This window comes from Lutra lutra, chromosome 14 (assembly GCF_902655055.1).
Source record: "Lutra lutra chromosome 14, mLutLut1.2, whole genome shotgun sequence".
Classification (NCBI taxonomy): Eukaryota; Metazoa; Chordata; class Mammalia; order Carnivora; family Mustelidae; genus Lutra; species Lutra lutra.
In genome coordinates this window covers 19,771,664-19,915,842 of record NC_062291.1, presented here as the reverse complement: position 1 = coordinate 19,915,842, position 144,179 = coordinate 19,771,664, and the positions used below count along the sequence as shown (strand labels likewise).

Sequence of the window (144,179 nt, the reverse complement as noted above, 5' to 3'; positions counted from 1 at the left end):
CGCATTGCCTAAGTGCATCTCAGTGACAGGTCAAAAGACACTATTCATATGAGCCATTTCTTATTCTTTTTCAGGCTGATATATTTCTTTCTGATAGTTTTTCTTTTCAGCATTTACTCTTCAATGCTACAGAATTTGAAATTGAATTTAAATCCTGAAATTTAATATCACTTGTTCCTATTAATGTATCTTATGATCACACTTGGAAAATCACTGTTTCCTCTGCTTCTGAATTTAACACATATATTTTGAACAATTTTGTTACAGTTTTAGACAAGAAACTTCCAAAGCAACAAATGTGGGAAAGTGATTTTTGTGCTTTTGGGGAGATATATCACCTTCTTTGAACAGGTGAAACACAAAAGACCTATTTATGTGTAAATAGGGTACCATATTCAATAGTATAATGTATAAATGGGGACCATGGACAACTACTTTTTAATTTCTATCTGTTACCCAGCATGATTATAAAAAACACTTCCTTTCAGACCAAAATATTTTTGGTTTGGAGGACAAATTACATAGTCATCCTAGATACATCAGTCTGAGAAGAAAGTGACAATCACCCTCTATTTAGGTACTCTAAAGGAGAAAGTTGTACTGAAACCAAATACTTCAACATCTATTTGTATATGAAATAATTCATATATCAGTTGAATTGTGAATTTAATAAATATTTCATTAAGTCTCCATAAGCCAAGCAGTATGCCAGGCATTTGCTAATTATTAATAATACTAGGGAGAAGATGGTGACAGGATGGTTTTACATCTCGCTGAATACCAGAATAAGACAGAGACATCTGGGCACCGGAAATAAAGCAAATGGAAAACAGTCAAAATGGAACAGGCCACAGGCTCCAAACACCAACACAGATGGCTACAGAGGTAGCATGCTATCTGCATCTGCTGGAAAGAAGATGTTTCCATGGAAACAACAGGTTGTCTGGAGATCCTGAGATGCTGAGAACCCCCAGACTTCCTTCCAGCCAGCTCTAGAAGGTTCTGCTGACCAGAACACAGAGGTGGGAGTGCTGCTTCTCCAACCGTGAGTGAGCCAAGGAGGTATACAGCCCCACCTGGCTCCTTCCCAATCTGGGGTCTGGGGATCTGAGAGACTGAGAAGATGCTGGGGGATAGAATCAGATCCCACATGTGGGAAAGCGACGATGGAAACAGAAGCTTAGAGAGAAGCAGGGACGGAGCAGTCACGGAGTCTTGAAGCCGAGAACCTGTCTTTTTACTTTATAAAAAAGTAGAGAGGGAGCTCTGTACTCTGTAGGAGAGCTACTCCATATCACAACTTTCCTTAAACATTCAGAAAAATGAATTGCAAATGAAAATGGCAACATGAAAATTACATACAATATCAGATTATGACAAGAAAAAAGAAAAGACAGAAGCATACCAAAGAGACACATCCAGGGAACACATCCAAACTTCAATTCTTATTTCCAAGTGAATCAAAGACACATTGCAAATAATGGAAAACATAAGCAGAGCTCATAATACTTTCAGAAAAATAGACAAGAGGGAGCAAAACTAAAATGAAATCAAAGAAAAAAGATTTAAAAAAATGATTTGAGAGAAATTGATAAAAATAAAGATTGGAAAAATACATCCAAATATGGATAATGAGAGTCCCTGAAGAAGAAAAGCAACATAAAACAGAACAAACTAGAACTAAACAAAAGATTTTAAGGTTTAGTTACAAAAATTGACAGTATGTATAGAATGAGCACATCACGTGCTTGACTATAGTAACACAGAAAATCACTACTAACTACATACAAACTGCTGGAATGTCCAATAATTATTATTTTTTTTAAAGATTTTATTTATTTATTTGACAGAGATCACAAGTAGGCAGAGAGGCAGGCAGAGAGAGAGAGGAGGAAGCAGGCTCCCCACCAAGCAGAGAGCCCGATGCAGGGCTCGATCCCAGGACCCTGGGATCATGACCTGAGCCAAAGGCAGAGGCTTTAACCCACTGAGCCACCCAGGCGCCCCTCCAATAATTATTTTTAGATCACTAGCTGACATAGCTAGTTAGTTATAAGGGAAAAAATTAAATTATCACTCTTAGTCGTGATGGTTTAGGTCAGAAGAAAATGGAATGAATTTTTAAAGGACCCAAGGGAAGGAAACGTAATAAAGCCATTCTGAGGTCATGTGGTGAATAATTCTGGAAAGAGTATCCGGAGTTTCTCTATCACACAAACATGGGCACACGTATGTATGTGCAGACACGGACACACAAAATACATGCATGCACACACACGCACACATCACACGCAGTAGAAACGGTTAGCAGAGTGTTCTGACAATTAACATGAAGTCCGTTTCTTTCTCAAAAAGAAATTGCAATGCCAATTTTACTCTGTCTGTGACACGAGGGTCAATTTGAAATAAAGAAACTCTACTTTGAAGAACCTACTAGCAAAGTTGGAACAATTTAATCTTCAAAAAGGATAATAATTAAAATTTATTGAAGCCCATCCAATAGGTTTAAATGCATAAACTCATAATATTTTTAAAAACTAATTTGAGATATTATTAAGAACCAATTATTTCTCCTGAAAACTGGTGGATAAAGGGGAAGAGTCAGGAATTTATTTTCTCTTTCCTATCTATGTGAGCTCACTACTGCAGCGTGATCAAAATAGAGGAGTAGAATTTTGTCTTTACATTTGCTAGTAAGTGAGAGTTAGAATATCACCACTTAGCAAACTCAGATGGAATGACCAATCTAAGCATTGCATTTCTACATCAGCTAAGCACAAAAAGGACAACCAGACGTAACAGGCCTCCTGATAAAAGAACACAACAGTTTGGCCAAAGGGACCAAACCTGTGGGTCCAGCTTCCAATTTGGAAAAGATACAGAGGTTGTTTCTCTGTCAAATTCTACAGGTCAAGTGCTCTGGATTCTTCAACAGATAAAATTGAAGGAGGAAAAATGGTTGAACAGGGAGTGTGTCAAATAAAAGAGACCTAAAAGCCATAAAAATAAACTTTGAAAAAAAAAGCACAAGGCAGGGGCGCCTGAGGGGCTCAGTGGGTTGGGCCTCTGCCTTTGGCTCAGGTCATGATCTCAGAGTCTTGGGATGGAGCCCCACATGGGTCATTCTGCTCAGCAGGGAGCCTGCTTACCCCCCTCTCTCTGCCTGCTGCTTTGCCTACTTGTGCTCTCTCTGTCAAATAAGTAAATAAAATCTTAAAAAAAAAAAGCTCAAGGCGGTAGTGGCTGTAACAGTAAGGTTGGTAAGGGTTATTCTGGGAGGAGGGAAGGGAAGCAGCCTGGTGAGGGGGCTCGGTGGTGCCTGTTGGAGCGAGTCTTCACAGCGCAGAGACCTAAGAGCATTCATCCACACTGTGCAGTACTCATTAAGCTGTCCATTTGTGTTTTGTGATTTTTCTGGGTCTTTGTTTTGTGTGGTATAAGTTTTAAAAAATAAAAATGGACGTTCTGTTCAACCCTGTGGTGTTATAAATACTTAATGTGCACATTGTTTCTCTCGGTATCTATAAGCGCCTGGTTGATACTTTGTAATGGACAAATAGAACCATAACATCAAATTAATAACAATAATCCCTTCTGTTGACTGATTATTATATGTAGCTGGTACAGCTGCTCCCCATCTCCCTGAACCTCGGACCCAAACACCCCACCTTGCCTGGGATGTCTCTTCAGGCAAAAAGTCATAGAACCACTAATCTTCCCTCTTTCATTAGTTTCCCAAGACCCAAGAAGCCCACCTGCGTCCTCTGAAGCCTAGAGCTGAATGACTGTAGCTGTGTGTTTGGAGGGCTGCTAAGAACAGTGCTAAGAAGAAGCAATGCCCTGACTTGGCCAAGAATATTTCTGTGAGGAAGGCAGATGTTAATAATTTTGACAAAGGGGTGATTACATACATGCAGAATCACCCAGAGTGTTTGCTTGCTCAGTCATTTCAAACAGACCAATCAATAATTACTTGGATTCACTGGGGAAATAGCACTACTAAGAATAATTAAATGCAGTTGGAACCAGAAGATGAATTTGCATTATCACTCCCCATACTGCAAATAAGACGACGTTAAAACATGAGTCATACTGTCTTAGAGCACAGAATTTATATATTATAGGTGACAATAAGCTGCTTTTGTACTAATTGTCTCACTTAGCATTTGCCAAATCTATCATATTTTTGATACAATGAATTACTCTCCATTTGTTTCCTTTATATATTTCCTTGGTTAAAAAAAATACAAAATGGAGTGATTTTTTTTTTTTTTTATTTGAACCAAAGCATGTCCCTTTAGTATTTGGAAATGTACTTTCTATGATTTCTAACAAATTCTGCTTTTTTCTCTACATTAGGTTGACCCTAATCCTCAGCATAACAGCATATTCCTATCATGAAAGGTCTAAAAACAAATATTGTGGTTAAAGTTAGATATATCAGATACTCAAAGGAGGATAGAAGTAATACAAAAAAATAATAAAGTAGCTAAAGTTGTTAGAATTTAGCCTTCAACAAAGTTTCACAAGACATTGTAAATTCCATTACATTTTTCTTTTTCTGAGAACACAGACTATTACTTCCAGCTTCTTTTGTAGTTAAGTTTGAGATTGTATCTGGGTTTAGCAAAAGATACATCCAGAAATATCCTATCTTCTTTCAAACTCAGCCCTTCAAGCATCCCATATGATTCTTAAGTTCTTTCTTCACATTTCTCACTGAAATATGGAGATTTGTGTCCCTAAGGAAGGGGCTCATGTCAGATGGGAGAGTCCTTTCAGCCTGGTTATGGAGTGACGGGATGGTGTGATTTCCCACTCCTCAAACCACCAGTCATGAACTCCAGATCTCGCATGCACAAGACATAAACCTTTTTATGGGCAGCCACAAAGACTTAATGGCTACTTCATTTTCACACCTGAGCCTCATGAATCCTGAGCAGTACAGAAGAAATATGGTGGCAATATGCCAAATCTTGGGGCTCTGCCCTCTGAAGATTAATTTAACCAACTTTGTAGCTTTTAATTATTACATTACATCTTTTTTCTTTTGAACCCTTATCTTTAAAAGATTACAGTCAAGGGCTGTTACATAGCAAAGGCCAACTTAGTGGATTGGATTGTTAATTCTGGTCCATTCATGAATCTGCATTTCCAGGAATAGAAAGAATGTCAAATGCCCATATTTTCAGTCCCTTATGACTGAGTTCAGTCAAAAACAGTACATCTGGATTTCTGTTCTCTACAGACTTAAGCTTTTTAACTTGGGTTGCCATCACGAATAGCATTTTTCATAACAAATACACCCAAATTTAGGTGTATAAAGGAGAAAAAAAGGCATTTGTTCATAGGTTCTGTGGATGCAAAATTTAGAAAGGGCAGAGAGGAAGCACCTTGTTTCTTCCCAAGATTCACTCATCTGCTCCAAAGATTTAGAGCTTGGAGGTGACTTAGTATTCAAGACTAAAGTCCTATAAAGTCATATTTTGTTCTCATATCTGGCATTAGGACTGTAAGAGCTCAAAGATTGGGACTCCAACCACAGATCCTATGACACACGGCCCCTCCATCTGAGTTGGCCTTCTTACTGTAGGGTGGCCTTGGGTTAGACAGACTTCTAACAGAACAGCTCAGAGTCTCAAGGAAACAAGGGGGAAGATGTATCGAGACTTTATTTTTTGATTGAAGTATAGCTAACATGCAATATATTTGTTTCAGGTGTACAAGATAGGAACTCAACAGTTATATAATTAGGAAGTGCTTACCATGATAACTGTAGTTACCGTCTGTCAGCATACAATATTCTCACACTATTATTGACTGCATTTCCCATGCTTTAGTTCTCATCTCCGTAACTTACTCATTTTATAACTGGAAGTATTGTACCTTTTAATCCCATCACCTACTTCAGTCAGTCCTCCTGTCCCCTCCCCACTGGCAACCACCAGTCTATCCTCCATATCTATGGTTCTGTTTCTGTTTGTGTATGTGCCTGGTATTTGTCTTCTTCAAGGTATATCAGTTTTTGTGACCCAGCCATCATTGTCATTCCTGCATGTTCTGTTGGTTACAAGTGAATCACAGCCCACTCAGCGTCAAGGAGAGTAGTTTTGGACCCCTATCTCTGAAAACGAGGATATCAAGAAACTTGTGCCTATTTATTTCAAAACTGTCATAGTTGGGAGCCCCATGAGCTTCTTGAATCATGAATCACCTAAAATATATGCAAATGTTTTACATACATACATTTTCATTTTTGAGTGGGTCTAAAATACTCATCTTTGAAGCTGACAGCAGAATAACAACATCTTGAGTATTATTCTTATGGCTGACTCTGTACTTATAACATCAAAAGATTGAGAACTATTGCTCCCACCCACTTAGTACATAAAACATCTAAAGTAGTTCCCTGAAAATGCATGCAATAGTATAGTGGTATGAATGGCTACAAATTAAAATACACATAAATGTAATGCTAAAGCAAAGTTCCTGGGAGAATGTGTTGATCAGAAACCTAGCCAAAGGTGTTAATATGTAAGCTGTATGTAAAATGCCTGGATTAATTTAGCCTTTCTACTTTGTATCTGATGCTTCAATGATGTTAACACAGCTCAAAGAATTTTTCTTCAGAAGTCAGCAGCCCATTCTCGACAAAAAATGTTTTCACTAGACGAAAATACTGATGCCTATTACATTTCAACAGATGTCTAACATTTTTGAAGATGTAGTAGTAGCTCTCTTTTCATGTGATTCTTTTTAGAGCTACAAACATAGTGATAGATACCATATATATTTTTAACCATGGTTGATTTGCTTTTTTAAAAATACTTTCTGACTAAGACACAGAGCGTCCTTGATAATAGGTCCCTGAAGCATTCCCTGCAGTTATCCTGTTCATAATCTGGCAGTAATTCCCATTCCCTCTTGCTAAGGATACAAAGTGTGGCTGTTCAGACAGAAACAGGACATTGCAAGTTTAACAAAATGGACTGAGTCTGTGAAGCCATCTACCTGCTGCTCACCTCTCCAAGAAAACCAACTGAGCTAATTTTGAAATGCAGGGAGATGCCTAAATCTGGGCTTAATAATCAAAAGAAGAAAATAAACAGCCAGTAAAGCAGTGGCAGTAGTCATTTTGTATACCAACATCACATCTGTAGCCTGAAATACAGAGATGGACTCACCTCTCATTTCTAGGGTTCTTGTTCTTGCAGACTGACTGGTTCTGAGCTTCCAGAGGCCGTAGGATTGCACAGGTCAACATGGGGTGGGGAAAGGATGCGCCAGGAAGAGAGGAGCATGGCTGAAAGCAAAGAAGGGCAGGAAGGATGTCCTGGTCCTGGGAACAGACACGTAACTGCAAGGAAGAGGTTATAGACACAGCCAATATGTTGGGGACATATTGTTAAAGTCCTTGAATGTGGGACCACTGACTGCCTTGGCTTTTCAACTACACAACAGCCATTGTGCACAGAGAAGACCAGCCTGGAAGAGAGTTTGTGTCCGAATGAAGAGCGGGAGCCACATGAAGCCCAGCTAGGACACTCGCTGGCTGGAGAGCTGTGCCCTTCAGGGCATCATGGTCAGAGGCTCGCTCTCCAACTCACCCAAATGTTAATGTAGATTCGAATTATTTGAGGAAATAGGTGCAAATAGTGATTTTCCTTTCCACTCAACAAAGGGAAACCACACACACATCTGGCTCTTTGGTAATATCTTCAGAAACATGGTACCTTTATTATGTATGTACGTATGCATTGCATTTCTGTGTAGCTACTCATTTTGCCAAAGGGAAGGTTTAGAACTCATCTTTCCAAGTAATCAGCTCTTCAGCAGCCCGCAGAGATAGACTGCCAGAGTGCAGTGGATTTTGACAAAATCTGAAGGGAAAAGGCAATAAAATGTTAATAGAAAATACAGTAATAAAATAGGAAACAGTACGGATTAAGAATGAGCAAGCCTTAAGACCTCATGTGTTAGAAAGTGAGGCCTGGATTTCTGTGGAAATACAGCGTACAGTAGGAAAAATGTTTGAGAAAACTGTGAGGAGGCAAGTAAGATTGGAGGTCAGGTTTGCCCTGAGAAATGTGGCTGTGGGGCTAGAATTGAAGCTAATTTCAACCCCATTGGGCCAACAGCTGCTGGCAAGCAGTCTGAAGACCTTGGCTGCTAATTCATTGTCACGTATATAAATACGATGCTCATTTCCATGAGGTGGGGTTTTCCCAGGAGATCAAATCAAACTGTGCATAACTTAAGGGTGGCCTACCTACCATGGCATTTTAAGGCTAAAAGGATGGAAAGAAGAAAATGTTGATGGAAATCTAATGAGCTAGATATAGTCACAAAAAGAGTCATTATGCAGAAATTAAATTGATCTGCTGAGTGCCAATTCTAGTGAGCAAGCCTGCAATCAAATTAGAAATGAAAGTGAAAATAGACCTTGCATCTTCTCAAAAGACCCATCAGGCTATAAAGGACCTGAACTGATAAAATGACTCTAGACTGGTAAGCTACCAGTAAATAACAATAATGTGGATTTCTAACAGTATGTGAAATATAGGACTGAATATTTCAACTTGCTTGAATTCGTTTAGTCCACAACAACCCGACCTATCATTAATTACCCTCAATTTATAGAAAATCGGATGCACATATTAGTTGAGATATGTGCCTGAGGTCTCACAGCTCATAAGTATTTGTGGAAAAATTGGAATCCAGGCAGCATAACTCCTAACTACTCTGTTGCCACAATTTATTAAAAAGGCACAAATTTGGGATAATGACCCCTCAGTAGTTCATCTTGGGAGTGCATTTAAGTGTTTGAATCTAACAATTTTTTTAAAAATTATCCAAAAATGCATTTCTTGCAAAGTCCCAAAGCAATATAGAAAAAGAGATGCTAACTTTCAGGAGAGCCAAGAGCTATTGTATGGCTGTGCTCATTGAGTTATGCCTGGAATGGAGCCTGACACCATATTTGAACACTTACCCGCTCCATCTACTGCATCAGACCCTCATCCTCAGAGCTAATCATCTCAATCTGATGCTCAGAGAGATCAGCCTACCTGCTCAAAGTCACACCACCAATTAATGATAGACCCTGTCAGCCTGCTTCCAAAGATCATGTTCTGTCCTCCTACATGTTATGGCACTCTTGTTAACCCATTCTAGGGCGACTCATGAAATACACAATTTTCAGTACACTCATAGAAAATCTGTAATGCTAGGAAGGTAGACATTTGTATCATTCTGGTTAATTGTATTAAACTTTGCCTCAGATTTTGCTTGTGTTAACCCAGCATTGTGCAGTAGATAAGATAATATTCCGGTGCTACATGATGTTATGTATTGTGTTAACTGTTAGCTATTATGTTGTACTTTTTAATTCTTAGAGAGCAATATGCTAGATTCCATAATTATCAAATACTTCATCAAATCAAGGTCCTATTACAAATATATAGGACTCCTTTTTGCACATCTTTTCACTTAGAGTTATTGAAGAAAATTTAGAGGATTTTTTTTCTCAATTTATAAAAACAACTACTGATGTTTCACTTAGTTAAGTAAATAAGTACAGGGATTTATATTAAGGTATCAAAGATAGAAATAATAGAATAATCTAGAAAATTCTGAATAACAAGTTTACAAAACTGCTTCTAGGTTTTTATGCAGATTTTTTTTTTATTCTTCTTAGAAGGAGGCTCATGTACCAGGGGCGGCTGGGTGGCTCAGCCAGTTCAGTTAGTTGGTTTTGGCTCAGGTCATGATCTTAGGGTCCTGAGATCGAGCCCCATGTCTAGCCCCCACATAGGGCTCTGTGCTCAGCATGGTGTCTGCTTGAGATCTCTCCTCTCCCTCTCTCTCCCCCACTGCTTCTCTCTCTCTCTCTCTCTCAAATAAATGAATAAAATCTCTAAAAAAAAAAAAAAAAGAGAGAGAGAGAGAGAACCTCATGTAATTATATAAACAATTCAATACTTAAATGTGGCTTGCCTTTTCAGCCTTTCCTCAACACAAATGTCTGGGGAAAAATCAATTTTTAATTTTTTTTAAAGATTTGTTTTATTATTTATTTATTTGACAACAGAGATCACAAGTAGGCAGAGAGAGAGAGAGAGGAGAAGCAGGCTCCCCACTGAGCAGAGAGCCCGATGCGGGGCTCGATTCCAGGACCCTGGGATCATGACCTGAGCCAAAGGCAGAGGCTTTAACCACTCAGCCACCCAGGCGCCCCAAAGATCAATTTTTATATTTCAGATTCAATAAGGGTTCATTTCTACACGTGCCCCAGAGCTCTCTGGATCCAATCCAGATTCTGTCTCCTGGTTTGGGAGGATTAGAGAACAGTCTTTGCCTAAACCACAAACTTTTTTGCTCCTTAAAACTTCACATGTAACAAGGTCAGTTATTTCTGTGAGGCTTTCAAAGACTTCACCATGGGAAGCCAGAGTGTCTGCTGGTGTTTCTTGTCCCTTCTAAGTGGTCACCTACCTGGCCACCCAGGATATTGTCCCTTTGAATTAACTCAAAGTCAAACAGATCAGAAATCTTAATTACACCTGCAAATTTTTGCCATATAAGGTAAAACTATCCTAAGAATGATATTCTATCATATTTGCAGAGTCTGCCCACACTCGAGAGAAAGGGAATATATGAGCACCTGAGCCATTGGGGGTCATTTTAGAATTCTGTTTATCACAGATGCATTTTAATTAAAAATAATCAAATTGATTTTGTATATTCTATGCATATATGTACACAAGACATTTGCACCATTATCCAATAACTTTGAAGGCATTTTTTTAATCACACACTCTTCTACACCAGAATGTATAGCCTATTAAAATTTTATAAATGCAGTTATATAAACTGTTTATTAGGCAGATTCGAAATAGTGATTTCACTTATTGTTTCAGTGCTCCCAGAGTGGGATAACCTATAATTCAAAATATATTTTGAACAAATTATGTACTTCAATTTTTGAACTTGTTTAATACTGTTGATAATCATGAAAAAGGTTGTCTCAAGTTAATTCAGATTTCTTGCCCACTCACCTTCCTATCCCAAGGCCCAACTTATTGGAATGACAAACCGCAGTAGACACAGCTTTAATACAAACCACACGATCCACATGTAAATTAAAGCTGTTCGTGAGGTGGGAGTTAGAACCATATTAAATTGCTTTTATATATTAAAGTTGGAGTATGCCCCTAGAATAATGGTTGCATACAATTATTAATAAGTAACCATTAGCTCTGCTGCCCGTGTGTACGTTTTCCTGAAGTGATTGTTTGGTGATTTGATTCATCTTATACATTGGTCTTTTCCTTCCCCCAATTATCTTCACAGGTACAGATACATTATACACTCTTCAATTCTTTCTACTTAATAGTTCTTGACTGAATCATAACTAAAGAAGTTGTTTCTTTATTACAAATAATGTTACAAGGTCCCTTGGCAATACACTTCGATAAAGCTAAAAGATTTCATCAGAGAGCATATTAACTAAATGGCAATTTTTCTCTTTATCCACATTGTTCAATATCTAATTATTTGTTGAATTGTTTATTGCTTTTTTTCATAATGATTAGTGTCAAAGAATTTAATGCTGACAGGGGACTTCTACATCATTTGAAATAAGCTTCTCCCCAGGGGAAGGTCACCTGCAAAACATTCCTGACCAAACACCATTCTATTTCATTTAATTCTGACGGATAAAACAGAACACTCAATGCAGCCCTTTCTATCATTGAACTCCTGCAGTTATTCAAAAATGACTTCCCATTTTAGTAGAAATCTTACGCATTGTGTCTGTTTCAACGTTCTGGAGGAAGAGAAATGTATTTATGTGGTACGTCCAAACCTATATATTCCAAAGGAATTCACCCCAAAGAACCATTCTCTCAGGGTTTCTTCTTCTTGGTCCTTTCAACCACCCAGGTAACCCATTTCACACCCTGTCAGGAGGCCCCAGTTTGCTCGTCCCAGCAAGGATAGAGAAATTGTACGAGAGACATCCCTGAGGTACTTAAGAAATTACCCACATGAAGGGTCCTGCACAGTACCTTTTATAGACATGTCAGTACTCTCCCCTTCGATCCCTCCCTTTCTCCCATGTGCATGGCCTCATGGTCACCTGGGAGCCCTTTTCCTGAGATGCTGTGAGTTCAGAGTATTGGATCATGCATCAGACGGTACCAGACAGCCTTGTTCTCTGTATCTGGACAGCTTTCTCAATACCTTTTGGATGGAGACTCAATGCATGTCAAAGTATCTTAAAATAATTAAGCATGCTGCTTTAATATATATATTTTCTACAGTATTTTCACCAAATATAATTTACACATTTAAAAGGTAACCAAATGATTTGCCTCTTTTATTCCAATAAATTATATCTAAACCAGTATCATCCACTTAGATCCCTCACTACTAATTTTGGATTCAAATACTGATTATACCACTATCAGCAAAATGGCCATGGAGAAATTAATACTATAAAATGTTGATTAAGAATATGGATCAGTGGTGCCTGCGTGGCTCAGGGAATTGAGCGTCACACTCTTGATCTCAGCTTAGGTCGTGATCTTGGTCGTGGAATCAAGCCCCACATCAGGCTCCATGCTCAGCTGAGTCTGCTTCTCTCCTTCATTCTCTCCCTCTGCTCCTCCCCAACTTAAATAAATAAATCTTAAAAAGAATATGCATCACTTGGGTTAATATGAAGACTGAAGATAGCATGTGTAAAATCACCTAAAATATTACTTTGATTGAGATGCTTTGCATGTTCTTGTTTGTCAACCAAAGATCCTCCTCCTCTTCTTCTTGTTAAAGCAAATTTTCAATATCGAATTTTAAATTTATTTTCCATTTTCTTAAATATGAATGTGGTTCTTTGATTTTTGTCTGTTCCAATTCATTTTGTGGTTGTCCATCTATTTTAGGCCAATGATGTCATTTTGAGTTCTAATTATATTAACAAAATGTATCTGTTTCAGTTTTAAGTTACTCACAGATTTGCTCTGCATGCCTTTTCATTTCTACCCCACTCAGTTGTAAAGGTGTTGACTATCCCAGTGCTACTCCTGTCACTTCCAGCTCCAGTTTGTCCTGGTGCAGTGATGAGGACACAAACTGTCCATCCATATCGTCCCCAAACACCATGTTATTGGCAGTTTTTACTACTAGTCCTTATTCTGCATTGTACTTGCTGATTTTTTTTTTAAGATTTTACTTATTTATTTGTCAGAGAGAGAGAGGGAGAGAGAGCAAGCACAGGCAGACAGAATGGCAGGCAGAGGCAGAGGGAGAAGCAGGCTCCCTGATGAGCAAGGAGCCCGATGTGGGACTCGATCCCAGGACGCTGGGATCATGACCTGAGCCAAAGGCAGCTGCTTAACCAACTGAGCCACCCAGGCATCCCTGTACTTGCTGATTTAATTGACTGTTTTCTTCAAGTGAGCGGGCATGTCCCTTAAAGTCAAGAGCACAGCTTGTTTACGATCCTGCCCCCTTTGTCTCAGTAGCCCAAATTATCAGCCTAATTCCTATTCCTATTTTCCTCTTTCCAAACTGATGGTGATCCACTTACCAACTCTTTTTTTTTTTCCAATCAGAAAGTAGTTTCATATCAAAGGTATTGAAAACTTACACACCCTGCTGTCTGCTTTGCTCTATTATGATCAATGTACAAAAGGCAGGAAGATATTATCTCTCCCCCCTCCACCCCGCCCCATTTTTGTTGTTGTTGTTTGTTTGTTTTTGGTCATTACTGAACTTCCAGGAGTAATCCTGCAGCTAATAACACTGACAACCATGGCTCCTTGCTTGTCTAGGGTTTCTAAGTTCCCTTGGTTACAATCTGTGTTTGTTGGACCATCTAGGGCTGCAGTCAAAATAAAGACAGAATTCACAGTTTAGAAATGATCCAATGTAAGAAGCACAAGTAAAATTTAGAAAGTATTTTATTGCAGTTTCAGAATAGGTTGAAGAGAAGAGATGAGAAGGAACTGAGTAAGAGGGGGAAGGAATATAAACCCATTCACATGGCCAGTTTGGGCAACTTCGTTAGGGAGAAAAATTGGTAAAGTACAGAAACAAATTCGAAAGAGTTGAGGAAAATCTTAAGAAGCTCTGTAGTGTTTAGCAGGAGATAATGAAGATATAAAAACGAAGAGACTGAAAGTCATGGACACAGACTGGAGAAAAGAGAACCAATCTCCAGATAGTCTGCTTTGATGAAAGTGAAACAAGAGCTATAATTAAAGATGTAAGGGAATAAATTGTGCCAAATGGAAGATAATATATTTCAAATCAAGAATTTTACTCCAAAATTAATTCCACATGCATTTATAAATAGATATTAGAACACCTTAAAATCAAAAAAATAAGAATAATGGTTTTTAGCTTTTTATAAAAGCAAGATAAGAATTTTTTTAATGTAGATAAAATCAGATACATAGATCCCTAGACTTAATGTCAGGATCATAAAGAATTTTCAGGCATATTTTGTAATCACCAGATACACAATACTGAATTCCCAGATTATTCAGAGTGAAGTGCTTTTTCAGATGTTCATTGTCATATGGATTCTTCCTTTTGTGAAATTTCAAGTTTTACCTATTTTTGTGAATTGTCTGCCATTTTGCTACTGATTTGTTTGGTTTTATGTGAAAATGTAATCTAACTCCTTACTATCCATTTAACTCTTAATGTATGTATTTTAATCTCTTTATACTGACTAGTTATTTTCATGACAAGTTTGGTCCATGTAAATTTAGTCAAGCATTAATCAAAGTAAAAGTTCCTATTGTATTCCTTGAAAGCATTTAGAATCTTTTTATACCTAATATTCTGTAATTTCATGACTCTGTGGGTATAATTTTGTTACAGACATTTGATGAACACATTCATTCTGAAGAACTTAAGTTTTTATAATTCTCTTGTATTTCTGTTTTAATTGTTTATTCTATGTTCTCCATTTTAATGAAACATTTATTAGCTTTCTATTGAAATCCCTGGGCTGATCTTTCACTCATATTTCTTCCTTCTCTCTCTCTTTCTCATGATTTTCAATGGAATGTCAAAATTACTTATGATAACATCTAATTAAATATTTTTTCAGCCATTTTAAAAAATTTTCTAGATAATTTCTTTTATGTTTTCTGTTGGTATTTTTTTTTCAAAATACCAAATTCTTGCTTTGTGGATTGAACGCTGTATTCAGATGTTTCCATTCATACAATATAGTTTTTTTCTATCATAATTTTTCTGCATTTCAAGAGGGTAAAAAAAAGTGTGTGTGGGGGGGTGTTTGACAACACTGGGTTCAGCATGGGGGCTTCTCACTGAATGAGTTTCACTGATGATGAGGGATCCCAAACACCAGAAATTAGAAGCTTTTGTATTTCCTACCCACCCAAGCATTCAGAGATCCCAGAGGTCAAATTTATGTATAAACCCTTCCATATCTTTCATGTATTGTTGAGAAGAAAATCGCAATATTTGTAGTCACAAATTTCATTCCTATCTACTTAGTGCCTCACTGTTCTGAGCACCAAGAGCCTCCAAGTTTTTGCCAGACCGTCTTGCTCTTTCTAGATTATATTTTATTCTTCACATACTCCAGGCTAAACATTTTTCTGGTCTACTCTTATCGATTACCATATTCTTCTCTTTGCCCATTAGAAACATTGACATTTTTGCTGCATTGATGTCTTCCTTCCATTCTCTTCTTAACTGAAGACTTGTACTATTCTATGTCTTTACTCTTGTTTAGTGGAATGTTGGTAGAGAAGCATAGCTATGTAGTCTTCTCTCTATGCTGGGAACTGCACAGTACTTTTGACTGAGGACCTAAGACTCCTTGGGAAAAACTGAGAAAGGAAGAGCCTCTAGTTGCAGCTTCATACAGCCTGGACAATGGATATTAGATAAAGTCTCTTGAGTTAAATGATGGAATATAGGATCAGGATGGAGAAGGCTTTGAGAGCAGTACAGAGTGGTTTTATTATCATAGCTTCTTGACTCATCCTAGTCATCAAACTGCATCTTTTTTTTTTTTAAGATTTTATTTATTCACTTCACAGAGAGAGATCACAAGCAGGCAGAGAGGCAGGCAGAGAGGGAGATAGAGGAGGAAGCAGGTTCTCCGCTGAGCAGAGAGCCCGATGCGAGACTCGATCCAAGGACCCTGAGATCATGACCTGAGCCGAAGGCAGAGGCTTAACCCACTGAGCCACCCAGGCGCCCCAAACTGCATCTTTTTATAAAGGCAGCTACGTTATGAAATCACTGACTTAATCCTGATCAGCTTTTATAGTTAAGGCAGAATGTAACTTAATAGAAAAGAGCTGAGTTTGTGCCTGTTATAGCTCCTGAGCGCTTGCGGAGTCTCCACGCCCATGTTTGAGTGACGGCGAAAATGAGGATCTAAAGCCATCATATCCCTACTTCACCACCAGAAATAAAGGGCAGGAATAAAGCCTTGCATTTTGTCAACTTGTCGCCAAGGCAATAAAAGAAGGCCCTGAGCCTGAAGACCTGTGATAGGGAAGGGATGGATTGGTTTGAGCAGGTGAGGAGACGTGCTTATAAGAGAAATGTACTCCCTCGATTAGTATGCAGCAGACTGTGGGACGCAAAAAGGGCTGAGATAAAATTAATGGCTTAAAAAATTCTGAGAGCAGAAAAAGCCATTAACCATATGCTCACAAACAAAGCAAGCGCCTGCTGCAAGGTGTCTTGTCAGGGCGTGAGGCGGCCGGTGATGTGCCGGGAATACCATCACGCCAGGAACCATCTTCCCCACTGAAAGAAGTTCTCCTAGGACTTTCCATAAAGAACACACATGTGTTTTCTTCAGTGCCTGGGACCAGACTGATATCGTTTCATATCTTCGAGTAGTTAATCTTGGGGGTTATTCAAATTATGGTGCTAGATGAAGCAGTAAGCACTTGGGATCTACGTTCTCTAAGGACCACTGACATCAGGTTCCTGTAGTGACACATGAAATACCCACTAACATCACCATTTGCTCTTTGGAAATGTACCTGACGAGATTCCGCTGGGTGAGAAGGACCAGTATGGACCAGGTCATGGAATCAGTTTATATGTTATGAAATGGTCAGCAGAGAAACTCATGAAACACTAACAAAAAAGTTTTGACCTGAAAAACTCATTCTTGCCCACGTTCTGGTAATAATTGTTCATCTGTGATTGAATTGCCAAACAGGTAGGAGGAACCGCACTGAACTTTGAGAACCAGCCAACAGGATGAATAATAAAATAAAGCACAAAATAAACGTGAGTGGATTACAGTTATCAACCAGCTTTTACTAAATGAAACTGAATAGGGAATACCCTTAAATATCATGTACTCAAACTAATACACAATGCACCATTACAGGACGCATTTCAAAAGCCGGAGGTTACTGTGACAAGCAGCGTTTACCTCGCTAGACTGAAACCCAAGGTTGGCAAACCGTGGCCTGCAAGCCAAATCCAATCAACAGCCAACTTTATAAATAAAATTTTATTGACTGTCGACATTTCATTTTGTTTCTCTGTTGTGTACGGGGGTGTCTGTCCTTCACTGAAACAGCAGAGTTGGGTAATTTCAACAGAGACCCTCTGGCTCACAAAACCTAGAATACTTATTCTCTGGCCCTTTATAGTAAATGTCTATCATCCCAGCACAGTGATTTGGCTGCAAGGCAAATGATGACTGTTTCTTACAGTTTTGGTGTCTGGAGAAAGTTAGTGAGAGCCTGTGATTTTCTCTACTTAGACTGTACTAGAAGCATAGTTTCCATGCACATTTTAACAAGAGGAAACTACATGGTGTCCAAAAACAGGATACCATAGCCATACAGAGGTTCGAAATAATATTGCCAGGATGGCTGGGTTGTGCTCTGACCCTTGGTTTCTCTCAGGTCATGATCTCAGGGTCATGAGATCGAGCCCCATGTTAGGTTCCTGTGCTGGGCATGGAGTCGGCTTGAGAGTCTTTCTCTCCCTCCCTCCCTGCCCCTCCCTATGGCTCGTGGGTGCAGGCTTTCTCTTAAATAAGTAATAATAATAATAATATTGTCAATTGTGGATGGAAAAAAAAAACATGGAGGTGTTTTTATCTTACAAATGGGGGATGGTTAGGGAGGATAATTCTGGCAAGTAAATTCCATCACATTTTAGGAAGTCTATCATGTGGAGGGATTGTTTGGTCTCATCTTGGATCATTTAAAAGGTAAGCCCAGAGATTATAAATTTTACAGAAAGGTGTGTTTTGGCTAAAGTCAGAAAGAACATGCAAATGTTTAGAACCATCTGAAAATGAAAAGGGTTGGGTCTGCATGAGAGCCAGGCAGATAGATCAGCTGGCTAGCTACAGTCAGGAAACTCACAGATGTGACTGCTGCACAAACATCCTAGGAACAGAGAGGAAACTTGTCAGAATCCCTAATTAGATTGTATTTATATTCTCTGTATTTAAATAATATATATTTACATGCATTTCGAAGCTGTTTAATTGTAAAACATAACCAAAACAGTGATGTTTCCTTTTTTTTTTATTAAGTAACTTTAAAATAACCTTTCCCTCATTACTTAAAAGATTTAATCCAGATTTCTTTTTTGACTCCTCCTAACATTAGCTCATCATCTCAAATTTGGTTCATTTGATGAATAATCTCCTTTGGTGCATAAAACATGTAAACATGGGACTTTAAAAAAAATATGGTATCTACTTTCTTCATATATATATATTTTTTAAATTTTTATTAACATATAATGTGTTATTAGCCCCAGGGGTACAGGTCTGTGAATCCTCAGGCTTACACACTTCACAGCACTCACCATAGCACATACCCTCCCCAAGGTCTGTAACCCAACAACCCTCTCCATACCCCCCTCCCCTCAGCAACCCTCAGTTAAACATGGGAACTTTAATGAATACTATTTTTTAAGTAGTTCAGAGGAAAAGGCCATTGAATCCACATACATGTAGAAAATGAAACATAGACTCAATCAGCAACTTCCGGGGATAAACAGCTTGACTGTTTTAACAAAAGAGTATTTTGAATGTATGCAAGAGCCCAGTCCTTGGGCATCTCCAGGTACCTCCAGCTAGGAACAGTACAGTGTTAAATATAAGGCTTCTTTGACATGATTTGTTGACCAGAAGCCCACAGGGGGAAGGCCTCCAACGTGTATGGGGGGGAACGGTCGATTTGTTTTCCTCTTGTTGGTACAGAAGAAGAAATCCTTTTCCTGCCTGTGTCTCCACAGATGGCACTAACCCTTCAAAGCTAACACAGGGGAGCATCAGGTAAGCTGCATGGGTCTGTTCATAGCAAAAATATTGGTTTTAAACATTTCTAATGCATAAACTGGATGTTTCCTGATCAGCATATTTTTCATCTCAGGCATTTTTTTTTTAAATTCCATGTGTATTTTTATTTTCATTTTTACTTTGGTGTTTAATGCCCGCAGAATGCTCAGGTTTCTTGATTTCTTTCCCAGAAATGTGTCTCCGATGCTGACAATAGCACAAAGACCTTATGTTCTGTGTTGGGAAATACTTTGTGTCTTAAGAATAAAAATTTTCATTAGAGTTAGTCCATGCATCATGGATATTATCCTTCTTGGCAAGAAGAACAGAAAGCACAGTCATTGTGTTGGTCTATGGTTCTCAAAGGAAAAATAAAGCTTTTCAAAATGTTAGTCATTGCCACGGTAGATGTTTCCGTAAGTCATTTTTACAACCTGTTTTGATGGATTATAAGAATCCATGTGACATTACTTTTTCCTATAGCTTACTGTTAAAATCAAATTCATAATATTGACTGTTATTCACTGAGTACTATGTACCAACATTATGAACTAGAAAGTAATTTATACTTAATCCTCATAACACTCCTGCAAAGCAGAAATTATTATTCCACATTGTAGATGAAAAACAGGCTCAGAAAAGAGATTAAATTACCCACATCACAAAATTAGTAAGTGGTGGAACCAAAATGCAAATAGGATCTGCCTGGTCACGAAGTCAGTGATTTTTCCCTCTGTAACAGGTGGACGCTATAAACCCTCTCCATTTTAAGTGAAATGCACTCAGTTTCACACCTAGCTAGTAAGTGGACATGACTGTCAGTGTGACTGTAATTATAGAAAAGCCCCCCCCCCCAAAATGTTGAAAACAAGACAGTGCAGCAGCCCTCTAGGAATAGACCCATGTGTACAAATAACACAGGTACCTCCCCACCCCCTGCCTGGGCTGAGTACTCACGTCCCATGTACACGTATTGCATTTCTATAGGTTTTCCTTGATAACATTCAGATCTGCCTCTGATGAATAAGAGTTTTTTACGAAACCTAACCTTAGGGACAGGGTCAGCTTCAGGCAAAACTGTGAGTCACTAGCTAACAAAAGTAGGTTAATATTTTGACTAAATGCCCTCCTATTAAGCAAAATGCCACCATTCTTTACATGGATTAATAAGTTTAATTGTCAGCATTCTGTTATTACCTACCATTTAAATGATCATTTGACAGAAAAGCTGAATGTCTTACCCAAGGTCATCTTGCAGAAGATCAGAATTTCTATCTCAGTTGTGTAGACTACATGCTACGTGTTAATCATTAAACAGTCACGTGTGGATGCTCAGCGTCTCCCAGCCCTTCTTTTGCTTGGTGGCATCACCTGGCTCCTTCGTTTGCAAGATGACTCCCCTGGACTCTCCTCCATACCCCAGAACTCCTCATCCTGCTCACTCTCTCCTCCCCATCACACACATCTGCATGGTAGCCGACATGAAGGAACTCATACCAAGGTGATGACATGCTCAATTTGTAAAATTTTCCAGAGTTAAGTAGCTAGGGTGGGGGGTTCCGTTGTCCCTCTATAAACAATGCTGAATTTTACTTTATTGCATAATAAATACAATTTTGACATCTAATTCACCATCTTCATGAGTGATATCCTATCATGGTCCATATTCTCACACGTATATATTAATGGTTTCTACACCCACTCTTAGTCAGCTGTCTCCTCTGCCCCCCATGCATTTGATTGGGTCTGAAAACTAAATTTTGAAAAGGAATTCATACATTTTGAATGTTTCTTTATTTTTACCTAAAGGAAATGATGAATAATAACCTGATTGTCTGAAAATTGTCTAGGTATAAAGGAGAACGATCCTTCTGATAATAGTTGGTATAAATTGGCACAGGCAGGGTCCGACTCTGTTATACACAATTACACATGTTCCCTGCTTTCCATAGTTTATTTCCATTCTGTAGCTGTTGATCTTCGGGGATAATTTCAATAGTCCAATCTGTTTAATTCGTCTGATTCTGGAAACGTGAGTTAGAGCATAGATCCTTCAGTTTAATCCATCAGGTCCTGGGGAACAGATCTGAACATGCTGGATCCCTGACTCCAGATCTCCAGAACTTAGAAATTAAAAAAAACAATTACCTCTAGGGGAAAAGACATGTCTTGACAGCTTCCAGGTTAATGGGGTGGAGAGAGAATATAAGGTCCTGGAGCTGACAGGCCACAGTGCAGCACACTTAGAGACAAAGGGCAGGAACAGGCTACTCTGACCCCTGTGGAGAGGCTGGACATGTCTCATCCTGAGAACTAGTGAGGGAACAGGTGAGATCTACCTGTGGACCGCCCAAGAGGAGACTCACAGTTTGCAAGCTCCTTGAGGACAACCCCAGAGTCTCTGGGATGGATGCTCCCCCTTTCTACCCCTCTGTTGTTGTCAGGTCCTAGTACCTGTCAGAGGCTGAGTTCTTAACAAAACACTTAGGAGACAAGAGGAAGTCCCTCCCTGATCCATATGCTAGGTTTAAGGATTTAATTAGGGACTTGTTGATGTTATTTTACTACAAAAGCAACTTTTTCTTTTTTTTTCTTTTTTTTTTAATTTTTTATTTCTTTTCAACGTAACAGTATTCATTGTTTTTTTCACCGCACCCAGTGCTCCATGCAACTTTTTCTGTCCCAAAACACGAATGTTCTAACACAGAGTGAGGGTTTTTTTTTTTCCTTCACAAAGGCAGAGGTTCTCATGCGATAATAATCTCTAGAAACAGAGGTTTCTGTGAAAACAGTGCATGGCTCTTTCTGGCTGTTTATACAGGCATGAATAGCATTTTGCTTTTTAGCCTTGTAGATGTATCATATATGGTACTCTGACCCTGTTGGTATAGCTTCCTCAAAAATTACTTGAATATAAGCAATTGTGCACTTAATGTCTAAAATATACCATAGCATCGTATTACTGCTTAGAAATATGGGAATTCAATGATGAAATATTGTAGCAGTCATTCATGTTCACAGGAAAATTGGTCAAAGGTTTTGAGGTTTTGACAAGTTTGAGGCAGGAAAGGAAACAGAGGTCATGCTTTGTACTGCAAGTCACCTGTTCTAAATGATATTTCTTACAAATCGGCTGCCAATCAGCCACAGTCTTAGCAGACCTCTACTTGAGCCTTGGGTTTTCTATGTGTTTTGTTGTTCTTTTTAATGAGAGAGACAGAACGCACAGGCAGGGGGAGCAGAGGCAGAGGGAGAAGACTCCTGGCTGAGCAGGGAGCCTGATGCGGGGCTTGATCCCAGGACTCTGAGATCATGACCTGAGCTAAAGGCAGACGCTTAGTGACTGAGCTCCCAGACATCCTAGGTTTTCTGTTCTTTCAGTGACACACATCAGTGGCATGTGTGCCACTCCTTCCCCAACACCGTTGAACTTGCGCCTCTTTGTGTCTCCTGGAAGGGGACACAGCCTCCGTGGATGGCAGGATGCCTGTCCCTCAAGCTCTCAAGGCAGACAGAGCTCCCCTTGAGTTCATACAGCATCTGTTGTTATGAGGTTAAAACTACCACAAGAACTCTATTCTTTTAGCAGAAGGACAACAGAGGTGAATTTGAATATTTCCTTGAAGAGTGCTGCTTCAGAGAAAGCACATTTTTGTAGCCACTAATCTCTAGTAAAGGGACTTGGCTCCCAGGGTTGGTTTTGCCTTTAGGCAAGTGGCTTTGTTAATTACTTAAATAAGCCCTTAAACCCTTCCGTTGGTCTCCATTCTACCCAGGCCCCCTGCTACCTGTAATCATGCAGGGATAATAGGAACAAACTTGTTTTGTTTTAAGTATGTGAAGGTTAAAAATGCTTGGCATCCAAACTGGGTCTGTATGATATCCACCAAGTGGCAAGTAGTCATCCTCAGATTACAAATCAGGATAAGGAATAAGAGCCTTGCACCCTCCCCCCAAATTCTCTGTGATTATTTGAAAAGTAGTGAGGAGGAAGAGGGTACTGGCAAGTTCTTGCAATCTTCAATGCACATCCTAACTTAATGGCCATGACAGTGGTAATCGTGGCCTTTAGGCTGAAGGATTATCTTCCTCCCCGGGGACTGTGAATGCTGGAGGAAATTGGGATACAAATCCTGCAGCTACGGTAGGTTTCCAGTGCTCACTTTGACTTTTTCTTTGATGATGTTCTTCTTAAATGTGTTATTATTCCAGGGAGAGGTAAGAAGCATGCTACAGAACTCGGGGAAGCTGTGGAGAGGGGTATTGCTAATAAGGATGCTATTTAGGGAGAAGGGCTTATGACCATCCTCAGCATTTATGCATATGATAGATCACATCAAGTGCTGCTGTCTTCTTCATTACCAAAGAGAAAGCAAGTATAATGGTATTGAAACAAGAAAAAAAAGTCTTAATTGGATTAATTAGGTCTTCTGAGGATATACAACAGGTCCATTAAATTAAAGGGCAGCCCTGCCAACGTTTTTGTGAAATGGAAACTGTAGAAGAAACAAGGTTTTAAGGGACATTCGTGTATCCTTCTGGCATTTCCTGTGACTTTCCTTCCTCCAGCCCCTTCCCTAGCCCCGGGTCCTGATGTCACAAACACAAGGTTGGACGACACTGTGGCTGTGAGAATTCTGACAGGGTCGGATCAGAGAGGATGAGTCTGATACTGAGTATGAGAAATCACTTCTTGCTCGCGTCTTACCTTTTCATATTTCAGACTTCCCTGCTTTTCTAGAAGGATTGAGAAGACACAGAAAGCTGCTTCTTATGACTATAGGTGGATTTAACAATTCATTAAATACGTATTGGATGTGCAAAACCGCAGAGGATAAAGAAAATTGACATAAGAAGAGCCCTATCTTCAAGGACTCTAATCTACTCCCAAGAGGAACTCTAAGACACCACAATCAAACAATTATCTTCTCTCTCTAGCACAGATTATGATGGTCTCCGCTCCTAAATCCAACATAATAATCGTACATTTAGGATCTGATATAAAAATGCAAAATAAAATTTAGACATTTATTTGATGTAAGACTTCACTGGGTAAATGTATTGGTAGCAGACACTGCAGAGAATTTAAATGTACCTACTTCCTTTGGAAGGCAGGAAGAACTCATTATTGTCATATATATGCTCATGCCAACCAGTGGATTTATATGGAAATTCTAGAGGGGGTCACAAGTAAGTGGAGTGACTTAATAGCCAAGTAATCTAAAAACACAAAACCAGGGGGACAATACAACAAATATATACAAGTCAAGGATTATTAAAAATAGTGTGTGTGAGAATAGGTTAATATGGAAATTAACATGGACCATTGGGTCTTTTCACAGGAAAAGAGGGATTAAAATAGTCCAAAAATGGATTATTTACCTTTTGAATAATTTAAACTGTGTATTTGGAAGCTTCGGTATTAATCTATGAACTTATAAGCTCACCCATATATACAAATGGGTAGAAAGATTAGATGCATAATAATCGATTCCTTTAGTAGCCAAAAAATATTTTTTGGAAGTAGAAGATGAAAAAAAGTGGTAATGGAGAGAATCAGAAGATCTTCTTATAACCCAATCAGAAACAGAGAAAATAAGTGATGAGAGCATTCAGCTACCAAAGCAAAATTATTTCCGTTTCTAAATTTTCATACCCCAAAACCTATGTTCCCCTAAAGGCTAACCTCATCTTAGGGGTGACATGCCATCACTCTGGCTTACACTGTTGGCCACATAGGCCAACCTGCTATGCCATGGGAGGGAACTACACACAGGTGTGAACGCCCAGAATTAATGACCACGGGAAGCCCTGTCAGCAGCCAGCCAACACTGCCTGCTCCCTGGTCCCCAACTCTTCATGCCCCACTAACAGCATTGCAAGTCCCTGAAAATCTTATCCCTTCACAGAGTCTGCTGGAACCCAGAGTCTTTCATTGGCAAATGCAGGAGCATAAATGTCTCTTTGGGTACAGCTTCTTGAGTAGAGTTTCCTTCAATCTGAAGGCATAGAGACTGAAGATACGCCTCCTCCCACCTCCATCATAAGTGCCTTTGGGCACTCCAGCTCAACCAGGGAGCATGAGAGGCGTGCAGAAGGCCTGGGTCCATGAGAGTTCTTGGAGTCTCCTTGACTAGGATTTGGTGCTGCGCCTGCCCAGAGACACCCTCCACACCTCTCCGTTCCATGCTCCAGGCTCTTTCTCTGTCCTTTGAGCCGTCCCGCTTTGTCCCTGAAGGTTAGCACACGTTTGGGTCCGTGGGCTCTACTGAACCTACTGCCCACTGGAAGAAATTTGGGGAACTGTTTTTGAAATGTCTCCATATCTTTTCAGCCAAACTGTCAGTTTGTACAGATGTAATTTTCTTTAAGACTTTTTGAGTTGACTGTGATTCTTATGGGGCTTCACTCTATTAAACAAGTGCAGACCCTTTAATCTCTCCAGAACCATCTCTTCTTCACGTCGGGCTTCTGTGGAGAAGGCTGTGGGATGATATCCAGGCTCTATTGCTTGCCTGAGTGGCTCCAAGTATCACTCACTTTAGGTTGTAGAGAACGTTTTGTCTAACTCAATAGCCTCCCAAAGCACCACCTTTGCTCTGTTTGATATCAAAGAATTTTACAGTTACAAATCTTTGGCTTCACCTTTGGCCATCATTTCCCAGCAGTGACTTGGATCTGACCTGTATTCAAAAATCACGTCCTCGGGGCACCTGGGTGGCTCAATGGGTTAAGCCTCTGCCTTCGGCTCAGGTCATGATCTCAGAGTCCTGGGATCAAACCCCGAATCGGACTCTCGGCTCGGCAGGGAGCCTGCTTCCTCCTCTCTCTCTGCCTTCTGCTCTGCCTACTTGTGATCTCTCTCTCTCTCTGTCTGTCAAATAAATAAATAAATAAAAATCTTTAAAAAAAAAATCACTTCCTAACCTTAGCATCATTTGCCATCTGTAGAAACAGGATTTTCAAAGCTATCGATTCCATTATTTCTCCACTTTATTTTATTTTTTGTGTACAGGGTAGACAACTGCAAGCAGGCATAAAAGAACAACTTTTAGAGGCTACAGAATATCTTAGATGGAACTTTTCAACAAGTAGTTAATCTGGATCAGTGTTGTGTTATGCCAAAAAGAGACAAAGTCCGTACTCTCATAGTGGTTACACGAGATTGAGTGCAGACAGATAATAGTGAATACTTTAAAATTTTTTTAGGGAGTACAAAGACAGTGAATCAGAGCAATGCTCTAGTGATAGTGGTATTCTCATTTCAGTGTGGACTGTCAGGAATTGGCCACATGACTCAGAGGAAATAGGAAACACCTATCTCTGAGACGTCATTTAAGGGAAATGATGAAGACCAGGCAGCCACATCATGGTCCTGTAGGATTCCAGATAAACAGTGGTATGTGCAAAGACACTGGGGTGGGAAGAAAAAAATAATCTTCCTATGTAGTTTTCCTGTGAAATTGTAGTTTAGATATGGGATTAAAATAGAGAAAAAAAAAAAAACTATGTCTTTTTCCTAAGAGGAAAACTTCAACTGATAATTTCATAAAATTTATGATTTTAAATTAATAGCAATTTTTATTTCCTGAGGATTCTTTGCTGTGAAAGTATTGGCTTACAGTTTATCTTCATATATTTTCCCTTCATGTCACTGAATCTCTAAGATTATTGCTTATAGTATTGCTATGACTGGTATCATAACCAAATGAGTTGTGTTATCCTTTCCTAGCTCAGTCATTTTCCACAAATTATATCTTCTGAAAACATGTATTTTCTGTTTAGATTTGACAAGGCAAAGACTTGGAAAAATAGAAGGTAGGAAGATCACAATGATGAGTTCTGAATGTCTATTTTAACTTTTCTTTTGTGATAACTTGTACATGTATGTGCATGTGCATTGGAAGTCTTTTCCCCAAAGAAAGCATTGTCCCTGCTCAGACTTTAAATATACCTTTCCTGATCTTAAATTTTACATAAAAGATATATGTATATATGTTTTCTAGTTATATATTTTATTACCCTCCTGTCTCTATTAGACACACAACATGATGCTCATCAAACATAGACTCAAACCATAAAAAATATTGTTTGCTATTTGAAAGAGCACCCAGAGAACTGGAGAGCTGCTATGGGAAGATTTTCATGGGAGTCTAAGAGGAAATAATAGAATAAATGCACCACTTTCTCATTACTTCCTTCTAAATACTTGCTTCACTTTGGTCAGCACCGACTTTCTCTAATTTCTGCACAAACACATGCAAACATGTACCCATGAATATTTTTTAAAAAGTCACATTAAATGTGTGGGTAATTAAGGGTAAGCAGATGGGTTATTCATGGTTTTTATTTTAAATTGTATTTTGATTCATTCATGTAACTAATAAATTTCCATATTAGAGTGTGGACCAAAAAAAAAGAAAAAAAGCCATTAGCTGCATTTACTGAGTCCATAAAAATTAACATGTAAATATAGGAAACATAATTGCCAAATTATTTATGGACCTCTTGTTGGCATAAATATTTTTAAGGCTGTTATTTCCAGGTAAATCTGACAGCAGACGAACTGAATAAATCCAATTAGGAGATACAAAACCATGTACCCCACTCCACATCCCTCAGTAATATTCTGGGACGAGTGCAGGCAACAGCGCCTAGGGCAGATTTGAGCCTGCTGGCACTGAGGCTGCTGGGTACTGGAATTTAGAACAAGCAAAGACTTAGATATACTCATATATGATCACAGTTGAGGTTTGTGTAGTTATCACGTCCTGGAATAAAGACTCGAACATCCAGAAGATCAGGAAAAAAGCCAGCACAAGGTATTAGGTTTTAAAAACCACGTATTTTAACACCCTGGGGGTAGAATGCCATTCCTGCCCACTGCAGAAGTAGAATCAAAAAGTCAGGGAAGTTTAAAAAAAAATAAAAAGAAAGAAAGCAAGAAATCATTTGTAAAGTCTTTCCTTCTAATAAAGATGCCCCTGAAAAAAAGGAAAAAAAAAATCAGGGAAAGAGAGGACATTTTGACCAGTGAATTCCTTTTTGACACGTTCAACAAGGATTATAGGTGCAGTCTGAGCACAGGACCTGGAAGTGTGGTCTAAGGGTGAGAGCTGGCTGGGAGGCTGGAGCACGTGACCCGAGAGGATTCCAGGTGAGAAGAGGACTGCTGATAGGTGCATGAACCCTTGGTTGCAACAGACAGCATCTGTGTCCTGTTTGCTTTTGTTCAGTGCCGGAGGAGAAACCCACAACTTTTCTATTTTGAATCGACCAAGGACAAGATCTTTGAAATGCGTTTTGGTTATCTTTCATTCTACGTCTTGAAAACTGTAGATGAGGCAGCTCTCCAGTGCGTTACCGCCAACGTGTGTGGCTTGAAAGACTTTCGTAATGGGAAAGAAGGACTAACTGGGTCTCATCTTTAGAGGTATCCAAAGCCAGAGCATGAATCAGAGGTTGAAAGAGCCAAATACTTAAAAAAAAAAAAAAAAAAAAAAATTACCTTTCATCCTAGCTATCACATTTTAGGATGAAAAAAAATCAGTTACTGGTATCATACTAAAGGTATTGTTTTATATTTTTTTATACTTTTATCCATAATTAGGGTGACAACATATGTTCTTGTCAAAACTGGGACTCTTTAGAAGTGGGAGGAGGGGAGGAATAGGTGCTTAGCCAAGTCTGGTCATCAAGACAGCCCGGGTACAAGCAAGAACCTGCCCGTGGAGACACAGGGGGCCCGACTCAACGCCTCCTCTGTGTTTCAGATTTTGCGATCCTCGTTTCAGTGGCATCTCAACATCTTAATCTGAAATCTATTTGTAACTCAGTAGCTTCTCTCATTATTATCTGTGGTTTTCCCCTCAGGTAAGCATATGATAGAATCATAATAAGCATTCACGGGTGACATTGTCGGTACCATCAACTTCCTCTGTTTGATGAGAAAACAGGTGCATTTTCTATCACACGAAGCTTGTTTGTTTTCATTCGCTGGAAAAAAAAATACACTGGAATCAGAAGTATGAGAAATACTTGACTACATATTTTCTTTATTTACAAAGGGCTGGGAGTGGAATACTCCTGGAATTTCTGTAAGAAGATGAAAGCAAATATTTGTGTTTCGCCTAACTGAAATTCTGTCACCATCCTCCTAGAGGGAAATCTCAAGAATGTCCTTTCTTGCTTTTAAAAGTTAATAATGTGAAAATTTTGGTCTCAGCTTCTCCGGAGACAATGAGAAATGACTCATTCAAAAATTTACATTGATCTCTCATCCAACTATATTCCAACTGATAAAATTGATTTCCTTTCCTTCTGTAAATGTATTATTCAGTCAAAAGAGATTTCTTGACATAATAGTGATTTCCCACTGTCTGCTTGAATAGTACTGTTGAAATATCAGTTTGTTAATCATAACCGTGCTTATTTGTGTATTACTTTTTGACTAATACTCCGCTCTGTTTGCCGCAATTTTAAAGAGGAAAAAAGAATGAGCTTTCTCAGCATCTCTATGGTAAGAGGAGAGAAATTACACCCAGAAAAGGAGGCCGTAGGCCAGAGCTCACCCTGTTGGAGCTGTCAGAAGACAGTAAAATACGTAAGGGGTATGCATTACCAGGCATGGGGAGAAGCTCTGCACCCACTTCCTAACCCTCACAAAGTCCAGTTGTCAACAGCGCTACACAGAACAACTCCGTGAAACAGGAATTCAAGTTGGAGTCATTAATACTAGACATATCTATCTCATCAGAATTAGCAGTTCTTGGTGGTTAGAAGGATTTTATTAAGGGGTATGAATCGAGTGACACTCCCCATAGAAATCGCCTGAGGAAGTAAGTGGGTAAGATACAGAGAGAAATGGGAAAGGCTTGGGAGGAGAGACCCAGGGACATGGGTGGTGGGGAGTTACACATGGTTCCCTCTGGGAAACAGAAGAAAGAGAAATCTTTGATTTCACCGAGCTGGAAGTGGGAAGGAACAGCTCAGGGAGAGAGTGCCCTAACACAGCTGCTGTTCATTGTGCATGAACTAGAAAGGAAACGCCTAGAGCCTGGACAACTTGTTAGGGATGAGGAGACAATCTCCATATTCGAGAAAGTATACCAAATCCCCTCTGGTTCAGGAAAAGTTATTTAGAGGGACGACAAATCTGGACGTTCCTTTCCCAGAGACTAGCTCACTGACTCTCTCCGGGTGGGGGTGGTCCTTGTTTCCACCGAGCCCAGGACATCTGGCCACCATGTCTTCTGCTCACATCCCCTAAGTTTCTTCACACCCTCTTCCACACCTGTTCTCTACCAATGAGGTCCGTGTTTCCCATGGCAGGTCAGAATAGATCTGTTTAAAAAATCATCAGCTGGGTGAAGGTGGACCCAAGATTGGGTATCAGTCTCTTACTATAGATCCAGTTCTCTTTCCATAGCATGGGCCCATGTTAAGGAAAAAATTATTTAATTTAATAAAGTACCAAGAAGATGACCAGACATGGGGAGAAGCTCTGCACCCACTTCCTAACCCTCACAAACAAAGCCCAGAAGCAGGAGACCACCTCCTCCCTTACTGAATTCCAAGATATTTTGCCCTGTTGTTCTTCACTCTGCTTATTTTTTTATTGTGTTTTCATTAACAAAAGAACCTAATACAATTATGATACATTAGAATGTGACTCACTCTCAAAAAAATATAGGACAGACATGGTAGGAATATAATTTCACTAGTGGAAAGTGAATAATTACAATAGAACTTAAGTTTGAAAACTTTTCAGGGAGAGAAACACTCTCTTCTCATTCTATTTCTTCATTCATTTTGTGATAATTACATTCATTTTGCAGATCTAGATGTATTTTTTCACGAGAAAATAGTAAGCTTCACAAATATATAATGTGCTATTACATATATATTTACATTTTCAGTTAAATATATCCTGCATTTATTTTTTTTTTCTATTTAAATTCACTGCATGTAGGAACACACATCCAGTTTCCCTTCCTGCTCCCCTGTGGAGTAATTGAGTGTCTGTGTGTGTTAATAAAAGGAAATAGTGATTAAGTACAAAGAACTTCTTAATTCAAGCTAAAACCCTTGTTCTTGAAACACAACTATTATTTGTCTATACCATTAATAGTAATAGTAATACACTATTACTTTTAATGTCCTTTCGTGATCCATGCTTCTGGACAGAACAATGAGATAAAAAAGCATTGTAATTATCTATAATAGGAAATGCAATTTCATTTCCAAAGAACGAATACATCATAATACTTAAACATTGTAGGAAGAATACGACTGATCTAATCAATAATTAAATAGTCAAAGGAATGTGACCTTCAAGGCTATGGCTAGATAATTATGAATGGTTCAGAGTAATGGAATCACATTCTGTTTCAAATTGAAAAAGTGTACGTATTGGTCAGCTCAGGCTGGTGTAATAACATACCACACACTGGGTGGTTTAAACAACAGAAATTCATTTTCTTGCAGGTCAGGAGCCTGGAAATCCAAGATCGAGTCGAGCTACCGGGGGGGAAGAGGAACTTGTATCTCCCAGGCAAGCAAAAGAAGCCTGAGCCCAGGCCCAGTGTCCCAGGTCTGCGATGCTGCCAGCAGGAAGGGCTGGATTCTGTGTCATCTGCTGTAGACTGTGACACACAGGTATGCCTGGGACATCTGGGGGACACAGAGAGCTCAATGGTTGAGACAGAGTCTGAAAAACACAGTAAATGTTCTAACTGGGAAATTACATGCACAAGCCCAGAGAAAATGCATTCTCAGAAAAGGTTTGCAAGGCCTCCCAAAATCTCTAGCTGGGCTGGCTGGTGAAGGTGTTTCCCTGCATGAATCCATCACATAAGAATGAGAGAGGGGCTTTCAAATGTGTGATTCCAATACAAAATTAAAGGGCACATGGAGAAAAAGGAAAACACCTCCCAATCAAAGGAACCAAAGGCATCTTAATGATATTAGCATAATAGTATTTTAATGATGTGTTTATATATTTCTCCTCTGTTGACAATTTTATTCTCACTTCCACGATTTGTATAGCACTCTTTATATCAGGCCATTAGTGAACTGGGGCCAGGAGAGTAAACACAGGTAGCTCAACACGTTCCCAGTGACTTCTCACGTAAAAAGTTTAGGTGCTAATGGTGTATCAACAAGTTATCCATTAAATGAAATATCCACAAGCTGGGCACAGGAGCTCCAACAAAGGCACAGCCTGCATTAGCAGTTGTATGGGCATTAGCCGTGACATGTTAGTCCTTGACATTCAAAGGCATTAGCCAATGTGTGGTTTTTGTCTCCATATGTAGACCAGCTGCTCACAGGTGAAAGCTCTCCCGTACCTTTCATTTTTGGCAGTTCAGCCGCTTTGACTCATGCCCCACATATGCCATCGATCTGGAAAATGTGCAGAATCTCTGTGGTTTCACACCAGCTCCGTGGCCTTGTTGCTGTTCCCACCATGGTACAGCTGTGGCAGCAGGTCCGAGGGCCGCCCCCATGGTGACAACGATAAGCTTAGGAGCAGACCGTTTTAAGTAGAGCATCCGTTGTGACTTCCAGAAGCACTGTTTGAAAGCCACAACATGCAGGACTGGAAAGAATCACAAATTTTATGCAAAGCCTTTTATTTTATTAAAAAAAAAAGTTTAAAGAATGTAAATTGATAGTCAATGATTCTTCATTGGTTATTAACACAAGTGAAGTGGGTATTCTTTCCAAAGTGTCATGTTGTCATTAGAATAGTCCATTGACAGCAATGTTCTTTCCTTCCTTTCCTTCCCCTCTTCTTCCCTCCTTCTCTTCCTTCTATTTTGGCAACCATTCACTTGTTAATTCATCTATTCTCAGTTTTTTTGTTTTTTTGTTTTTTTGGGTTTTTTTGGCCAGGCACCTAAAATGTTCCCGGATCATTATGAAATGCTAAGTATGTAAAAATATAAGTTATAACCACAGCTTTAAAATTAACAGCTAAGGTGCGCCTGGCTGGCTCCATCAGTGAATGGCCTGCCTTCAGTTCAGGCTCAGGTCATGATCCTGGGGTCCTGGGATCCAGACCCACATTGGGCTCCCTCCTCAGCTGGAAGTCTGCTTCTCCATCTCCCTCTGCCCCTCCCCCAGCTTGTGCTTGCTCTCTCTTTGTCTCTCTCAAATAAATAAACAAAATCTTGAAGAAAAAAAAAAAAGAAAGAAAGAAATACCCTTCCTGAGACTTAACTTTTAGCTTATGAAGTTATTACTACTTTCCCAGAAACTATGGTTCTGAGAGTCAGTGAGTCTGATGTTAGCTACAGCTAAGCTTTGTTGGAATTTTCAGATCAATACACAACTTGTCATTTGAGGGCGAATCTCCATGTTTAGCATCTAAATTGCGGATCATAAAGCAATTCTTCCCTTGATTTGCTGGTTCCAGATGGATAGATTCTGACTTAGACTCCGTTCGGTTCCCTATTGCAGTCCGTTGTGCCTCTAACAATGCTCAGCATCCTTGCAATTTGGACATGGACCATCAGAACTAAATTGCAAGACCCCCTTGAGAAAGGATGTCTCACTAGGAGCAAATGCCCATGAAAGCCTTTTGAATCTTTTCTAATCACCATCTCACCCTCCAGCTTCTTCCTCTTTGTTTTCTGACAGTAATGAACCAGAACACAGTGATGAAAGTCTGAAAGCTAAAGGGATTATTTTTAATTCTGAAACTCATTTTTATGGATCGGTTGCACTTATAATCATGTTTAGATTGTTCCTGTTGCTTTCCCTCTAATTTTCAAGGGAGATAATTTCACTTTCTGTAAATCTTTCGCTTTCAGTTTGAGAAGAGTTATCTGTTTCCCTTCGTAGACGAAACCGAGGGCTAAGTTGATTTGGTTTTTATCACTGAACAACCATCGAGACTCATCCAGGAAAGGCTGTGCCCCTAAGGTGCACCAAGTGAGTGGCCTGGGGAAGAAAGGGGGACAGACACAATTCAGGGATTCCCCCCACTTCATTCATATCCATCCACTCTACAATACTGCAATGTTGCCACAGAGATTACTAATCCCTTTGAAATTATTTTTGTGTTTATACATGACAACGGGAGAAAAAGTCATAAATCTTCAGGTAACTTTACATTTCCATTAAGTAAAGTGCATTAAAAACTAAAATTATAGTCAACCCCTTTATATCTCACAGATACACTATGTCCAAAAACAACATGATTTGAACAGTTATTTTAGTTTCCAGTGAAGTAAAAATTGTTTAAAGTCCTGGTGATTGCAATGCAGGCTCTCCCTATTTCAGAGTCCCAATGTACTGTGCCGTTTTAAAAGTAGCTATTAAGACTATACTTGCAGGGATCATTTCTATAGTTTGTTAAAAGTAGCTACTTACTGGTATTTTTTTTTTTCAGTTATTTTGGCAGTTTTAAATATATGGATATCAATATTTTTAAATTAAGGTGTACAAAGATATTATTTCATGTATTAAAAATTTCAGTTGAATAAAAGTACATCAAAAACCCCTCCACTGATTAAAATTTTTCAAAATATTGTATTACTTTAATTATATTTCCCTGGATATCTAGTAAGATCCAATTTTTTTTTCTTAATTCTATTAATGATTTTTGTTTTCCAAAGAGCCAGTTAAAGTCTCTATCAAGTTATAGGCCTCCTTGAAGGAACAGTCTTAGCATAAGAATTTGGGGAATATAAAAGATATCTGAAGGACACAAGTAGAATCTCCTTCATGAAGTGTCTGATAAAATATTTTGCCCATTTTTAAATGTTGGGTTTGAGGGGCGCCTGGGTGGCTCAGTGGGTTAAAGCCTCTGCTTTCAGCTCAGGTCATGGTCTCAGGGTCCTGGAATCGAGCTCCGCATCAGGCTCTCTGCTCAGCAGGGAGCCTGCTTCCTCCTTTGTCTCTGCCTGCCTTTCTGCCTACTTGTGATCCCTGTCTGTCAAAAAAACAAATTAAAAAAAAATCTTTAAAAAAAAATGTTGGGTTTGACTTCCTCTTACTGAGTTGTAGGTGTTCTTTATATATTCTGAACACAAGAACTTTGTCAGATATATGTTTTATAAAAAATTTCTCTTCAACTGTTGCTAATTTTTGCAGTTTCTTAATGGCGTTCACAAAGAATATACTCTAAAAATTGCAACTTGGTCTTAGTTTAATTTATCAATGTTTTATTTTGTGATCTGTGCTATCATATGTCTCACTCCAGAAATATTTGCCTAAGCCAGGGATACAAGGATTTTCCTCAAACGTTCTGCCAGAAAATTTGTTTGACACCCTCATTTATATCTAAGATCCATTTCAAGTAAGTTTTTGTGTGTATGTGAGGTAAGGGCTGAGGTTCATTGGTTCATGTTAATATCCAAGCAAGTTGGCACATCTTGTTGAAAAGATTATCTTTCCTCTTTAAATTATTTTGGCACTTCTGTAAGAAAGAAATGGATCATATATCTATGTTGGTCCGATTCTGGATTTTATATTCCGCTTCATTCATCTATTGGTCTCTTCCGAGCCAATCCTAGAGTCTTGACTACTGCAGTTTTCTATTAATGCTGGTAATGAGTTAGCGTGTACCCACTAGACTTGTTCATGTTCAAAACGGTTTTGGCTATTTCAGGTACTGTAAATTTCCATTTCCATGGTATAATTGACATCATTGTCTTTAAAGGGTTTCCTTAGATTTGGATTGTGTTTGCATGGCAATGTCTAGATGAAGTTGGTGAGGATCCCACAATGTTAATACAGCATTGACTCGTCAAATCCAGGAACATAGGCAACTGCCTGGTTATCGATGTGCTCTGCAGTTACTCCAGCAACACTTGGCAGGAATGCTTCCTGCACTTCCAAAAGTTTTCCCCATTTCTTCCAGGTTATGTACATTATTGGCATAATAGGGTTAATGGGTTTTCACTATCTTTTAATGTCTTGGGCATCTGTAATGATGTTCTCTCTCCATGCCCCTCGATTCCTCTTGCAGGAATTTTAATGGTTTGTAGATTGTTTTTTTATAAATGGCTTTGGGTTTATTGACTTTTCTCTATAGATCTCATTGTCAGGGTCATCGAGGTAGGGTTGTACGTCCGTTACTCCCTGGAGGATCCCACACATGTGAAATAGAGCTTGTGGTTGGTGGCGGGGTTCAGATGGCCCAGTTCTGGATCCTTTCCTGCTGTGTGGCCCACGACTGGCTGCAGGTGGACCGCTGAAACCCGCCTGCCCCACAGGCTTGTCTCCTTTCAGCTCAGGCTTTTCTCCTCCTGGCGACGACACTCTGCTGGTTGGTGCACACGCATCTGGGACCATTGCTGCTGGTTGGGGGACTGATGTTCTCATCATTATGTGATGTCCATCTTTGTTCCTAGTAATTTTATTTGCTCTTAGAACTGTTTCTTCTAGTATTCATATAGGCACTGTTGTGATTTGTGATTTGTGAAATGTGATTTGTATCACATTTCCCATTCTTTTACTTTCAATCTATTTTGTTATGTGTGATTTTCTTGTGTACAGAGTATAGATGGGTCATGAGTTTTTTCTCTATTCTGCTAATCACTGCCTTTCAATTTGTAAATTTAGACATTTTAGTATATAAGTTTGTATATGCTGAGGCTTAATTTTGTCTTATTTGTTTGTATTTTTTTTTAAATTTTTTAAGATTTTATTTATTTATTTGACAGACAGAGATCACAAGTAGGCAGAGAGGCAGACAGAGAGAGAGGAGGAAACAGGCTCCCTGCTGAGCAGAGAGCCTAATGCGGGGCTCAATCCCAGGACCCTGGGATCATGATCTGAGCTGAAGGCAGAGGATTTAACCTACTGAGCCACCCAGGCACCCCTGTTTGTATTTTTTTTTAAAGGTTTTATTTATTTATTTGACAGAGATCACAAGTAGCCAGAGAGGCAGGCAGAGAGAGAGGGAGAGGGAAGCAGGCTCCCTGCTGAGCAGAGAGCCCAATGTGGGACCCGATCCCAGGACCCTGAGATCATGACCTGAGCCGAAGGCAGCAGCTTAACCCACTGAGCCACCCAGGCGCCCCTGTTTGTATTTTTCCTTGTGTTTCTTGTTCCTTCCATTTTTTTCCTTCATGTCCATCTTTAGGTTACTTAAAAATCTTTTACAGTTACATTTTTGATTTATTTATGATGATTTCGAGTCTATTGATTTGTACAGTTTCTCTGAGTGGTTGTTATAGTTCTTGCTATGATGTGTATAATTTATTGCAAGCTATTGGTCTCAGTGTTTCACAACTTAGAGTGGGGTGCAGAACGTTTGTTTCTCTTCAGGTCCTTTTCCCTTCCACCCTAAAAATATAATTGTCTTAATTATAATATTATTAAAATTAAATATTATTAAATAATACTTAATATCAGTAATATTAATAAAATAATGTTCAATATTATCATATTATATTAAAATGTAACTAGCACCACATCAGTTGTAACTTTCTTCCAGCCAAAATATTTGAAAGAAGCTCTCATGCAGTGAAGAACAGCCTATTATATTAATAATTAATTTTATATAAATTATAATAAACATATTATATATAAATATAATAAAATTTATATACATTATAATACATTATTATATTAATAAATTACATTATATTAATAACAGATAGTTGGAAGAAAGGCAGGCAGGGAAAGGGGGCCCCACCCTAAGAGGAACCACCCTTAAAAGGATTTTATACCACCCAGCAAGGAGCCCTCCACCCTCTCCCATGTGACAGAAACCTGACTGGGTGACAGGTGCATGAGGGTTAATCAGATTAAAGCCGCCCACCAACAAGCCCATAAAACCCCCTGGACTTAGAAACTCTGGTGGCAACCCTCTGGGGTCCTTTCCCTCTTCAGAGCTTTGTACTGTCACTTTGCTATCACTTTGTTGACCATCCTTCTGTCTGGTCTCCCTCTTCATTCTTCACAGAAGTGTGACCAAGAACCCCGGGCACTGGCAGAGGAAAATTCCTGTAACAAACTTCCATGTTTCCCCATCCATCATTCTTTCTCCTTTTCTGAAGATCCCTTCTGCCTCTGTCACCATTTCCTCTGAGTTTAGAGAGCTTCTTTTAGGTGTCATTTAAGGGTAGACTTGCTAGCAAATTTTCGTGCTCCTTTGACTGAGAATGTCTTCATTTCCTCCTTATTCCTGACAGACAGTTTCATTACTGGATATAGAATTTCCAGTCGTTGTTTTTGGTTTGAATCTCTATGTTTATGACTTTTTACCGAATTTGGGAAGTGTTCATTGTTCCTTCAAATACCTTTTGAGTACCACACTCTCTCTTCTTCTGTGTTCTGAACTTTTGCTCTTTTAAATTTTTCTACAGAAACTTGAGGCAGTTAGTATTTTCTATGCATTGGTCAAATTGAATCAGTTCTGTTGACCCACCTTCCTATTCAGTGAGTCCGGCCTTTGCATCAACATTCTGTTAAGAACAGCGAGTGAGCATTCTCCAAAACCTCAGTTATTGCAGTTTTCAGTTCTCTAGCTTCCTTCCTGTTCTTTTATAGAACTTCTATTTTTCTGTTGAGGTTTTCTATTTTCATGTGTTTCAAGACATTCTGGAATTGACTTATAAAACCTTTATAAGAGAGTTATTTTAAAATATTTCCAATATTGGATTAAACTCCACATCAGAATTTGTTGGTTGTCTTTTCTCATGAAATGGTGGTTGTTCTGTTTGCTGGTATAAGGAGTGATTTTCTGTTCTATATCAGGCACTCTGTTTATCTCGGTCGGGACTCTTGTTCTTATCTAACTGCCGTATCCCTCTGTATCCTTCAAAGGCAGCAACCGTGTTTATGTTTAGGCTGTGAGTTCTACTTAATTCTCTGAACTTTAATTCCCATCAGAGTTTCGTTTTTGAGCCTTTGCCATGTCCTGCTTGTCGGCTTGGTTTTCAGGTACTGCTGGGACCCTTGCTCAAGCCCCACCAGTGTCTGTGGGGGGTCCCCAGGCAGTCTTCTGGGGTGGAGAGAAGCCACGGATGGTCCTGGTCCCCTCATCCCACCTGGGGGAGGTCAGGGACCCTCAGGTTTTTGGCCCCGGGCCTGGCTCTGGACCAAGGGTGAGGTAGCCACGAGTCTCTGTCGCTTGGCTTGGGGCATGAAGCAGGGGCTGCAGACTAGGCCTTTGCTGTGATGACTGCTCTTGGTGGTTTGGGTCACCAGCAGAGGCCCTGCTGGAGAGAAGCTTGTGACCCCTCGGTCTCTGCTGGGTGTCTACTGTCCCAGTCCCTCGGTCAGAGAGAGCAGAGGTTTCCTTGCCTTTCTTTCCTTTTCTCCTTCTGTTGTCTACCCCTTCTATTCCTCGTTGCCTCTCCACTCATTACGCAGCCCGGAGTGTGCGGAGATGGAAGAACAGGGGGTGTTGTTCCTACTGACCCTGCACTTCCCAGAACTCCCCAGTCCAACAAAAGATAGTTGAGATACAAACTATTGAACAAGCTGGTCATTGGAGTGCTGTAACAAGGAGTAATTAAATATCTGTATGTACTGATGTATGCCACCTCTAGACTATCTCAGTGTCTAAAACTACCAATCAGTGACGTTTTTAAAGTTTCAGAAACCATGCATATAAGGCATACACATTTTGGAGGGTAACGCTCTACTATTGCATGTAGGTAGAACAGGACAGGAACAAAATAGCAAAACCACCGCAACTCAGCTTTAAATACCTTGGGAACCACAAAGCAAGGGAGATATTAATGCCTCAGGGGGACACAGGCCTTTCACGAAGTTTCACTGCCCAGACCTCTCAGGCCCAACTGTACTCAGTGCAGGTGAGAGAGAGCGGCTTCGGTGGTGTCCCACAGATTAGTTTCAGGTGTTGCTTTGCAGTTTACGACTCTGTGGCCTTGGCTAAGTTACTTTGACTAGTTACGCTTTCCTGAGCTTTTGTTCCCTTTCTTTTAGTTTGGAAATGACAAAAGTTAGTTCAGACAGCATCTGTGTGGCAACTAATGAGAATGTGTTTATTATTTTTTAAAACCTAGTAGAGTGCTTTGGGATTAATAAATGTGAGTTTTATCCATCAGGCGCAGAATTTCCATAGATGCCAGGTTTGGTCATTTTCTTTTCCAAATCTCAGAATGAGCACCTCCGTTGAGAATTTGCTGTTACTCTTTTCAGAACACTAAGATGATTGGCTCCTGAAATTTTCAGAGAGTGTATGTTTTCTTATATTTTTATGAGGGAAAAAAAGTACCTAATGGGTCAGAGCAAATTATCTCACTTTATCAATATATTACCATGTCCTGTTAATGAAATATTTAATCTCTGTGCCTACTTTCTATTAAATAAGGTGAGTTATTGTGTCAAGTTCTTTTATTTGAATATAAAATTCTTTCCAAAAGTCTAACTGGCCATCTCTCTGTTATTAGATCTAGATATTTATCTAGAGAAAGAAGAATTTACTGGCCTGGGATTTGGTCTCGCCAGCTCCAGAATATTCTGGAGACACCGGTAGTTGTTGGTCCAGTGTCTAAGTCTGGTACTTAGTCTTCTCTAAAAATTATTGGCAGCCAACCTTTGAAATGCCATATGGTGGTAAAAATAAAGGTAATTAAAATAAAAGAAAAACACAAAGGCAAATAGAAACCATACCACATACCTTGAGGTATAGAAAAAAAAAATCCATCAGCCAATGGTCTAAAATGATATAAACAGTGCACCTGGGTGGCTTAGTTGGTTAAAGCCTCTGCCTTCAGCTCAGGTCATGATCCCAGGGTCCTGGGATGGAGCCCCACATTGGGCTCTCTGCTCAACGGGGAGCCTGCTTCCCCCCCTCTCTCTGCCTGCTTCTCTGCCTACTTGAGATCTCTCTCTCTCTCTCTCTGTCAAATAAATAAATAAAATCTTTAAAAAATGATATAAACATAGAAAAATATTCCTATGTTGAGGACCTTAGGAAAGAGGAAATACTTTTGACAGTTTTATCTCAATAATGAATATAATTTAATACATTTTTTGAAAATGTCCTGGCACAAATCATTATTGCTTTAGCCTCTGAATTAATAAAAATCACAGTGGAATTATATGTTAGTAATCTGTGCATGATTGTGACATGGAAAGGAAAAAAAAACAGTGATTCTACAGAGAAAAAAGGCTAGCATTAAAGTTCTAGGAAAAAATATATAGGATTTTAAAATACGACTCTTCAGTTGATGTTTATGGTGTAAGATACACAAACACACGTGTAAAGATGTGTGTGAAGACAGAGATAGATAGACAATTAGTTACAATATACATACCTATTTATATGCGATGTTTTATTCATTGGATTTCCCTTGATCTATTTAGAGGAACTTGTCCCAGGGAGCAGAAGGTCTGGAAATGCAACTTCAAATCCTAAAACAATGCTGGGAGAGGTGGACATACCAAACAGAATTTTCTGTGCAGTTGGAAATCAGTGCCCAAAACATGATATATTGTCTTTAATGTTTTATAAAGTACTGGAGGAATTTTTCTGTGGTCAGCTGCAAAGACACGTCTTATCACATTACTTATATTTGCTTAACGCTCTATGAATTTTGGATGAATCTTCCCCACAATCACTTCATGCATCCTGAAACAACAGTTGATGTTCCAATTGAATGTTAGCCTAAGTGCTACTTTCGAAACCATTTCACATGTGCTATACAATAAAAGCTTCAAAATGAGTGAGGAAATTTTCTGTTTCCAGGAGCGTATGCTTTATTTTTTCTATTTGCCACTTGTTTGGTGATTGAATATAGACGTCACCATCTTAATAAGGAAAATATAATTCCCATGTCAGTTATATGCTTAAGGGAATTCACTTCCTCTCTGGTCATGCTCTTACTTCTGCAACAGATGAAGATTGGTTGAGGAACACAAAATTTCTATGTATAATTTATGGAGGGCTTTAGGATTGGATTAGATGCAAACAAGCACTCCTTAAAATTATAAACACGTACAGTCTGTGTATGGGGAACTTCTTTACTGCAAATGTTACATTTTTTAAACTATGGAATTTCTTTTAACCTCCTGGTTATGTTGAAACTAATGTACATATAAACTTTTGTACACGAAGTACAGGATATACATGTCTAATATACTTATAATTTATTTTTGAAACATTGCTTCCATCAGTGGAAATATTCTTTCTCTCTAAGATTTTATTTATTTATGTGTGTGTGTGAGAGAGAGAGAGAGAGAGAATACAGGAGCGGGAGAGGGGCAGACAGAGTGGGAGAAGCAGATTCCCTACTGAGCTCTGACCCAGATATGGGGCTTCCAGGGCGGGATCTCGGGACCCTTAGATCATATCTGGAGGAAACCAAGATTCTGCACTCACCAACTGAGCCACCTCAACTCCCCCATCTGTGGAAATATTCTGAAATTTTCATTGTCTGGCATGACAGACGTTAGTTATACATTGCTAACACTCATTGAAATGTTGCTAATGTGATTTAGAAACTAATTTTTTAAATTTTAGCTAGTTTACCCTAACTATTAAATTTAGATGTAAGATGAGGTCATTTAATATATTTGGGAAACAATGATTCAAAAGTCAGTATTTCCATGGAAGTTTATAATAAATAGATAAAAGGGACCCAAACCCTCAAACACAAACAGATTAACAAAATCAATACTCATCTAATCAAATGTGCCTTTTTAGAAAGCATCATTTACTTTTTTATTTTTAAAGATTTTATTTATCTATTTGTCAGAGAGAGAGAGCGTGTACAAGCAGGCAGAGTGGCAGGCAGAGGAAGAGAGAGAAGCAGGCTCCCCACCGAAACAAGGAGCCCGATGCGGGACTTGATCCCAGGACCCTAGGATCACGACCCGAGCCAAAGGCAGTGGCCCAACCCACTGAGTCACTCAGGCGTCCCTAGAAAGCATCATTTAAAGGAAAAAGAATCACTTATTTTATATATGTAGAATACTTAGAGTGTTAAAAAAATAGATTCATCAAGCAGGAAGGACTCTTAGGAATCAGGCAGGAAGATTCTTCACTGAAAGCAGAGGCATATCTCATTACAAGTATGTACATAATATAAATTACAGTGGAGTTTATTAAAACTTCATTGAAGAACTGATTTGAGAGTTGGCATGACCACATTCTAATGTATTCTGCCAAAATTCTCCTAAGAACTTTTTGTATAACATACTTGCATTTCTTGGCTTTAATGCTTCTATGCAATCGGCTTCATTTAAATTCTGTATAGCCTGGTTTCTGTATTCTTAGAACTCCATCAAACATCTCTCACAGTGGGTACTAATAATCACCCTGTCGCTAACTCCAGTCAATAATTTCCATCCTGACTTACTTCACTGCTCAGTATCTCTCTCTTTTTGGAAACCTTCTTTTCCCTCGCCTGCAGCATATCACACTTGATTGCATTTATTTTTTAATCACTGCAGACTTTTCTTTCTTCTTAAAAGCCATCCTTTCTCCATAAATCCATAAAACATCAGAGTTACTCAGCTGTATTGGTTCCAGCCACCTCTCCTTTTTCACTACATACCATCAAAGATGGCTTCAGTTCCCCCATACAATTATAACTAGGAAATGCATATTTCCTGTTCTATCCTTCTTCTGCATTCTAAACCTCCTTGTCTATGAATCTTAAAAACATCCACTTGCTCAGCCAAAACACTGAGAAGTTCAACAGAGACAAGTCAAGGATCTTTCCCTGTTATTCCCCAAACAGGATTCTCTTCCAGAAATGGTTATTTCAAGAAATGGCCACATAATTCACCCAGTTGCATAGTCAGAAATCTAAGCTCATGTTTGATACACAGTTTAGCAACTTCAGTATATTCAGATCCACTCAATCGTAACATCTATGGATGATTCCACCCGGATATATCAAGTTATTTCTGTTTCCACTGCCACTTCACCAAACAGAATCCTACATTCCAGAAATGTTCTCATCTCTTCCTAAGACTACTGGAACAGTATCACTTCCCAGTCTTTTTTTTTTTTTTCCACCCAGAATTCAGGTTTAATTTTACTATACTGAAATCTGACTTGCCATCTAATAACCAAGAAACCTTCAACAGCTTGTAATTACTCTTATGATAAAACCAGCATCCTTAAAATGGCCTATTAAGACCTTGCATAAAACTCTCTCTCTTACAATATGTATATAACAAATTATTATTAATTGCTTACCATTGGTTATGAGCAAAAATATATCCAACTCATGCCCTCAATGAGTTTACTGATTAGAAAAGGAGAAATATATCATTCAAGTAATTGTATAATCGAATGTAAAAATGCGACTACCATCAGTATTAAAAAGTCCACAGTTTTGTGAACCTATGATAAAGAGGCTTGATTTAGGCTTATAGGTAAAGGATTTTGAGCAGAAATCTAAGGACAGTTTAACAGTTAACTTGATTTTTTTAAAAAATAAAAAAAGACTGCTCCATGAGAGCACATCATCATTTTTAAAACATGTAGAGGAAATTATTTGGATCCTTTACAGACATAAAACACACTTTGTATGCTTCTGTTCATTTGTATTTATTAAGATGCATTTTATGACCCATAATAAGGGCTTGTTGGATCATTTGGTATGCACTGGGGAAGCATGAGTATTCTGCTGTTTCGTGTAGTATTCTATCAAATATTGTAAATTCCTTACTGCAATCCCAACTGTAACTATAGATTTATTTCTCCTTTCAAATCAGCCAGTTTTTGATTCACATATTTTGATGGTCTCTGATTTGATGTGAATAAACATTTATGAGTATTAAGTTCACATGATGAACTGACTACTTGATCATTATGAAATCACCTTCTTTATTTCTGGTAGTATTTTTTTTGCTCTGAATATATACCAAAATAGCCACCCTACATTCTTTTAATTAGCGTCAGCATGACAAAATTTTTCCCACCCTTTTACTGGATCAATTTGTCTTTATATTTAGTGCATTTTTTTCCTAAGATTATTTATTTTAGAGAGAAAGAGCACATAGAAGTGGAGGGGGGGGCGCCTGGGTGGCTCAGTGGGTTAAGCCGCTGCCTTCGGCTCAGGTCATGATCTCGGAGTCCTGGGATCGAGCCCCGCATGGGGCTCTCTGCTCAGCAGGGAGCCTGCTTCCTCCTCTCTCTGCCTGCCTCTCTGCCTGCCTGTGATCTCTCTGTCAAATAAATAAATAAAATCTTAAAAAAAAAAAAAAAAAAAGAAGTGGAGAGGGGGCCAGAGTTTGAGAGACAGAGAAAGAGAGTGAGAATCCTCAAGCAGACCCAGCCAGTTGCATCCCTCCCAGGACCCTGAGATCATAACCTGAGTGGAAATCAAGAGTCGGATGCCTAACCATCTGCAGCACCCAGGTACCCCTGGTGCTTCTCTTAATGTAATTGCTTTGCTTTTAGATCCAATCTGATAATCTCTGCCTTTTGTGTACTTAAGGCACCATTTAATGTACCTATTCATATAATTAGGCTTAAAGTCTATCATTTGTTTTCTATTTCCCTCATCTTGTCTTCCTTATTCCCTTTTTCTGCTTTGTTTGGATTTGTTACTATTACTCAGATTTTATTTTATCTATTTTATTGGCTTATTAGCTATAACTCTTACTTCCTTATTTTAGAAGTTGCTTGTACTAGTTTTCTATTGCTGCATACAAATCACCACAATTCAGTGTCTTTTTTTTTTTTTTAAGATTTTATTTATTCATTTGACAGATAGAGATAACAAGTAGGCAGAGAGGCAGGGGGAAGCAGGCTCCTCGCTGAGCAGAAAGCCTGACTTGGGGCATGATCCCAGGACCCTGAGATCATGACCTGAGCTGAAGGCAGTAGCCTTAACACACTGAGTCACCCAGGCATCCCACACAATTCAGTGTCTTAAAGCAACACTCATTTGTTATCTCCCACAATGGTCAGGATTTCAGGCAGTTTCCATAGGACAGGATTTTTGCATTCTTTTCAGAGTCTTATAAGGTGGCCATCAAGATGTGAACCTGGCTGGAGTCTTTTCGGGAGGCTCATTTAGGGAAGAATCTGCTTCCAGGAACCACTTTACCCTCTTGCGGTTGTGTAAGGGAGGGCCCCATCTCACCAGCCATGGACTAGAATCTATTTCTGCTCCTAGACATACACCCCCATTTTCACCACTAGCAGTTTGTTTCTTCAAGACCAGAAGGAGGGCTCCCTCTCTGGTTTGCTTAGGAGCATGATGTCATGACATCATCACGACGCCATCAGAGTGACCTGTTTTGCCTAATGTAGCCTGATCAACAGATGAATACCCTGCCACCAGTACTATATTCTATCATGTAGAAACAAGTCCTAGTTTCACTGGGAAAGATTACAGGAGACTGACTCATTGGTGGTCACCCTGGGGGATATTAGCACCACTTCTAAAAGAGTTATAGTCCATGGCTTTCTTTTACCAGGGTCCACTTTTACCCAATATGCAGCTTTACATAAATGACAAAAATGTGTAATTTACTTTTGTTTCTTTCCCCCCACCCTTTTTGTGTGCTACATTTTACTTTCATGTATGCTATAAATCCCACATTATTGCTATTTGTATTCACGTAGTTCATTACCTTTTTTTTTTTTTTTAAGAATTTATTTATTTGAGAGCAAGAGAGAACATGAGCAGGGGGAGGGGCAGAGGGAAAAGCAGACTCCCTGCAGAGCAGGGAGCCCAATGCCAGGCTGGATCCCAGGACTGTGAGATCAAGACCTGAGCCAAATGCAGAGGCTTAACCAACTGAGCCACCCAGGTGCCCCTGTAGTTCATTATCTTTTTAAAAAAGATTTAAGTATTGGGGCGCCTGGGTGGATCCATTGTTAAGCATCTGCCTTCAGCTCAGGTCATGATGCCAGGGTCCTGGAATTGAGCCCCTCATCCAGCTCCCTGCTCAGCGGGAAGCCTGCTTCTCCCTCTCCCGCTCCCACTGCCTATGTTCCCTCTCTCTCCGTGTCTCTCTCTGCCAAATAAATAAATAAATAAAATCTTAAAAAAAAAAAGATCTAAGTATTAAAATAATAAATTTTTATTCGTGTAGTTACTATTTCTGGTGTTTTTCATTTCCTTGTATATATTCAGATTTCAATCTAATGTTGTTTCCTTCTGCCTAATAGACTTCTTTCACATTTCTTGTATTGTGGATTTGCTAATGATAAATTCCTTCAGCTTTTGTATGTCTGAATATGTCTTTAGTTAACATTTGTTTTCTGGAAGGTTCTGCAACAGTTTATTTATTTATATGTTTACTAATTTATTTTCTAGCAGTACTTTAAAGATGTTGCTTCACTCTGGTGTTTCTTGCATTATTTGCAAAGGGAAAGTTACTATAATCATTATTTTGTTTCTTTGTATATAACATGCCCTTTCCCTGCCCCCCCATCCAAGCTGCTTTCAAGAATAAAAAAAATAAAAAGATTTTCTCATATCAATGGTTTCAAGCTACACAATTACGTAGGTCTTGGTTAGTTTTCTTCATGTTACTGTGAATTTACAGTTTTCATCAAATTTCAAATTCTTTGGTCATTATTAGTTTTTGTCCTCTTGCCTCCTTCAGGGACTTCCTTTTTAAGCATATTAAGCTTTACAAACTGTCCCACAGCTTACTGTTATTTTGTTCTTTTTATTTCATTTTAACTTTCTATAATTTATCTTAGTTTCTAAGTTGAAGTCTCCAATTTCATTTTTTTCTTTATGTAATCTTTAGTCTGCTACTCACCTATTTCATCTTTCACATTGTAGTTTTCACCATTGTAGTTTTCACAAGTTTGATTTAGGTCTTTATTATATGTTTCATAACTCTGATTAACTTTTTAAGATTTTTCTTATTTTTGACAGACAAAGATCACAAGTAGGCAGAGAGGCAGGCAGAGAGAGAGGGACAAGCAGGCTCCCTGATGAGCAGAGATGTGGGCTCTATTCCAGGAGCCTGAGTTCATGACCTGAACAAAAGGCAGAGGTTTAACCAACTGAGCCACTGACACCCCCTCTGATTAACTTTTTTTTTTTTTTAAAGATTTTACTTATTTATTTGACAGACAGAGATCACAAGTAGACAGACAGGCAGAGAGAGAGGGGAGGAAGCAGGCTCCCCGCTAAGCAGAGAGCCCAATGCTGGGCTGGATCCCAGGACCCTGGGATCATGACCTGAGCAGAAGGCAGAGACTTAACCCACTGAGCCACCCAGGCGCCCCTCTGATTAACTTTTTAAAGAGCTTTATGGAGACTCATTTAAAGTATAAACCGAATTGCTATTTTTTTATACAATTGTGTAACCTCTCCATAATCTAATTTTAGGACATTTTAATTTATCCCCTACAAAAAACGCCATGTCCCTTTGTAGACCCTCTGCATAACCTAGCCACCCCCAATTTGTGCCCCACCAGCGTTCTCATCCCCATCCTAGCCCTGGACAACCATTAGTCTACTTTCTCGTTTGGATTTGCCTATCTGGACATTTTGTTTAAGTGAGATCATAGAATATCGTTTTTTGTGACTGGTTTCTTTCACTTTGCACAATGTTTTCAAGGTTCATCTGTGCTTAAGCACGTATACCTCATTTTCTGTTTTTACTGAAAAATACCCCATTGAATGATGTAGGTTTTGTTTTCCAGGTCACGCTGATGGACATTTGGGTTGCTTCTACTTTTTGGCCCTTGTAAATAACACTGCTGTGGACACTCGTGTACAAGTTTTCTGCGAACACGCTTTCATTTCTCTTGGATATATACCTAGAAGTGGAACTGGGGTCCATATAGTCACCCGGTGTTTAACATTTTAAGGAACTGGTATTTCCCGAGCAGATGCATCATTTTTATATTCCCACCAGCCACATCAGCATTCCACTCTCTGCACATCCTAACCTTTTAATACTTTCTATACCTCTTATTTTTTTGAACGTAACTGTTTTCCTTGCCTGTTTGATTCTAACATTTATTTCTTTTCTGATCAGTGATTTTTTTTTCTTCTCATTATGGTTTTTCTTTTCCTCCTTTTTTGCAAACTTTGTGGTTTTTAACTGGATGCCAGACATTGTAAACCGTACGCTGAAGGCTGCTGTTCAGGCATGCCGGTCTGAGCGCTCTACCTAGGGGCCCTAGCTGGTGCAGCTTTCGGCCTTACCCGGAGGAGCCAATCATGGTTCCTGCCTCTCAGCGTCTTCCAGTTCCTTACGTCCTTTCCCCGCAGACCCCTGGGGCCTACGGTGCCAGGCACTCAGCTAACCCAGAGCAGCGCGGAACAGGTTCTCCGCCGCGGTCCCGGGCGGACCCCGGCCGGCGGGCGGAGCCCCGGAGTGGTGAGCAGGCACTGGTGGGTCGGGGAGACGCATCCTCGGACACGTCCGTCAGAAAGCGACGCGTTCCGGCGCTGCAATCAGCGGCCCCCTGCGCCTCTAGGATTCCTGTTCTTTCCTAAGAATGCCAAGCGTCTGGGAAAGCACACCCAGTGTTCTCCCTCTACCACAACATAATTTTTAAAGTGAACTCAGGGCTTAAGGACTCCCCTAAACCCCGAACTCAGAGACTTATTCTCCAAGTCCCCTCAAGTGGGAAGCGGCCGCGCTCCCTAGTCCTGGCCCACAGAACACTCGCAGCCTACAGCACCTGCTACCGGCTGCGCGCAGGCGCAGAACTCGGCGCGCCGGCCACCAGGGCGCCGGCGCAAACATCCGGCGTTCCAACGGCTCGCTCGTCGGCGCTTACCAATCAGAGTGCACGCTGGCCCTTGGTTCCCGCCCCCTGGCCCCGCAGCCAATCGCTTGCCCAGGCGCGCAGCCGCGGCGAATCCAAAGGGCACTGCGGGCTGGCGGCGGAAGAGCAGAAGCCCACCGGCCGCAGACATGGAGGGGCCGGAAGCCGGGGTGCGAGCCCCAGCGCTAGAGTAAGTTAGGTGACAGCCAGGGGCGGGAGGGGAGGACCCTGCCGTACCATGCGGATCCCCGGTGGTCCCGGCATCCAGCTGTGCGGGCCTAGGCGACTGCGGGAGGGACTTCCCTCTCCCCTCGCGCGCACACCACGGCATTTCCCCGCGCACCTCCACGTCCCCTCGCGGTTAGCTGCGCCCACGCAGGACGCATGTGGGAGGGTCACTTAGCTTCTGTGTCCCCTCCGTCCACGCACACTTCCCCACCCCTGCCTGCCTGGGGGCGCTTTAGCACCCAGGGAGAAGGACCCGGAGAGCCTGCACCGTCCTCCTCAGACCCTGCCCCAGGTTGCTACCTGCCTGGGACTCCTTCTGCACGTCGGAGCGGGGGCCCCTTGTCTTCCTGTCCCTGTGCTGCCCTGACTCCCCTTGCTCTGCTTAACTTATTCAGGGCGTGTATTGCCTTTATACACACGCCGTTCCTGCTCCCGGACAGCTCTGCAGGCCTACGGGTCAGGGCAAGACTCATCATTGGTACAGGTCTATGTATGTGTCTGCGTTTCATTTGGCCAGGATTAGCACCCAAGGAGTCTCCTTTTTCCCCCGTCTTCTTTCGCTCAGGGCGCTGGCCAAGCTGGCAGACATCGTGGAGCCCATCGGCCGGCAAGAAGAGGCAGAGCTGCCGGCCCAGATCCTGGCGGAGTTTGTGATGGTATGTGCAGGATTGGCTGCCGGCGGCTCTCCTGGGTCCTCTCGTGGGGGTAGTGGGTGGTGGGGATGGTGAGCACCCAGGAAGGCAGTCTCAGCCTGCCAGGGCACACAGGTAATGATGTTCCCTGACTTTGCCTGCTCTCCAAACAGGACTCCCGGAAGAAGGACAAGCTGCTCTGCAGTCAGCTTCAGGTAGTAGACTTCCTGCAGAACTTCTTGGCTCAGGAGGACGTTGTCCAGAGACTAGATCCCTTGGCTTCTGAAGACACCAGCCGTGAGTAGGCTGGGGGCTGGGATGGGGAAGGAAGGAGCTGTCAGTAGGGTCAGCTGATGGGAAAGCAGAGGTCCCAGTGTTGTAGGCAGGCAGGTTAGTCTCCTTTATGTTCTCATCTTTGGTGGATCCTTTCAGGGCAGAAGGCACTTGCAGCCAAGGAGCAGTGGAAAGAGCTGAAGGCCTCCTACCAGGAGCATGTGGAAGCCATCACAGGTGCCCTGACCCAGGCTTTGCCCACGATGGTGGAGGCCCAGAGGAAGCGGGCGCAGCTCCTCGGAGCCCTGGAAGAGCTCCAGGCCAAGGTGAGCCAGGCTGAGGGGAGAGAAGGTCAGGCAGAGAGGAGGGAAAGGGCACACATGCTGGGCTGAGCCTACTGGCCACCTCCCGGAATCCAACCAGAAAAACACTTCTCCTCTCCTTTGTTTCCCTGCAGAAGCGAGTGGCCACGGAGAGACTGAGAACAGCCCAGAAACAGTGGCAGCTGCAACAGGTGGGTCCACATCCCTAGGAAAATCTCCCTTCCCCACCACCATGTCATTGCATGAGCTAAATACTCTGCCTGGAGGACCTCCTTTCCCCTCCTCTCGTGTGAGGCATTATAGCACAGGGGCCAGCATCACCACGTCCCGTGTTAGGACTTTGGGCAGTTCCCTCACTTCCTGTGCATCTGAGTCTTGTCTGGAGCGGAAGTGAGGTTAGCACCTACCGTATGGATCTCAGTTGATGAAGTTGTTAGCAGAGCAAGTGCTTACAGGGCCGCATGTCACCTAGCAGGCTAGATAAGTTATCCTATCTGTGCCCTTTTCCTTCAGAATGCTTCCCACTGGAATAGCTCATTCCTTTTTCTCTAGGGCCCCGGTTTTGCCTAAAGTGGCTAGGGTCCCCCTTTCCATCTGTGGGTCTGAGCCCCAAGTTGGGTCTAGCCTGGAGGGGTTAAGAAAATGGCTGTAAGACCTGCGCATTCAAGGAGCCACGTTTGCCTTCTCATTCCCGGTAGGAGAAGCATCTGCAGCATCTGGCAGAAGCCTCTGCAGAGGTGAGGCAGCGGCAGAGAGGAGCTCAGCAGGAGCTTGTGCAACTGTCTCAGGAGCTTGGAAGTCTGCAACAGCAGGCGGGGCAGAAGAGGGACACACTTCACAGGTGAGGCTGGGAGTGTGAGCTGCAGACTCAGCCCAGTCCAGTTTCCCTTCTTTACAACTCTCTTTATCCCTCTCCTTCCAGGCACCAGACCTTCCTCCAGCTGTTATACACTCTGCAGGGGCAGCTGCCGTTTCCCGAGGCAGAGACAAAGCTGCCACAGATGCTGGATCTTTCTAAGGATAAGCCCCAAAAACAGAACCCTGGGGATACCATAGGGGAAGACAGGAGTATGCCATCCAAGGTGAATGAGAGATGGGCTGGGAGCCAGGGAGGGGGAGAATGAAGCTGGGAGATAGGCTTCACCCACCGCCCATACCCTGTCTCTGTCCCCAAGGCTGATGGCCCACAGCCTGCTGGAGATCCGAGCTCACCTGGGCTTCCTGAGGGACAACAACATGGGAAAGGAACCTAGAGCAGGTCAGACTCTAGACTCTGGTGTCCCTGGACTGCAGGTATGGAAGGAAGGAGGACCTTTGGTCTCTGTCTCTCAGCTCTGTTTTCACAGAGGGGCAGAAGATGGGAAGGAACAAGGATTAATCTATGGCTGAAGCTTATCGCTACATCCTGTACCCAGCTGCCTTGCGCTAACCCCTCTTTGTCTTCCTGAAGCCCCTAGTCCCACCTTATTGCAGGATGGACTAGGAATTCCTGACCAGTGTGGTTTCTGACCATGACCTAGATGGGAGTGGGCTCTGGATTCTGTTGATTAAGAGCCCTAGAGGTCTGTTAGTTATCTTTTTCCTGTTCCTGTGTTGGTGGGAAGAGCCACACTTGAAGCCAGCAATATGACAGGTGCTGGGACTGGTGTGAATAGAGAGGGTGCAGATGGGAAAGGGGCCCTGGCCTGGAGCCTCATGGGTTGCTCGTCCAAATTCATATGAATCAAACATGCTGAGCTGATTAATTCAGGGAAGAGGAGAATGCTTTGTGCAGGTGGTTAGATACAGGAAGATAATTTTAATTGCTGACCCAAATATTGATTGAATCCATGCTTTGTGCCAGGGCCCTTGCTATGAACTGGAGGTATAGCAGCAGGCTTGTCTGACTAGTCCTTGGCTGGCTGTGGGGAACATAATGTTCATGAACAAGTAAACAGGTCAATACCTGATTGCAGAGTGTGGTAAATATGGGAAAACAAACTGAAAACAATAGTATGGTAAATTTAGAGCAGTAGTAACAGAGAGACCCTCGTCTGCGGGGGTGTGTGTTCTCTGTTTGCCCCCTCTCCTCCACGTGTCTCTTGCTGGGTGCGGGAACAGTGGGATATGGCTGCTTGGCGGAGATTACTTCTCTGGGAGTGAAAGGCTGCTTGCGAAGAGAGGGAGGGACACCAGTGACAGCTGCGTTGGGAAACCCATTCTCCCATTGAGAACAGGACCCTCCTCTGTGAGCAGGACTCAAGCATCTCTGAGAGAGACAGTGGGGCTTTGTTTGTGGTGAGAGAGTTTCAAGAGATGCTGCTCTCTGCTGTGTCTCTGACCAGGGTGCCTCCTGGCAGGTAGAGATTGAGATCCTTGGCCACACTGGTCATTTCCTCTGCCTTTCGGAGGTCCCAAGTGTTCTAATTGTTCTTTTGAATGTGTTGGCCCATTGTGTATGTATGAAGTGGGACAGATACCAGAGGGTCTTTGAAGACTCCATCATGACGGAGTGAGGTGGGTGGTGAGGATTAAGGATTTTTCTCCAAGGAGCACACAGATAGCTGAAGGGGTGCTCTCTATCTGCCCATCCAGCCACTCACACGTGGTCCTGAATGTAGCCTTCTAGCAACCCACATAGCAGTCTAGTCCTTCCTCTGCTTCCCACTGGGTGGGCTCCCCTCCCCTGCATTCTGGATTATTTTTGTAGTCTTGTAGACCCCGAAATTTTTATGGTATGTAGGGGAGAGCAGAAATACCCACAGTGAGGAAGGAGGGCCTCCTAGGGGGCGCTTGGGGTATGGTTTGGGCTGGTGTGGACTCACCATGTCATTGCACACATGGTGGCTGCCAGAGAGTCAGCAGAGACAGGAGACTCTGTGGAGCCTGCATGTGTAGGTCAAGGAATATTCTGAGATGCTCCATGTCAAGGGACAGGGGAAGAGATTGGGTAGATGACCAATAACCTCACTTAGACCTCTGAGGAACTTCTGGGAACCAGCTTTCTCTCAGGGAGTACGAATGAGTCAGTGCAACACATGAGGCCAAAGGGGAGGGGAGGCTCGAGTCTTCTGTTGGCCAGTGTGGTCCATGGTGTTGGTGCTCTGCACTGACAAGCTCAGGAATTGGGATTTGTTTTCAGATAGGATAACTACTCTGTCCTCACTTAGGTTTCCCTAAACACTGTCCTGTTCACTATATTTGCACCAGGCACCCCTGTGCAGGGTGGGAGCCTCCCCCTAGGAAGTTGTGATCTCTGCTGCCTGCTGAATATTTCCTCTTTCTCTTTTCCATCTGGTGGAGGGACACGGAGGCCCTTAAGGCACAGGGAGGGATGGACACTAGTCAGGACCAGGAGTGTCCTTGATAAACAAAATGGACGGTAGGCTTAGTCTGATTACAGAAACACTCTCTCTGATACCTATAAAAACAATGTTTTCCTTTTAAACAAAATTTTCTTTTGTGGTGCAATACATTTTGCTTTTTTCCTGAGTTTTAATTTCATATTTCCTAGCTACTGTCACATTTTTCTAAGAATTTTTCATTTCTAATTTTTTAAGGTTATTGGTATAAAGTTATGATGATTTTTTTTTTTCCCTTTTAATGTCTGCAGCCTGTTGTAGGATGGCCTAATGTTGGACTCCTGATATTTTTGTGCCTTACCTGATTTTCTCTTTGACCTATTTCAGATGTTCATTCAGTTGCAAATATCGAAAGAGTCAGAGATTGGCTTTTGTGACCCACTGTCATATGTCTGTTTTGACTCATCAATTGGTAGTCCTTTCTTGGCCATTTCCTACCTTCTGTATTTCGGTGAAGAAGATGTGCTTTGTTTGTAAACTTCTAATGTGTATCAGTTGATAAGCTTGTGCATTTGGTTCTTCATTCATTTTCTCAAATAAACATGTAAGGGTATACATTTTTTCTGGTTTTCTCTAAGTATTTTCATGGTCATTCAATTTACAGAATTTTCTGTTTCCCATTATTTGATTCCTGAGTTTCTTAGAAGAATAATTTTGAAATTTTCTACTTTATGTGGGAAGATAATCCTTCTAAGTTTATTCTAATTTGGTCAGAAAATGTCATCTATATGATAAAAACTTTGAAATTTGGTGTAGAGCGCAGTTACAGCCATGAGTGTAGTCTCTTTTTTTGGTTTGTTTTGTTTTATGTTTCACGTGGATTTGAATACAATGTCTGTTTTGGAATTGTCGCATGTGGTGTTTTCTATATATCTTTTAGGTGATGCTTGTTATGTGTTTGGTTAATCTTCTGTATGCTTAATTTTTTGTTTTCTGATTATTACCTTCTGAGAGGTGTGTTCAGGTCTCCAAGTGTGATAGTGGGTCAGTTTATTTCTCCTTGCAGTTCTGGTAAAGTTGGCTTTACATGCTCTGTGGCTACTTGAAGCCACGATGCATTTACGCATTGTGTCTTTCTTCTCAATGGAACTGGACAGTCGGGTAGTGGCCTCCTTTATCTCTGGGTGAGTGTTCCTTAGCTTGCAATACGATGGATATTGGTACAACCTAGCCAGCTCTGTGGTTGATCCCTCGCCTGCTACGTCTCTCCTACAACCTTCTGAATTTCAACATTTCTTTATCCTTATGCTTATTACTTTGGTACCACATTTAAAGGACGTTTTTAAAGATCCAGTTTCATAATTTTTGTCCCTAAGACTGTGTATCTGTGTAACTTTTTTCATTCACTCTTCCTTGTTTCTTATATATTCCTTTTTTGTCTTTGGTTTCGTTTATTTATTTATTTTTTATCATTTTGTTCTCGTTATTTTTATCTTTTTCTCCTGAAGTTCTTCCTGATTATTATCCCAGTTTAGCTTTGATAGTTGATAAAGTCTGCAGTGAAATGTAACAAGTACTGAAGCTGAGAAGACTTGACCGTTGATCATACTATGAAATTTTATAAGATACTTTTGTCCAGGTTATTACTTCTAGCTTGTTCTCTTCTCGCAAATCAGACTTCCTGTTCTCTACAGTGTTGTGTTAATGTTCACTCATTTATTTTGATTTTTTTTTTTTCCTCCTACTTGATTTTTAGAAGTCAGCTTTCATATGGCATGATGGCCCCATGTGAGATACATGTATTGGACTTTTCTTATAGTTAGGGTCTGGAGGCTCTATAACACTTATTTCTTACTATGAAATATTTTTTATTTTATTCTCATTCTTTTTTTTTTTTATGATTTTATTTATTTATTTGAGAGAGAGAGCAAGAGAGCACACACAGGGGGAGCTGCAGAGGGAGAGGGAGAAGCAGGCTTCCCGCTGAGCAGAGAGCCAGATGTGGGGCTCCATCCCAGGACACTGAGATCATGACCTGAGCTGAAGGCAGATAATTCACTGACTGAGCCACCCAGAAGCCCCTTTTATTCTCATTCTTAAAAGATGTTTTTGGAGAAAAGCGCTCGGTTACTCCATCTCCCCAGCCTCCAGCCGCGCGCTTGGAGAAAAGCTCTCACTCACTCTGTCTCCCTGGTTTCTGGCCGCGCTCCGAGCTCACCCAGCCTGTGCCCGGTTCAAGGTAACAGGGAAATACAAATCAAAACCACAATGAGATATCACCTCACACCAGTCAGAATGGCTAAAATGAACAAGTCAGGAAATGACAGATGCTGGCGAGGATGCGGAGAAAGGGGAACCCTCCTACACTGTTGGTGGGAATGCAAGCTGGTGCAACCACTCTGGAAAACAGCATGGAGGTTCCTCAAAATGTTGAAAATAGAACTACCCTATGACCCAGCAATTGCACTGCTGGGTATTTACGCTAAAGATACAAACGTAGTGATCCGAAGGGGCACATGCACCCGAATGTTTATAGCAGCAATGTCTACAATAGCCAAACTATGGAAAGAACCTAGATGTCCATCAACAGACGAATGGATAAAGAAGAAGTGGTATATATACACAGTGGAATACTATGCAGCCATCAAAAGAAATGAAATCTTGCCATTTGCGACGACGTGGATGGAACTAGAGGGTATCATGCTTAGTGAAATAAGTCAATCGGAGAAAGACAACTATCATATGATCTCCCTGATATGAGGGAGAGGAGATGCAACACGGGGGGTTAAGGGGGTAGGAGAAGAATAAATGAAACAAGATGGGATTGGGAGGGAGACAAACCATAAAAGACCCAATCTCAAAAAACAGACTGAGGGTTGCTGTGGGGAGGGGGTTTGGGAGAGGGTGATGGGGATATGGACATTGGGGAGTGTATGTGCTATGGTGAGTGCTGTGAAATGTGTAAACCTGGCAATTCACAGACCTGTACCCCTAGGGATAAAAATACATTGTATGTTTATAAAAAAATTTAAAAATTAATAAAAAAAAAAAAAAGAAAAGAAATGAGAGGTGATCACAATCCACAAGATGAACAATTCTGGGTGGCAAGCCATGACTTGCCAATGGTTCCAGAGGAAATGAGTCCATGTTACCTACCACGGCAACACTGACAACTGTGCACTTGTATGCAGTTTTTCTCCTCTTTTTTCTCACTCTATTCATACTTCTCAGGATCACTTACCACACCTATATTCGAGTTGGGCACTGTCTTAGGAGAACTCAAACTAAATCAGAGGATTGTATATTCACTTGAATAACAGTGACACTTTTTTTTTTTCCCCAAGAAAAAAATGAAAATCTCTACCAAAAAAAAAAAGGATGTTTTTGTTATGTAGAGAATGCTGAGTAGACAGGTACTTTCATTTAAAACATTGAAGATCTTGTTCCGTGATTATCCGCTTTCACTTTGCTGACAGAAGTCAGCTACCTGTTAAAGGCTCTTCCTATACTTCTGATTCATTTATTCATTCATTTGTTCTGCTTGCAGTTAGTTGGCCTTGCTAAATCTGAAATTGCCAGTCCCAATCTTTCAACAGTTCTGGAGTTTTTTCAGGTTGCTTAAAAAATGGTCTTACCTCTTCTGTACAGGCTTCTTCCACACCAATTAGACATCAGTTAGATGTTTTAACTTCATTCTTCATGTTACATAAACTTTGTTTTATAATTTTTTCTCTCTATAATGCTTTTCTTTATTTTGTTACTAATTTGTGTTACTAATTGTTACATTTGTCACATACATTTGTTACTAATCTCTTGTTTTATCATTCATTTCTTAATTTTTGTTCTTAATTTTCAAGCAGATACAGTGACCCCAGTCTATGTTATTTGGATTTTTGTTGTTATTCTGGGCTACGCTTTGAGTTTGTCTTTTCTCACCATAATACAATATATACAGGCCTTTTGTCTGTGTTGGAAAGCTTCACTATTTCCATCTTTGCAGGGCTGGATCCTTTATCACATACACTTCTTGTTTCTTTGCATGGTCACATTTGATGGAACTCTATTGAGAATTCTTATGGCTGGCTACGGGGTTGAGAATATTTGTGTTTACTTCTGTCAGTCATTTGTAGATAGCAGCAGTACAACCTTTAGAAAAGTTTCAAGATATATGTTAATGTTTTTTATGGCTTTCCTCTTTTTTATTCTGCTCTTTGAAGATTTTCTTTCTTTTTCATTAGTATTTCTCAAAGATTTTTTTTTCCTGTTTTTCAAAAGCACAAGCTTTTGGCATTATTTTAATACTGCTTTAACATTCTTTTATTATTTTCCTTTCCAAGGTACCATCCTGCAATTCTCTATTGAATTCTGTTTTTATGTGACTTACTTCTTCCAGGAAGATAGTCTTGTTAACCCTTGGATAGTTTCAGCAAAGTTAATCCCTCATTCTTTCTTTATGATGCTAAGATTTGTGAAACTAAGGTTTCACTTTGAATATTCTACCCTACTGTGAAAAGAAAGCTATTCTAGAATAAAAGAATAGTATAAAATATATGTGTTCTAGAATGACAAATTATATGATTGGAAAAGAAAGCTATTATAACCATTCTAGGATCTATGGTAGTATGCCCCATTCCTATCTTATACAATTTATACACCTTTTTGTATTTCAATTTGTATGTGTCTTTGAGGCAATTTGTGTATATTTTGAAATACAAAGTGCGAAATTAAATTATTTCATTATTATTCCTAGCCCAGTACTTAAATGGATCTTTCGCTACTTTGAACACTGGGCTCTGAGGAATTTAGTATTTGGGTCTTGATATACTTTGTTCTTGAAATGTAGGGTAGCCTAGGCATTAGGTGTCAGTCTCAGGAATTAGTGTCTTTTATGTTTGTTTCAGGCCTTTTTAAATAGTTTTTGGGGGATTGTACATTCTTTTATTTATGTTGTTAAGTTGAATTTATTTAACTGTTGACGTAGTTTTAAAATAAACCTTGTTAATGTTCATGGAGCTCTGAAATATACAAAAATTAGTTGTCAGATACCATATTCCCATATGTTTCTAAATTTTAAATGGTCTGGTGGACTTTAGCAAACAGACCTATATACAAGGCATGCATGATTTCATGTCACCCTGCATTTCTTTGTTAAACCGTAGTGAAGGAGTTGATAATTATTTAAATGGATAATTACTAAATGCCTAAAATAGTGTTTTGAAATAGAAAACAGGAGTAAACCCAAAACTATGCTTTCAGAGGATGACCAGACTATTGGAAATAAGAGATTATCAAACGTAAGCATTATAAAAGAAATAAGCCAAGAAAAAATATATATGTGTGTATATGTATGTGTAATCCAGTGCATAAGAACTTGTTCTATTTACACCATACTATAAAAAATGGTGGAAAAAAAACAATGTGAGTTGGAGTCATCAAAGTAGGGTTTGTTTATGAAAGAAGGATTGAGTTTAAATTTTGCTCTAGATTCTTTGTGTTATGAAATTGTATTGCAAAGAAATCAAGTCTAATCTTAATAACCAATCATAAATAGTAAGCATATCAGTTTCATTAATTAAAATACAAGTTTAAAAAGTAGGTATATTAAATTTTCCAGTTTTTCATGTAAATTTTCAGTGGACAAGAAGTTATGCTTTAGGGGCACCTGGGTGGCTCAGTGGGTTAAAGCCTATGCCTTCAGCTCAGGTCATGATCTCAGAGTCCTGGGATAGAGCTCTGCATCAGGCTCTCTTCTCAGCAGGGAGCCTGCTTCCTCTTCTCTCTCTGCCTGCCGCTCTGCCTACTCCTGATCTCCGTCTGTCAAATAGATAAATAAAATCTTTAAAAAAAAAAAAAAGTTATGCTTTATGTGGCTTTGAGGGAAAGAAATACTCTTTAGGGACTGAGGCCAGTCCACCCTCTCCATACCTGTAAGGTCTGGATTATCTGGCTCAGATGCTCTAGAAATAAAAGAGGAATTTAAAGGAATGTGTTTAGTGAAGTTTGGCTTTATTTCTGGCTGTTTGATTGGATCACTCCATGAGGACAGACTCTGAAGAGCATGTGCAACTTCGTGTTTGGAGACTCTGTTGTTGGTGATGACTGAGACGCCACTTTGTGTGTCATTATCAACATGAGAAAGGCAAGTTCAGTCCCCAAAATACACACACATAAACCAGGCAGAGAGCATGTAGATTGGACGGAGGAAGGAATTACACTGCTCTTCTCAGCTCCAGATCCTGCCGCTCACCACTGGCACTCTTAGCTCCTCTGTCCAGGAACATGCATAACTTCCATCCCCAGGTGAACGCCCAGCAGTGCCTTCATACAAAAGGACTTAGTAAATATTCACTGGCTTATGTTCAGGGAAGATTTCCCAGAGAGCTGCCTCTTGAGCTCAATTTCAAACAAATTGTCCAGAGGCTGATTTCATCATTTGTTGAATGTCAACTATGTGCTGAACATAAGTTTAGAGAATTAAAAAAAAAAAAAAAGAAAGAAAAAAGATGATAAAGACAATGTGAGTTTAAATTTGAAGACAGGGAGGATGACTCTGTTAAGAAACTAATTCCCCAGGTACCGGGGTGGCTCAGTCAGTTAAGCTCTGCCTTCAGCTTAGGGTCTTGGGATGGAGTCCCATGTTGGGCTCTCTGCTCAGCAGGGAGTCTGGTTTTCCCTCTCTCTCTCTTTAAAGTAAATAAATAAAATCTTCAAAAAAAAATAGGTAGAATACACTGATCACAATTATGAGCAAGTGTATGTTACACTCGCCAGAGCCATCACACAAGCATTTCAGTAACACTAGCATTCCTGGATGGTGATAGTTACCCATCAGAACAGTGTGTACCAACTAGAAACTGATGAACTGCCTTTCCCACGGCTCACTGCTTTTTGGTGTGTGAGTCGCTGAAAGCTCGTGACTTCCTGAGAATGTTGGAAAGCATTTACAACAACCCAGAATTATTGTGCCTGAGTAATATTCTGCTTATCAAGGTTTTAGGGCCGAACACTAACTGCTTGGTGGGGAGCCTGCTTCCCCCTCTCTCTGCCTGCCTCAGTGCCTACTTGTGATCTTTCTCTCTCTGTCAAATAAATGAATGAAATCTTAAAAAAAAAAATAGGGGAAAAAAACATCAGCTGTGATTTAAAATGTTTATGATAAGGATTGGTGACCAACTTCCCATCAGTTTACAAAATGAGTATGTTTTTTTAAACAGTACCCTATGACTACCATAATAACTTTAGTTTTAATAATTATGTTGAAAGGTATTCGGAGATACTGGAATGTACAGATGAGAGGAGCTTTACATGAGGTGCCAGAGTCACCCTTGGTGGTAGCAACAGGCTGTTCTTACTCTTTTGAAAAAGAATACAAGAAATCTTATTTGAATAATAAAAAAAAGTGGTTATGATCATAAGACATTATTCTGTTTTACCCCTTCCGCTATCTCTATCCCATCTCAGGAATTTTCGGGAATTAATTCACTAACTTTAACTCTGTTGTGTGGTGGTGGTCTGAAGAAGTAGGTAGTGAAACAAACTTGAGGTTTATAACAACAAAAAGGAAGGGCTAGTAGATATTCAGGTAGTTCTGATTATCATTGTTATACATTGACTATCTTTTGTATTGAAGAATGACTAAAACTGTGGGGTTCCATGTGCCTCAAGGAAGCAGTTTTGTTTTCTAAGTAATGAAATGGGTTCTGTTTGCTGCTGGATATTCTACAACAGTGTAACCGGTGTGAGTCTACCTATAATTTACCACTCATGTTGTCCAGCTCGAACAGGTGATATAGTCTGGTGGATGGTAGTGAGGATTTCCATATGAGGTTTACAGTTACTGGGAAATTTCTTGCCTTGTTTGCTCTTTTTCTGAAAGTGTGTGTGCGCATGCGCATGCACATACCCAGTCATATTCATATCAGGTGCTTCTTTATAGTTGGAGATTAAGTTGATAATTACATGCAGATTCAGAATTGTACTAACTACCATGTAATTTTTCTGTTAGTATGTATTGATAGTGGCACTTCAGCAAACTTTTCTGAGCACCTATGTGCCAGTTACTCTTCCATTTTTTAATAAAAATATATTTGACATGTAAATATGTTTGTAAATATATTTGACTTACATAAATTTAAGGTGTAAAACATGTTAATTTGATAATTGATATACTGTGATTGCCGTTGTAGTGTAGAGGTACCATAATTAGCACCTCTCACATTATTTAATTATTATTTCTTTTAGTGGTTAGAATAATTAAGTTCTAATCTCTTAGCAAGTTTGATGGTGATCCTATAGTATTACACTGCATTAGATTTCTAGGGCTTATTTATTACTCCTTGTAAGTTTGTCCACTAAGCCATAGGACTCTAAGCAGTCCTATTTTCCCACCCCTCATCCTTTGGTAATCACCATTGTGTTGTGTTTTCACAAGTTTGGCTTTTTTAGATTCCACATATAAGTGTACCATACTTTACTTGGCCTTTCTCTTCCGACATACCTCACTTAGAATGATTGCTCAAGGTCCATCCACGTTGTCTCAAATGGCAAGATGTTCTTCTTTCACATGGCTGGATGATATTTATGTGTATATACGTGAATATATACGATACATATGGGTAATAAATAGAATGTAATATATATGCATCACATCTTCTTTATCAGTTCCTCTAATGATGAACATTTATGTTGTTTCCATATCTTGGCTATTGTGAATAATGCTGCAGTGAACATGGGAGTTCAGATATATTTTTGATACATTGTTTTCATTCCTTTTGGGGGTATACACAGCAATAGAGTTGCCAAGTCATGTGGTAGATATGTTTTTAATTTTTTGAGGAACCTCTGTATTGTTTTACATATTGGCTGAACCAGTACACAGTGGGAAGGGCCCAGAGAGTATAGCTCAGTGGTAGAGCATTTGACTGCAGTGGGAAGGGTCCCCCTTCCTCCATATCCTCACTGTACTTGTTCCCTCTTCTTGATTCTGGCCAGTCTAACAGGTGTGACTTGATACCTTATGGTGGTTTTGGTTTGACTTTCCCTAATGATGAGTAATGTTGAGCATCTGTTCATGTACCTGGTTGCAATTTGGATGTCTGTGGAGAAATGTCTGTTCAGGTCCTCTGCCCATCTTTTTTTTTTTTTTTATCATGTTGTTTGTTTTGTTATTGAGTTGTCTGAATTCTTTATGTATTTTGGATATTAACTCCTGTTAGATATATCTGGTTTGCAAAAATGTTCCCCCTCTCTGTATGTTGCCTTTTCATTTTGTTACTTGTTTCTTTTGCTGCGCAGAACCTTTGAATTAAGTGTTATGTACTCCCATTTGCTGATTTTTGTTTTTGTTCAAAGTTTGTGCTTTTGGTGTTATCTCCAAAAATTCATTGCCAAATCCAATGTGAAGGAGCTTCTTCCCTACATTTTGTTACGGTGTCGGGTCTTGTATTTCAATCTTTGGTCCATTTTGGGTGAATTTCTGTGAGTGCTGTTAAGAGAGCAGTCTGATTTCTATGCTCTGCATGTGTTTTTTCAGTGCTGTCAGCAGCGTTTGTTAGAGACTTTTTCTCTTGGGTGTTCTTGGCCCCTTGTGGAATATTAATTGACAGTATATGTGGAAGTTTAATTCTGAGCTCTGTGTTCTATTGTCTTGGTCTCTGTGTCTGCTTTTAAGCTAGTGGCATATTGTTTTTATTACTGTGGAGTGTAGTATACTCAGAAGTGTGATACCTTCAACTTTGTTCTTCCCCAGTGTTGCTTTGGCTATCTAGGGTCTTTTCTGGTTCCATACAAATTTTAGGTTTGTTTTGTTTTGTTTTGTTTTTAGTTTCTTTGAAGCAGTTGGAATTTTGATGGGGATTGTGTTGAATCTATCTATAGGTGACTTTGGGTAGTATGGACATGGTAACTATTCTTTCAATCCATGAACACAACATGTCTTTCCACTTATTTGTGACTTCTTCAAATTCTTTCAGTAAGGTCTTGTACTTTTCAAAGTACAGATCTTTCACTCCCTTGATTAAATTTATTCCTAGGTATTTTATTGTTTTTGAAGCTATTGTAAATAGGATAGTTTTCTTTATCTCATTTTTGGATGTTGCATCATTAGTATACAGAAATGCAACTGCTCATCATGCGCAGATTTTATGTCCTGCAACTTTCCTTAAGTTCCGACAGTTTTTGATAGTCTTTGGGATTTTGTATATACAAAATCAAAACATATGCAAATAATGGCAGTTTTACTTCTTCCTTTCCACGTTGGATGCCTTTTTTGTCTTGATTAAATGCTCTAGGTAGGAATTCCAGTAGTGTATGGTGTAAGGGGCGGGGTGGGGGGGAATGGGTATCCTTGTCTTTTTTTTGATCTTAGAGGAAAAGCTTTCAAATTTTCTATGTTGAGTATAATGTTAATTATGGGTTCATTGTGTACAGTCTTTATTATGTTGAGTTGTATTCTTTCCATGCCCAATTTCTTGAGGGTTTTATCAGGAAAGGATGTTGCATTTTGTCAAATGCCTTTTCATCATCTATTGTGATGATCACATGATTTTTTAATCTTTCTTTCTGTTAATGTGCTGTATTACATTGATTGATTTGTGTATGTTCGAACCATCCTTGCATCCCAGGGATAGATCCCGCTTGGTCATGGTGTATAATCATTATTATGTGTTTTAATCTGTTTTGAACTTTTTTAATGTGTTTTTGAATTTGGTTTGCCAATATTTTGTTGACATTTTTTGCATTTATATTCATCAGGGATATTGGTCTATAATTTTACTTTCTTGTAGTGGTTCTTTTCTGGCTTAGGTTACATGGTAGTTTTGGTGTCATAGAATGAACTTGGAGGGGGCGCCTGGGTGGCTCAGTGGGTTAAAGCCTCTGCCTTTGGCTCAGGTCATGATCCCAGGGTCCTGCGTTCCCAGGGTCCCAGGCTCCATGTTGGGCTCTCTGCTCAGCAGGGAGCCTGCTTCCTCCTCTTTCTCTCTCTGCCTGCCTCTCTGCCTACTTGTGATCTCTACCTGTCAAATAAATAAATAAAAATCTTAAAAAAAAAAAAAGAATGAACTTGGAGGTGTTCCCCACTCTTCAATTTTTTGGAATAGTTTGAGAACACTTGGCATTAATTCTTCTTTAAATATTTGGTAGAATTCACCAATGAAGCCTTCTGGTTCTGGAGTTTTCTGTGTTAGGTTTTTGATTACTTATTCAATTATTTTACTAGTTATTGGTCTGTTCAGATTTTTTTCCTCTTTATTCAGTCTTTGTATATATTGTGTTACTAGAAATTCATCCATTCTTGTATGATATATTTTTTGGCACATAATTATTAACATAGTCTCTTAAGATCCTATATATTTCTGTAGTATCAGTTGATTTCTAATTTTATCTATTTGAGTCTTCTTTTTTAATTAGTCTAGCAAAAGGTTTGTCAATTTTCTTTATCTTTTTAAAAAATGAGCTCTTAATTTCATTGATCCTTTCCATTGTTTTTCTGGTCTGCATTTCATTTATTTCTGCTGTGATCATTATTACCTTCTTTCTTCTAACTTTGAACTTAGATCTTTTTCTAATTCCTTGAGGTATAAAATCAGGCTTTTTAATTTGCGATTTTTCTAATTTTTTAATATATACATTTACCACTATAAACTTTCTTCTCAGAACTGCTTTTCAGCATCCCATAGGATTTGATATATTTCCTTTTCCTTTGTTTCAAGATAATTTTTTATTTCCCTTTTGATTTTTCCTTTGATACAGTGGTTGTTCAGAAGTGTGTTCCTTAGTTTCCTCCTATTTGTAGAATTTTCACTTTTTTTTTTTTTTAATAGGCTCTATACCCAAAGTAGGGCTCAAACCCACAACCCCAATGTCAAGAGTTGCATACTCCACTGACTGAGCCAGCCACGCACCCCTCAACTTTTACTGATTCCTAGTTCATACCATTGTGGTCAGAAAAGACCCTTAGTATGATTTCAGTCTCCTTAAATTTGCTAAGATGTTTTGTGTCCTATCATAAGATCTATCCTAGAGAAGGTTTCATGTATACTTGAGAAGAATGTGTATTCTGCTGCTGTTTGTTGGAATGATGTATATATGTCATTTAAACCATTTAGTTTAAGATGTGCTTCAATTTTAGTGTTTCTTTGTTGATTTTCTGTCTGGATCATCTATCTATGGCTGACAGTAGAGCATTGAAGTTCACTAGTACTTTTGTAGTGTTGTCTCTTTCTCCCTTCATACCTGTTAGTATTTGCTTATTGTATTTAGGTATCCCAGGGGTAAGTGGATATGTGTTTCCAATTGTTTTATCTTGTTGATATTTCAAACCCTCTATCATTATATCACAGCCTTCTTTGTCTCTTGTTAGTGTTTTTGGCTTGAAGTTTATTTTCTCTGATATAAGTATGGCTACCCTTGCTTTTTATAGATTTCCATTTACATGGAATCTCTTCTTCCATCTCTTCACTTTGAATCTCTTTGTGTTGAGAGCTAAAATGAGTCTCTGTAGGCAACATAAACTTGAGTCTTGTTTTAGCTTAGTTTAGTTTTTTTAATCCATTAAGTCACTCTACACCTTTTGATTGAATAATTCAGTCCTTACTTTGTAGTGATTATTGATATATAAGGACTTGCAACTTCCATCTTATTGTTTGCCTTCTCATTCTTTTTCATAGTGATTTGCTCAGTGCTCCCCCACCCCCATTTTGAAGTTGTGAATCTAGTCTGGATTTTTGCAGTGGTTACCATGAGGTTTATGTAAAATATCTCTGAGATAAAACAGGTCATTTTATGCTGAAACTAGCTTCTCTTTCTTCCTATATAAAAGCTCGGCCCTTTTATTCCTCCCCTTTATGTTTTTAATGCCACAGTTCACTGATTTTATGCTCTGAATTTGTTAACAAATTATAGTAGCTGTAGGTTTTAATACTCTCTTCCTTTAACCTTTATACCTTAGTTAAGTGGCAACAGTGCTAATACAGAGTTCTATAGCAGAGCAGAGTATGTTTTTGGGTCGCTGATTAGCATCTTTTCTTTACAGTTTGAAGAAATCCTTTTAGCATTTCTTGCAAGTCAAGCCTCATGGTAGTAACCTTGCTTTAGCTTTTATCTGGGAAAGCCTTCATTTCTCCTTCATATCTGAAGGGTAGTTTTGCAAACAAAGTATATTTGGCTGGCAGTCTCTATCTTTCAACACTTTGAGTGTCATTCTACTCTTTCCAGGTCTGCAGAGTTTCTGCTGAGAAATCTGCTGAAAACTTACTAGGGTTCCTTTTTGCAAGATTACTTTCCTTTCACTGGCTGCCTGGAAGGTCCCTGATCATTGATTTTTGACAGTTTCATTATAATGTGTTCTGGAAAATATTTTTTTGCATTGAGATAATAGGTTGTTTTAGTCGTTTTGTGGAATCATACCAATCTCTTCCCAGGTTTGGGAAGTTCCCAGCTATTATTTCTTTTGTCTGCTTCTCCCCCTTTTCTCCTTCTGATATACCATTTACTCTTATATTTACCTTTTTGACCTTTCTAATTGAAACTGATAGCTCTTGCTGGGTTTCTTCACTATTGTAAAATCTTAGTTTTCCCTCCTCATCAAACTGAACTATTTCTCTATTCCTATCCTCCAAGTCACTTATTCTCTCTCCCATCTGGTCTGCCTGGTTACTCATGGTTCATTCTCCATCTCATTTATTGAATTCTTCAGTTCTAGAATTTATTTGGTTCTTCCATATAATTTTAATCTCTTTGGTAAAGAACTGCTGTGTTCATTAATTTTGTTCCTGAGTTCCCTGAATGACCTTTCTGAGTTTTCTTCTAGCTTGTTGAATTTCTTCACAACTATTTCAAATTATTTATCAGAGTGTGGTATTCTGTGCCTCTGAGTTCGGTTGTTGGAGAATTATTTTCTTTTTTGTGATACCGTATTTCCTTGATTGTTTGTGGTATTTGAAAACGTGCACATCTGCTTTAGCCTCTGAGGTAGCGTTTTATGTTTACTTTGGATCTTACTGTTCAACAGGCTGGCCATTAGAAACCTTTCTTTTCTATTTTGGAAGGTGGCGCTGTAGCTTGTTTGTGGTTTCTCCTCTAACAGCTGGCTCTTGTGGATGCATTTGGTTGGTGGCAGAGTAGGGGGTGTTGTGGCCTTGGCAGCTGGGGCTTTGGGGTGTCACTGGGCCTGGCGTGAGATCAAGTGTGGCATATCCAGAGGCCCATGGGCAGTCCTGCTGACATCCTGAAGCAGACAATAGGAAGCCCATTTGGTATTCTCGACTGCCTCCTTCTCTTTCCTCTCCAACCTGTGTATCTCTAGAACTTAGTTCCCAGTCACTAGGGGGTCACTTAGAGGAAATACCTTTATTAAATGACTTTTCCACAAAATGTGTTTTCTATCAGACATGTTATAATATTTAATTTTTGTTTGAAAACCTAAGTTATAAAGCTGCTTAATGTTGTGTTTTGTTTTTTCTAGCTAGGTATCCTGAATATCATATTTTTAAAATATATATGCATTTACATATATTCTAAACTGTGAAAACAGGTATTATTCTCTCTTTATAATTTAATTTTCTTTTCTGTTATTTTTTAAGGAGTCATTTATTCCAGTCATGAAGACACATGGACGCTAAGGGAAATCTTTTTCAGTTTATTGTAGTACTGACCGCTATTTGTGGTCTGCTGTTTTTTGTGAGTGTTCAGTTTATTTGTGAAGAAGTTGAATGGACATCCCGGCTCATTTTAAATTTTGTATTAGCAGTGGAGTTCACATTTAGTGCTGTCACAGAACTCAAGAGATGTTTGCTTCATGGATGTTAGTTAGTTGGACAGTGTTAAAGTTCTGCGACAAGAACAGTGCACTTATTTTATTTGATGTCATTTGAAGCCTATCTAATATTTCCTAGGTGGTTAAGTATATGAAATGATATATAATACAAATTATAGACAAATTAAAAATCTAATGTCTTCCTCCAGGCATTATTGTCTTCACAGAAGTATATATGCCTGGCAGAAATGTGGATGAAGAATCTCCTTCCTTGTAACAAATCCTCCAGAGAATTCAAAAAAGTTTCATACTTTAAGTCCTCAGTCCCTTGAATTGCAATGTCTCTAACCCTTTGTGGCATTTGTATTAATATTGAACTTCACATGTTTCTTTGACCAACTGTCTCATTGATTTTATTCTTCTTATGAACTGTTACCGCTCAGACTTCATCAGCAGTGGTTGCTTGCTTCTTTAATGATGGTTTTTGCTGAACAACTGAGATCTGGAAAAACAGAGAAACCTGAACTTGCTAAATCTCTATTTATTTAACCTCTGCTATCCTAAGTATATCTGGCATGCGAACAGCCCTGTGAAGGCACCCAGAGGTGCTTTGAACATTGCATTTGCCTTCATGAAGTGATCTTTCAAAAATCCACTTGAAATTCATGGACCAAGAGAATGAAGGACTAAGAGAAGCAAATGAAACTCCTGTGGTTTAATCATAACAAACAATTCAAGTATCCTTTGAGCACAGACATCACTGACAATCTATGACAGTGGGTTTTATGATGTGAATTTAAATGAAAGCTTGCTTCACTGTTTGGTGTCCCCGATTCTAATTGGTTATGAGCCCCGTGGGTCTGAATTGTTCTGTGTAGAAGTTATACAGAACGGATGTCCAGTCAACCTCGGCTCTTCCCAGATGCACGCAATACGGTAGATCACCCCCCACCCCACCCCAGCACCCTGTTCAGCCATTCCTGATTGATAGACCTTGGCATGTAAGAAAACTATTTTTGCTCTGCCTACTAAAATAGGTTGAAATCAGCATGCTCCAGAAATATGTAAGGTAGGGAGCTAATTCCCTGGAATAAACCCAGGGGATGTTTGGAATAGTTCCTTGTTCCAGGTACAAAGGAACCAGGCCTTTTTAAAAGGTACATTTTGTCAGGTAGACTAAGCAAAATTCCACATATAGGGTAAGTAGGGTAACATGAGACTGTATGGAGGAGCTGTGACAGCCGGATGTGGGGCCGCAGGAAGGCTGTGGTATATGTGGTGTCCCCGGGAGACGTTAGAGGCCAGTGGTTGGACAGAGGGCACTGAGTGACATCCTCAGATGCTCAAAGGTTAGAGACGCAGATGTTGAAACTGTGAACTTTTATCTGCTTGTCTTCCTATTGATTTTTGTCACCTTCCAGGTTATCTTCTTAGTGAAAAACGGATTTTTGTCAGTTTGCAACTTTTAAACAGATTGTCAATCCATAGGTCAACATTTCAATGCTTTCAGGTAGTAACTGGTTAAATAATATTGTTAACCATTTGTAGACTAAGTAACTGAGGATTGGGTGCTTTCCCTAAAGAAAACCAATTCCAGCAACAGCCGTGGTGTTGGGGGCTAGTATGCTCCATTTCTTCCCCCACGTCATTGACACACACAGTGACTCACTGTAATCAGACCCAGATATGTTATCAGGGAAGATGTAAGGGTAACCCTTTAGTTCTTACAATTTGATTTGTAGTAGAGTCACCTCGAGGTGTTTCTTAAAATGTTGATTTCAGTTGTTTCTGAAGATTCTAATTCCCAGTTCCTGGTTTAGATGTTGCAAATTTAACAAACACCCCCAGTGATTATGATCCAGTGGATTTAGGGTCCGTTTTATGAGAAACACTTTGCTCTTTCCCACCAAGACTTTAGCATTCATCGTATTATCAGCTCGTAGGTCATCCTGGAGACCATGAAACAGTGGACTCACCCATTTTGGACTGGGCTGGGTACCCAGATGAACTGGAAGTGATGTGGGGATGGGAGGGCTGTGTTGCGGCAGAGTCTGTAGTGGGAGGTGAGGGCAGTGGAGGGGAGAGCAATGAGGGCTGAAGGCAAACATGAGCTGTCAAGGGTTCCAGCCCACCCGTGCGGTCCGGCACACGAGCCTGGAGGGCAGACATATCCCTTCTTGTCCTGTTCCCCAGGAAAGTAAACTCTGGAACTGAAAATGTTCATCTATGAAGAGATAAATTGCCTAAGTTGATTACAAATAGACATTTATGAATTGAGCCTCAGGCCCACAGCTGAGCTCATTTTACTGTCCTGTCACATCTGGTGAGGCCCTTGTGTCTGGACTTCAGGTAAGATGGGGACAGCAGTGTGACATCAGGCCTGGCTGGGGAAGACCCCGGCACTGCCTGAAGAGGACACAGGTGGCGGGGAAGGTGCAGATCACAGTGGAGGGGCCTGGCTCCTGGGGTCAGCTGTGAGTCAGGAACAGACTTATATTCGAAGAAGCCACTGAGGCTTGGAGGTGGTTCTATTAGAATCTGACACCTTAGGGATCAGCAGCCAAACTTGCCAGGAAAACCCCTTAACTTTTGGTGGTGATAATTAAACATTCGCTAGACTGGAAAAGGGGCTTCTTGGAAGATCTTCATGTCAAGTAAATAAAAGTTTGTAGGCAGCAAATGGATGCTGGTCAGGGACAGGGTAGTAGCTTGATGAAGTTGCCCACCGTTCATAGTAAAGGTGCAGGTGTGTCACCACGAGCTTCACTCACCCCCTATAGTCACTCACTGCCCTGCAGTCTTGCTGGTGCTGAAACCTCAAGACCTGCCTGATTGAAGACATGACTGCTGAACTGTTCGGAGCAGAAAACCTACAAGTCCTACATTTCCCTGTGTTTTTGGAAAGCTGAACAGTTTGAATCATTTTGCCTCCCACTTGGAAAGGAGTCCAAAGATTATAAATCCTCCTGACGTGAGTTTTTTTTTTTTTTTAAGATTTTATTTATTTATTCGACAGAGAGAAATCACAAGTAGGCAGAGAGGCAGGCAGAGAGAGAGGAGGAAGCAGGCTCCCCGCCAAGCAGAAAGCCCGATGCGGGGCTGGAACCCAGGACCTGGGATCATGACCTGAGCCGAAGGCAGCGGCTCAACCCACTGAGCCACCCAGGCGCCCCTAACCTGACGTGAGTTTTAAAGCGACTGATGTCTCCTCTCTGAGCTGGTGTGGCTCTGAACACCAGGCAGGAAGTTTGCAATATGCCAGCGGCAGCCTGTAAGCGGCAGACCCACTGGATGTCGTTCGGAGCTGGGGGCACTGTCCGCTTCTGGCCTCATGTCTCCTGTTGGCTCAGTTGCTGTATTTCCTCGGCTGCAAGACGGTCGCACGTGCTTGTGTGAGCTTTGTGCCCCTTTGCTTCTGCTGTTAGCTGCAGGGCTTTCTGTCTGGTTCCCAGCCCCGAGAAGTAAAGAGAGGCTGGGGGACCGCCGTCACGAACGGTTCTCAGAAGGTGTTCTTACAGTACCCGCAGCAGCCTGAATCCGTGTGGCTCTTCTGAATTCAAGTGCTCCTGAGCTTCAATGGGAAGTTTTTTTTAAAGTTGCGATGATTTCCTCTTACCTGCTTTCTAATTTTCAGAACCCATATGTCACATCTCACATTGTAATATTTAGTTTGTAATTACTTCCCCAACCCCAAACACAGACACACACACACTCACACATGCACACACACACACACACACACACACACACACACACATGCGCGCGCACACACACACAGGCACACACAAGGAGGTGAGAGCTGTTTAGGGTGATAAGAGTTTGGGGGAGGCCGTTTTTCCTCATTTCCTGAACTACTGATCTTGAAGACTGTTCACCTGTGAACAACATGTTCTAATATTGTCTTTTTTAAAAAAATTAGTCTCCAACAATTGTCATCTTTTTTTAAAAGTATAATTAGTAAAAGTGAGAACGTGGATTTTCAACAGTATGGTGTTTTAATCTAATCTCTGAGTATCTCAAGATAACTGAGTTGCCATAGTAACCTGTTAGATGTGCAAATGCAAGAAAACTTTAAACAAGAAATGTTTTAATCATGTCTGTTCCTAATTGGTACTCATTCATCTCCACTATTTCCATTTGATGTTTTTATAACACTTTAATGGATTAGATATTTATCAGCAGTTAGAAGTTGCTTTATAGAGAGTTAAACTATTACAACTTTATAATTTTCATCTTAAAAATATGAAATATATCTGCAGTACTTTGAATAGTTGTACTTACCTGATATCTCTGGCATTTTCAGAGCAGAAAACCAAGATTTGCTCCTCTCCTTCCACACACTGAGCATGGGGTCCCACCTGGCACGCACCATATTTTGTGGAAAGTAGTGCTAACATTGCTCATTTTGTGCTAACACTTTGTCTTTATGTATCATTACTACAAAATACAGTGCCTACTGCATGGTAGTTATCCGCGACTTGTTTCTTTGCTTGTTCTTTTTATAACTCTTGAACCTTATGTCTCAGGAAGTTGGACTCGGTACAAGCCAGGCACTTTGTCAAGATATACAAATGACCTGGGGCACATGGAGCCTTCAAGGAAATCTCCAAATGCATGAAGGAAGCTCCTTCACACGACAGTGTAACACTTTGAAATAGATGTTGCAGTTTTTTGTTGTTGGTGGAAAAAGCTACATAAAAAATTACCATTTTATCTGTTTATAAGTGTACAATTTAGTGGCATTAAGTACATTCATGCTGTTATGCAACCGTCACCGCCATCCATCTCCAGAATGTTTCCATGTTCCCAGGCTGCAACTCCTTCCCCATGAACCAGTGACCAACTCCAGGCACCTCATATAAATAGAAGCATGTAATACCTGTTTCTTAGGGAATGGTTTACTCTTAGCACAGTGTTTTCAATGTCAAATCTTCCTTATTAAGGCTGAATAATCATTCTGGATGAATACACCACATTTTGTCTATCTGTTCATCTGTCAGCGAATGCTTAGGTTGCTTTACCTTTTGGCTCTTGTGAACGATGTTGCTATGAACATGTGTATACAGATATCCAGAGGACTCCCTGCTTTACTTATTTTGAAATTCCAGAAGTGAAATTGTTGGATAGTATTAGGTAAGCCTATGTTTCATTTTTGGAGAAACCACCGTACGGTTTTCTACAGTGGCTGCACCATTTTACCTCCTACCAGCTGTGCACAAAGTTTCTATTATTCCATGTGATCACCAAAACCTATTATTTTCTGTTTTTTGTTTGTTTGTTTGTTTGTTTTTGGTAATAGCCACCCTAGTGGGTATGAAGTGGTATCTCATTGTGGTTTTGATTTACATTTCCCTATCAATTATCAGTTACCAGTATTGAGCATCTTTTCATACACTAGTTGGTCATTTCTTTAGTGAAATGTCTATTTGGTCTTTTGTTTCTTAACCAGGTTGTTTTTGTTGTTGTTGAATTACAGGAGCGCTTTCTATATTCTTGATAGTAATCCTTTCTCCCATTCTATGGGTTACCTTTTTACTCTTTTTTTTTTTAAGATTTTATTTATTTATTTGACTGAGATCACAAGTAGGCAGAGAGGCAGAGAGAGAGAGGAGGAACCAGGCTCCCCACTGAGCAGAGAACCTGCTGCGGGGCTGGATCCCAGGACCCTGGGATCATGACCTGAGCCAAAGGCAAAGGCTTTAACCCACTGAGCCACCCAGCTGCCCCGTACCTTTTTACTCTTGATTATGTCCTTGATACACAAATATTTTTAATTTTGTTAAATCCAGTTTATCTATTTTTTTCTTTTGTTGCCCTGCTTTTAGTGTCTTATCCAAGAAATCATTGCCAAATCAAATGTAGTAGAGCTTTTCTCCTATGTATCCTTCTAAAAGTTTCATAGTTTTAGTTCTTTAGGAAAGCCTTTGATCCATTTGAGTCATCTTGTATGTGGTACATGCTAAGAGTCTAACCATTCTTTTTCACATGAGGGTATCCAGTTAGCCAACCAATTGTTGAAGAGAGTCCTTTCCTTTTGAGTGGTCATGGCACCATTGTCAAATATTTTACCATACATGTGAGGGTTTTTTGTTGTTGTTGTTGTTGTTTGTTTGTTTTTGTAACAGTGCTAAATTTGTTTACTAGTTCTAGCAGATATTTTGTGTGTGGAATCTTTAGGGTTTTCTTTATATAAGGATATGTCATTTGTGAACGAAGATAGTTTTACTTCTTCCTCTTTTATTTGGATGCCTTTTAATTCTTTTTCTTGTCTAATTGCTCTGGCTAGGACTTACATTATTATGTTTAGTAAGAGTGGAACGAGTGGGGATCCTTGCCTTATTCCTGATCTTAGAGGGAAAGCTTTCAGGTTTTTACCTTTGAATGTGATGGTTGCATGTGTTTTTCATATATGGCCTTTCTTATGTTAGAAGGTTCTCTTCTTAGTTTGTTTAGTGCTTTTATTATGAAGGATTGTTTTATTCTGGCAAAGGTTTTTTTTTTTTTTTTTTGCATCAATTGAGATAATCATGGGTTTTTTGCTTTCATTCTGTTAATGTGATATATGTCATTGTTTGATTTTCATATGCTAAACCATTTTGGCATTGCAGGACTAAATCCTACTTGGTTTTGTGAATAGTTCTCTTAATATACTCTGGAATTTTGGTTCGATGGTATTTTGTTGAAGATTCTTATATCAGTGTTCATGAGAAGTAATTGGTCTGTAGTTTTGTTGCTGTTTCTTCATTATCTAGCTTTGATAGCAGGGTAATGCTAGTTGTATAGAATGAGTTAGTCAGTTCAGACTGCTATAACAAAAATACCATAAACTGGTATCTTGTAAACAACAGAAATTTATTTCATAAAGTAACTGAGGCTGGAAAATCCAAGATCAAGGTGCCAGAAGATTCAGTGCATGGCAAGAGCCCTCTTTCTGGTTTATAACCAGCACCTCCTCAGTATGTCCTCACGTAATGGAAGGATGAGGGAGCTCTGTGGTCCACCTTTATAAAGGAACTAATCCCATTCACAGGGTCTCCGCCATCATGATCTAATTACCTTTCAAGGACCCCAGCTTTTGATAACCATCACCTTGGATGTTAGGATTTCTGCATGTGAATTTTGGGGGGGATACAAACAATCTATAGCAGTGTTTCCTCTTCAATTTTTTGGAAGAAGTTGAAAAATATTGGCTTAATCCTATTTTAAATGTTTGGTAGAATTCATTGAAGACACCATTTGGTCCTGGGTTGTTCTTTGTTGGGAGGCTTTGATTACTGATTGAATCAAACTTATTTATAGATTTATTTCTTCATGATTCAGTCTTGGTTGTGTGTGTGTTAATGTTCAAGTAAGGAATTAGGACCGGAACTTCTTGGTCTACCATCTTGCTGGCATCACTCTCTGTTGAATTATTTTTACATTGTGTTACTGTCCTATAAATCGTTAGTGGTATTACAAAATGGTTCATGTAATAAGAGCTTTTCTTTTCTTGTTTTCCAGCAAGTGTTCTCTCTCACTTTTGCACTGATACATGTATATGATTGCATCACTAAAATCAGTGCTTAGTGGATATCACTGATCTTGCCATGCATGATTAAAGCACATGAAAGCACATGTCTTAGTCCAGAGAGTGATGACCCTGCTTTTGAGAAGCATGGATTCATGTTCCAAACCTGGTAATAAACAACACTTGTATTTTTGTGACTCAGTTGTCTTATCTGTGAAATGAGAATGTTAAAATAAATGCTGTTTAAATGCTACTTTATATCTACTTCTCTGTTTCTGTAATGTAGGTAGTAATTTAAATTTTGAAACAATATAAGTGAGTGCAAGAATATTTTTATATGTACCTACTCAGGAGTATACCTACCTGAAACACTTTGGATTAGGTCAACAGGTAGCCCTTACAAAAATAGTGAAGAGGGCACTGGGATAAATTATTGGGACCTAAAAAAAACAGAATCAGACTCTAAAATCAACCTGTGCCTGCCCCAGCCTTTCAGAGAATGTTGTAGGTTGTCTGTGAACCTTACCCTGGGGGTAAAATAGAACACATTGCTGGATATTTTCCGGGAGGAAAGATCTTTGCGAGAATAACGGTGTGTGATACACCCCCAATACCCTTTGATTTTGTCCTAGGAGAATATGGTTCAAGTTTTTTAATAAAAGGGGTTATAAGAATATGACAGAAAAAGCCCACCCTTGCTGAAATATAAAAAAAAAAAAAATATGGAAGAAAAAGAAAATAGTAAAGACTTCAGTTTCAACAGAAAAAGAAACTGGGGACCCCTGGGTGGTTCAGTTGGTTAAGTGTCTGCCTTCTGCTGAGGTCGTGATCTCAAGGTCCTGTCCTCCATCGGGCTCTTTGCTTAGCGTGGGGTCTGCTTCTCCCTCTCTCTCTGTCCCTTCTCCTCATGCTCTCTCGTTCTCTCTAGCTTGCTCTCTCTTAAATAAATAATGAAAATCTTTAAAAAAAGGAAGAGGAAACTTTGGTTCATGAAGATGGAAGAAACCATATGGTATTTGGATGCAAGATCCACCCAGAAAACTTGCACAAACTGGCCATTCAAATATGAGAGAAAATAAGATTGCTTTAATATTGCTTATTGCCTAAAAAATTATTATTGGCTATTTTAGGACTTGAGGCCTATTTAACATTACCATGAAGAAAATTTGTGTACACAGAAGGAGATTTTTTCTTTATTTTCAGAAATCATAGCATGGAAAATACAACAAAATATACTTGAGGAGGCTTCTAAAAGCAAACAAAATTCTATAAACACTTATTTGCTTTAGATGGTAAAATGTAATGTTTGTGAATAATAGCTACAAATATTTCTTTTGGGTAGTATGCTTTTCTGTTTGCTTGTAAATTATACATAACTGAATATGGTTACGCTTTACAAATGTCTAATGTGCATTGCTATTTATATGATGTTCTTTATGCTGTTAATAAAATGTGCAGTGTCACTATCTTCCATTATTTTCAGTTCACATTTTCACACTTAGGATACTGTTAATTTATGTTTTTTTTCTGCTCATGACTGTCAATAATGATAGAGAAAAGAGACCTGAAGAATAATGAAAGTGATGAAGAGTCCATCAAAGTGTGAATAAAATGGTTCAGAAGTAGGTGAAAATTCATGAATTTTGCAAAGGTTTTCATAAAAATGAAGTTCACTAACATGAGTTAAAAACTAGTAAATTTGGTCAAGATACTTGGTCCTAACATCTATATAAGTGGGATTCAGGCAAAATACAAAAGAGCCAAGTATGGAGGAATGTGGTGGTGGTGGTGTTCTGGCTCTCTCCTTCAGTCAGGCATGACTCCCTCAAGCCCTTGTGAGATGTCACTGATGAAGACACTTCAAGGAGAGGATTCTGGGAAGAAGGCAGAAGAGGAAGTGCCAGGACACAGTCTCCCGACCCAGGAAACCAGTCATGCTGCTAGAATCTGTCTAATGTAACTCTTTTGGAACTTTGGAGACCTTATAGCTTTCGGGCAATGGCTTTGTTGGTAACTTGTGATTAATTGCAGTCAGTTTCATCTTTGAGCCCCAACCCCAGGGCAGACAGCCATGCACACGCTCCTGGAGCCCATTGCATACAGCTTGTAGGCCCAGGTGAGCAATAAGGACCCATCCTCCCAATACCGGTCATCTGTGTTCTGATCACTGATTGCTGACTTAAGCTATATCCTGGGATGTCTGAAATATGACTGACTCTCCCTGTTGGAGGCTTATTCACAAGTGACGAAGTTTGGGGCTCCGGGCAACATGGTTGAAGCCAATACTGTGCATTGGCCTCATAATGCTACTTGAGAGTAGCCTTAATTATATTCTGTACATGACAAATTAAACAGCTTCAGTCTCTGTTGGTCAGATTTATCAGAATGGCGGATGGAGTGATGTACTCATGTGGATATTCAAGTTCAACCATGAAAATGTAGGTCAGATATTGGGGAAGGCAACTGCCGTAGGCCCTGAGCATTCCTGCACATTATTGCTGGTCGTGCCAAGAATACAAAGACCCAACCGCTCTTTGTTGGGGCTATGTCTCAATGTTATATGCACAGCAGGCAACCCTGAGAAATGAATTAGTAGCCCCCCTCCAGGAGAGAGGGCAGGCTTGCTTACTGCCTTCTAGAAAAGAGGTGGGTTCCCCATGGTTGGTGCTCCTCAGATGTGGCACAAGCCCACTGCATGTGTAGCATAGAGATGATGCCTCCCTACTGGCCCCTTGGGACTCAGCAGGGCCTGGGAAATGAACAGAAGCACTATGCTTTTGCTATGCAGTGTGCGATGAACACTAAAGTTCTTCGTCTCTGGGGAAAAAAAAAAAATCCAATAGAAGCCTGAAAAGAAAAATAAATATGTACTAAAGGAGTGTATAAAATAAGGTAGAAATAGTCTGGATAATTGCTGATAAAAGCTTATATAGATTAAATTTACTTGATAAAATGCAGAGGTTCTGAGAAGGAATTTTAAAATGATCTATGACATATACAAGAGACACTTAGATTACATAAAAAGACAAATGATGAAAGTCATGGAGTGGTCCAACATCAGATCAAATTATTAGAAAGTCTTCTGCTAATAAGTATTTAATATATACCAAATATCTTATTATATTATTTAATATTTGTATGCTACCATAAAGCTTGAAACGATTGCTCTTGTTAGAATGCCGCCAGAGGATAGCTATGTTGAACTTATTTAAGGTTTATAACAAACTTGAAAAACAGATATTTTTGAGAAGCAGGGAATGAAGTTATGAATCTTTAAGTAATTTCTCAAGAACTTATATAGAACATATGACCTAACTAGGACTCAGTCCAGGTGTTTGCTTCCTCTTTCTCTCTCCCCTTTTCCTCCTCCCTCCCCACCCTCCTTTACTTCCATTCTTCCTATCTTATTCCTAACTCCAAAGCTGTTAAATTTTCTGTCACTAAGTCTCTTATTCATGCACTAGTTATGAGGACCTTATAAAGAGACCATTTGGAACTGTTGATGATATGGCAAATGGAAAAGTCTGTGTTATACTGTTAGCTCTGGAGACATGACCAAATTATTCCAACCTATTTTGCATTCTACGTGTCACTTTTTTTTTTTAAATAATGAAGTTATCTAATGTAATTAGTGCAAATCATTTTGCTGTGGTCTTGGAAAGTATGTGTGTGTGTGTGCGGGGCGTTGCAGGCAGGTGTCTAGGGAGATCAAAAGGCATAAGGAGTGTGCTGGTATCTTTCCTTGTGGAGGAGAGACTTCTTTGTTTTTTGGGTCTCCTAAGATTTGAGGTGAACCCTCTTCCTTTCCCACCCTTAGATCAGTGATTCTACTGACAGCCTGGTTTCCACTATGTAATCCCCTTTGCATATCTTAGGTGGGAAATAAGACAAAGTTACTTATCGTACTTGCAAGATATTGAATACATTGTATTCATTCAGTAAGTCATCATGAATGAATGGAAGTATTGGGAGTTACTTCTAGAAATGTGGCAAAAGTACAATAACATCTTTACTCTCTGCATTGCTCATTTGCTATGTTGACGTTCCAGAGTTGTTCCTCTCCATGGTCCTGCTTCAGCACTTTCCAGGCTCAAATTTGGTTGCACTATTTATCAGTTTATACCCCATTCCACTCAGGCTACCACTCACACTGTAAAAACCATTGCCCATAGCACAACTTTTATTACTATGGCAGGAAAATAGAGATTGATATGTCCTCAAATTCTGTAAATTATAGAACATGCGGTTAGATGATTTAGTCATACAATATGACTTTTTAACTCTTAAAATACCAATATGAAAAAATATATATAAAAAAGGATAGTGAAGCCAGTCGTCATTAGCATTGCCTGAAGACCAGCAGCATCCCCAAGGTGGTTCTTACAAAGAATGTTCTGGGTCCCAACCCCAGATTTACTGAATCAATTTTTTTTTAAGATTTTATTTATTTATTTGTCAGAGAGAGAGAGAGAAAGAGCTAGTAAGTGCACAAGTAGGCAGATTTGCAGGCAGAGGCACAGAGAGAAGCAGGCTCCCTGCCAAGCAAGGAGCCCGATGCAAGACTTGATCCCAGGACCCTAGCTAGGATCATGACCTAAGCCGAAGGCAGTGGCTCAACTGACTGAACCACCCAGGCATCCCCTGAATCAAATATTTTGAGTGAAGGCCCTGAATCTGTGTCTTAATACCGCAGGTAATGTTCACACAAAATAAATGTGTGAACCAGTAGTTCAGTTTTTGTTTCTGGGTGTTTTTGTTTGTTTGTTTGTTTGTTTGTTTTGTTTTGTTTCCCTGTAGCAAAATAAGAGGTAAGACTTTAATGGACTCTTTAAAAAGAGTAAAGAAACGATTCCCAAGTAGTTTAGTATTGAGTTACTGGTATGGATGAGGAATTAATGTCGTAATAGAGCAGAGTGACAGGAGTTGTGAGGGTTCAGTAATCTATGTGTGTCACTCAGACGTGACATTCTATAAGTGTCATTGTCATCATCATGGTATTAGTTCTAACATGCTCCCTTGTACAGTTTAATGTCTTTATAATCAGTATGAGTCTTACAACCAGTGCAATTAGAAATGTTACATCTTGACTAATTAATAGCTGTCCTCTTTCTTGATTACCTTAGAGTAAAAAAAATTCTGCATTTTTGCATGTGTGTGCCATGTCATTCACTCCTTTGTTTTTACATTCCTGTCTGTTGTCCATAAACACAGCAAAACCAAGTTGTCCAGGTCTTTGCTCTGTCATTAACTTCCTGTCCTACCTTACCCAGGTCCCTGAAGTTCTGTGAGCATCAGACCCTTCATTCATAAACCAGGTTTATGAATAAACTGCATAAACTGCACTCTTCCTCATCTGTATGCTGGGGAAATCAGTTGTCTTTCCACCCCTATAATTCTATGGATTTGATGAAATATTATTTGAAATTAGACCAATTCATGGTGATGGATGCAGATATTTAGGGTTGTGGGACTTAGTGGGACAAGAATCTCATGAAGGAATGATTTTGCATGATAAGGAGCTTTATGGCCTGGACAGAAAGAATAAAAGAAGGAGATAATATAATGACGCTGGCAAAAATAATGAGGATCTATTCCCTTTATCAACAGTGGAGATACCTTTGAGATCATGTTTCCAATAGAGGGTGGGCCACAGAGGAAGTGATTCCTGGGCAGCCTGTGTGTTTCTCAAGAGAGAGCAGAGATCGCCATCATGGTGACTGAAGATTTCGGGGACTGAGAATAAAGGGTGGCTCAGCTGTGGGGCATGGCAGAGGGTTTGGGCCCCTTGCAGATTTCAGAGTGGCCCAAGTCTCCACAAAACTGGGACTTTTCACAGAGGACGGGTGTACACATGACTCCCATGCACCTGCTTGGAAGTAGGAATAAAGCCACAGCTCTGTGTTCTTCTTTGTGTTTCCTAATGTGCTTTGCAGTAAAACATGCTTGTCTCATATGGCAAATGTTCCCCGAAGTATTAGAGGTAAAACCAGGTCCCCTCAGAGTATTTCATTGCATTCTTGTCTTTGCTTCAATCCCTGAAAGAGACTTGTGATAAAGGTCTGAGCACAGGTGGTTTGTTCAAGTGGTTCTAGGAAGTTTCGACTTTGAATGTGAAATGCATAGAGATGGAAAGGAAGGAAGTCAATACCCAGTGTTTAACGAGCACATTACTGTTGTAGGTGATTGGGTCACCACCGCTGTGATCCCTGGGTGATGGTTGAGGACCTGTTTAGAGTTGTCCTAGGCAGCAGGAGAGCCAGGGTAGATGGGCATTTTTCAGTTGCCCTGTGTTAGGTTGTTTAGAGGATGAACTTCCTGGTGCTTCCCCTCTGCCCTATGCATGGACAGAGTATGTCCTTCCAGCTGGAGGCAGCTGATAGAGTTCAGCACGAGACAAATCAGTGCGAGGACACGAATGAAAACATGATTTCTTCTATGGCCTCTGCTCGTGCTCCTCAACCCATCTGTGCCTTACATTCTCTTCCTCACATCTCATCTTTGCTTTAACAACATCATTGCCCATCAAGATTTGACATATACCCTTAAAAATTCTTTCTGTTTGAAATAGTAATTGTAAAATTTCGTGGGCTTTTAAGAAACAACACAGATCCCATATTTCACTCATTTTTCCCAACTGCAGTTAGCTTAGATTATATTGTTAATAATCATTTTTCCCTTCATACCAGATTCCAGATTTACCTCAACCAGCATCAACACATCTGATCATCTTGGTTGCTTGCTCAGCAAAGTAATCAAGATATGCCTCCTTAAAGTATATGAACGTCTGGGGTCTTTGCTCCTCCAGACCATGATTTCTGCAGTTGCCCACCGAAGGTCATCACCAAGGATGGATGTCCCAAGGGGTGCCCCCCTCAGTCTCCTGAGCTCAAGATAGACACATCTTTGCCCTTGGTTGCCACAGTCCCGTCTCGTGACCTGAAGGGTTCATTGCTTCCAGTAGTATAGTGTTGTATCTCCTGGCCCCCTATGGTTCTACTGGCAAGAGAAGCTCAGATAACTCAGTGGTTGTCACAGCTTTGTGTTTATCAGAACTCAAGTTTCTTCTTGGAGGAATGTCCCCCACCCAGCCTTCCTCTAAGACAGACCCTGACTGCATAGACTCTAATGTTAGAGGGACAGGAAGTATGGATTATGTGTTGGGTCACTGAGAATGATCATGAGATGAGCCACTCCTAACCACCTCCCTTTGGTTTTTTTGACCCTTGTATTTCTGTTCCAGATGCACAGGACTCCAACCTCACAGGTGTCTTTTCTAAGCCGGCCATCTCATTTTAGCTGTACCTTAATGAAGCTCTTCCAAACTTCCAATATTCCACTGGGAAAGAAGTTTCCAGGTGATAAAGTACATGCTAGAACCAGGCCATCCTATTTTCATGAGCTGTCTGGGGTTCTCAGAAGCAGCCATTTAGATGTCCCCTGCCAGATGTCGCCATCTCAGTCTTCTTTTGCATGGGTGACTTACTGCAGCTAGTTCAGCCTTGTTGTGTATCACTCTGGCGATAAAGTCGTCATCTTCATGTGTAACATGTTCTACTTTTTGGTTTTAAGTAGAGGTGAAGTTCTTTCAAGGCTGCCACGGAAGCCTTCTGTACTACACACAGCATGCACTGAGTTAGAAGGCCAGCCTCAGGCTGTAATTTTGTTTCGTTTATTTTGCTGTTGTTGGTTTAAGAATTCTGGCTTACAGTTACTTTTGGCTTAAAATATGATAGGCCTGAGGATACTGTGAGGGCAGACGTGGCTCCTTCTACCAGCCCTCATCCCAGTTCATTAGAGCTGAGTATTAGAACTTCATTGCTCCAGTAAATCATAGGTTAACGCCATACAGCTTTCCATCAGCAGTGGCAACCTTGTTAGCATTTTCTGAGAGATCTCATCCTAAAAATCTGATTTCTAATGCCACGTGTACTACCAGTGGTCTTTGGGTCTCATCAAAAAAGACCCTGACACAAATTTGAGTGCAAGTTGTTTATTTTGGCAATGATCCAGGCAGCACTGTGCTGGTGAGTCATTTGGGTAAGGAAAGGAAAGAGTCAAGTACAGGTAAGCTAGTGACTGCTCCTTCCATGGCTGACTGATTCACACACCTTCTCGGGACCGCAGTGAGCTGGTATATCTGTAGAATGAGGAACAGGATCATCCTCGGCTGAGAACTGTGCTTATCAGTGTCATCATCTTAGCAGTTTGCGTATGTGCCCAGAAAACTTCCTTGCCGAGGAGAGTTCTCATTCAGCACAGAAGGAACTGCAGTTTCTTGCAGTAAGAAATCATGGATATGTATAGAAGAGTTATGAGTACAGGGGCGCCTGGGTGGTGCAGTTGGTTAAGTGTCTGATCTTGGTTCTGGTTCGTGTTGTGATCTCAGGGTTGTAAGATCGAGCCCTGTGTTGGGGCTCTGCCCTCAGCAGGGAGTTTGCTTGAGTTTCTCTCTCCCTCTCCCCTTCCAACTTATGCTCTCTCAAGTACATAAATAAATAAATCTAAAAAAAGAAAGGTTAAGAATACATAGGGAGATAAGGCCATTAGTATCTATTTTAATACTCTTCAAACAAATTCATACAAACTTCCCTGAAAAGTTACTTATTTTAAATACAGCAAAGAGAAGGAAGTTACATACTTTATTTTACTCCTTATGCACTTAGGTGTATTACCCATCACTATACCTTATGAGGTGAGCTAAAATTTCTAGCATCACAAGAGAAAGCAATAATCCTAGTATCACTGAGAACACGTTACTAAATAGAGATTTTCACCAAAATTTGTCTGTGCCCATTCACCAGACAGTCCCAGGTGGGAGCCAGGTTGGACCATTTTCATGATGTGAAATAAATTATGCAACTAATTATCAGTCTTCTTGTTTGATGACCCCAAACACCATATATAACTAAGGAAAAATAATTGTTTTCTGTTCAGTTTTACAAATGGGAAACCTGAATTTTGGACATTTAGTGTCAGCTAGTGACTAATCATACAAAGAAGACTCAGAGTTCCTTGCAATTACCCACTGAAGTCACAGATTTACCCAGAGTTAAATGACCTCAGAAACTGTCAAATGTGTGTGTACTACAAACTCTCAGAGAGTATTAAAGTATTGCTGTACATGGTTTCTAATTTTGAAAGCAAAACATCACTATTAATCATTAGTCACAACCACCTCCACCGCCAGCTCCACTGCTGCCATTACCATCACCACCTGCACTATCACCAGCACGACAACCACCACCACCACCTCCACTGCCATCACCACCACCATTGCCACCACCACCATCATCTTCACCATCACTACCCTCATCACCACTGCCACCACCTTCACCGCCACCACCATCACCAACCATCACCACCACGGCTGGCACCACCACCACCACCGTCACCTCCACCTCCCCACCACCCCCACCACCACCCCTCCCCCACCACTCCTACCAGCACCCCCACCATCATCACCCCCCACACACACACACACAATCACCACCATCACCATCGGCACTGTTTTGGAAGAGTGTACACATGGTGGTGAGAACGGTGAAGACACTGCATCTTAGTACTCAAGATTTGGGCTCTTCCTACCTGGGTTTCTTGTGTCTGTATCTCACCTTTTCAAATGTGGCTGCATTTCTATTGACTCCAGCTCTGCTGGGAAAAATATGCATGTTTATAGTTTGGACCAGTGATTCATTTCGCTGAGTTCCTTTTTTGAACTCAAAATACATTTAAGTATTTTGAACTGAAATACATTTAAGTAAGAACAAAAAGGGTATTCGTTCTCATAGCACATTTAGTACTTACTAGGTGTGATGCTGTTTCTCATCACGTGGGATACAGTGATGAAACCAAAGTTCCTGACTTTATGACTTATAATTCAATGGTGGAGACTGAGCAAACAATCGGGAAATAGGGATTATAACATCTTATCATACTCTAAAGAAAAAACATGAAATGAAAGTTAAAGGGACATAATGAAAACTTCTATGTTAGATAGGTAGCCTGCCCTGATAGGGTGACATATGAGCAGGGACAGGAACAAAATGTGGCAGAAATTTAAATCAGTGAATGAGGGAAGCAGGGTCCTGGTAGGAGGAAGTAGTCAAGCAGAGGCCCTAAGACAGGACAGTGTGCCATGTCTCTGTGGGAGAGTTTGACACCTGCAATGGTTAGAGCAGAGAGGAGGGGCAGAAGTAAAGAACATCTGAAGAGAAGTTCAGGGCCAGACAATAGGGGGCTTTGTAGCCCATGGTGAAGAGCTAGTGTGTTTTGAGTGAGTTAAGAAGCTGGTAAGAATTTCGAGCGAGGGAATGTTACGGTCTGTCTCATATCTTAAAAGAGCACATGGCTATGATATAAAGATTCAAATACAGATAAAATGTAGGAAGGCAAAAGGTGACAGTGTTTGGGTTGTGTAGTACCATTGGAGGTGGTGACAAATTGTCAGATTATGGATGGATTTTTTGAGATTATGGCTGGCGGGATACATTTTGGGATGGGTTCCTGATATGTACATGATCATATTAATGTTGTCTAGTCAACTGAGGGCCTGCTGTGGCCCTGCTTTATCTGGTAGAATTTATCTAGCCAGTGTCTCGATATTACTTGAATACTTCGAATGACACCACATGCATATCCAAAGCGATAACTATGATGAGATAAAAGAGCTGTATGAAACCACATAGAGACTTACTTAAAACTGAGAATGCTGTGGCTAGAGAGGAGAGGATGGAGTCACTCTGGCCCGGGACAATGTCAGACTGCCTGCCAAGCCTGCCTTCCAGTGTTTGCTAGTGGTTCCCGTGTCGGGCTTGCTGGCCATGGAATTTAATGGTCTGTGATCAAGTGTATCTGTGTTACCTTCATGTTCAAGACTTGGTAGGGAGAGGGCTGCAGCCACCCAGGCATGGAGGTGGGGCTCTTTTGGGGAGGAGCCTGCCATTTCCAGATGGAGGTTAGCTTCCCCATCGTACTTCCCAGCGTGGACACAGCTGCTCTCACTGATATATCACATGCCTCAGGAAATCTCTCCTTGATACTGAGCTTTCCACTGTTCGGGATCAGAGAATCCTGGAATTGAAGTGCTGGGGGTTGTCTTAGAGATGGTTTTATCCGATAGAGAAGAAAACTAAGGTGTAAATGTCAAAGATAACTTGCTGTCACCACACAGTGGATAGAGACAAAGCTGGAACCGGTTTACACCTTCAGTGGCTTTTCCTTTAAATGTCTGTCTGATTATGTGAAGATTTAATCCTGCAGGAGTTTTAACTGGAGCGCCTTTTGGACTGAATTCCATCTTTAATGCCAGGACATGTAATTATTCACATCAGTTTGTTATTCTTAGCTTTGATAAAAAAGCATTCCATTCATCTATTTTGGACGCTTATCTGAAAATTAGTCCCAGATGTTTCCCTTTGTTTCATTTTATTGTAAAATAGTTTAAGTTGTGATAGAGTCCAGACCAAGATGGCAACATAGGAGGCTCCTGAGCTTTTATCCTCCCACACATGCACCAAATATATAGCTCCACACAGAGCATTTCCCTCTGAGAGAAATCTTGAAATGACAAGACATTAACCATAGGGTTACTCTATACTCAAAATGGATAGATTATCAAGTCAAAACCAGTAAGGACAAAATGAGACTTAATTAGATCAGTTGTACCTAACTGGCCACAGACACATAGAGAACTTTCCATCCAACAGCAACAGAACACACATTCTTCTCAAGTACATGTGGAACATTCTTCAGGGTAGATCACATATTAGGCCAAAAAACAAGTCCTAAAAATGTTTAAAAAAATTGAAATTATGTTACTTATCTTTTCTAACCACAATGGTTTGAAACTGAAAATCAATTACAAGAGAAAAACTGGAAAACCCACACACATATGGAGATTAATTAACATGCTAGTGAACAACTAGTGGGTCAAAGATGAAATCAAAAGGGAAATCAAAAAGCATAATGAGACAGAGGAAAATGGAAACACAAAATATCAAAACATATGGGATGTAGCAAGAGCAGTTCCCAGAAGTTTATAGTGACGAGCGCTTACAATTAGAAAAGATATCCCAAATAAACGTAAATTTAGATTTCAAGGAACTAGAAAAAGAAGGACAAATTAAGGAAGGAAATAACTCAGGTGATGGGATTCAATATGAAATAGAGACTAGGAAGATATAGAAAAGATCAGTGCAACTAAGAAACAAATTGACAAATCTTTAGACAAAAAAAAAAAAATACTCAGATCTGAAATGAAAGAAGACATTGTAACTGATACCTAGAAATACTAAGGTTCAGAAGAGACTGCTATGGGCAATTTTGCCAACAAATCAGATTACTTAAAAGGAATGGACATGTACCTAGAAACTTATAACATTATCAAGACTGAATCAAGAGGAAATAGAAAACTTGAATGGATCACTAATGAATAAGGAGATTGAAGTATAATCATAAATTGGGGATAGAAGGGGTACCTGGGTGGCTCAGTAGGTTAAGATCTGCCTTCAGCTCAGGTCATGATCTCAGGGTCCTGGGATCGAGCCCCTCATCGGGCTCTCTGCTCAGCAGGAAGCCTGCTTCCCCCTCTATCTCTGCTTGCCTCTCTGCCTACTTGTGATCTCTGTCTGTCAAATAAATAAATAAATAAAATCTTAAAAAAATATAAAAATTTGGGATAAAAGGAATGGACCTCAACATAAAGCAGGTTTCCTCCAGTTTCCAAAAGTAGAGCATTGCTGGGAGACCTTTCATAAGTTGAAGCGATCATAAAGCAAAGAAGCAATTGTTATTTCATAAAAGCAGAAACCCTCTTTGGATTTCTTTTGGTTAGCAAAAACAGATACTAATGTAGGTCTTTTGCAAAAGCAAAATGGCAAAAACGGAACTTTTGGATAGCAGGGGAAACCTGTATAGGCCATATATGACAAATCCACAAATAAATCCTACACAAGTGAAAAGCAGAAAGCTTTCTAAGATCAGGAACAAAAAACAAGGAAGCCCACTCTCATTTTATTCAATGTAGTAGAAACCCTAGCCAGAGCAATTATGCAAGAAGAATAATGAAAGGCATCCAAATAAGAAAGGAAGATGTAAAATTGTCTTTTCTGCAGATGACATGATACTGTACAGAAAAGCTACAAAGACCACCAAGAATCTGTTAGAACTATCACATTCGGTAAAGTTGTAGGATACAAAATCAATTACCACAATCAGTTGCATTTTTATACACTAACAATGAACTGTCAGAATTGAAAAAACAAAACAAAACATTTTATTTATTTGTCAGAGAGAGAGCAAGCACAGGCAGAGGGAGCAGCAGGCAGAGGGAGAAGCAGACTTCCCGATGAGCAAGGAGCCCGAAGTGGGGCTTGATCCCAGGATCCCAGGATGTGAACAAAGCCGAAGGGAGAGACGCCTAACTGACTGAGCCACCCAGGTTCCCCCAGAATTTTTTTTAAGTCCCATTTACAGTAACATCAAAAACAATAAAATATTTAGGAATAAGTTTATCCAAGCAGTGAGGCAATCTGTACACTGAATACTATAAAACATCAATGAAAGAAGTGTAAAAGGATAATAATAAATGGAAAGATACTTGTTGCTCATAGGTTGGAATAAATGGAAGAATAAATATTGCAAGATGTCCATACTCCCCAACCAATCTACAAATTGCATACAGTCTTTATCAAAATTCCAATAGTGTTTCTCCCAGAAATGGAAAAAAAATCATGCCTCTTGACATCAGGTATGATTTGAAGGTGTAATAATCAACATGGTATGGTACTGACATTAGAACAGACACACAGATCAATGGAATAGAATAGGAAGCCCAGAAATAAACCTATTACTTATATGGTCAATTAATTTTCAACAAAGGAGCCAAGAGTATACAATGGGTAAAGGATAGTCTCTTAAGTAGATCATGTTGGAAAAACTGGATGTCTACTTATAAAGAGATTAGCCTAGACCCCTATATTGTAACATACATGAAAATTGACTCAAAATGGATTAAAGACTTGAACACAAGACTTGAAACCATAAAAGTCCTAGAAGAAAACATAAGGAAAATCTCCTTGATGTTGGTCTTGCCAGTGACTTTTTGGATTTCACACCAAAAACAAACGAAAAAACTCCTAAAAAAACAAATAGGACCGGGGGCGCCTGGGTGGCTCAGTGGGTTAAAGCCGCTGCCTTCGGCTCGGGTCATGTTCCCAGGGTCCTGGGATCGAGCCCCACGTCGGGCTCTCTGCTCACCAGGGAGCCTGCTTCCTTCTCTCTCTCTCTGCCTGCCTCTCTGCCTACTTGTGATCTCTCTCTGTCAAATAAATATAAAAAAAAAAAAAAATCTTAAAAAAAAAAAAAAAAAAAACAAATAGGACCGCATCAAACCAAAATGCTTCTGCAAAGGAAACTATCAACAAAATGAAAAGCAACCTGTGGAAAGGGAGAGAATGTTTGCAGACCACAAATCTGACAACAGGTCAATACTCAGGCATAAAATGAACTCATATGACACAATAGGAAAGAAACAAATTACCCACCTCCACCCCCCCCACCCCACCCAGTCCCTGAAATGGGCAAAGGACATTTTCTTAGAAGAAACCTAGAAATGGCCAACAGGTACATGTCATCAGGGAAATTCAAATCCACCACAGTGAGATACCATCTCATACTTATTGAGAAGTCTGTTATCATAAAAATAAGAGGTAAATGCTGGTGAGGATGTGTAGAAAAGTGACTCCTTATACTCTGTTGGTGGGAATACAAACTGGTGCAGCCATTGTGGAAAACAGTATGGAGGTTCTTCAAGAAATTAACAACAGAACTTTGTGTGCTAAAGCAACCTTATTTCTAGATACATATCCAAAGGAAATAAAATCACTGTTGTAAGGATTTATCCATAATCCTGTATTCTTTGCATCATTATTCACAATAGCCAAGGTATGGAAACAACCTAATTGTCAGTCCATGGATGAGTGGATAAAAAAAATGTGATAGACATATACACACAAATGCACTAAAATATTTTTCAGCTTTAAAAAAGAAGGAAGTCTTGCCATTTGCAACAACATGGATGAAACTGGGTGGCATTATGCCAAGTGGAATAGACAGGCAGAGGAAGACAGATATTCTATGGTCTATTTTTTATGAGGAATCTAACAAAAAAAAAAAATTCAAACTCATAGAAATAGATTGCTGTGGTGGTTGCCAGAGGGTGAGGGAAATAGGGTTGGCAAAAGGATACAGACTCTCAGTAGTTACAGGATGAGTAAGGTCTGATCACTTAATATATACAACGATGATTGTGGTTGATACTGTTGTTTTGCATAATTGAATTTGCTAATAGAGTACAATGTTAGTGTTCTCCCCTCCACTCCCCATCGAAAGTTTAATATGTAGGATTATGGATGTGCTGTTGGCTCCAGTGAAGTTGAGATGGAAAAGAAACTGTTCTTCGAAAAGCTGAATATTCAGTGATTGTCAGATAACTTAATAGAGCTGCTAATAGTAAAACTTGTCTAAGCATCTGCCTGGAAACTCATTTTTGTGGAGAAAAGTGCATTATTTTTTTTTTAATGCTCTTGGGTTAAACTCAATTTTCATCCCAGGTCTTAGGAGAAACAAGAGCAGTGACTCTCAAATTATGTCATTTGAGTTTTCCTCCTGAAAATGTAGCCATTTATTTCACTTACAGATTTCTGACAAACCCGTGATAAAGGTCTTTACCTCATAGAGGCTGACACTACTACAAGGAACCAGACGTTTGGTAGAATTTCCCTCAAAGTCCTCCGAACATATGAAGTGTGATATTTGAGGGCAAGAGATGCTATGTGATCCACAGATTTTACACTGACACTTAAGATTGTATCATCAGAATTAAAAATTTTTCTCAAATCCTTTTTTTTTTCTTCTTCATAGCCTTTTTATCTTTCTATCTTTGTTACAGTCTGAACTTTTGACTATATGAGCATGTATAGCTTGTGTATTTTAAAAATTTATATTGGTTTTTATAAAAACTCATGCAGAGTTTGAAAGTTTGAGTTTTAGACCATGGTAAAATTTTCACAAGTCAAACATTGGTATTCAAATATCACATAGTACACAAAAATATGTACTATATACCAGATACACTGTAAAAAGAGCATTTAGCTGTGTATTTCTAAACCTACTTTCTTTTCCACTTTAAGCTTTTCACCCTTCAATGTGTGGGGTTACCAGCACTCTTCCTCATGTTTAAGCTGTTATCATTGGCATTTAACATGTAATCTCAAGGTGTTTGTATGTTTAAAAATCAAATAATGCACCTTGTTTAGTAAAAAGTATGATTCTATGCATAGGGTGATTGGGAGGATACAACGAAAAGGTTTTCTGTTGCCAACTTTAGAAATTATGTCCTGTTAGACTGATGGTTGATTTAAATGTAACTTCTTGTCGAGCATCTGTTTTCAGAATCCGATTATTATGACTCCAGTTTTCCTGAAGCCTTAGGTTCACATTTCTGTTTGCTTTGCATGGTTTTAAGAAAATGAAAAGGGGCACTTGGGTGGCTCGGTTGAGTGTCCAATTCTTGATTTTGATTCAGGTCATGACCTCGGAGTCCTGGGATCAAGCCCTGTGTTGGGCTCCACACTCAGGGGGAATCTGCTTGAGATTCTTCCCCCCGAGTACCTGGGTGGCTCAGTTGCTTAAGTGTCTGCCTTGGCTCAGGTGGTTATCCCACAGTCCTGGGATGGAGTCCCACATCGGGCTCCTTGCTCGGCGGAGAGTCTGCTTTTCCCTCTCACACACTCTATCTCAAATAAATAAATAAATAAATAATCTTTAAAAAAAAAAGATTCTTCCCCCTCCTTCTCTCTCTGCTCCTCCCTCTGCTCGCATGCTCAGTCTCTCTCCCCCTTCCTCCCTCTAAAATAAATAAATAATTTTTAAAAAAGAAAATGAAGAGTGAGAAAGTAAATTGTTTTTTTTCCTTTTGTATTTACTTATATTTCTATTTTTTGTGATGATAAGTGTACTCTTTAATTTCCATCACCTATTTCACCCATCCCCCCACCTACCTGTCCTCTGGCAGTTTGTTCTCTGTAAGAGTGTTTCTTGGTTTCTGTCTCTCACTCACTCACTTACCTGTTTTGTTTCTTAAATTCCACACGAGTGAAATCATATGTTAATTGTCTTTCTCTGATTGAATTATTTTGCTTGGCATAATACTCTCTAGTTCCATCCATGCCATTACAAATGGCAAGATTTCTTTCCTTCTTCTGGCTGAGTAATGGTCTATATACACAATAGAATATTACTCATCTGTTGATGGACATCTGGGCTCTTTCCATAGTTTGGCTATTGTGGACATTGCTGCTATAAACATTGGGGTTTATAAACATTATAAACATAATTAAGGGGCATATATCCCTTGAATTAAGTGTTTTTATATTTTTGGGATAAATACCTAGCAATGTAATTCCTGAATTGTAGGCTAGTTCTATTTTTGAGTTTTTTGAGGATCCTCCCTACTGTTTTCCACAATGGTTCACCAGCTTGCATTTCTACCAACAGTGCACGAGGGTCCCCCTTTCTCCACATCCTTGCCAACACTTGTTGTTTCTTGTCTTTTTGATACAGACATTCTGACAGGTGTGAGGTGATATCTCATTGTAGCTTTGGATTTGCATTTCCCTGATGGGAGTGATGTTGAGTATCTTTTCTTCAGAACTTTTAAGAAGAAAAGCACTAACTTTAGCAAATGTTGCCCTTTTGTGTCTCATAAATATGGACAGCCTAGGAGCTGGATGCCAAGTAGTGATGAAGGCATATAAAGCACACTGAGGCACTTTGAGAAACTCGGAGATAAATGGACCCACAGTACAATTCCATTTCTAGCTGCTCGACAAGCTGCCATCCTGCTGAGGAGAATCTGGCATATTATCATAAGCGAAAGCCAGGTGTGGAGGAATGTGAGATCTCCCGCCAAGCAGCGGGCTGGTGTGGGCTGCACAGATGGGAGCCACGCCACTTAGCATGACCGTTGGCACATCTGAGACACAGTGTCTCCATTTTTACCTTTGACTCTGCTCATTCATATGGTATCTCAGGATACACTTACTTGCCAATCACACACACAATAGCAAATACTTTTCCCAGTAGCAATTTATAAAAATAATTCAGAAGAGAGACTACTTTCAGAATTGTTAATGAAGTCAGATACAGAAAATGTCAGCTTTTCTTTTCCCCAAACTCAAATTCTCTTTACAGTGCCAGAAAGCTTTTCCCAGAATTGTCTCGTGCCTAAATGAATACTGTAAAATGGAGGTAACTCTGTAAAATAAACTCTAAGGATTAGCATAATATGGTATTTGCTTTTAGACTCCATTTTTTTCTGATATTTTCTAGATGACCTATAATTTTATAAAATGAACTCCAGTCAACATGTATTGAGCCAAAATAGCATTGCAGAAATGTGATTCTTTTTGTTTTCTTTTTCACGTTTTTTTTTTTAATTTCAGCTTTATTTCCTTTCTCATGTCATTTTCTAATTCTAGGACGTCATTAAACCAAACTCCCTACATGGTAGTTGTGTGTGAAGAATTTCTTACCACCTTTTCCAGTTTTCTGCTGCTTACATTTCACTGCAGATGTTAAAACAGACCGATAAGTAAAACATAGCAGCAAAAGTGCTGTGAATAAAAATACAGCTAAAGGGGAGGAGAATTGCCAGGGGAGGAAAAGGGGTTAGTGTAGGATAGGCTATTGGTTAAAGACAATGGTAAATCGGGGCTCTGAACGTTGTGTTCGGAGGAGCAAGAAAGATGGAGTGACCTCACACAGAGGTGGAGGGATGGTGTGAACTGGAGGGATGGTGTGAACTGAAGATGCGGTCACCTGCGAGAATCTCGGCTTCAGGACTATGGGGTTTGGGGTGCCTGTTAGAAGTCCAAGGGGTGGACGAGCCAGCAGCTGCATTTGCCAGTGTGTAGATTGGGGGTGAGGTCCACAGTGAAAATCAAATCTTGAATGCTTCTGCAGTAGATCTCATATTCGGCTGTCAGGGTGGATGTGTTCAGCAAGCATAGGAAGAAAAGAGCAAACACCCAGGAGGATGCCAACATCTGATAATGGGGCGGATGAGAACTCTGTGCAGAGGATCTGGTTGGTGGCCAGTTGAAGGACACGGGAGAGATGGGTGGCGATGGAGGGGGGGGTCTCTTCCAAAGCCTTCCATTTGTCCAGCACAGCAGTAGCATCAAGATTTTACATGATGATTTATGTATCTTACATTTTACAAAAAAGCAAAAACATATGTTGTCCTGGGGGATAGAGATTATCAGCTGAGAATGAGAATTTGAAGGATGTGCTGGAGATTTGAGAAGAGAGAATGGTCTGTAGACATTGTCTAGGGCAGTTAAGAAGTGCTCAGTCATGGAAACGTGGTGAGATGGGTTCTCCAGGTTCATGGTGACTGATTCAGCATTACTGCCCTCGGCCACACATGCAGACAAAGAGTAGGCTAAGGATTGAATTCAACCAGAAGAATCTTTGACCAAGAAAACACTACAATTAAAAAAAAAAAAAGTATCCTTTGTGGATTGGTATGACCATGTGATTTGTTGTAGGTGACGATTTAAGAGTCATTTTCTGACTTCTGGGCTGAAACATTTATAAAGGAATGCACATAATTCTCTGTGCTTTTTCCTTGATGTGGCAGTAATTAGCATGTCCTGTTGAGAAGGACTTGGTTCACATGGGAGTGGCCTCGAATGCTGAGCTACTGCAAGGGGAGAGCCTCCCTGGAGAACTCAGACTGATGGGGAATTCTAGAAGAAAAGGAAGGAACCTTCTGTTGTTTCCAACCACTGAGCTTGTGGTGATCTTGTTACCATGATGATCCAGTGTGTCCTCCCTAATGACAAGGCAGTCCTGCAGGGGTGGACGGCAGAGGTCAGATGAAGGACGAGGTCAGAAGGGCCCAGGCATAGAAGCATCATCTGTGTGAAGATTTAAGTCACCAAGAACCATGAGGAAAGCAGTGATGGAGGAAGTGAGGTTGAGTCAGAAGATCATCTGACCGAAGAGCAGGGAAGGAGAGGAGCTGAAAGCACATGGATGGCTGCAGAAAGCAGGGATAATGAGGGTGCGTGACCCCAGAGCATGGAGGATGCGGGGACTGAGGAAGGCTCTGGAAGGATCTGTAAAAAGCACACAGAGGTAATCACTAGCCAACATGAGCTATAGAGGACGTGGCCGTTAAAGAATTGGGTGACTTTTCAAAGGGAATGCATCTGAAGCACATAACCTTTATCAGCTTTTCAAGGTCCATAGCAGGTGGAAACTTTAAAAATAGGTCATTCTCTTGGATTTCAGACCTCAGAAGCAACATCAGAATATCCTCCCAAAGTAAGCAGCTTCCCATGGTAGAGTCTCCGAACAATAAAAGACTATTTGGACTGAAATTATAATGTGTTCACGCAATTTACAAACCTTGACCTCCACTACTGTTTCTCAAAGGTTGTTTGGGTTTTTTTAGATTAATTCACAGTTGTGCTATTTGTCTTTTTTACAAGTATGTCAGTTTCTTATGTTATTTAGAAAGAAAAACACAATCTCTGTACCTTCCACTCAATTTTACTGTGAAGTTAAAATGGCTAAGAAATGAAATCTCCTTTAAAAATACAGTCTGCCTGATTCCATTTCCATGAAAAAAAGTATATATATATATATATATATATATATATATATATATATTCAATACATTTTTTTATTTCAAAAACTTGGAGTCATATATTTGTGAATCTTTTGTAACTATTACATAATGAGCAGTAGTGCTTCTTCTTCTTCTTCTTTTTTTTTTTTTTTCCTTAAGATTTCATTTATTTGAGGGCTCCTGGATGGCTCAGTCTGTTAAGCATCTGCCCTCCGCTCAGGTCCTGATCTCAGGGTCCTGGGATTGAGTCCTCTGTCAGGCTCTCTGCTCATTGAGGAGTCTGCTTCGCTCCCTACCCCACCACCCCAGCATGTGCTCTCTCTCTCTCTATCAAATGAAGAAAAAAAAAATCTTCAAAAAATTTTTAAAAAGTTAACAAAAATATTTTATCTATTTGAGAGAAAGAGTAAATAAAGGAGTGAGCCTGAGCCAAAGGCCACCCAGGCGCCCCTCAACAGAGCTTTAAAAAAAAAAAAAATCTAAAAACTACTATTTTTTTGCTTTGAATATAGATAAGAAACTGCTGAAAGGTACCTTTTTAAAAAAAATTATGTACATTTGACTTCATCAATGACCATGACATGTGACTGAAATAATTGAAAATATTCATAAAACACAGTGGAAGTTATTTGATGTATTCAAGTTTTTATAAATAGACTCCGTATAATAACAATTCCATTTTTATTTTTTTATTTTATTTTTTTTAAGATTTTATTTATTTAACAGACAAAGATCACAAGTAGGCAGAGAGGCAGGCAGAGAGAGAGAGCAGGGGAAGCAGGCTCCCCGCTGAGCAGAGAGCCAGATGCGGGGCTCCATCCCAGGTCCCTGGGATCATGACCCGAGCTGAAGGCAGAGGCTTCCCTCCATTTTTGTTTTTAAGAAATGTTTATTATCTTCTATAGTCCTACAACTATTTCTTTTGCCTTTGCTGTTAGTATTAGCATAAATGGAAGTGTACTAGCTGTTTCATCTTCATTCTTTCAGAAATACCTAAAAGGACGTAATTATAAAATATAACTTTATATAAAACATCTAGAACTTATCTCTTTCCTTCCTATTGTAAATTTTTAAATCTATACAGATTGCTTTTTTCCTTTCCTTTAGAATTCAGTTTCTCAATCACTGCTTACTACAGTCAAGTTTTCCTAGAATAATTTTTTTAAAGACTGTATTTATTTATTTGACAGATTTATTTATTTGACAGAGACAGAGCAAGAGAGGGAACATGAGCAGGTGGAGTGGAAGAAGGAGAAGCAGACTCCCTGCGGAGCAGGGAGCCCGACGTGAGGCTCCATCCCAGGATAATGGGATCATGACCTGAGTTGAAGACAGACCCTTAACCACTGAGCCACCCAGTTGTGCCTTTTAGAATTATCTTGGTTATGGCTGTGGCTGTCAGCCCAGTGCCCTCTGTGCCATCCTGGGCAAATGGGAGCCATGGGCCCCTCATCCCAGAGCACCAACCCTCCGTCCATTTTTTATAGTGTGCTCTGCAACGTGCGTCCGTGGTTTTAAACAGAGTGGTTACGTTTGCCCCGTCAGAAGGAGAGTACAGCATTTCATAATGATTCCACTACCAAACAGTTACCATGTTTTGCCTGGTCCTCCCTCCATAATGATAAAAAGGAAGTTCGTTTGTTATAAGTAATTTCTGAGTGTTTTCTCTGTGCCATGCCCAGTTCTTAATGTTTTTTGCGGGCCCCTCTCAGTAATTTTTTGAGATAGGTTCACTTCCTGTTTTTCCTGAAACCAGGGAGTATAAGTGTGCTCTGTTTTTCCTCCCACAGTTAGGGTGCGGCCCACCCAGTCCACCTCTTAGCCACTCTACTTCTGCCAGAGTGTGGTCTTCAGACCACATGACATACATCTTCTCTCAGTACGATGCCTGGGCCCCAGCCTGGATCTGATGAATCAGACTTCAGTGGCTGAGGACGAGTTAGTGATAGGAATTGGAATTTTCACCAAGTCCCTCAAGGAATTCTTCTACACTTGAGATTTGAGTGATCACATAACTCTTGCCTTAATTCCCCCAACAGTGGGTGGTATGGTCCCACGTTCTGTCTCCGTCCTGCCTCACTGCTAGGAGCTATTCTTACCTGACCTAAGAGAAATGGAAAGCTCTGACATTAAAAGGATGTGTGTCCCGTGCTGTGTGTCTTCTGCAAATGAACCCTTGCCTAGAGAGTTCCAGCCATGGGGCTGCTGTAAGATCCTTACAGGCTCAGCTGTTTGGGTTAGAGCGGACCTCTTCCGTGTACTCTCAGAAAGTTCTGATGACAGTGAATTTGGGCTCTTGACTTCCAGATGCCTATCTCCATGCTCTGCCCATCTTTGGGTGTGTTCTGCCACCTGCTGTTGATAACTGAGGGAGCTGAGCACAGGCTACGTTGCTGGACTCCCGACTTCTCACCCCTCACTTCAGGAGAACCTGGTTTTCGAGGTACGTCCAGTGACCTGGACCCCGATGGTCTGTGTTCTTTGTTGTGTCAGGCATCATATGTTAAAACAGACCACAGCACAACTCTCCAGTAGTATTAAGGGGACCATAACAACAACACAGAACAACACAGAACTTCAGTCTTAGTCTGACAGATGAGTCATGGAAACAATGTAGTTTCTGGGTCCAGGATCAGGATAATATGATTTTTAACTTATGCATTTATCTTATGTGTAAGAAAGCTTCTCCAGTGCAACTTCAAATGGGACAAAATTGGACATTCTGACCACCTGTTTTAACTGTAGTACTTTGCTTGGAAAATTCCATGATTGTGTCTGTGTATATTACATCTTTCTCCTAAAATTACCATGGTAATCCCATTAAAAAGACTTCTGGTGGGAAAACAAGTATTTTTTCCTTCTGGATTTGGTTTAAAATAAATTTATTATATATATATATATATATATATATATATATATATATATATAAAATAATCTAAACAACTCATTTAAAGGGGACATTTTAGTTTTAAACTTTACAAAATGAACAGTTTTCACTGTTTACATTTTCTGTTTCTTATTCATCAATACTATTTGTATGATTTTGGTCAAGATTTTTTAGAACTTGGTTTAAATACAATAAACTACACATCTTTAGAATGTACAGTTGGACTGGTTTCCACAGGTTCACAAATGGAGCAATGGTGATGGTCCAAATGATGAGCATATCACCATGAGGCCCTCTGTCACGCTCCTTTGGAACCCCTTCCCCTCCCAAGCTCCTGACCCTGTCCCCGGGCACCCACTGATGTGCTTTCTGTCACCTTGAGTTTGCTCGCATTTTCTAGGATTTTATATCATCAGAATCATGTAATATAGAGTCTTTTTTTTTTCCGGCTTCTTTTACTTAGCTTCATTTGAGATACACCATGTGGTTATGTGGATCCTTTTTTCATTGCATTTTATTTTATTTTACTTTTAGTTTATTGTATAGACATACCGCAGTTCTTTTATTCAGTCACTTTTTAATGGGCCTTTGGATTGTTCCTAGTTTTAGCTATTTTTTCCCTAATTTTAGCTATCATGAATAAAGTTGCTGTGACCTTTCCTGTGCAGTCTTTGTATGAAATTGTGCTTTTATTCTCAAGGGTAAATCCCTGTAGCTGGTATAGGGTGAATTCTATGGAATGTCAGAAATTTTTCAAGAAATTGACAGACTGCTTTTCAGAGTGTTTCTAACAAGAATTCTGGGTGTTCCTTGTCCTCAACACCAGTACAGTCAGCTTTGTTAATTTTAGACATTTTTATAGCAGTAGTGTTATTCCTATAGGTATATCTGTTTTAATTTTTAATGAGTTTGCAGCTAATAATGTGGAGCATCTTTTCACGTGCATAATTACCATCGTGTATCTTATTTGCTAAAGTGCCAACTCGAACAATTTGCCTGCTTATGAGAAATTAATTGTTTGTCTTCTTCATTTTGTGGGTCTTTGAATATTGTGGATACAAGTTCTTTATTAAATTTATTTTCTGAAAATAATTAGTGGTTTTATTGTCTTTTGAGGAGCAGAAATTCTTGACTTTAGTGCATTATAATTGATCAGTTATTTCTTTTTATGGTCCATGCATTTGGTGCTGTAAGAAATCTTCACCTGACTCAAATATTTGCTCTAGTCCAACAGGTTGAAAGATTTGCTATATTCTCAGCCCTGTGTGGCTCTGTTGCTGTGCCCTGTGCTCTTTTCAGGTGCTCCTTTCTCTGGAGGGCAGCAGTCTTTTCACAAACACGCAGTTCAGTACTCATCTAAAGACACAAGATGGACTCACGTTCCCAAAGCTGGGTCTCTCTCTGTGTACTCCTCCCTCTCCAGTGCTCTGCCTCATGCACCCAAGCTCCTGTAACCTCCCTGGACTTCTAGCTCCATTTCCTAACTTCAGGAGGACTTCTGGGCTGGGTGTTCCTTGGCCCTGAACCTCAGCCAGGAAGCTATCTCAAGGCAGCAAGCTGAGGCAACGAGGAAGATACCTTCTTTATTTTTCCCTTCCTCAGGGATCTTGGTCCTGCATCGTGTGTTGGACGTGGTTGGATAACAGTGTTTCATGTCTTTGTCTAGTTGTTCATCTGTTGTGGGTGAAAAGGTGACTCCTATCCCTGTCAGTCTGCCTTGACCAGACGTGGAAGAACCAGTGGTATTAATCTGATGTTCATTGACTTTGCTCTCCTCTCCTCACCTGCTGTGTGCTACATAGTTGTTTTGCCTTCTAGATGTTACTCCTATGATGCATCTTTCTTCGTCAGCATCACTGAGTCTAGAGCTGTTGATGGAATTGATCAAATATATTACTAAGTCTCCATAAATTGACTAAGTAATTTACTTCTAGTGCTCACTCAGGATGAATTAATTGCATGCTTTTTAGGGGAAACAACTCTATGGGTTCTTGTGTTTCTGCATTTCATGTGAGCTGAGGAACTAACTACTTTTCTTCTTGATTATCTTTTCAAAGACGTTTGTATAGAGACTGTCCTTGGAAGACAGAGATGATGTCATTTGAAGCAAAGGGCTTATTTACTTACTGTCTTGGGTGATAGAGATAACATCTCTCTCCAAAGCAAAGAACAGGTATGCTTACTGCCCATTATAAAACATTCAGGTTATCTGACTTCAGGTTTTCTCTTTTATAATGAAAGCTACTCTATACTTACCTGTAATCTGGCTCTTTCAGTATTGCCCTTTGGGAATTAGGATCCAAGGAACCAGCACAAGAAAATGTTAGTATTCTGACTACTGCTATTTCTGGGAGTAGCTAATCCTTTGTCTCTGACCAAGGAGTCTTCTGACAATGTTCATGACATTTAAATTCTTATTTAAAAGTAGGGCAAAATTTCAGACTTTTTACCGTTTTGATGTATTTTTGCAAATACATCAACATCACATGGGACAGAATTGGACATTCTGACTACCTGCTTTAACTGTAGTACTTTGGTAGGTTGAATAGAATTATTAATTGGAATAAGTTCCTTGTATAGGTTTTAAGTCATAATTAATGTGTGACAGCTGCTTTAAAGGGGTGTTTTAGACCACATTGGTGTACTATAACATATTATGCTACCATCTCTTAAAATAAGTACATGGAATGAAGGAAATATTTTGGTGTGCTAACTTAAATGGATTGTCAAATATAACATCAATGCGTGGAAAGAGATTCTCTTAACCATTAAGTAAGTCTTGAGGAATTTTTTTTGCTGCTCACCTCACCATTCTGTCTAGGACATATCAAAACATAGGAAGTGTCAGGAGGAAAGAGCCTTTTGGATGAAGAGGAATGACTTTTCCTTTTCTTCTTTGGTTCTTTCCAGTAGTCCCTTTTTCTGAGCAAGTGGCAAGTATGAACTATAACAAGATGTTTAGATACTCATGCTTGAGAGGTTGTTACTACTAAGATTAAGTAACCTGACTCCCAAGTAATACACATTTATTTTGAGTGGTTTGTAACATATCAAGCAAAGTGAAGTCAGTTTGAAACACAGGTACCCATCAATATGAAAGACAAACAAAAGTTACTTACCCAAGAAAGTTTTGTGTTTCTTGGGCCACATCGATTAAACTTTGTGTGATTCTGCATCTTCTTTTATAAAAAGAAACATAATGGGATTTACTTCAAAGGATTGTTGTAGGAATTAAATGAGCTTGTATATGCAAAACATATACAATATAGAACATAACCTTGCACTTAGAGCTATTATTCCATAATACATCACTGAATCTAGTTGTAAAGGAATCAACATATTACCCAAGTGTTACATAATAAAGTAAGTGAAGGAAGAAAGGTGTATTCTTTTCCTGGGGTAGTAGTAACAAAGTATCACAAATTGGGTGGTTTAGAACAACAGAAATTTATTGTCTCGCAATTTGTGAGTCTGAAATATGAAATCAAGGTATTGGGAGAGCCATACTCCCTCCAAAACCCACAGGGTTGCCTCTTCCACCTTCTGGCAGTTCCAGACAGTCATTGGTGTAGGCACCATTACCCTGGTCCTTGCGTTTACCTTTAGATGGCATTTTTCATCTCATTTTCTCTTCATCATCCTCCCTTTGTCCAGGTCTGTGTCTGAATTTTTCCTTTTCATAAGGACACCTTCATTTTGGATTAGGGCCCGCTCTCGTGACCTCATTTTAACAATTTGATTCCTTCCATAGAGACCCTATTTCCAAATAAAGTGATATTCTGAGGTAGTGGGACTTCAGTACCTCTCTTTTGCAAGAAAGAATTAAATCCCTAGCAAAAGGAATTATTCTACCTATGTAATTAGTAATAAGGAGATTTTATTTTAAAAGTGTATCTAAAAATATAAGAATATATTCTAAAAAACTTACCCTTACTTAAAATACTTAGGATAATCTTGACAATGTACAGAGAATGCTTTGTTAGTTAAGGTGATACCGCCCATGTGGCAACAATGTAAATGCAGTTTACAGTTCAATTCACTTGGCCAGCTTCCTTTGAAATTGCATGGTTGGTGATCATGGAATGAGAGCACAGATTAAAAGGTATTGCAGTTTTTATATTAGGTCAGTTTTTCTTAATAAGCAATATTATATAAAGTTAAAATAATTTGAATGATATCAAATGCAACAACACTAAGCTGCTGGGTTACTCAGTACATTTGTGCAGATCCAGCCTTATTGTAGGTAATGCCTGGTGAATTCCAAGACTTTGAAGTCTGTGTATCTTGACATTAAATCCCACTAAGTAGTGGGGTTTCTAATATTTAATGGGGTCCTGATTAATTGGTGATAGTTAAGAAAAATTGCTTAGGTCTTCAAATCACATTAATTTGGTACAATAAGTCTTCATTCACTCAGCTATGAAAACAAGACATGCAGACATACATTGAACAATTACTTTTATCACTCTTGGAATTGGATTTTATTATCTTTTATTTGCAATTTCAGGATTAGGTAAGCTAATTAGAGTGCTAAAACTTAGAGTCATAAACATGCCCTCAGGAGGGAGCAGAGCTTCTCAGCATTTCGTTCTAGATTCTTCATTGTTGGTCTAGCATGAATTGGGGAAATACCAGACAGCAGATTATCAATACTCTTGATCAAGCGTTCTGATAAAGAGAAGCATAAGAAGGATCAAAGAATATACCCTTTGCCTCAAAACCTAGGCCTTTGTGGATCAAACGTTAAAATAATCCAGGTGCTTTACCATACACCCAAGCAGAGAACTGCATGTATGGATGGCTACTGCTTCTTCCCTACATTTTCTCAGAAAAAGACTTTTCTTAGAACTCCAGGGATTGAATTCAGTCAGCTACAAAAGAACAGAAAATTTAAGAATACATGAAGGTGAAATATTAGAATTTCATGAGTAGAATATCCTGAACCTTTCATATCATTTAAATTTAAAAGGGGGCTGATTTGCATTGGAAGATCCAAGGTATCACTTAGACTTAATTATTTTTAATAAATTCCGATTGGTCTAGGGTGGGGCAAAGTCACACTTTCCTAGGAACCATATTGTAATTCTCTTCTGGACTGTCCAAATTCTAGAGCAATCCCAAAATGTACATGGTGCATTGCTTTATTTAAATAAATGACAGTGTAAGATGGTCTGACAGTTCTACAAATATCTATCAATAAGGATAAAGGAGCAAAACCAAGTGGAGTAAGGGCCCAGGAAAATTGCTGAAATGTGGGATTTGCCTCTATTATGGTAGCTAAATCATCTAAGGCTTGAGGAAAAAAGGGCCATGAGGGGCCTGAACTTGGTTTAGGAATTTTACAATATTCATTCATGTATCATGCTAAAGACAATTATAATTATAGCTGTCAAAATAGAATAGTCTGTATGTGTCAGACATTGTGATAAATGTTTGGTGGTAGATATTTAATTAACCCATTGTGTTCATAGTCTTGTTTCCAGTGTAGAGATGAGGGAAGTAAGTAAGTCAATCAACATGCCATGTCCACAAGCTCCAGGTTAACATCAGGGTCGAAATTGTGCAGGCAGCCAACAGCCATCAAAGTCATCTGTGGCTCTTGGTGAGAAGTCCACATAGAACATGAGATAGCAAGATGGTGGGGCCTATGGAGGCCGCCATCCTGCTTCCCACAGAATCAGTCTGAAAAGAGACAGAAAAACACAAGGATTGTGTTTTTTAATTGTGTTTTTAATTGCCCTGGGGCTACAGTGAGGAATTTTCATGTCTTACTGGGAGTCAGAGTGTTTGACATGAAACCTGAGTCTGTTTAGCAGTAAAAACCCACCAGACACGTGCTGTGAATGACTGCTGTACACTTCGCATTCACACTGCCTGATCCTGACAAATGACTTACTCTAAGTCATACACATAGGGACCATCTCAGGTAGGATTCAGGCCCAGGGCCACCAAACTCCCCAAACCATGGGATTTCCACTGTATGTTAATAATTTACCTGTAGGGACCAGAGTAACACTGAGGTATAAAGGCAGCCATGGCCCCCAGATGTTCAGGCACTTAGGAACTGCTTGAAAGTGATGTCAGCTGGCCAAACAACTTCTCTGATGGAAGATCAGGAATATTCAGGTACACCTAAAAGTGTGAGAAAAAGGTCATCTCTTGAAGTAAACAATTTAAGTAAAGAAATGACCTCTTAGTCAGCCAGCAAATAAGCATATTAATTAGTTAATTATGATAGCAGTTTCTCCTTTTTTTGACTTTTTATTTTTTCATTTTCTTCCTTTACAATTGAAGTATAATGAACATACAGTGTTATATTAGTTTCGAGTGTATAATGTAGTGATTCAGCAATTCTATGCTTTAACCAGAGCTCATCCTGGCAGGTGTGCTCCTGGATCCCTGTCTGTTATGTCACCCATCCCCCATCCTCCTCCCCTCTGGAAACCACCGGTTTGTTTCTGTATGTAAGAGGTTTTGTTTGTTTGTTTGTCTCTTTTTCCCTTTGTTTGTTCACTTGTTTTTTTCCCCTTAAGTTCCACATAGTGAAATTATATGGTATTTGTATTCCTCTAACTTATTTCATGTAACATTTTACACTCCAGATCCAACCACGTCATTGCAAATGGCAAGATTCCATTCTTTTTTCATGGCTGAATAATGTGTGTGTGTGTGTTACACATCTTCTTTAAACCATTCATCTGTAGATAGAGACTTGGGTGGGTTCCGTATCTTGGCTGTTGTAAATAAAGCTGATAACATAGGAGTGTTTATATCTTTTTGAATTGGTATTTTCATATTATCTGGGTAAATATCCAGTAGTGGAATTATTGGATCATAGTATAGTTCTATTTTTAATTTTTTTAGGACCCTCCATCCAGTTTTCCACAGTTGGCTTCACCAGTGTGCCTTCCCACCGACAGTGCATGAAGGGTTCTCTCTTCTCCACTTCCTTGTCAACAACTTGTTATTTCTTGTGTTTTTGATTCTAGCCATTCTGGCAGGTGTGAGGTGACATCTTGTTGTTTTAGTTTGCATTTCCCTGATGAGTGATACTGAACATCTTTTCATGTGTTTGTTGATCACCTGCCTGTCTTCTTTGGAAAGTACTTTTTCAGGTCCTTTGTCCATTTTTTAATTGTATTATTTGGGGTTTTTGGTGTTGAGTTGTACAACTTTTTTTTACATATTTTGGATATTAACCTCTTCTCAGATATATCATTTGTAAATTTCCCAAGGAAGATGTAAAAATGGCCAAGAGGTACATAAAAAGGTACTCAACATCATTCCTCATTAAGGAAATGCAAAGCAAAACCACAATAAGCTATCACCTCACATCTGTCAGAATAATTACTGTCAAAGAGACAAAAAAACAATAAGTTGGTGAGAATGTGGAGTAAAGGGAACCTTCATGCACTGTTGGTGGGAATGTTAATTGGTTCAGCCACTGTGGAGGACAATATGGAGGTCCCTCAAGAAATTTTAAAAATAGAACTACCACATGATCCAGCAATTCCATTTCCGTGTATTTTTCTGAAGAAAATGAAAACAACAAATACAAAAAATTATGTGCCTCCCCCATGTTCATTGCAGCAGTATTTAAAGTAACCACGATATGGAAACAGCCTAAGTGTCCATAGATGGATAAATGGGTAAAGATATGGGGTGTGTGTGTGTGTGTAAAATGAGACACAATGAAATACTATGCAGCTATGCAAAGGAAATAAATCTCGCTATTTGTGACAATGTAGATTGAACTTGAGCTCATTATGCCAAGTGAAGTAAGTCACATAGAGAAAGATAAATACTGTATGATCTCACTTATATGTGCAGTTTTATTTTATTTATTTATTTATTTTTAAGATTTTATTTATTTATTTGAGAGAGAGACAGTGAGAAAGAACATGAGAGAGGAGAAGTTCAGAGAGAGAAGCAGACTCTCCGTGGTGCAGGGAGCCCAATGCAGGACTTGATCCCGGGACTCCGGGATCATGACCTGAGCCAAAGGCAGTTGCTTAACCAACTGAGCCACCCAGGTGCCCTTATTTTATTTTATTTAAAATTTATTTATTAGAGAGAGGAGGGGACAGGCAAAGGGAGAGAGAGAATTTCAAGCAGACTCTCTGCTGAGCACAGAGCCTGATATGAGGCTCGATCTCAGGACCCTGAGATCATGACCTGAGCTGAAACTAAGAGACTTAGTTGGATGCTAACCAACTGAGCCCCCTAGGATGCCAGAAATCCTGCTTTAGCATCATAATTAAATAATACACATACCTACCAGATTATCTTGTACTGAATTTCTTTAAAGCACATTGTATTTTTAGGGATATATTTAGAATACTGTACTCCTTACCCTTCTTTTCCACAAATGGTCCATTTGACAGTTTTCAGTCTGTGATATATTTGGAGTAACAGCACTTCATTTATTGAAAGGTTGTGTCATCGTAACTTGAAATTTGTAGATCGTGGTTCAAAACTAAGAAATGATTAAAAGAGACTAAAAACAGCCAGAGTAATTCTTTTAGTTTTAATATTTGTGGAATTTCTTATTCAAGACTGAATTTGAAGTTCATTTCATCTAGGTTGCTTAACTTATTGGCATATAATTGTTGCTAATAATTTCTGATGATTGTTTCTATTTCCTTGGTGTTAGTCGTGATCTCTCCCTTTTCATTCATAATTTTATTAATTTGGGTCCTCTTTTCTTTTGAATTAGTTTGGCCAATGGTTTATTGATCTTACTGATTCTTTCAAAAAAAAACCAGCTTCTAGTTTCGTTGATGTGTTCTACTGTATCTCTAGTTTCTATCTCATTGATCTCTGCTCTAATCTTGATTATTTCCCTTCTTGTGTGTAGGGTTGACTTAATTTGTTGTTGATTCTCCAGTTCTTAAAGGTGCAAAGAGCTGGTGTATTCTGGATTTTTCCTTTTTTTCCTTTTTTTTTTTTTGAGGGAGGTTTGGATGGCTGCGTATTTCCCCCTTACGACCGCCTTTGCTGTATCCCATAGGTTTTGGACCGAAGTGTCTTCATTCTCATTGGTTTCCATGAATTGTTTAAATTCTTCTTTGATTTCCTGGTTGATCCAAATATTCTTAAGCAAGGTGGCCTTAGCTTCCAGGTGTTTGAATTCCTTCCAAACTTTTTCTTGTGGTTGAGTTCCAGTTTCAAAGTACTGTGGTCTGAGAATATGCAGGGAATAATCTCAGTCTTTTGGTATTGTTTGAGCCCTGATTTGTGACCCAGTATGTGGTCTATTCTGGAGAAAGTTCCATGTGCACTTGAGAAGAATGAGCATTCTGTTGTTTTAGGGTGGAATGTTCTGTGTATATCTATGAGGTTCATCTGGTCCAATGTGTCATTCAATGCTCTTGTTTCTTTATTGATTTTCTGCTTGGATGATCTGTCTATTACTGAGTGGAGTGTTAAGATCCCCTACTATTAATGTATTCATACCAATATGATTCTTTATCTTCATTAACAGTTGCTTTATGAGTTGGCTGCTCCTGTATTGGGGGCATAAATATTTACAATTGTTAGATCTTCTTGGTGGATAGACCCTTTAAGAATAATGTAGTTCCGGGGTGCCTGGGTGGCTCAGTGGGTTAAAGCCTCTGTCTTCAGCCCAGGTTATGATCTCAGGGTACTGTGATCGGGCCCCGTATCGGGCTCTCTGCTCAACAGGGAACCTGCTTCCCTCCTCTCTCTCTCTGCTTGCCTCTCTGCCTACTTGTGATCTCTGTCTGTCAAATAAATTAAAAAATAAAAAAAAAGAATGATGTAGTGTCCTTCTTTATCTCTGACTACAGTCTTTAGTTTAAAATCTAATTTATCTGATATGAGAATCTCTACCCCAGCTTTCTTTTGAGGCCCATTGGCATGAAAGATGATTTTCCATCCCTTCACTTTCAGTATGGATGTATCCTTAGGTTCAAAATGGGTCTCTTGTAGACAACATATGGACAGGTCCTGTTGTTTTATCCAGTCTGCAGCCTGTGCTGTTTTATCGGAGCATTTAGGCCATTCACGTGAGAGTGATTATTGAGAGATATGTTTTTATTGATATTGTGTTGCCTGTGAAGTCCTAGTTTCTATAGATTGTCTCCATAAATTTCTGTTCTATGACACTCTTGAGTTCTTTCTTCTTTTATAGAACACCCCCCCTTAATATTTCTTGTAGTGCCAGCTTGGTGGTCACATACTCTTTTAAACCTTGCCAGTCTTGGAAGATCTTTATCTTTCCATCCATTTTTAATGTCAGTCTTCCAGGATAAAGTATTCTTGGCTGCATGTTCTTCTCATTTAGTGCTCTGGATACATCTTGACAGGCCTTTCAGGCTTGCCAAGTTTCTGTAGAAAGGTTTGATGTTATTCTGATGGGCCTTCCTCTGTACATAATGAATCTCTTCCCCCTAGCTGCCCTCAAGAGCTCCTGTCTAAAATTATGACTCATCAGTTTCACAATCAGGTTTCTTGAGGTCTTTCTAGATTCTATGATCTTGGGGATAGACCTTTCTGCCTCTAGGACATGAACGCTGGTTCCATTCCCCAGACTGGGATAATTTTCATGGAGAATTTATTCAACTATATCTTCTTGTCTTCTTTCTTTCTCCTCCCCCTCAGGAATTCCAATAATTCTGATGTTGGAATGTTTTATGGCATCATTTAAATCCCTAATTATGTTTTCATGGCTTCTAACTTGTTAGTTCCAGGCTTCCTCCTGATCCTTTTTCTCTATCAGTTTGTCCTTTAGATCACTAATTCTGTCTTCTGCTTCAATTACCCTAGCCTTTAGAGAATTTAGATTAGATTGGAACTCATTGATAGAATTTTTAACTTCTTCCTTGGTGGCTTTCACTTCTGCCCTAATCAATTCCATGTTATCATTAATGGTTTTCTCCAACCTAGCCATTGCCTGGATAATTGTTACCCTGAATTCCCTTTCCAGCATACTGTTTTGGTTCATATCCAGTAGCTTTGATGGAGAGGACCCAGTCTCTGAATTTCTTCTCGGTTGGGCATTCCTCCTCCTAGTCATTTTGGTGAGAGGTGGTTGAGGGGATGTGTAGCTGAATGTATCAACCATGATCCAGGCAAGGTGCACCCTGGAATGCTTCTGAGCAATCGGGAGTCCCCACCAAAAAGAAAGAAAAAAGAAAAAAAGAGTGAGAAAGAGAGAGACAGAAAAAGTAAATAAATAAATAAAAGGGAAGACCCAGCCAGAATGGGCCCCAAGGTAAGATTTATAAGGTATACAAAAACAAATAAACAAACAGACTGACAAAAGTAAATGACAAGAAAAAAGAATCCAGCCAAAATGAACCCCAAGTATAAGATTTATATAATACCAGAACAAAAACAAATACACAGAAACACTGACAGAAGAAAAAGATGGGAGGGTGGTTATAAATCTTCAGTGTGGGTGAGAAAGGGTATTTTGAAGTTCAATACTATATAACTATTTGGCACTTCCCAGAAACACAAAATCTAAACAAGATTAATATTTAGGGGGAGGGCAGAGCAAGAGGATAAGCCCAGGCACGATCCAGTCCACAGCTTGCTGTTTATAACTATTGTTTTTCTTTAATTGATATGTATAGAAAAATTTACAATATATCTTTCCCCATTAGATAAGCTAAATCCTTAGCAAAGTGGTAACAAGATATAGAATTAAAATGGCATTAGCATCTATTCCTAAGAACATCATGAATCTATTTTAAAGTATCTGCAATTGAAACAATAAATTATTATAGGGGACATTAAAGATTTTGCTCTCAGTTATATAGAAAATTCACACATGCTGTTGAACTCGTTATCTGAGAATGAAATACTATCGATAAATAAACTGTACTAGTCATTTTTGGGAATCTCTATCTTTATTTTTTTTTAACTTCACGGAGTATATTTCAGGGCCAATGAAAAGTTAGAATTATGGGCTGGAGGGGTCACTTGACACTAAAATTGCAGGTATACACGTGTACATACACATATACAGACGTATACAAACATATACATATAAAGAAAAGAAATCCATGGTAAATATTCTGGAGCAATTTTACAACTAAAGCTGAATGGATTCTCTCCTTCCTAATAGTATAGTATGGATGTTTATACAAACTACAGGAAATATGCTGTCCAGATGTGTGTTTCCTATCATTAGATAGAAAACCTCCCCTTAACAGCTGGTGACTTTGCAAATGAGTTGAGGAAGCAGATGATGGCAAGAAGTTAACTCAGTTCAGCAATCCTCAAAACAGCCAGGTACTCTGTTCGTATCAGGCCCACCATCCACTGGACTTCTAAACATGACAGAAAAATGTCTTTCAAGAAGTTTCATTTTTACTGAGTTCCAGCTCAAAGCCCTACAAGCATCTGTCATCCTCATAGGGACATCGTAGCTGCCATGTACCTCAGTTGGAGTTTAGGTTAGATAGGAGACATACCCTTTTCCCCAAAACTTCCAGGCTCTTCTTTGACAATAGCACTAGCTTATAGCACACACAGTATACTTTGATTCGATTTTCCCTCAGCTGCTTCAGTTTTGCTAGGGTAAGGAGTAGACTGTCCATGTGAGTGTGTGCCTCTCCTTGTGGGCTGGGAGTGGGGGATCTGGGCACTTCAGGGCTGCCCGCTCAGACTCAGAAGAAAGTGTGTTGTAGGAAGCCGAGCACAGAGCTGGGCTCTAGGCTGGAAGCTTAATGTCCAGGTGACTGCCCTTGAGACGTTTACTTCTGCAAGCGCCACCACCTATAAAGGAGAGAGGGTTCATCATCTATACAGTGAGGATATTGGACCTGGAGCACTTCATTCAGACAAGCAATGTGTTACTCCCCATTAAGTGCTCCATTCTCATAACAAGTAATGAGTACCACTGAGTGCAGGCACCTTGATGTACTTTCTGTGAAGGGCCCCAGCCTGGGCCATCTGCTCCACAAATTTCATTCAGCTCATTGGCTCTGAACTTGGTGCTGGTGACACAGTGCATGAACAGGGCAAGAAAAAGGCCACCTGTTGCTTTCTTTGTCATGCTATGTTCTCAATAGGGTAAACTGAACTTTCTCAGAAACCCAAGCTTTCTCCACAAGAAAATGTGAAAATATATAAAGAGATGTCAAGACATCATAGCAATCATTTGAAAACAGTTATAAAACAGAGGAGAGTATTCATCTACCTACTTGAAAACCTGGCTTACTCCAGGTGCCCAGGAAAGTAGTTTGCACAGTAGAAGGTGCTCAGTGAATGTTTGTTGGCTAATGTTTGATTTTTTTATTAGTTGATGATGGCACCTACATAATAAAGGCAGTTAAGGAAGTGACACTACCTGCAGGAAAATTATATGATCCGCATGTGGAGAACTCTTTCACTGTTCTGGACCATATCAGCTGATCATACTGCATCTTGTCTTTTATAGACTGTGTCCCCCTTGTCTTGTATCGTCCTGTACACAGCACGGCCCAGAGGATAGAAGATTTGAAAATACAAGAAGTATGTTAACTGTGAAATAGCTACCAAGTTCCTTGTGTAGCTTTGATGCAAAAAATAAAATAAAATAAAATAAAATAAAATAAAATCGTTCTTCCAGCCTACTAAGAGACAGAAACCACAATGCACAGAAGTAGAACACGTACAGAAATGCCTACAGGGATGACAGGATGCAGCTATGTGGGACTTATTTCCTGAACAAGGCGTAAGCTGCTACTTTCAGCAGAGAACTCTTGGCATGGTCCAGTACAATAATAAACACACAAAGCTTCTTAAACAGATTAAATAGAGAGCACAGTAAGGTAAATCTGAATGGAGATGTTCAGTGAGTACAAGCCTGACTCTTGAGTTGAAACCTGAACAAAGATTTCTTGCTGAGCCCTGAATGTATTAAGAATTGAAAACAGGAAAAAAACAAAACAAAACAAAACAAAAAAAACAAAAAAACCCCTCACATATGCATTTTTTTAATGCTAAAGAAGGAGAATTGATCTTTACAATGATTATACAGATGAGTGCAAAATCCCAAAGTGCCTAGAGAAATTTAAAAAGAGGAGTAAAACTTGATTTAGGTTTATTTCTGAGCTAAATATATTTTGTTGAAAGTCAGTATTTTGATGACTGTCAAGCCGTGGGGAATGCTTACTGGTGTAAGCACATACTACTAGCTACCTTTTCTGCACAAGACAGCATACTTTGTGATTTGGGGGAAAAGGTAAGATGCTTTTCCAACTTGCTTATAATTTACTAGTGGGGCTAGGTAAATATACAACTGTTTTATATAATTGTGTGGTAGTAATAATTTGAAATATTCTGACTTTTAAATAAGATAGGGAATTTGGATATTGATAAATCTCATGTTTGAGTCATAAAAGAACTTTCCATGATATGTTGAAACAGAGATTTAATTAGGTCTCAAAGAAATCAGAGGTAATCTTTATTAACTCCCTACTGCTTTCAGAATTAATTATAGATTTTCCCACTTGTTTCTAAAAGTGTTTTTTGTCATGACCCAAGCTTTCTACTATTGTTGCCCAAGACTCCCGTGTAAATGCCCAATAAATAGAGTTTAGATTTGTATGCTCTGACTAGTCTATGCTTTCCTGACAATGCCTTTGCCTATGTCCTAGGATATCACTCACACTACTAAAAATTCTCTCTCTCTTTTTTTTTTTTTTTGTGTGTAAGTCAATGTCTACCACTCTCATGAATGTTATTCCACTGCCTTTGTTTCTATTTCAGAATTGTAATGATGCTTTGCTCAATCTCTCTTTCAAAGTGCCCGTTATGCAGGTTGAAAACACTTGGTCTAGTGGAAAGCTGTCTGTAAATTGTGTTTTCTTCTCTCTCCTTTTCTTGACTCTTCAAATATCTGAGGAGTAACCCTATGCATCAAATAGCTTGGGGCGAATTGAATCTCAAGAGACTCAAGATCCCATGGCAGGGAGAAATGACTAAGCTGAGGACATGTGGAGTATAGCAGAGGACGGACTGAGGCAGAGTGTAGAGGACACAAGGAGGGGGAGCAAATGAATCCAAATTTACAAAGTCATGAAACACATTCCCAAAGCCCAGGAACTGGGGGACATCTGGAGAAAGGAGTGAGTTTGCAGGCTGTTGGGAGAGGAGTCTGCAGAGAATGGAAGATAGTCACGAACCATCTTGTGTGCTAAGCAAGCTGAGTCTTGTATGAGCTGTGATTGACACGCAGAGGCTGGGTGTGCCTGATGGGAGGGCTGGCATGGCATCAGTGAGATCATAATTACAGTGGCTGGAAAAAGAGAGTGCAGCTACATGGCTCTGGGGGGAGATTAGGGGAGAAATGATGAGAGCCTGGCTGGATGGTGGCTGGAAAGGATGGGGTAGCGATGGAGAAGCCCATATAGTGAACCACATAGCTGACCTGGGAAGCGGCATTCCTCTGTTCCCAAAGAGAGAGGGCTTACATGTGGGAACACAAGAGAAAGGGGAAGATGATACTTTCTGCTGAGACCTTGTAAATTTAGGGGGAGACCTTTAGCAAGTAGTCAAATGTGCAAGTCTGAAACAGGATGTCCTAAAAAGACTCCCTGAGGGGAAGGAAGGCTCACGTGAAGTCTGTGATTCCAGTGCCACGCCATTCATTCCAGTGTGATGCCCTTCTGCTCAGATTTCCATTTCCTGTTTCCAGAGCTGGAGATCTTTCACGTCCTCACAAAGCTGACTTTAATAGTCCGGGTGGGTCTGCTTCGACAAAGGATTTTTGAAGAGGGTAATTCATGATTATTGTTTTTCTTTGGAGACCCTTTGAAACTAGCTAAGGGCATAGATGTCAGCATGGTCCTCAGTCCAAATCCTTTATTGAAATGCTTTCCTCAAAAGCAAGACAAATCATTTGAATTCTTTAACAGTTTGCTGCTCATTTATAAAACAGGAACATTTCTAAAATAGGATTAATTTATTCTTAACTTACTGTTATGTAGTGAGAAATAAACACAAAATGTACATAGTGTTCTTACCAGAGATATTGGCACGTAAGAACAATCTCCAAAAAATGATAAATAGCATTGTTTGCGTGGTCTTCCTCCTCTTCTCCACCATCTCATCATCGCTCGGGCTCGGTTCTCACTAGTCCTATCAGTGAGGGAGACTGGCAGCTACACTGCGTCAGTGAGAACTTTTTGATATCTTCCAGAAAATGGTTTCATGTTTCTTAGAATCTTGTTCTACCCTCAGAATAGATTTCCATGATCATATCACAATATCCCCTATTTGTTCTTCTCTTCTCTAAGAAACTAGGAATAATATGTCAAATTCTGAAAAATGTTTTGAAGATTCCACACTAATGTTCTTAATTTTCTGCAGTACAGAGAGATACTAGACTATTAAAATGTTCTTAATTCATATATTTTGAAGATGCCCTTTTAGAGATTTATAAGTTCCACTATTGCCCAAATAAGGTGTCTGAAAGGCCAAACTCACCTTACGTGTATGCCTTCTCCACCATAACTTTTTTTGCATAACTCCATAACTTTTTTTGCATTTCTAATAATATAAATTGGTATTGTAGAATCACTAATGACAAACACATAAATTAGAATTTATGAATACTCATGTTACTGCAATATATATGTTCAAAATTAAATTCAAAGTACAGAAATGTCATGCAATTTATATTACTAAAAATACAATTATCTCATTTGGCTCAGATTTAAGTGAGCAAAGAAGAAATCACTTTTATAGAGGTGATTATAAGATCAATAAGGGCAGGATAGGTCTCTATGACGTTGTTTGGCTTGAATTTATAGAGACAATTATAATCCCCTATAATTTTTTGAGAGAACATTTGGATGAATGAATGGGTGGATGAACAAAAAATGTGTAAGGATCTTGGAATTGCAAGAGTCAAGTTTCCAAAACAAGTATGTTGTCTGACTTTTTGATTTGTTTGCGTGTCCGTAGGATTTTTCAGATAATCAGGTCTAAGATACACATTATATTACAATTAATTGAGACTCAATCAATATGGGTCACTGAGTATTTTCTCTTGCTGCCTAACAAGTTATCGCAACACTGGTGGTTGAAAACAGCCCCTATTTATTAGTTCACAGTTCTGCAGGTCAGCAAGCCAGCACAGCATGGCTGTGCTTTCTGTTCGGGATGTCACGTGCCTAAATCAAGATTTTGGCTAGGCTGGGTTCCTATCTGGAGGCTCTAGGGGAGGACCCTCTGTTGGTCTCATTTAAGTCGTTGGCAGAATTCAGCTCCTTGAAGTTCCAGGACTGAAGTCCCACATTTTTTGCTGGCCATCCGCTGGGGACCCCTTTCAGCTCCTAGAGGCTCCTTGTAGGGCCCTGCATGGACGCCTCTCCATCTCAGCAGCAAAGACAAAACATCAGATCCCTCTTCAGCTTAGAATCTCACACTTCCACACCTGCTACCAGCCAGACAGAAGCTCTGGGATGAAAGCAATCACATGATGAGGTTAGCAGTACCCAGATCCTCTCTCTTGCTTAAGAGTAACTGATAAATGACCTTAGTTATGTATGGAGCATGCTTTCTATCCTGTGGTATAATGATAACCAAAGAAAAACACTGAGGGGTAGAGTCATTTTAGATTTTTGCTTAACAATATCAAGGTTGTCAATATGCCAAACACTGTTGCATAGGTAGTTAATTTAGAGGTAAAGATAACTAAAATTAACCAGTTGGTGATTTTCCAAGAATGTTTTTTGATTGTGTAAGTATGCTGCCTTAGTAATTTTATTATAACAGGTTGTTTCAGTATCTGCTATGGATCCGCATTTAGGTAGAGTGTATACTGGCCTCAGCACAAAATTGCTTTTTTGTATTATAGAGGCTTTTATGAGTTTATTTTTGATGGCTTCTATCTTTTCAGAGGAAAATAGCTGTTTTTATTTTTTTGCCAGTGAAATTATGGACCTTATATTCAACCGTGAGGATAAGCTCTAACCAAATGTATTTGATAGCTAAAATCCCATACATAAATTTCCACTTGCATAACACAACCTACTAGATTGACTCTTCTAAATATGGGTGTTACTATTGACAATCTCAAATATAAACCATGGATTAATCAGTTTTTAAGATTTTTATATGTTTTCAAATGGAATGTACAGCATATTTTGTTCTCTGAAATACCCTGCCCTTTAAGTTTACCTTACAAAGACCAGAAGCATGCTTAGAATGTACATTATGGGTCAGACAAGGGTGCCGTTAGGGCATACTGTCGATCTCTAGCAGCTTGGGTCTCAGGAGCAAACCCAATGTCCGCACATATTCTGACTCTATAGCCATTCATCATTCCATTAGTTTTCCTTATCACTTAGCCTTAGTTTTGTTTTCAGACATTGCAGATCACAGCTATACAGGAATGCCATGTCACATGGTTTAATCAGTAAGTTTTCACGGTAATGTCATGTTATTTTCATTGGAATCACGTGAGAGTTTTTATAGTGGCTTCCTCTCTCCTCAGTCAAGTGAATGGTCAAGTTAGCAACTTGAGCTCACTCTAAATTACAAAGTGGAAGACGGGGGTTAGAAAGTTATGTGTTTAAAACACAGTCATTGCTTATAAAGCTAGCCAGCCTTTGACAGAGAAACAACCAATAAAAATCAGTCAACAATGACAATTTGAAAATGAATATGGATGCCTAATGTGGACATAGTTCCTCTTTTTTGACTAAAACAATTTTAATTCTACTTTCCTTTTTCCTTTTTTTACCCTATTTTATACACACATACACAAACACACACACATAACACATAGGATATTGCATGTAACATTTAAGTTTAGGAAAGAATCAAAGACCTTGAAGAACAGCCCATGAGGCGTGTTGTATTGGGTATGGGACTTTGTTTTGTTTGTTTATTTGAGCAAATTTTGGCTATAGAATTTCTATAAATCATTACAGTCAGTCCCTAGGGTTAGATTGCAGACTCTGGATTGAAGTAGGCCAAGGAATTAATTCAGATTTTGTGACCTATAAGATATGAAAACAAAATGCATCATGTTGTGCCATCTATTTAGAGAAAGAACATAATAGAAATAAACATAAATTCCTTAAATTCGACAATAGGACTAAATAGTTACTCTTTGACTTAAATCATCATCTTGCAAGCATAATTTAAAGAAACATACTACCCATTGTAGAACCAGAGAGTGTCTAAAGGACTTCAAAGTGTCTCTGAATTCATCTCTTTCAAAAAGTGGAACCCTATTCATTCAGGAGATTTGAGGATTTTTTTTTCAAAATCCTTAAGTTTTAATATAAGAATATATATGCTTGAGAGATATTTTCAAACAACTAAAATTAGTTGCAGGAGGATTTTATTGAAAGCTAGGCTTTTTGATTTTTCTTATGAACCTTGCAGGAGAACAATATCCATATAATATTCATCAGAGTATAATATTGTCTACAGGGAGGTAGTTTGGTTATAGTGAAAGAAACAAGGCACAGGTAGTACAAGCTCAATACCAGTAATTAGAAGCTGTGTGACTTTTGGCAAGTTACCTAGCCTCTCTGAATTACAACTTTATTATCCATGAAAAGTATGAAAAAATATATTTATGGAACTGGTTGAGTATTAAATATCATAATTTATATAAAGGAACTGTTTATAATGGGGCACCTGGGTGGCTCAACCAGTTGAGTGACCAACTCTCAGATCTTGGCTCAGATCATCATCTCAGGATCCTGGGATCAAGCAGGATCTGCACTCAGCAGGGCGACTGCTTGTCCCTCTTGTCCATCCCCAGCTTGTGCTTGCATGTGCGTACACTCTCTCAAATAAATAAAATCTTAAAAAGTAATGAAGGAGCTAGTTAAGTGCTTATAGGAAAGGAAAGTAAAAATCAGAATTTTTTTAATGTGATCTCAGAAATTGGGTCCATACAACCTCATATAAGTAATGAAGTTTAGCTCTACCCTCAAAAGGCACAAAGAAGAACATTGCCCCGCAATTTGAAGATACTCATGTTCTAGCCCTGTGTCTAGCTTTCTGGCTATGTGCACTGTGTTTCTTTAAACCTAGAGTTGTTTTAAAACATTAAGACCTTTCACTCTTTTAGTTCGTTTCCTCAGCTCAGGTGTAAGAATGGAAACTAGAAATGAGCGTAACACTAAAGCAATAGATTTGGTAGTGGGAACGGAGAAGGTCCCCATTCCTTGTTTATGACACAGTAGTTCCATCAAAGATCGCCAGAGTGGCAGACAGATTTTCTGTTTCAGTATGATGCATACTGAGCTTGTTCACACTGAATCTTTGTTTTCCTTTCACAAGAGCTACTCTACGTGAAATGGTAAATCTAGTCACATTATACATGTTGTGTTATACTTGCGTACTTCATCTTGTCTTCAATAGCCATTTCCACAGGATAACTTCTCCTAATGATGTTTCTTAAAGTTCAGATAAAAACAATGTCAAGGGAAAAAAAAAAAAAAGAATTAACTGTCTGTGATTCTACATAATGATTGTATTTGAGAAGAGAATGAGAGAAATGATGAAATATGCGGTGCTTTGATCTTTACTCCAAAGCTCAACAACTTCAGATGTGTGATTTGTTTAAAAGACAGCACTGCTGTCCTCTCCCACCAAAAAATACAGAGCTACTGGGTATTTATAGCATTATCTTATGCGCAAGACGATTACTATAGAAACAGCGCTAACATTATTCCAATGATGTAATGTTGATTTTAGTCAGCTCAAGGAAGCTCTTGTGGCCAGTTGACTCAGAAACAAACTGCCAGAGAGTCTTCCAGCCCAAAATCATTTATCAGACTTCATGATAAGTTAAATGTAGCTCTCATTTGTGATAGCGCTGGACACCCAAGATTTAAATTTTACTTACAATTTCTGATTATTTCAAAAAATTTATTTCAAAAAGTGATTTTATCTACCATTGCTATTAAAACACATGACATTGCCCCCACCAGAGATTAGTATGAACTACTGAGGAACTGATTTTTTACAGAAGGGAAAATGGAGGCCCAAAATCTGAGAAATGAGTAAGATTGCTGAGCTGATGATGTCTTTTTAAAATTGATCTATAATTGACATATAACACTGTGTATGTTTCAGATGCACTGTTTTGATTTGATGCATGTCTCTGCTGCAGTAGGATTACCGGTGCAGGCTTAGCTAACACCTCCACCATGTCTTTCTGGGGTGAGAACATTTGGAATCTAGTCTCTATTTTACATTACTCGCAAAAATTGAATTAAAAGGGATTAGAAGACTTAAACACAAGACCTGAAACCATAAAAACTTCTAGAAGAAAACACAGGGGAGAAGCTTCTGGACATCGGTCTTGGTTGTGGTTTCCTGGCTGTGACACCCAATGTACAAGGAACAGAGCAGAAATCAAAAAGTGGGACTTCACACTGCAAAGCTTCTGCCCAGTGAAGGAGACCACTCACTACATGAAAAAGCAACCTACAGAATGAGAGACAATATCTGCCAATGATATATCTGACAAGAGGCTAATATCCGAAATATGTAAGGAACTCCAACAATTCAAGAACAAAAAACAAAAAATCTGATTAAAAAAAATTGGCAGAGAAACTGAATAGACATTTTTGCAAAGAAGACATCCAGATGGCCAACGGACGCATGAAAAGATGCTCGACATCACTTATCACCAGGGAAATGCAAACAATCAAAGCTACAAGGAGATACTACCTTAAACCTGTTAGAATGGCCATTCTCAAAAACACAAGAGATAATATGTTGGTGTTGATGTAAAGGGAAAGGACAATTGTGTCTTGTTGGTGGGAACGTCAGTTGGTTCTGTTACTATGGAAAACAATATGAAGATTCCTTGAAAAATTGAAAATAGAACTACCCTTTATTCCAGCAATCCAATGTCTAGGTATATATCCAAAGGAAATGAAAACAAGGTTTTGGAAAGATATCTGTATTCCCATGTTTATTGCCACATTAATCACAGTAGCCAAGACATAGAAACAACCTAAGTGACAATGGATATGGATAAAGATGGAATGGATAAAGATGTGGCATCTAGACAATGCAATATTATTCAGCCATGGGAAGGAAGGAAGTCCTGCCGTCCGCAACAACTTAAGTGGACCTTGAGGACATTATACAAATAAGTCAGAGAAAGACAAGGTCTGTATGATATCACTTATCTGTGGAATCTGAAAATGCCACACTCACAGAAACAGGAGAATGCAGTCCCCTGGGGCTGGGGTTTGGAGGAGTCCTGGAGAAGGTGGTCAAAAAGGACAAACCTGCAGTTAGAAAATGAGGAAGTTCTGATGAGGTAATGCTTGTCCCTGAGATGAGAGTCCCCAGTATGGACTACATACAGCAAAGTTGAAGATGCCTTTTAGGATAGTGTTTTTATTGAACTTCTCATGCCTGGTAATCATAGACACATAATTTGGAACTGTACTTAAGTAAATATCAGTGAGTATCTGGGGAAACGTGAAAAAAAATGTCCATTTTCAGAGCTTACAGTTGGGAGTCTGAGTTTTGCTCCAGCATATTCAGCTGTGGGACCTGATGTGAATGATTGAATCCATCCATCCTGTTTTCCCATTCACAAAATATAACTGTAGTAATCCCTATAATATATGAACAAAGAAATTAGGGATACATCAGATTATGGCTTCAAGCTGCTTAGTAGAGTACTTGGCACCTTAATAATAATGACTGGCAGAAAATAAAATCTATGGTGAGACAAAAGGATTCTTAAGTTCTTCCCCATCCACTCAGTAGCAGGTAGCACTGGTGTAGGGGTGCCGGGGCCGAGTTAAGGAAACAGATGGCAGAGCAGATCCCACGGTAACTGCTATGACCCTAGTGAAGCTCTGGGATTTAGGGAGCCTTGATTGTGCCATAGAGTCTGAGGCTAGCCCGAAGCGGAGGCCTTTGCTGGTAGCTGCTTGAATACCACAACAATGGTGATTTATGTTGAAACCTGAAGATATATTGCATGTGGGAAAGGCAACCTTGGAAGTATAGAGTGAGAACTTCTTGCCTATCTCCTGACTTCTCAAAATAAAAATTACTTCCCCAGAAGCCCTGTTTACTTGGCATTTCCCTGTTGGAGCTGTCTGTCAATGTTTCATTTCGTATTTATGAAACATAATTGTAAGAATGGGAGCAAGTTGTCATCTAACTACTTTGTCATCTAACTACCTCATCTTTTCCTTGTCCGTATGCATTAATAAGGCAGCTTGATTACTAAATGCAGCTGTTCCTAGAATGGGATAATCTCCACTAAGCTGTTTCTTGAGTAATGATCACAAGGAAAGGGCCCGGAGATTACATAGACATATTTTGAAAATTTTGCTGTGATCATTCCTGGGTGTGATGTATCATTCTTTATCCTCAGCGTCACTAGGCCAGTCTGGTTGGCAAACCCCAAGGCTGGCAGCCTGGTTGAAAGATCGTCTAAGGGGTTTGGAACTCAATCAGCTTAACTTTTATGAAAATGTTTTGTTTCTCTTGCATTCAACCCTTTTGGACCAGGGTCTATCTGCAAGTGGGGGAAGATTGGGGGGAAAATGAAATTATAACTACTGAAGTGAGACATATCAATTTTGTGATGTTGGAGGGAGAGCAAAAATCCCCAAATCAAGGAAAAGAGCACCTTAGACCCCAAGAGGTTCTGGAGAGAGTTGTGTTAACAACCTTTGCTCTTCAGAATGCCTGCCGAGTCTTTCCCAGGAGGGGACTGCTGGGCGGCTGTTCTCCCAAACAGTTCCAAGAGTCTGAATTTTAACTGACTATTGATTCTGACTACAGTAGCAAGCAGATTTGTTCATTTCCAAGTAGCATAACATGTCAGACCCTTCACAGTTTGGGATGCAAAACTGTATTGTAGACATTCCATTTTCTGTCTAATTAGTGCAGAGATATTAGAGAAGTGTTAAGACTGAAGTAAGCAAGCAAAAGTTTTGTTTTCAAATGTGTGATACATTTTTGGAAGCAGTTGTATTTTCTTTGAAGTTGACTTTATACTATTGAACATTTTGAAGTTTTAGGTGAATATCTAAATATTTAAAGTGAATATCTTTGTCTGTGCTACCTTCCCCAAATGTGACAACACAAAGGCAATATTGGCCATTATATAGCTTTAATAAGATATGCATTTCCAAATTGTTAAGACAATAAGGGGATGCTAATTTTCTGTGATGTTACAATATCACAGGGCAACAAGGACAACCATCCAGAATTTGGTTTTAGACAAGTTTGGGTCTCGTTTAATGGAACAAGAAACAGTCGTGAACATTCAGTACTTCCTTTTTTTAAAGATTTAATTATTTATAAGATTTAATTATTATCTTACAGGGAGAGTGTGCATGAGTTGGGAGGAGGAGCAGAATGAGGGGGAAAGGGACAAGCAGCTCCCTGCTAATCATAGAGCCCAATGGGCTGGATCTCAGAACCCTGAGATCATGACCTGAGCTGAAATCAAGAGTCACATGCCTAACGAACTGAGGCATCCAGGCATCCTTTATTAGGTAGCACTTTCTTTGATTTGGCCAAGAAATACATAGCACTTTCTATGTAGTATATAAGAAATACATAGCACTTTCTTTGATTTGGCCAAGAAAACTTTAGGATTAGACAAAAATGAATTGGGATATGACCCGTACAAGCTATCCAGTGTAGACAGAGTCTTGTTCTCTTTCCTCTTCTGTGGGATGTTTAGTTGTAAAGATGAATTGAGGTAAAGATAAAATCTTCTGACATATATTAGGCACTTAGTAGATGCTACGTATTTTTGCTAAAGATAATAAAAGGTATATATGAAGAGAGGTGAAAATAGTTCTATATAGTAGTTTTGGGATACTTCTAAATAAACATCTTAGGTGGCATGTTAAACTATTCATAAGAAATAGTGGAATTATTTAAAATGTAATATGTGACATGTAAAGCTTCAAAAAACAGTTTTTGAATGAATTTATTAACTATAGTGTTCTTGTGATTCAAAATTATTTTCTTTTCAGGAAAGTCTTTTTAAACAACCTTATATATTTTTTGACTTAATAGTAGCATAAAACTCAAAAGCATCCACGTGATCTACATGTAAGAAAGGAACAAATACAGTGAAGGTCTGACCTCTAAGAATTGACAGTATATTCACAAATTTATATTTCTGTTTAATTTTTTTTTTTTTAGATTTTATTCTTTTATTTGTCAGAGAGAGAGGGAGAGAGAGCGAGCACAGGCAGACAGAATGGCAGGCAGAGGCAGAGGGAGAAGCAGGCTCCCTGCCGAGCAAGGAGCCCGATGTGGGACTCGATCCCAGGATGCTGGGATCATGACCTGAGCCGAAGGCAGCTGCTTAACCAACTGAGCCACCCAGGCGTCCCTCTGTTTAATTTTTTAATGCCAAAGATTTTTTTGTTTTTGTTTTTTGTTTTGTTTCTGTTTCTGTTTTTTTTGTTGTTGTTGTTGTTTTGTTTTGTTTTGTTTTTTAAAGAGTCTTGTTACCTTGATATTCAAGAACTAAAGAGTTGTAAATGCTTGGGGTGTCTGGGTGCCTCAGTCAGTTGGCGTCTTCCTTTAGCTCCTTTAGGTCAGGATCTCAGGGTCCTGGGATCAAGCCCCACCTCGGGCTCCCTGCTCAGCCAGGAACCTGCTTCTCCCTCTGCCTCTGCCCCCCCTCTACTTATGCTCTCTCTAAAACAAACAAACAAGCAAACACATAAATAAACTTTTAAAAAATAAGAGTTTTAGATGCTTTAAATTCAAGTTATGAGTTTTCAGTAGGCAAATACTATTCCAAGTTATCACCTAACACCAGCCTTCAATATTTACTTAAGTTGTTAGTCAAAGCACGAGAAGTCTACATTGAGATGCAAGGAGCTTAATATAATTTTTCATCTTTCATTTTATCTCCACAATCAGACAATATAGAACTTTATGTGATGTTCCCCTCCATTAAGCCTCATTAATAGTCCCGATGGTTCTTTGTAGCTCTTAGAGAGATGACCTACTCACCTCTCAGGTAGGGAAAAGTAAGAGGGTCAAGTGCACAGTGGGATCTTGGTTTTCTTACTCAAGTTCAAGGCACTTGTATGTTTCACTTTTTAGCTGAGACAGTTATTTGACTGAGTCTTGTGGAATATAAGTAAGAAAAACAGCAACAATAACAACAAAACCTCAAGAAACAGCGATGTTTCTCTTTTCCTCTGGTTGGTTGTCTCATGTCACCAAAAATTGTACTGACCTTCTCGGAAGAGCATGCACCATATCCAGTAAGATGCAATAGTGAAGATTTGCAACCCCTGCAACTTGAGAAAGGGATGGATTTTATTTATTTAGATGTGACTGTTTAAATTCCTAAAGGAAATAATTGGGTTATTTTTAATAGTTTTAATGTCTAAATTCATTTGGCATATTAAAATATATTTACCCACATTTGAATATTAGTAATTATCTAACAATAACACACATAGAAAATCAATAAACAATTAAAAAGCATTATCCATATAACATTTTAATATAAATTATCTGAATTAAAAATAGATAATTATACTTTATTTAACTGATACAATTAACATATAATAATTGCTTTTTACAGAGGAGTTTTCAGGGTTTATAAAAAGGTGCTCCGGTAGGAAACACACAAACAAGATTTTTGTAATTTGACATATCATCAAGAATGAATCTTGGGGCACCTGGGTGGCTCAGTGGGTTAAGGCCTCTGCCTTCGGCTCAGGTCATGATCCCAGAGTCCTGGGATCAAGCCCCGCATAGGGCTTTCTGCTCAGCAGGGAACCTGCTTCCCTTCCTCTCTCTGCCTGCCTCTCTGTGTATTTGTGATCTCTGTCTGTCAAATAAATAAATAAAATCTTTTTTTAAAAAAGAATGAATCTAATTGGGGCACCTGGGTGGCTCCGTGGGTTAAACCTCTGCCTTCACCTCAGGTCATTATCTCAGGGTCCTGGGATCGAGCCCACATCGGGCTCTCTGCACACTGGGGAGCCTGTTTCCCCCCATCGCGGTGCCTCTGCCTGCCTCTCTGCCTGCTTGTGCTCTCTCTCTCTGTCAAATAAATAAAATCTCAAAAAAAAAAGAATGAATCTAATTGTATAACAATTGTAAAATATGTGATTTCTTTTATACTCATTGCAAGATTAACTACAGGTGAGTGTGGGAAATAGAAAAATACTAACTCATTAGATTAGTTCCCTCTTCCTACCCCTTAGTGATACAGTAGATTAGGGGAAGCTGCTGTACAAACTATTTTTAAAGTGAAGTTTCTCTCAATATTTTCACCCTTCAGAAGGAATCATTTCCAAAGTTTATCACAGCAGCACAGCATTGACATAAGATGTATGACTCCCCCCTTTTGGACAACACACAATATCAGGGGCTGAATTTACTGGGTTGGTGAAAAACTGTGCAAGGCCGATGAACAGACGTTTCCCAAGACACTATCTACCAAGTAGCAGGCCACGGTGTTTCTGGAGAGCTGAGATATGCAAATGAGGTGAGATTTATCACTTCCAGCAGCATCAGGGACAAATGAGGTAAGTCCTCTGTCTGCCCCACCACGAGTGCTTCCAGGCCCAGGCAACGGGAGGAGGGACCCAGGCAAATCCAGGTGAACTCCTTCGGTGGAGAAATGGGAGCCAGGAGCCTGGGGGTTGGTGATGGCGGGGGACAAGGAAACCAGAGTTTGTACAGCTAAGTAACTGAGGGGAGAAAGCAGTATATAGACTTCCAGAGATCTTCAGAAACCCCCTCAAGTGTTTAGGTAAGTATTGATGAACACTCAAGGTCGGGGAAAGAACCACCAAAAAGGAATAAAGATATAAACGCCCAGAGATGCAGGACTTCGAATAGGGTCTGTTCCCAACACTTAGTCTGGAAAACCTCTTGGTTAGAGTGTAAAAAAAGGTCTTGCCTTGGGAAAGGGGAGTGATTAGCCCTAGACAGAAAACAAGTCCAGCCTTGCCTACAAGTCTTAGAAGCAAGACTCCAAAGGAAGACTAGTGTAACTACGTCTAAAACAAAGACTGTGACTATCTTTCAAAAATATTCAGCAATGAATAAGGTAAATTCCCAGTGCCTGGTGTCCTATTTTTTTTTTTTAATTTTTTTATTTTTTTCAGCATAACAGTATTCATTATTTTTGCACCACACCCAGTGCTCCATGCAATCCGTGCCCTCTACAATACCCACCACCTGGTGCCCCCACCCTCCCACCCCCCACCCCTTCAAAATTCTCAGATCGTTTTTCAGAGTCCATAGTCTCTCATGGTTCACCTCCCCTTCCAATTTCCCTCAACTCCCTTCTCCTCTCCATCTCCCCTTGTCCTCCATGCTATTTGTTATGCTCCACAAATAAGTGAAACCATATGATAATTGAATCTCTCTGCTTGACTTATTTCACTCAGCATAATCTCTTCCAGTCCCGTCCATGTTGCTACAAAACTTGGGGATTCATCCTTTCTTTCTTTTTTTTTTTTTTTTACAGCTTTATAAACATATATTTTTATCCCCAGGGGTACAGGTCTGCGAATCGCCAGGTTTACACACTTCACAACACTCACCATAGCACATACCCTCCCCGATATCCATAACCCCACCCCCTCTCCCAACCCCCTCCCCCCATCAACCCTCAGATTGTTTTGTGAGATTAAGAGTCACTTATGGTTTGTCTCCCTCCCAATCCCATCTTGTTTCATTTACTCTTCTCCTACCCCCTCGACCCCCCATGTTGCATCTCCTCTCCCTCATATCAGGGAGATCATATGATAGTTGTCTTTCTCCGATTGACTTATTTCGCTAAGCATGATACCCTCTAGTTCCATCCACGTCGTCGCAAATGGCAAGATTTCATTTCTTTTGATGGCTGCATAGTATTCCATTGTGTATATATACCACCTCTTCTTTATCCATTCGTCTGTAGATGGACATCTAGGTTCTTTCCATAGTTTGGCTATTGTAGACATTGCTGCTATAAACATTCGGGTGCATGTGCCCCTTCGGATCACTAAGTTTGTATCTTTAGGGTAAATACCCAGCAGTGCAATTGCAGGGTCATAGGGTAGTTCTATTTTCAACATTTTGAGGAACCTCCATGCTGTTTTCCAGAGTGGTTGCACCAGCTTGCATTCCCACCAACAGTGTAGGAGGGTTCCCCTTTCTCCGCATCCTCGCCAGCATCTGTCATTTCCTGACTTGTTAATTTTAGCCATTCTGACTGGTGTGAGGTGATATCTCATGGTGGTTTTGATTTGTATTTCCCTAATGCCGAGGGATATGGAGCACTTTTTCATGTGTCTGTTGGCCATCTGGATGTCTTCTTTGCAGAAATGTCTGTTCATGTCCTCTGCCCATTTCTTGATTGGATTATTTGTTCTTTGGGTGTTGAGTTTGCTAAGTTCTTTATAGATTTTGGACACTAGCCCTTTATCTGATATGTCATTTGCAAATATCTTCTCCCATTCTGTCAGTTGTCTTTTGGTTTTGTTCACTGTTTCCTTTGCTGTGCAAAAGCTTTTGATCTTGATAAAATCCCAAAAGTTCATTTTTGCCCTTGCTTCCCTTGCCTTTGGTGATGTTCCTAGGAAGATGTTGCTGCGGCTGACGTCGAAGAGGTTTCTGCCTGTGTTCTCCTCGAGGATTTTGATGGATTCCTTTCTCACATTGAGATCCTTCATCCATTTTGAGTCTATTTTCGTGTGTGGTGTAAGGAAATGATCCAATTTCATTTTTCTGCATGTGGCTGTCCAATTTTCCCAGCAGCATTTATTGAAGAGGCTGTCTTTGTTCCATTGGACATTCTTTCCTGCTTTGTCGAAGATGAGTTGACCATAGAGTTGAGGGTCCATTTCTGGGCTCTCTATTCTGTTCCATTGATCTATGTGTCTATTTTTGTGCCAGTACCATGCTGTCTTGATGATGACAGCTTTGTAATAGAGCTTGAAGTCCGGAATTGTGATGCCACCAACTTTGGCTTTCTTTTTCAATATTCCTTTGGCTATTCGAGGTCTTTTCTGGTTCCATATAAATTTTAGGATTCTTTGTTCCATTTCTTTGAAAAAAATGGATGGTACTTTGATAGGAATTGCATTAAATGTGTAGATTGCTTTAGGTAGCATAGACATTTTCACAATATTTATTCTTCCAATCCAGGAGCATGGAACATTTTTCCATTTCTTTGTGTCTTCCTCAATTTCTTTCATGAGTACTTTATAGTTTTCTGAGTATAGATTCTTAGTCTCTTTGGTTAGGTTTATTCCTAGGTATCTTATAGTTTTGGGTGCAATTGTAAATGGGATGGACTCCTTCATTTCTCTTTCTTCTGTCTTGTTGTTGGTGTAGAGAAATGCAACTGATTTCTGTGCATTGATTTTATATCCTGACACTTTACTGAATTCCTGTACAAGTTCTAGCAGTTTTGGAGTGGAGTCTTTTGGGTTTTCCACATAGAGTATCATATCATCTGCGAAGAGTGATAGTTTGACTTCTTCTTTGCCGATTTGGATGCCTTTAATTTCCTTTTGTTGTCTGATTGCTGAGGCTAGGACTTCTAGTACTATGTTGAATAGCAGTGGTGATAACGGACATCCCTGCCGTGTTCCTGACCTTAGCGGAAAAGCTTTCAGTTTTTCTCCATTGAGAATGATATTTGCGGTGGGTTTTTCATAGATGGCTTTGATAATATTGAGGTATGTGCCGTCTATCCCTACACTTTGAAGAGTTTTGATCAGGAAGGGATGCTGTACTTTGTCAAATGCTTTTTGAGCATCTATGGAGAGTATCATATGGTTCTTGTTCTTTCTTTTATTAATGTGTTGTATCACATTGATTGATTTGCGGATGTTGAACCAGCCTTGCAGCCCTGGAATAAATCCCACTTGGTCGTGGTGAATAATCCTTTTAACGTACTGTTGAATCCTATTGGCTAGTATTTTGGCGAGAATTTTTGCATCTGTGTTCATCAAGGATATTGGTCTGTAGTTCTCTTTTTTGTTGGGATCCTTGTCTGGTTTTGGGATCAAGGTGATGCTGGCCTCATAAAATGAGTTTGGAAGTTTTCCTTCTATTGCTATTTTTTGGAACAGTTTCAGGAGAATAGGAATTAGTTCTTCTTTAAATGTTCGGTAGAATTCCTCCGGGAAGCCGTCTGGCCCTGGGCTTTTGTTTGTTTGGAGATTTTTGATGACTGTTTCAATCTCCTTACTGGTTATGGGTCTGTTCAGGCTTTCTATTTCTTCCTGGTTCAGTTGTGGTAGTTTATATGTCTCTAGGAATGCATCCAATTCTTCCAGATTGTCAAATTTGTTGGCGTAGAGTTGCTCATAGTATGTTCTTATAATTGTCTGTATTTCTTTGGTGTTAGTTGTTATTTTTCCTCTTTCATTCATGATTTTATTTATTTGGGTCCTCTCTCTTTTCTTTTTGATAAGTCTGGCCAGGGGTTTATCAATCTTATTAATTCTTTCAAAGAACCAGCTCCTAGTTTCGTTGATTTGTTCTATTGTTTTTTTGGTTTCTATTTCATTGATTTCTGCTCTGATCTTTATGATTTCTCTTCTCCTGCTGGGTTTAGGGTTTCTTTCTTGTTCTTTCTCCAGCTCCTTTAGGTGTAGGGTTAGGTTGTGTACCTGAGACCTTTCTTGTTTCTTGAGAAAGGCTTGTACCGCTATATATTTTCCTCTCAGGACTGCCTTTGTTGTGTCCCACAGATTCTGAACCGTTGTGTTTTCATTATCATTTGTTTCCATGAATTTTTTCAATTCTTCTTTGATTTCCTGGTTGACCCATTCATTCTTTAGAAGGATGCTGTTTAGTCTCCATGTATTTGGGTTCTTTCCAAATTTCCTCTTGTGATTGAGTTCTAGCTTTAGAGCATTGTGGTCTGAAAATATGCAGGGAATGATCCCAATCTTTTGATACCGGTTGAGACTTGATTTAGGACCAAGAATGTGATCTATTCTGGAGAATGTTCCATGTGCACTAGAGAAGAATGTGTATTCTGTTGCTTTGGGATGAAATGTTCTGAATATATCTGTGATGTCCATCTGGTCCAGTGTGTCATTTAAGGCCTTGATTTCCTTGTTGATCTTTTGCTTGGATGATCTGTCCATTTCAGTGAGGGGAGTGTTAAAATCCCCTACTATGATTGTATTCTTGTCGATGTGTTTCTTTGATTTTGTTTTTAATTGGTTTATATAGTTGGCTGCTCCCACGTTAGGGGCATAGATATTTAAAATTGTTAGATCTTCTTGTTGGACAGTTCCTTTGAGTATGATATAGTGTCCCTCCTCATCTCTTATTATAATCTTTGGCTTAAAATCTAATTGATCTGATATAAGGATTGCCACTCCTGCTTTCTTCTGATGTCCATTAGCATGGTAAATTCTTTTCCACCCCCTCACTTTAAACCTGGAGGTGTCTTCGGGTGTAAGATGAGTTTCTTGTAGGCAACATATAGATGGGTTTTGTTTTTGTATCCATTCTGATACCCTGTGTCTTTTGATTGGGGCATTTAGCCCATTAACATTCAGGGTAAGTATTGAGAGATATGAATTTAGTGCCATTGTATTGCCTGTAAGGTGACTGTTATTGTATATTGTCTCTGTTTCTTTCTGATCTACTACTTTGAGGGTCTCTCTTTGCTTAGAGGACCCCTTTCAATATTTCCTGTAGAGCTGGTTTGGTATTTGCAAATTCTTTCAGTTTTTGTTTGTCCTGGAAGCTTTTAATCTCTCCGTCTATTTTCAATGATAGCCTAGCTGGATATAGTATTCTTGGCTGCATGTTTTTCTCATTTAGTACTCTGAATATATCATGCCAGCTCTTTCTGGCCTGCCAGGTCTTTGTGGATAAGTCTGCTGCCAATCTAATATTTTTACCATTGTACGTTACAGACTTCTTTTCCCGGGCTGCTTTCAGAATCTTTTCTTTGTCACTAAGACTTGTCAATTTTACTATTAGGTGACGGGGTGTAGACCTATTCTTATTGATTTTGAGGGGGGTTCTCTGAACCTCCTGGATTTTGATGCTTGTTCCCTTTGCCATAATGGGGAAATTCTCTCCAATAATTCTCCCCAATATACCTTCTGCTCCCCTCTCTGTTTCCTCTTCTTCTGGAATCCCGATTATTCTAATGTTGTTTCGTCTTATGGTGTCACTTATCTCTCGAATTCTCCCCTCATGGTCCAGTAGCTGTTTGTCCCTCTTCTGCTCAGCTTCTTTATTCTCTGTCATTTGGTCTTCTATATCGCTAATTCTTTCTTCTGCCTCATTTATCCTAGCAGTGAGAGCCTCCAGTTTTGATTGCACCTCATTAATACCTTTTTTGATTTCAACTTGGTTAGATTTTAGTTCTTTTATTTCTCCAGAAAGGGCTTTTATATCTCCCGAGAGGGTTGCTTTAATATCTTCTATGCCTTTTTCAAGCCCGGCTAGAACCTTGAGAATCATCATTCTGAACTCTATATCTGACATATTACCAATGTCTGTATTGATTAGGTCCCTAGCCTTTGGTATTGCCTCTTATTCTGGGTTTTTCCGCCTTGTCATTTTGTCCAGATAAGAGTTTATGAAGGAGCAAGTAAAATACTAAAAGGGTGGCAACAACCCCAGGAAAATATGCTTTAGCCAAATCAGAAGAGATCCTGAATTGTGAGGGGGGAGAAAGGGGATAAAAAGGGGTTCAGAAAGAAAGGAAAAAAAAAACTATTAAAAAAAAGAAAGCCGATAAAGAAAAAATATAAAAAGAGGAAAAAATATATATATATTAGATAAACTATTTAAAAAAAACGTTAAAAAAAAGAAAACGGTAAAAGTTAAAAAAAATTTAGCAGAAGAAGAGAAAAAGAAAAAAAAAATTGAAAAAGAAAAAAAATTAAATTAACTGCAAGGCTAAAAAATCATGGGGAGAAAGCCATGAGTTCCGTGCTTTGCTTTCTTCTCCTCTGGAATTCCGCCGTTCTCCTTGGTAGGTGAACTTGGTCCTGGCTGGGTTTCCCGTAGATCTTCTGGGGGAGGGGCCCGTTGTAGTGATTCTCAAGCGCCTTTGCCCCAGGCGGAGTTGCACCGCCCTTACCCGGGGCCGCGCTGAGTCATCCGTTCGGGTTCGCTTTCGGGAGCTTTTGTTCCCTGAGCGCTTTCCTTAGAGTCCGGAGGACGGGAATAAAGATGGCGGCCTCCCGGTCTCCGGCCCGGAGGAGCCGAGAGCCCGGGGTCCCACTCCTCAGTGCGCCCTCAGAGAACAGCGCCAAATGACTCCCGTCACCCTGGCCTCCGGCCGCGCTCCGAGCTGACCGAGCCTGCGACCGGTTCAAGGCAACCCTGAGCTGAGAGTCACTCCTCGGCTCTGTCTCTGCAGCCGGCTTCCCCGTTCTAATACCGGTAAGCTCTGCGACACTGAGACACCCCCGATCCTTCTGTAACCCTGCGGGACCTGAGGCCGCGCTTACCCCGCCTGGGCTTCACCCCAGTTAAGCCTCTGGAGCGATGTCCCTCAGTGGAACAGACTTTTAAAAGTCCTGATTTTGCTTCGTTGCTCTGGCGCTCGCCGGGAGCCGGCCCCTCCCCCCGCGGTCTATCTTCCCGTCGCTTTGGATTCACTTCTCCGCCAGTCCTACCTTGCAGAAAGTGGTTGATTTTCTGTTTCTGGAATTGCTGTTCTTCTTCTCTTCAATCTCCCGTTGGATTTGTAGGTGTTTGCAATCTTTAGATAAGCTATTTAGCTGATCTCCCGCTACCCGAAGTAGTCTCAGCCTGCTACTTCTCCGCCATCTTGACTCCTCCTCTGCCTGGTGTCCTATTAAAAATTACTAAGCTGCTAGGAAGGTGGAGAGTAAAACCATAAAAAGAGAAAGTTAGTTGGTCAAAGCTGACACAGACCTGATACATATGATAGAATTATCAATCACATTAAAACCTTTATTATTACTGTATTCCAAGTACACATAGAACACTTATCAAGATAGATCATATTCTGTGTCCTTAAACTGGCTTCTATAAAATGGAAAAGATTTAAGGCCATAGAAAGTATCCTTCCATTAAATAGTAGAACTGAATTAGAAACCAGTAACAGAAAAACCTCTGGTAGAGCTCCCAAATTTGGAAATTTAAATAAGACAACCCCAGATAACTCATTGTTCACCGAAAAAATTCCAAGATTAAGTTAAAAACATATTTGAACTTAGTGAAAATGAAAACGTGGCATTTCAAAATGTGTGTGATGCTGCTAAAGTGATTTTGGGGGCAAATGTTAGTGCTAAATGTTAATTCTAGAAAAGAAGGATCTCAAATCAATGATACTAGATTCCTCCTCTAAGGAACTAGAAAAGGATGAAAAAATTGAGGGCAAGATAAGTAGGAATAATGAAGATCTAAGTGTAAATGTTTAAATATGACAGGAAAATAATAGAGAAAATTGGTGGAACTAAATGCTGGGTGTTTGAGAAGATACATAAAACTGATAAATCTCTAGGCACTTTGATCAGGAAAATAGAGAAGACAAACTTAACCAATATCAGGAATGAGCAAGGTGACACCACTAGAAAATATACCGATATTAAAAAGGTAAGAGAATATTATGAAAAACATTATATCAGTACATTTGAAAACTTTTTTATATAAAATTGATAAATTGCTTGAAAGACACTAATTACCAAAATCACGTGAAAATAGTGCTCACTTTGGCAGCACATATATTAAAATTGGAAAAATACAGAGGTAACATGTCCCCTTAGCAAGGATGATATGTAAATTCATGAAGTTTTCTATAAATAAAAGGCATTCAAATCAGTAAGGAAGAAGTAAAGCATTCATTATTTGAAGATGACATGATATTTATATAGAAAACCCAATAGACTCCACCAAAAAATTGCTAGAACTGATATATGAATTCAGTAAAGTTGCAGGATACAAAATCATTGTATGGAAATCCATTGCATTTCTATACATCAGTAATGAAGCAGTAAAAAGAGATAAGGAATCACTCCAATTCACAACTGCATCAAGAACAATAAGATATGTAGGAATAAACCTGACCAAAGAGGTGAAAGACTTGTACTCTCAAAACTGTAAGACATTGATGAAAGAAACTGAAGATACCATGAAGAAATGGAAAGACATTCTATGCTCATGGATTGGAAGAACAAATATTGTTAAAATGTCTATATTACCCATAGCAATCTACAGATTGAATGCAATCCCCATCAAAATGCCAATGGCAGTTTTCACAGAGCTAGAACAAACAATCCTAAAATTTGTATGGAACCAGGAAAGAGCCCAAATATCCAAGGCAATCTTGAAAAAGAAAAGCAGGGACACCTGGGTGGCTCAGTTGGTTAAGCATCTGCCTTCGGCTCAGGTCATGATCCCAGCATCCTGGGATCGAGTCCCACATTGGGCTCCTTGCTCATCAGGGAGCCTGCTTCTCCCTCTGCCTCTGCCTGCCATTCTGTCTACCTGTGCTTGCTCTCTCTCCCTCTCTCTCTGACAAATAAATAAATAAAATCTTTAAAAAAAAAAAAGAGAAAAGCAAAGCTGGTGGCATCACATTCTAGACTTCAAGCTCTATTACAAAGCTTTAGTGATCAAAAATAGTATGGTACTGGAACAAAAATAGACACAGAAATCACTAGAACAGAATAAAACCCCCAGAAATGAACCCATGATAATATGGTCAACTAATCTTCAACAAAGCAGGAAAGAATGTGCAATGGGAAAAATACAGTCTCTTCGACAAATGGTGTTGGACAAACCGGACGGTTACATGCAGCAGGATGAAACTGGACCATTTCCTGCACCACATACAAAACTAAATTCAAAATGCATCAAAGCCTTCATGTGAGACAGGAAACCATAGAAATGCTCGAGGAAAGCACATGCAGTAACCCCTTTGACGTTGGCTGTAATAACTTCTTTCTAGATATATCTCCTGAAGTAAGGGAAATAAAACCAAAAACTAAATAAATAGCTTTTGCACAGCAAAGGAAAAAATCAGCAAAACTTAAAGATAACCTATGCAAATAGGAGAAAATAATTGCAAATAACATATGTGAATAAAGGATTAGTATAAAAATATATAAAGAACTTAGAAAACTCAATACTCACAAAATGAATAATCCAATTAAAAATGGACAGAAGACCTGAATAGGGATTTTTCCAAAGAAGACATCCAGATGGGCAAGAGACACATGAAAAATACTTTATATTACTTATCAGGGAAGTACAAATCAAAATTATAGTGAAATATCACCTCACACCGGTCAGAAGGGCTACAATAAACAACAAACAACAGGTGTTAGTGAGGATGTGGAGAAAGGGGAGCCCTCTTGCACTGTTTATGGGGATGCAAACTGATGCAGTCACTGTGGAAAATAGTATGGAGTTTCCTCCAAAAGTTAAAAATAGAATTACTCAAGATCCAGCATTTGCACTACTATTTACCCAAAGAATTATAAAAAAATATTGATTCAAAGGGACATATGCACTCCAATGTTTATAGCACCATTATCAACAATAGCCAAATTATGGAAATAACCCAAGCGTCCATCAACGGATGGATGAATAAAGAAGATGTGGTATATATATATATATATATATATATATATATATATATATATATTTATATATATATATATATAGAATGGATTGGAACATTACTTAGCCATAAAAAGGATAAATCTTGCCATTGCAATAACTTGGATGGAGCTAAAGAGTATTATGCTAAGTGAAATAAGTCAGAGAAAGAGAAATACCATATGACTTCATTCATATGTGCAATTTAAGAAACAAAACAAAGGAACAATGGTGGGAAAAAAGAGAGAGAGGCAAACCAAGAAACAGACTCTTAACTGTAGAGACCACACTGATGTTCACCAGAGGAGAGGTGGGTGGGGAATAGGGAAAACAGGTGAGGGGGATGAAGGAGGGCACTTGTGATGAGCACCAGGTAACGTACGGAAGTCTTGAATCACTATATTATAAACTTGAAACTAATATAACACTGTACGTTAGTGAATTGGGATTTAAATAGTTTTCAAAGTTAAAAAGGAAACATGCAATGAGAGTGCAAATTATTGCTGAAAGAATTTCAACATGGCTTAAAGAAATGGGAACTATATTCACAGATTGGAACAGTAAATATTGTGAGGATATTTGTTTTCCCAAAATTGCATAAATTAAATCCCATTGTGTGGGATTTATGGTAGAAATCTATAAACTTATTCTATAATTCCAGTGGCAATTCAAAAGGCCTAAATGATCAAAACATTTTAGATTAAAAAAATCAGAGGACTACACCTGAATTTAAGATTTATTATTAATAATCATGAAAGTGTGGAATTAACATAAAATAAATAGATCAATGGAACACAATAGAGGATCCCGAACTAGACTCAGATATAAATGGACAATTCCTATTTGACAAGATTGGAAAGAAACTCAAGGTAGAGAGAATTAATCTTTTATTAATGGTCCTGGAAAAATTGGTTATGGGGAGAATGGTTATAAAAAACCCATAAACAAACAAACAAAAAAAACCTTAATGCACCTCTCATACTTAACATTAAAATAAGCTAAACTGGGGTGCCTGGGTGGCTCAGTCGGTGAAGCATCTGCCTTTGGTTCAGGTCATGATCTCAGAGTCCTGAGATCGAGTCCTGCATCGGGCTCTCTGCTCAGCGAAGTGTCTGCTTGGGTTTCTCTCTACCTCTGCCCTCTGTGCGCATCCCCCCTTCAAATAAATAAATAAATCTTAAAACAAAACAAAACAACAAAACTTCCAGGTAGAAGGAAGCATAGAATCCATTGAGCATCACCCTTTCTTGTAACAGGTGTGAAATAGCAGACACACAGAGGGGAAACGACTTTAACAAAAACATGTAATTTAGCTACTCTTCCCTGACAGAAACATTAACAGTTTCCCTTCAACTCTTAAGTTACAATCCTAAAGAGTATTTTTTTCCTCTTGAATTAAGCCAGAACCACTTTCTCCGTAACAGATATATACTTGTCACATCCATTTTCATATTTTCCAGTAAATGTCAAAGTCCTTATTGTACATAACTTTTTTCACTTTTATTCTTTCTCTTGAAAAGAGACACTTTAATAATACATGTTGAGAAGTCATCCTACTTGTTTTTATAAGGTAAGGATTCTTAGTATCATTAGCCAAAAAACTTCACTTCTGATCCATCCATCTAATTTTTCAAAGAGAGGTTTCCCTCGGTTAATCGCCTCAGAAACAGACTGCAGGGCATTTACCCTTCCTGGGCACCAGTGCTCTTAGGGAATTGGGTGATACAGAAGTCTATCCTGGGGACTCCTTTTTCCTTTAAACTAGGGTTTCTGAAACTCTTTCTGCAAGTGTCAGATAGTGAATATTTTGGGCTTTGCAGTTACAACCCCTGAGTGCTGCTGCTGGAGGGCCAAGGCAGCCAGAATGTGGACAAACATGAGTATAGTGTGTTCCAGTGAGGCATTTCTCCAGCAGGTGGATGGTCAGACTTGGCGAGCAGGCTGTGGTTTGCTGACTGTTGGAAACTGTGAAGAACTCAAGAAACAGTAATCCTGAAAGCTGTAAACTCATAGAGTGAATACGGATGGTCAGGTTGGTGACGGCACAGGGGATATCTACAGGACCCACACCCTCTTGGGCCCTTCAAGGAGAGATCTAAATGTATTGGCCCATATATTCCTAAAAATAATTTCAGGGATGAAATGATCCTACCTTCATTTTACAGATGAAGAAACTGACCCTTGGAAAATTATGGTAACTTCTCAAAATCATTGTGATAATAATCAATAGAGGGAAAAAAAAACCTAAAAAATACCCCAGGATTTTCTAGCTCTGAAGAACCGAGTTCCAAATAAAACCATTAATGCAGCCTCATTTGAAAGGCCTTGTAATGTCTTTGGTTCTGGAACATTTTGGCTACTTCATATTAATCCTCCCATGTGACGGAATGTAAAGTTGAATTGAATCCAACCTGATTGATATAATAATGATGACTGGACACAGTAAGCCAGCAGTGATCTCATTTTCAATAGTGTGAGGGGGTTAGCAATATTTTCTTTGAATATTTTCATGTTTGCTTCCTTCTCTCCCTTCCGTGATGGATCAGGGTTAAAAGTTTGATCATTAATAACCATATGTTTGGTACTACCTTGCACAGGTTACTCCAACCTGACTGGTTGGAGTAACAGGAAGGAATCTAACTAAGGTTACCTCAGGGCTTGTAATTGCCTACCATGTGCTTGGACTGATCAAGCCCATAGCGTCAGACAGCCCCTGAAATGGGGGCCCGACACGTTGGGGATTCTGAAATCAGGGGTCCAGTGTAGGAGAAGAGAGCAGCAGGCAAGGAGAGGCAATCGAATATGACTGTGTAAAGAGGGAGTTTTCTGCGACCACAAACAAGCTGAGAGTGGGGAATCCGGGCAACCAGTGGGGCGAGGTTGGAATAGCAGTAGTGAGTGATGAAGGATGTCAGTGAAAGCAACATTACTCTGATCTGGAGACCGACACAGATTTCTTTCTCGAGCAGAGCAGGTGTTCGGAGTGGGCCGTGTCTAAACTCTGATGTAAGTTTAGAGCAACGACCTTCTGTTTGCTGGTGTAATTGATGGTCTGATTGTTGGAGCAGGAGTGAAAGAGCAAAGCCTCAAGTAGAACTGGTAGCCTGTGTTCATACGGAGAGACCTTCCAAGTGGAAAGGATGCCATGTGTCTTGTTCAAAATGTTGTTCCTGGCTTCCAGCACAGTGCCGGACACACAGTGATAATTTAAATTCTTGATGAATGAATCATAGATGGATGGAAGTTAGCTGCTTGGATAAAGTGAGTGAAGCTGAAAGAATGCAGCCTTGGAGTTCTGCTTTCCCCTAAACAAAAGGACTGGGAAGGAGCTAGGTATCCTTCAGTTCAATTGGTTCATTTTACAAATAGACAATCTGTGTCTGAGGGTGATCGAGATTCAAGGCCAAGCTCATTGGTGAAATAGTAATATCATCTTGTGAGCATCTCTGTTTCTTGTAATATAGAAGCTAGTGAGATACAATGTCACTAAGTCTGAGAAAGATCCATTTTAGTTACATTAACTATTCTGTAATTTATTTGCCACTTAGAATGAGTAGCTACTGGCGATTATTATCGATTATGATAAAAATAATTTCAATTTAATTATTTTGTGCAATTATACTCACCTCTGTTACAATATCTGTGTAGGGTTTTTATAACTTGGTTCATTGTCAAAGAACCTGACCATGTCTCTACAATGTAAAAAGTTTACATTTTGGGGGGACGCCTGGGTGGCTCAGTCAGCTAAGCGTCTGTCTTCCGCTTAGGTCATGATCCTAGTGTCCTGGGATTGAGGCCCAATTGAGGCTCCCTCCCTACACTGTGGGGAGTCTCCTTTTCTTTCCCTTTGCTCCTCCCCACTCTCCTCTCATGCTCTCTCTCTCTGTCAGATAAATAAAAATCTTTTTTTTAAAGGAAAGCATACATTTTTATAACCGTCAGTAAAACCTTTTATGAAATAAATTACATACAATTATCTAAGTGAAATCAAAATCATGCATTTGTATAAGAATTCATACAGGCAGAATGCTTTTTTAGCAACTCAGTAAAAGCTTTACACAAATAGAAATAATCTTCCATCACATTACACAAAAGTGTGTGTGAAAACTGCATTCCCATATAGGCTCCAGCATTTGAAGCAGGAGAGAAATAGAGAAAAATGTGATTTAACGTAAAAAGTTTTGTGCCTTAATTTTTAAAAATGACATTTTAAAAGCCTATCCAATTTTCATTGTTTAGAAGCATTTGATGTTAATTTCTTGGATAATTATTACCTTAATGCATAATTGAATTGAATTGAAGACTGAGTTCCTTAACTCGTAGTTCTTCTTTGACCAATGGATCATAAATTGTGTGGCTTTTTTTTATCCATCTGGTTTCCTTGCCACAGTGTAACTCCCGACAGGCATCCTGAAGACAGTGAGATTTGGGAAGAGTGGCCCTTTATCGATGCTCTCTCCATCCTGACCACCTCAACCACATATCCAGCCCCTGACCCTCTAGGGGAGACAAATGTCTTGGAATAAAATATTCTCTGCTTCTGAAAGATTTTCTGGATGGATGGATGGATGATAGGTGAGAAAATGCACTTTGCAAACTTCTAAATGTCCCATGGCAGGCAGAGAACTTTGGTGACATTTAAAGGTGGTCCCCATAATGAGCATATGCCTTAGTATTTGAGATCTAATCCATTAACTGTCAGCCTTGAGCTAATTGCTCTTATGTAATTATGGAGTAATTCAATATGGCTGTTATGAGTTGAATATCTTGAAGGTCCAGGGTCTCAGAATGTGACCTTATTTGGAATTAGGGTTTACAGAGGTAATCAAGGGAAAATGAAATCACTGGAGTGGGCCCTAACTCAAGAGGACTGCTGCTCTTACAGAAAGGGTCCTTTGGACACAGAGGCATGCAGAGAAGGAGGATGGTGTGAAGGGACGCAGAGAGAAGGCAGAGCCTGGGGCAGGGTGTCACCAGGCCAAGAAACACTGCCTGTTTCTGATGGACCACCAGTGGTTGGAGCAGGGCTCTGAATGGTCTTCCCCAGGGCCCTTGGAAGGAACCAGCACTGCCCACAGCTGAAACTCCAACTGCTAATATCCAGACCTGTGAGACAATAAATAAGTCTTGCTTAGGGGCACTGGGGTGGCTTGGTCAGTTAAGTATCTGATTCTTGGTTTCTGCTCAGGTGGTGGTCTCAGGGTCGGGAGATCCAGCCCATCGGGCTCCAGGCTCAGCACAAAGTCGGCCTGATACTCCCTTCTCTCTATCTCTTTCTGCCCCTCCCTCTCTATTTCTCCAAAATAAATAATTAAATCTTAAAAAATAAAGATTCTCTCTCTTAAAAAAAAAAAAGTAGTAATAATACTAACTCTTGCTTAAACAGACCAGTTTGTGATGTTTTGTTTGTAGCCCTAGGAAAGTAACACACTGCCCAAGAAGTTTAAAAAAATAACGTGGTAATTATCCAAGATAGAGCCAAAAGACAGCTTAAAAACCTAGAAAGTTAAGACAGCAATTCCTCATAATTTATAATTGGAAGTTTTATTTCTTTTGATTTCTCTGGTATCTTCAAAAGTGTTATGTTATTGAATACTTCTTTAAGGATAATGTATTTAATGTATATTGCATTTAGTACTTAAGGTTACACACATTTAGAATAAAATTATAAGAACATGGATGAACATATTGATACCTACTTTGGGATTGTATTTAACTTGGAAGAAGGTAAAAAGCATAAACCATTGGATTCTATGAGGAATTCGGCAACTTCAATCACATTTTGCTTCAGAAAAACTGAAATAGCTATGTGACATTTTTAACATTTGTTACATCTAGGTAACAGCTACCTTAGTGTTTGTTACAATATTCTCTGTACTTTTATTATCTTTTTTACTGTGATCAAAAACATATCACCTAAAATTTACTTTTTCATGCTTTTTGAGTGTATTGTACATTAGTGTTAACTATGTCTAGAACAAATCTAGACTATTCTAGATTTCAAATGTTTTGAAACATTTGTGTGAAGGGATGCAGAGAGAAGGCAGAAACAAATGTTTTGTTACAAAACAGAAACTCTATATCCATGGAACTGAAAC

At 39.5% G+C, this 144,179-nt stretch overlaps 1 protein-coding gene, 1 long non-coding RNA gene and 1 other non-coding gene across 10 annotated transcripts; 2 read left to right on the top strand and 1 right to left on the bottom strand.

Moving 5' to 3' along the window:
- Window positions 1-27,900: 27,900 nt before the first annotated feature.
- LOC125084804 (uncharacterized) lies at window positions 27,901-49,844 on the bottom strand. Its single transcript, XR_007122705.1, has 3 exons — window positions 49,405-49,844; window positions 41,578-41,685; window positions 27,901-29,323 (listed from the first exon to the last, which is right to left on the bottom strand). It is a non-coding gene; the product is annotated as an uncharacterized LOC125084804 (long non-coding RNA).
- A 215-nt stretch (window positions 49,845-50,059) lies between these two features.
- Window positions 50,060-114,144, top strand: ZWINT (ZW10 interacting kinetochore protein). 8 transcript variants are annotated; one of them, XM_047702619.1, is made up of 9 exons: window positions 50,060-50,163; window positions 50,767-50,857; window positions 51,007-51,130; window positions 51,266-51,432; window positions 51,564-51,620; window positions 52,128-52,270; window positions 52,352-52,511; window positions 52,605-52,722; window positions 113,969-114,144. In XM_047702619.1, the coding sequence occupies exons 1-8, from the start codon at window positions 50,123-50,125 to the stop codon at window positions 52,680-52,682; spliced, it is 861 nt and encodes a 286-aa protein (XP_047558575.1). In that variant the 5' UTR covers window positions 50,060-50,122; the 3' UTR covers window positions 52,683-52,722; window positions 113,969-114,144. The 8 variants fall into 8 exon arrangements, with proteins under 8 accessions (XP_047558575.1, XP_047558573.1, XP_047558577.1 ...); XM_047702617.1 differs by lacking the exon at window positions 113,969-114,144 and adding an exon at window positions 76,966-77,783; XM_047702621.1 differs by lacking the exon at window positions 113,969-114,144 and adding an exon at window positions 69,293-69,909 and having other exon boundaries at window positions 52,605-52,687.
- A 22,037-nt stretch (window positions 114,145-136,181) lies between these two features.
- LOC125085352 (U6 spliceosomal RNA) lies at window positions 136,182-136,284 on the top strand. Its single transcript, XR_007122882.1, has one exon. It is a non-coding gene; the product is annotated as a U6 spliceosomal RNA (small nuclear RNA).
- The last annotated feature ends 7,895 nt before the right edge of the window (window positions 136,285-144,179 follow it).

Coding starts and splice junctions, on each gene's coding strand:
- ZWINT (XM_047702619.1), top strand. CDS start 50,123: ATGGAGGGGCCGGAAGCCGGGGTGCGAGCCCCAGCGCTAGA. Junction 51,433..51,563: donor TGGAAGAGCTCCAGGCCAAG/GTGAGCCAGGCT, acceptor GTTTCCCTGCAG/AAGCGAGTGGCCACGGAGAG. Junction 52,512..52,604: donor ACAGGAGTATGCCATCCAAG/GTGAATGAGAGA, acceptor TCTGTCCCCAAG/GCTGATGGCCCACAGCCTGC.